This window comes from Miscanthus floridulus, chromosome 3 (assembly GCF_019320115.1).
Source record: "Miscanthus floridulus cultivar M001 chromosome 3, ASM1932011v1, whole genome shotgun sequence".
NCBI classification, from domain to species: domain Eukaryota; kingdom Viridiplantae; phylum Streptophyta; class Magnoliopsida; order Poales; family Poaceae; genus Miscanthus; species Miscanthus floridulus.
This window is the reverse complement of record NC_089582.1, coordinates 13498321-13627730: the sequence shown is the minus strand read 5'-3', so window position 1 is coordinate 13627730 and position 129410 is coordinate 13498321. Positions and strand designations below refer to the sequence as shown.

The following is a 129410-nucleotide window of genomic DNA, read 5'->3' as shown; positions in this document are numbered from 1 at the left end:
CGAGTGGACGAAAACAGTGGGAGGTGGGATACCTGACCGGGTGACAGGAAGGTTGCAGGCTAGATGTAGGTGTGAGGCCCATCTACAATCTCCTAGACGACAGTTAATTCAGGACATACTACTGTCGCTAGAACGACAAATAATACGGGACGGAGGGAGTAGTTTTTGTATTCTACACAGTCCATAAAGTTATGAACAGAAAAATGGAGGTACTTTTACGCATCAAGAAGATGTTGACAAATGTCTTTCCATGAACTAGTCAACAAGGTCAGAAGTAAAATATTTACTTGAAACTTACAAAGGCCCTTAGTTTACAAATAACCTTCATTCCACCCAAAATAAGGAAGATCTTAATTTGAGAAAATTAACAAAAGGAAATTTTAAAACTAATTTAACTCCCCCATGTACATGTAATCATCCTGATAAAGTCAGAATCAGCAAAAACCAAAATCCCTGCAAGGTTTTGACATTTTAGGGCCAGTTTGGCGGAGCTCCGCTCCCAGCTTCTTCGAAATGGATATCGTGGATCCTACCAACGCTTAAAATGCAGCTGGATTTTTATGGGAAGCTGACGACAACCACTTCTCCATTTACACTATGAGCTTGGAGCTAAAAAAATCTTGCTCTTCGTCGCTTCACACTGCTCCCCATTCAATCGCCACTAGAATCACTTCAAAATTGATTCTCACCTGCTTTCCACCCTGTTCTTCCACCAGAATCACTCCATCGGAGAATCAAGAAGTCAAGCTCAAAAATTAGAAATGGGAGATCTACCAAATTGGCCCTTAATTCTCATCCCCAACCTTTAAACGTGAAATTTGACTACATTGCCTTGGCTTGGGTTTGATTCTATTTAAGTAACCCATCATTTTTAAGATTGAGTTATCAAACAAACGCCAAAGGTAACCACTTTTCCTGCCAAAATCAGCTTTGACATTAATCAGACACTCCTCTCTCAAAAAAGAAGACACCAATATCAGACACTACAACTGCTCCTGCATCATTTTCCCACTGATTCTAGGCCCCACGTCCCACAGAACAGAACAAGGCCTATTATAGTGTTATCTCTCGATTGGAAAAGAGCAAAGGAATACTCGCACACCAAAGCGCATCACAAGCATTGCGGTCTTTGTGGCTATGAGAGTACACGACTAATCCATCGAACTAAATATTCAGCTCAATAGTACTAAGCATGTAAGCCAAGGTTCTGTCATGGCGAGGGGAAAAGAACTCACTCACCTCGGGGGTGGGCGGCATCGGGCCATGCGGAGAGGAGGGACGGCCGTAGGCAGATCACATCCATCCCTTGGCGTCGCGGCGCAGCTGTGGGGGTATTAACCCCTATACCCTTACGGCTAGGCTTGGGCCGGCCCAGATCTGAGGGTCCGGTCCATCAAAAGATGACGCGTGGCCCGGCCAACCTATTTGGAGTCCCGCACAAGGAGTCAAGGCAGATTTGGCGATCAAGCAAGATCCTGGTCGGTTAGAATAGGAATCCTTATCTGGCCACCTATGGCAATTGTAACTGGCTAGGATTAGTTTCCAGATCTGTAACCCTGCCCCCGGACTATATAAGGCGGGTAGGGGACCCCTCTAAAAAACATCTCTCATTGACATACAGCAATACAATCAGACGCAGGACGTAGGTATTACGCCTTCTTGGCGGCCAAACCTGGATAAAACCTTGTGTCTGTCTTGCGTCACCATCTTGTTTGAGGCTTGCGCATCTGTCTGCCGACAATCTACTACCTTGGGCATACCCCTAGGTAGACTGCTGACCATATTTCATCGACAGTGGCGTGCTAGGTAGGGGGTGTGCGTACTGCTCTCCAAGCAAACAAGATGGTCATCATCTCCGGCTCCATGGCTACGCCCAACGGCCTCATGTTCACCGTCGGCCAGATCACCTGGACCACCGGCTCCGATGACTTTGTCGCCATGACCACAGAGGAAGCGTGGATTCAGTCTGCGTCGACCACTGCTTCACCTGCATCGGCTACGGCTCCGACCACAGTGGATATGGCTCCGACCATGATGGATCTGGTTCCGACCACAGTACATCTGGTTCTAACCACGCCTGCATCATCCTCAGCCACGCCGACCACTCGTCGCCCGCTTCCCTGCTACAAAGGGAAGCAGATCGACAACACCGACCTGCTCGACTCCATCGATCGGGTCGGCACCAAACTCGCTGAAACCCTAGCTCTGGTAAGTACAATTCAAAGTCAACCTAATGAGCAGGTAACCGCTCCCCACAACAGATCTACCCGACTAGCTCAGGCCAGTCATCCCACACGACTTGGTACAGATCTCATGGTCATATCTACTCCTGAAGGGCGCTCCGCTCGTCGCCGGCCAGCCTCCGCGATGGGTCTCCGGCTCTCCGAGTATGAAGCCTCGACGGAGAACTACTAGGCCCAGCTCTATGGCCTGCGAAACGCTGCCTCCAACTACGCGTATAACATACAACGCTGCTCGGATCTGTGTTTTGTACATCAGCCTCGGCCAAGGCCAAGCAACTTCGTCAACATGATCCAGATTGAGGATTATCAAGAAGGATCCGTCCACACGGTCCAAGAGGGTGACTCCAGCTCCTCGTTTGGCATCGCATCTAATGCCTCCATCCACACCGAGCTCCAGCATCACGACGATGAAGGCGTCGAATACGATTTGGATATCCCAGACCACGCCCTGGGGTTCCCGCAATTCCCATCTTTCCCGCCAAGGCGAGGGGATTGGATCAATGTTGTCAGCAATGACGAACCGCCAGCAGTTGGTGAAAACAGAACAAGAAAGGATTGCACGCGAGGCACGTAATATTGACCGGTTTAATCACCGACAAATTGAAGCTGAAGCAGAAGAGGAGGCACGACGCATAAGGGTCCAGCCACGCGACCTCAATAATGCTTTCGATAGGGTGGGGGACAAATAGGTCTTTAGGACTCCAAGCGCCAACGTAGCCGTCGCCATGGCGACAATACAACGGCTACCCAACACCCCCGAAACTCAGGCAGTTTGCGATGATATACAAGCTTATCTAACGGCTGCTATGGCTCAGACCACAGAGATGGTGAATCAAGCCCGGGCTCCATCCGTTTCAGTCGAATGAAGCCACAACCGCCAATACTCAAGTCGCTCACAGCCACTCAACCAACGTGGCTCGCGCAACAACGACCCATCAGACAACCGACAAGGCGGAAACGGTGGTCATGATGGTGGTCGGGATGACAACCACCGTCGGGAGGACAACCGCCGCGACGTTCGGGACGACAACCGCCGAGATAACCACGATAATCGCCGCGGTCGCAGGGTTAATCAGGATGGCAACCGGGATCACCGTGATGGCAATAACGATCTCCGCCGCTACCTCGGGGAACACGATCTGCACGATCACATCAACCAGAGAGCCAATGATCGAGCATCCCACGAAAGTTATCGCCATATGGAATATGACACTGCCCACGGCCCGCCGGGTTTGAAGTAGTTTACTCCACACCTTCGCCAAGTCATATGGCCCAAGAACTTCAAGCTCAAGAAACTTCAGAAGTACGACGGCAAGGAGAACCCTAAATTATGGGTCATGCTCTACGAAACTGCGTGTAGATCAGCCATGGCTGACGAGCATGTTATGTCTAACTACTTCCCAGTCGCTGTTGGCCATGCAGGTCACCAATGGCTGGTCAGCTTGCTGGCGAACTACTTTGATTCTTGGCAAGAGCTCAAGCAAGCCTTCATCAACAACTTCATTGCTACTTGCGAACAACCCAGCAACAAATACGATCTGCAATGAATTCGAGATCGAAAAGATGAGCCACTGCGCGAGTACGTCCGGCGTTTCTCGGAGATGCGCATCAAGGTCCCATCAATCTCCAACGACGAGGCAATCGAGGCTTTCATCACTGGCCTCCGCTTCCACGATGCCCTGAGGGACAAGCTCCTCCGCAAGAGACCTAAATCGGTCACAGCGCTCCTGGCCACCGCTAATAAGTATGCGGACGCTGATGACGCTAAAAAGATAATTATCGAAGAAGCAGCAAGGGTTCCACGCTCCGACCACCCCCCACACCATGATGACTACCGCGACAACCGTGGTCGAAACGATAATTTTGACCGCCGCAACCAGCACAACGACTCCCACGACCACCGCGACCAACGTAATCAGCGGCGTAACCGCCGCGATGATTACAGGGGCAAGCGTGCTCGGGAAGACGACGGTGAGGTCAACACCGTTAAAAAAGGTGGCGGACGTCGTAACTACGAAGACGACTATGCCAAAGCATTGAAAGGGCCCTGCCAGCTCCATCCTAAGTCAAACCACACCATGGAGAATTGCCGCGTTCTCAAGTCTATTTACACGCGCCAACAGGCTTTGGATACGTCCGACAAGCCTAACAACGCAGGGGAACAGCGCAACGAGGACAACGATGACGAAGACGTAGATCCTCGTCACAAGTACGTCAAGCCAACCGATCGCGTGCACACCATCATCGGAGGCAAAGTATCCATCGAGACCAAACGAGAACGCAAGCTGCTCGCCCGCGCTTGCTTGAACGTGGCCAACACCGACAACCTCCTCACCGATCCGCGGCTCCCTCCGTGGTCTCACCGCGAAATCTCCTTCTGCAGAAAGGACCAATGGGCCGCAATACCTGAGCCAGGACGTTTTCCCCTGGTCCTCGATCCTTGTATCAATAAGGTTCAATTCAACAGAGTACTGATCGATGGCGGCAGCTCCATCGATATACTATTCAAGAACAGTCTGCCCGCCCTGAAGATGGCCCAGGCGGACCTCAAGCCGTACGAGGCACAGTTCTGGGGTGTTCTCCCTGGACATAGCTCTACACCTCTCGGGCAGATCACGCTACCTGTGCAGTTTGGGACCCCGGACCACTTCCGCACCGACTACGTCAACTTCATGGTCGCTGACTTCAACGACACCTACTATGCTATTCTTGGTCGACCATCGCTCACCAAGTTCATGGCCATACCTCATTACAGGTATCTGGTGCTTAAGATGCCTACTGAGAAAGGAGTCCTAACCCTCCGAGACAACGTGTACGCAGCTTATACCTATGAGGACGACAATTTCAAAATAGCAGAGGCTCACGACCTCTCTATTCGCATGGCCGAGACCATGCTCGACGCCAAGAAGACCCCGGCCGACCACCTAGAGATCCCAGAGCTCGAGGCTCCACGCAAGAACATCAAGTTCAAGGAGCACAAGGTGATCCAGCTGGTCGACGGTGATCCTAGCAGAACGGCCCTTATCGAGGCCAACCTGGATCCCAAATAGGAAGACGCGCTCGTCAGGTTCTTAAGGAGCAACGTGGATGTGTTCACATGGAAACCTGCTGACATGCCCGGTGTACCTCGGAACTTGATCGAGCACTCCTTGAATGTCAACGGCAAGGCCAAACCTATCAAGCAGAAGCTACGACGGTTCGCTCATGACAAAAAGGAGGCGATTAGGGTAGAAGTTACATGGCTTTTGGTAGCCGGATTTATCAAAGAAGTGTATCATCCGAAGAGGTTAGCCAACCTGGTTCTTGTACGCAAAAAGAATAATGAATGGAGAATGTGCGTTGATTACACTGATCTCAACAAACACTGCCCTAAGGACCCCTTCGGCTTACCTCGCATAGACGAGGTCATAGATTCAACCACCGGCTGTGAGCTGCTTTCCTTTATCGATTGCTACTCTGGTTATCACCAGATCGCTCTCAAAAAGGACGACCAAATCAAGACATCTTTTATCACGCCTTTCGGCGCCTACTGCTACACGACCATATCGTTCGGGCTCAAGAACGCCGGGGCTACCTACCAACGCGCTATACAGGCCTGCCTCAAAGACGAGATAAAAGACGACCTCGTCGAGGCTTATGTTGATGATGTAGTTGTCAAAACCAAGGAAGCACATACCCTTGTTGACAACCTGGAATGCACCTTTGCAGCCCTTAACACATTCCAGTGGAAATTAAACCCAAAAAAGTGCATCTTTGGTGTTCCTTCTGGCATACTACTTGGCAACATCGTCAGTCACGACAGCATACGCCCTAACCCGGAGAAAGTCAAAGCTGTCTTGGACATGAAGCCGCCCAAAAAGGTGAAGGATGTTCAGAAGCTTACCGGATGCATGGCCGCCCTCAGCCGTTTCATATCAAGATTAGGCAAAAAAGGATTACCGTTCTTTAAACTGCTCAAAGCATCCAAAAAGTTTGAGTGGTCGGAGGAAGCAGACGCTGCCTTCACACAGCTGAAACAATACCTTACGTCACCTCCGGTCCTCACTGCTCCCAGAGAAGGCGAAACACTCCTGCTTTACATTGCGGCTACTAATCGAGTGGTCTCCACGGCCATGGTGGTCGAGCGCGACACGATTGAGCGAGTGGAGTGGAGAGGCAGGGGTGGCGGGCGTAGTGCGGCAGTGGTGGACGCACGCAAGCACGCGACAACAAAGCAGGTGGCACTCGTCGCGTTGCGGTAGTTGCCAAAGCCCTTAGTTTTCATGCTATAGTGCTCACTATCCCCTGTGTGTGTGCTGGCCTCGTGTGATGCCGGCCAGAAAGAAGGCCCGGCCGCTGGGGGCGTCGGGGCCGCTGCGTAGAAGTGGAAGTGAAGCGCAGCATCGTCGCACGGGTCTCCCCTCCCTGGTCGCGGCGAGTGCATCCATAGCCGTAGCCATCCGTGGATTGCGATCGTGCGATGCGACTATGCGTGCGAGTGTTTGAAACAAAGAAAGAATGACTCTTAAACGATCGTGCGACCGTGATATTGATCCTGCTTCCCACCATAATCCAGCTGCATTTTAAGCGTTTGGTAGGATCCACGGTGTCCATTCTGAAGAAACTGGGAGCGGAGCTTTGCCAAACTACCCCAAAAATGTCAAAACCTTGCAGGGATTTTGGTTTTTGCTGAATCTATCAGCATGATTACATGTACAAGGGGGAGTTAAATTAGTTTTAAAATTTCCTTTTGTTAATTTTCTCAAATTAAGGCCTTTCTTGTTTTTGGTGTAATGAAGGTTGTCTAGTTCATAACTTTATTGATTGTGTAGAATACAAAAACTATTTGTGACCTTGTTGACTAGTTCATGGAAAGAGACATTTGTCAACAGCTTCTTGATGCGTAAAAGTACCTCTTGTTTTCGGCTCATAACTTTATTGATTGTGTAGAATACAAAAACTATTTGCTGAAATAATCAAAAGCAGTGTTACCCCAACTATACTTGCATGTGTAGGGGAAGCACTTCAAGTTTCCTTTTCTTCTTTAACTAATTCCAGACTCCCATATAGACTGTAGTAGGGGAAGTACTTCAAGTTTCCTTTTCTTCTTTGACTAATTCAAGATTCCCACATATACTGTAGTAGTAAAAGGCGCACCATGCATAGTTTGTTAGACCGTAACTAGTATGTTGATGTCGAGCTTATTGTTCACGTAATGTTTCATTCTGCGTGATGTTTTCCGTGTTACTTTCACTACTGGAAACTCGCATTCTTCTGTGTGTGTGAAAACACACAGAAAAATACGAATACCGTTAGAAAAATATTTTTCTGACGGTATACCCTTAGAAAAATACATACGGAAATATAATGACAGAAAAATTCAATTGTTCTGTGTGTTCGCCGTAAGAAACAATTTTTCTGTGGGTGTTACACACACGGAAAAATTGCGTTAACCCAGATTAAATTTAAATGTTGTGTGCGTTAATCCTCACAGAAAAAAAGAAAAACCCGACAGAAAAATAATTTTTCTATCGATGTTGTCCCGATAGAGTCGTAGAGGTACACTCACAAGAAAATTTTTATTTTCCTGTCAGTCTCGGTTAACGCACAGAAAAATAATAGACCACCGACAGAAAAAACCCTTAACCATGCAGCAAATTGGATACAATAATTATATAGAAACAGAATAGTAGCAACAACATATTAAATATGGACTGTCCATACTGTAATTTCATCACAACATAATAGATAGCATACATATAAAGATCCAAATGTTCAGCGCATTCATTAATGTTATCCGGGCTACATATAGATGATGTCCAAATGGTCTGGCATCAATACATTCAAAAGCATTACCATCTCATCTCAGCAGTTCTAGTCTCAGTCAAGATGAGTAAAGTACCAGCATGCATCATTGAGTCATATTGTCGACAGAATATCGTCGGCAGTCCACCGAGGGGTATCCCGTGATGGTAGATTGATCGGCAGAGGAGCGTGTAATCAAGAACAAGAAGGCAACAGAGACACATGAGTTATACAGGTTCAGGCCGTCAGTATGATGTAATACCTTACTCCTGTGGTCTGTTGGTTTGTATTAGCTATCGTATGATTTGCCGTGATTTCGTAGGGGGTCCCTGCCCGCCTTATATAGTCTGGGGGGCAAGGTTACAAGTCGGTTAGATCTGAAAGATAACCCGAAAGTAATAACAGATAACAAGAAATATGGGATCGTACGTATCCTATCAGATCTTGTAACATCTTTAGGATATCCTCCCCGTGCCTTGCGGGAGTCGCCGAGCAGAATCGTGCCCCGCAAGGCTCCTTCTTGTGGGTTGGGCCACCCCTGGAGGCATAGCCCATGTAACCTGCCGTGGGTATCCGGGGTCGTACCCCCCACAGCTAGTCCCCGAGCGCCTTGTACCCGTTGTGCAACGCCACCTTGAGACTTTCCGAGCAGGTGCGAACCAAAACCGAGCTGTCCAAATCATGGTCCGACCACCATAAGGAGTCGCCGAGCAGTTGTGAGCAGCTGCCGAGCAGCGTACAGCATCGCCGAGCAGTGTGTTCTGAGCACGGCTTGTCATAAGGGTGTAAGGAGCTCAAGTCCAAAATTGAAAATTCCTGCATGGTAAAATGAAGTGTGCCCACTTAGAATCTGAAAACAAGGGTAAAGATACCTGGTTTTATCTTTTGGAGGCTCGGAGTCTTTTAGAAAAACAAACACATTCACCGCAAGGTGAAGTGTGCCCACTTAGTCCCCGAGCCTGATAGTAGGTGACGTAGTCACGTGGTGCCAGGCTCAGAAATTAGTAAATCGTCCGAGCAGGTAGCCAGTCCCTGAGCATAGCCTCGAGATAAAAAACAAACACATTCACCGCAAGGTGAAGTGTGACCACTTAGTCCCTGAGCCTGATAGTAGGTGACGTAGTCACATGGTGCCAGGCTCAGAAATTAGTAAACCGTCCGAGCAGGTAGCTAGTCCCCGTGTTTCTGGCATAGATATCGGATAAATCAAACCGCGGCGAAAAATTCGGAGTAATGGCTGTACAGTATCAGTTACTAAGCCTCATTAAAATGCGAAGAAATAAGAGAATAAGTGGCGGCGATAAATTAGCGGCGTGGGCTACTGCGACGTGATATCCCAAGTTACGGCCCATTAAACCATTTCGGAGGAGTCAAAGTAGCGCTGATCGCGGGAACGGTTTCCCAAAAACCCTCAGGCGCAATGAAAACTGGAGGAAATGCTTTATAACCACGCCGCCACATACATTGCCTCCTACATCACTCAGTTTGCCTTTCTTCCTTCCTTCGCAAACCCTATGCTCCACATTCCGCACCATCGCGAGCACTCGCCTCCAACCCAGTTCCAATCCGTAGAAAATGGCGCCAAAAAAGGAGCCGCAAAAAAGAAGAAAGTGGCCACCGGAGCCAGCCGCGACGAGGAGTGGGTGCCGTCGAAGACGTCGGCGGCAGATCTCGATAGGATGGTGGCGGCGGGCGTTCTCCCAGACCGTCTCACTGCTGGATGGCGGTCGGCTAGTGGTGAGCCCTTCCCGACAACACATACTGATGAGGCTATAGTATTTAAAGATTATTTTTGGCGAGGATTAGGGTTTCCTGTCCTCCCCTTTCTGAGGGATCTTATGGAGTTTTGAGCGATTAGCCTCTGCAACCTGCACCCCAACACCATACTGCATGTGTCCATCTTTATCCATTTCTGCGAGGTGTTTCTTGGTATTCTTCCACACTTCAACCTCTTTAGGCACCTATTCTGTCTGAAGAAGAAGGGGGCAGCGGTTCAAAGGTGGTCGGCGGCGTGTACCTGCAGCTCAGGGATGGGATGGCCAGCGAATACATCAACGTTCCGCTGAATACCTCCCTGAAAGGTTGGAACGCCAGATAGTTCTATATCAAACAAAGTCACCCAATGATTCGATGCGACGTCCATCACATCCCGGTTAACCATAGTAACTAGTCGGAGACACCCAACAACGCTGACATGGAGCAAGTAATGGAACTTCTAGAATTGATTAAGGGTGTGGAGCTTAGGGGTGAACTGGTTGCAGCTAGCTTCATAGTGCGGCGCATCCAACCCTGCAAAGAGAGGGCCCACCCGGTGTTTGACTTTAAAGGTGATAACGACGGTACCCGTGAAAGCACGGACCGCCTGACGAAGAAAGAAGTAATAGATCGTGCCATGGATCTATTTACTTCCAACGTCTCATTCAGCTAGCCAAAAGGAACGAAGGCTTTCAACTGCAGCAATCCACCTCCTCAGGTAACCCTTTCACTTCGCATCGACCAGGCATCAATTGCCGAGCATAGGACTGACTTACTTATGAAAAGATCCATTCGCAGGATAGGGCATTATACTTTTCAAATGTACCGAGAGCTGATTAGCCCAAAGGAGTAGACGTTCGGCGGCCGCTACAGACCGAAGAGGATGAGCCGAACTCCTCGTTGGATAGTCCATCCCTAGTGTCAAAGAAGGTCTGCGGGAAAAGACCGGCAGTAGACGAGCTGGTCCAAAAAAGGAGAAAAACCACAAGCTCTCATGCACACAAACCTGGTGGCATCTCTCTTGGAGAGGACCGAACTGTTCGGCCACGACGAACGGCTATGCTGGAGTGGTCGGACGATGACGAGGACCAGTTAGTGCTTCCACCGAGCACGATGGAGGCACCGGTGGATGCTGACGCTCCCAAGCAGCAAGCACGGGAAAGTTATGGTCGGGCAACAGCGGAAAACCCAGTGATGCAAACTACCGAAGTCCCCGAGCAACAAGAGGGGACAACCGTAGAACAAAGCACAGAAGGGGGCCCCCAGGCACCAAGAAGAGCGGCAGCCCGCTGCAGAGGTGCAGGAGTCCTCCCATAAAGCAGACCAAGCAGCCGCGCCTGGGGGTCAGGCAGGCATCGCCGATTCAAGAAAATCAATCGGAAGACCAAACCGTAAGTATTTTTGCCTTGGAGTAATAATATTGTTCCTTGATTTCTCCTGGTTACCGAGAAGCCGATATTACGCAGTGCGCCGCCGAGGCCCATGACCTCAGAAGAAAAAATGACGACTGCTCCCGTCCAGGAGTCCCTGAGTGCTCGACGAACAGAGGACGGGCCAACCGCCGCTCCCAGCAGCCCTAGCGATGGTGAATCGTTGGCGCATACGACGGGCGCGTCGGTGACCGCAACCGCGGCTACGACCGAAAAAGTCAATACCTTGGAAATAGAACTGCAGCTGTTGTTGATGCGCCGGAGGTTAAAGATGCAACTCCATCAATGATCGAGGAGCAAACGTCGTCACCCATAGGGATGCCAGGAGTGGTCGGAGCGGCAGTCCGACCACAGAGCCCCTCGGTGGTGCCTCAAGCGTTGGCGAAGGAGGACGAGGTCGTGGAGATCGAGCGTGCCGCACCTAAACCCCAGTCCGTCCGGATTCTTCGAAAACGCGGGGAAGAGTTGGTAGTCATCGAGGAAGAAAACATCACCAAGGAAATAAAGAGGTTGAAATCCGCCGTCGCTGGAGTTATGACTCAAATCGAGGTGAGTACCGCGCGTATAACACCGATATATGTTGTTGGAGATCAAGGTTTATCTCTTGCATTGTTAATCCGCAGGGGATAGCTCGGACAGCCGATCAACGGCACCAACTGATAAAGAGGATAGAGCCCCTCACCGAGGAAAATAAGATACTCCGGGAGGCGTTAAGTCTTTCGGAGAAAGGTAGTATTCAGAGGGCCCAGCGCGAGCGGGATCTTGCGGAGTCGAACTCGCAGGACCTTGAACATCAGAATGGGGTTCTGTCCGAGCGACTAACGGCTGCGTCTGAGCAGCTGAAGAAGACATCCGAGCAGCTGGCGATTGTATCCGAGGAACTTAAATATATGTCCGAGCAGTTGGGCAAGAAAAACGGAGAACTTGATAGTAAAACTGAGCAGCTCGACCGGAAGTGCTAGCAGTTGGAGGATGTATCCAAGCTGAAATCCGGTATTCTTTTTCACATAATGTACTTTGTAGTAATTGGCCGTATATTTTTTCCTTTTCTTATCTTTTGTGCTTGCAGAGCAAGATGCAGAACTCAACCAGCTTCGCCAGACCGTCGAACAAATCCAACAAGAGAAAACGAAGGAGTCGGAGCGAGCAGATAAACTGGCCGAAGAATTGAAAGGTAGGTACCCCCTGATCGGAAGTAATGTCATAATACTTTTTTGTCATGACGAACCATTGTAATTCTTGTAGATTACCGACATAAAACCAAGGCACAGTTCAATGTGCTGGTGCGGGAAGCCAAAGTCCAGAAGGACAACTTCAATACTATAACTGCCGCAATAAAACCAGTGCTCGACTGCGTCGACGTTGAACCGGCGCCCCATCCTGATGGTAGGTAGCAAGGGCCAGACACCATCGTTCAGAGATGCAAGGCAGCGTGGGAGAACTTCAAAAACTTCAACCGCGACGCCGTTTTGACCGCCACTACTCATGCCCTTGCAGTGGTTCGGTCCCATTATCCGTCTGTCGACATCCAGTCGATAGGTGGTGGGTTCGCCGATGGGCTGAGCGACGCGCAAACCCAGCAGCTGGAGGATGACGTTGAGGATGTGGCGAAAGTGCTTGTCGGCGATATAGACCTATTTGGTGAAGCTTAACAAACTGCCTAGATATTACCGCCTGTAACACTTGATTTATCTGGCTATGAAGAATCGCCGTATTATCAACCCGATGCAGTTATGCGTAATATAAGTGGTGTTCGATCAGTTAGTTTTCACTAAACTTGATGCCTTAGTTAGGTCGTGATCTGTAACGCATAACGCGGAGCCCATGCATATGTTGGAGAAATAGGCGTTATCATAAGACCGTGGCCTACCGCCCAACACGCAGAGCACCGAGCTCATAGTACGTTTGGTGGGATGTTAGAGCCTTGGTGTCCTCCAGAGTTACTAGTGCAAAAAAACGTGCTGCCCAGCAGCCAACTTGAGTAACTTGGCGAGAGAAATGGCTAAACCGGCGTCCGAGCAGTTAGTTCATGCCTAAAATCTAAGCCTTGACTAGCCCATAGTCCATAACGCCGAGCGTAGAGGCCCTGACACGTGTAGGACGAACAGGCATGGCCAAGGAACCGCAGCCGACCAACCGTAACGCAGAGGGCGGAGCCCCTAAGCACGTGTAGGATGTAGTCAGAGACTGGGTCTTCCCCATAGAAAACAGAAGGAAAAAGGTGTGCTGCTTGACGATCGGCGAGCTATGTTGTGAAAATTGGAACGCAAGATCGTCGTTGTTTTTGTAGAAAAACCTATGCGACCCGGAGGAAGCATAGTAGAAGATTTTTGGAAAATCGTGTTTGGTGATTGGGAGTTAACATGTTCGGCGAATTGGAGAAGTCGTGTTCGGTGTTCGGGAGTTAACGTGTTCGGCGAATTGGAGAAGTCGTGTTCGGCGATCGGGAGTTAACGTGTTCGGCGAATTGGAGAAGTCGTGTTCGGCGATCGGGAGTTAACGTGTTCGGCGAATTGGAGGAATCGTGTTCGGCGATTTTTGGAGTAATCGTTTTTGGCGATTTTTGGAGTCAACGTGTTCGGCGAATTGGAGGAATCGTGTTCGGTGATCGGGAGTTAACGTGTTCGGCGAATTGGGCGTGCTTGGCGAACGTGTTGGAGATCGCCATGTCGTGGCGTATAGCCCGATGGCGATAAGTGAAACTTATAATAGATGAAAAAAATGGAGGAAAATTATGGAGACCAGAACTTTATTAATATGAAAGTAAAGAATACATATCTGTGTTATTTCAGGGATAGAAACGTATAAGGTGCTCTATGTGCCAGGAGTTGGGAACATCGATTCCATCTAAGTCACATAAGCGATAAGACCCTGGCCGAGTAACACCTTTGACGACGTAAGGGCCCTCCCAGGGCGAAGACAGCTTGTGAAGCCCTTCGGTTTTTTGTTTTCGACATAAGACGAGGTCGCCGATCGTGAACGAACGACCTTTGACGTTTTGGTTGTAATACCTTCGTAGACCTTCGTGGTACTTGGTCGTGCGAACGCAAGTAATCAGACGTTCTTCCTCAGCCCGATCAATGTCTTCTATCTGAACAGCTGCGGCCTGCTCTTCATCATAATTTTCCACTCTAGGTGCTCGGAATGCAATATCCGCTGGGAGTATGGCCTCTGAGCCGTATACCATAAAATATGGAGATACGCCGGTACTGCGACTAGCTTGAGTGTGCAGTCCCCAGACCACAGCTGGTAGTTCTTTGAGCCATCTGCCCGGATGCTTTTCTTCTCTTTAATAGAGCCTTTTCTTGAGGGCGTCGAGGATCATACCGTTAGCCCGCTCAACCTGACCGTTAGCTCTAGGATGAGCAACGGAAACGTATTTAACAGAGATGCACCTATCTTCGCAGAAGTCCCAAAAATGATGGCCGGTAAAAGTTGTCCCGAGGTCGGTGATGATGCTATTCGGGAGACCGAATCTGTGTACGATGTCTTCAAAGAGCTCGACTGCTTTCTTAGCAGTAGCTGCGACGAGTGGTTTGTACTCGATCCACTTGGAGAACTTATCAATGGCGACATACACATACCGAAAACCTCCTGGCGCTGGTTTGAAAGGCCCGATCATATCCAGTCCCCAGCATGCGAATGGCCAGGAAGCTGGAATGGTCTGTAATTCTTGTGCCGGCACATGTATTTGCTTAGCGAAAAATTGACACCCCTCACATCGTCGAACGAGATATTCTGCATCGGTAATAGCCGTGGGCCAGTAAAAACCTGCCCGGAAAGCTTTGCCGACCAGTGTTCTTGAAGCCGCGTGATTGCCACAGGAACCGGAGTGAATTTCGGAAAGTAGCTTCACACCGTCGTCTTGGATGATGCACTTTTGCAGTATTCCTTCCTTGGCACTTTTCCTCATCAGGCTACCGTCTACCAGCACGTAATGCTTACTTCGGCGAATTAGTCGTTCGGATTTGATTTTGTCGGCGGGTGTTTCGTTGCTGGAGAGGTATTTGATGAACTGTTCCCTCCAATCGGCGACCGGCGAAGGTACCATGAGTACCAACTGCTCGGCTGGGGGTACTTCTACAACTTCCTTATCCTCTTTTATAGATGGTGCCAGAAGGTCTTGGATGAAAACTCCTAGCGGAGCCACGGCTCGAGAAGATCCTATCTTTGATAGCTGGTCGGTTGGCTGGTTTTGATCCCGTAGCACATGGTGGTACTCGATACCGTAGAATTTCCCTTCAATTTTTCTAATTTTGGCGTAGTATGCGTCCATTTTTTCACTGGAACAGGACCAATCCTTATTGAGTTGGTTGATAACCAGCGCGGAATCCCCATATACCATGAGGCGTTTGACGCCGAGCTCGATGGCTATACGGAGACCATGGAGACATGCTTCGTACTCCGCAGCATTGTTGGAGGCCGGAAAATGTATGCGGAGAACATATCGGAGTTTGTCCTTTGTCGGCGTGATGAACAGAATGCCCACACCAACACCATTGATGTTAAGGGCGCCGTCGAAGTACATCACCTAGTGCTCGAGGCAAGTGGCGGCAATGGGTTCTTGGATCTCGGTCCACTCGGTGATGAAATCAGCAAGCGCCTGTGACTTAACTGTTGGTCTGCTTCTAAAATCAATGGAGTATGTGCCGAGCTCCATGGCCCACTTGATGATACGGCCATTGGCCTCTTTATTGCAGAGAATATCCCCTAGAGGGAACTCTATGACCACGGCGATCTTGTAGTATTCGAAGTAATGTCGGAGCTTGCGTGAGGTAATCAAAATTGCATATAACAGCTTTTGCACCTGAGGATAACGAGTTTTGGGCTCATTAAGTACCTCACTGATGAAATAGACCAGATGTTGCACCTTGTAGGCATGTCCGGCTTCCTCGCGTTCGACGACAATAGCCGTACTGACAACGCGAGAGGTGGCGGCGATGTAAACCAGCAGAGTTTCGTCTGGTCGTGGTGCTGTCATGATTGGAGGTTTTGTTAGAAACAACTTGAGCTACTCGAAAGCTGTATCTTCCACCTCTGACCAAGAAAAAAGCTCGGAGGCCTTGAGGAGCTTGAAGAAAGGTAGCCCTTTTTCACCGAGACGCGAGATAAAACGGCTTAGTGCAGCCATGCAACCCGTAAGCTTTTGTATATCTTTGACACACGTCGACCGTTTCATGTTGGTGATGGCGGAGACCTTGTTAGGGTTTGGTTCGATGCCCCGAGCGTTGACGATGTAGCCGAGCAGGATACCGGAAGGAACTCCAAAGATGCACTTTGAAGGGTTCAGCTTCCATCGGTATTTGCTTAGGTTGGAGAAAGTTTCTTCAAGGTCGGTGATAAGATTGTCAGCGGTTCTAGTCTTGACGACCATGTCGTCGATGTAGGCTTCGACGTTGCGGCCGATCTGTTGGTCGAGGCACGTCTGGATAGCCCTTTGGTAGGTCGCGCCGGCGTTCTTTTGTCCGAAGGACATAGTGGTGTAGCAGTATGCACCGAAAGGTGTGATGAACGACGTTTTGACCTGGTCTTCCTCCTTGAGGGAGATCTGATGGTAGCCTGAGCAACAGTCAAGAAAGGAGAGCAACTCGCAGCTAGCGGTGGAGTCTACAACCTCGTCTATCCGAGGCAGGCCGAAGGGATCTTTAGGGCAGTGTTTGTTAAGATCAGTATAATCAACACACATTCTCCATTCTTTATTCTTTTTCTTAACAAGAATACGATTAGCTAACCAATCTGGATGATACACTTCTTTTATAAATCCGGCAGCTAAGAGCCGTTTTATTTCTACCCTAATAGCCTCCTTTTTGTCCGGCGTGAATCGGCGAAGTTTCTGCTTGATCGGTTTAGCGGTCGGCGAGACATTCAAGGAGTGCTCGATCTTCTCCCGCGGTACCCCCGGCATGTCTGCAGGTTTCCAAGCAAACATGTCAGCGTTGACACGTAGGAAGGAGACGAGCGCGCTTTCCTATTTGGGGTCAAGGTGAGCCCCAATTTTCACCGTCTTGGAAGGGTCGTCGAGGCCGAGGCCGATCTCCTTGACTTCCTTGGACTTGGCGGAGGCACGGGGAGGCTCTGGGATCTCCATGTCGTCAGCAGATGCCATCTTGGCTTCGGCGACCACGCTAGCCATCTGGATGGAGAGGTCGGTGGCTTTGGCGAGGGCGAGACTTTCTGTTTTGCAGGCGTAGGCGACGGAGAGGTTGGCCCGTAGAGACAGGACTCCTGCAGGCGAAGGCATCTTCAACACCAAATACGCATAGTGCAGAACGACCATGAACTTGGTCAGAGCCAGACGCCCTAGTATGGCATGGTAGGCGGTGTCGAAGTCGGCGACATAAAAGTTGATATGCTCCACTCGGTAGTTGGTTGCTGTGCCGAACTGTACTGGTAGGGTAATTTCCCCAAGTGGTCTGGATGCCCTGCCAGGTACCACACCCTAGAAGGAGGAGTCTGAGGGCGTGAGGTCTGTTGTCCTGAGGCCGAGCTCCCTTAGGGCCTCGACGAAGAGTAGATTCAAAGCGCTTCCACCGTCGACAAGGACTTTTCTGAAGAGCACCTTCTGGACAGTCGCGTCAAGGACGAGGGGAAAACGCCCTGTGTAGGGTATGTCCGCCCACTGGTTGGCCCTGTTGAAGGTGATGGGGATTTCAGACCACGGGCAATAGCTGGGGTTGGCGGTAGTTTCCTCTAAAGCGACGGTGAGCACTCGTCGGGCGGCGAGCTTCCGTTCCCTTCTGCTCTTGTTAGCGGCAAAACCCCCGAAGATGGTGGCGACCACCTTGTCATGGTCCTGGAAGGCATTGTTATTATCCCCAGGTGGTCGGCATCCTCCGTTCCCACCATTGTCGTCGTTGTACTTTTTCTCCTAGAACTCCTTAGCCAAACCAAGGCAATCTTTCATCTTGTGTTTGGCATTCTTGTGCAGGGGGCATGGTCCATCGAGGATCTTCTTGTACTGCTCATCGTAGTTACGCTTTGCGCGCGGCTCATTGACGTTGGCAACAAAGTGATCTGGTTGGTGACGGTGATTCTGACCAGGCTTGAATCCATCTGGCCGATCTCATCCGCTATCGCGATGGAAAGTGCGGTCGTCGTAGCGGCGATCGTTGTATTGTCGATTGTCGTTGCGGTCGTCGTGGCAGCGAACGTTGTTTTGTCGGTCGTCGTTGCGGTCGTCGTGGCGGCGAGGCGGGCGATTAGTACCCGTATCTTCATTAAAACGCACCTCCGCTTCCTCGGCGTCGGCGTACTAGTTGGCAGTGGTGATCATCTCGCCGATGCCGGTAGGAGGCTTTTTGTTGAACTTAGAACGGAGTTCACGGTGATGAAGTCCTCGGATGAAGGCGGTGATGACTTCGGCTTCCGTGATGTTGGGAATAGAATTCCTCATCTCGGAGAAGTGTCTGATGTAGCTGTGGAGTAGTTCGGACGGCTTTTGGTTGATGCGGTTGAGATCGTGCTTGGTGCCCGGCCGCTTGCATGTGGCCATGTAGTTGTCGGTGAAAACTCTCTTCAGATCTTCCCAAGATCCGATGGAGTCCGGGGCAAGGCTTGTGAACCAGCTCATGGCGGCTGGCATAAGCATGACGTGGAGATAATTTGCCATGACGTTGGTGTCTCCTCCGGCGGCACGGACGGCGGTGGCGTAAGCCTACAGCCACTGAGTTGGGGTCATCCTTCCTTCGTAGGGCTCGACCCCGGTGATTTTGAAACCATGGGGCCATTGGAGCGTTCGGAGCGCCCTGGTGAACGCAGGGGGCCCTTCCGGGTTGTCGGCACCAATATCAGCAGTATTGCCGGTGATGATCGGCTCCAGAGCTGAGTCCGGGTTACCGTACTCCTGCTCGTAATCTTGGCGGCGTCGCACTTCATCTTCATGGCGCCCGAAGCGGCGTTGATCGATACGCCGTCGTGCATCCCGAAGGTTACTGAGGTGCACTCGGGCATCTTGTTCGACCACTTGGTCGTGCTGGCGATGATGCTCGGCATGGTGGCCTCCGACTCCCCCCTGGGGAGGTAGTGATTGGTCGGCAAAACGGCTTTGACTAGGGCGGCGATTAGATCTAGGATCGGCTAATCGGCGAACCGCGCTTGTGGAGCACGATGGTCTCTAAACCTCTCGGATCTCATTAACTTGACAGTGTGCCGCTTTTAGCATAGCGGTGACCTTGGCAAGCTCGGGCGTCTGCGGGAGGTGTGCATGTTCGTTAGCGGCCACCGCCAGATTGGCGCTCAGAGTTTTGAAGACGTCGTGGCCGTCAATGCGGAGGAATTCTTCATTGAGGTTGTGATGGAGGGGCCTTCCCTACAAATCGAACTGGTTATCGTGAGCGGCCTCGGCCATCGCAATGGCGCGTTCGTTATCATGGCATTGCGCGTAGTTGGCATTCCTGTTTTCTCAGGCGGCGCGTTCCTCATCTGTTTTGCCGTTCCGAGGAGGGCTATCGATGCTGACGTTGAAGACTGCGCCACCCCGGAAAGGCGGGAGAGGGGGTTGCCCGGTGAAGGTCTTGGCGAGAAGCTCTGTGGACCCTTGAGACTCGGAGTCCGGATTTTCCTCTAGGATGGTTTGGAGGGATGTTCCGAGACCTCAGCTGGCGTGCAGCATGTTGACGGTTGGTGGGAGCTGGTCGGCGAATTTGCCCCTCAGAGTGCCCTGATACGTAGCGGTGTTGTTGACGAGCCTGAAGGGCAGGGCGACGAGCCTTGAAGTTTGCCGAGCATTGAACACCGACAGATCAGGATCGGAGGGTGCTCGGTGCTGAACAAGAGTGTCTAGAGCCAACTCAGCAATGGAGAGGCAATTGGCGAGTTTCAGGCCGACCCGATTGATAGACTCGATCAGATCGTCATTGTTGACATGCCTCCTCTGGTAGCAAGGAAGTGAGCGGCGAGTGGCTGATGAAGTCAACCCCGGAAGTGGTTCTGAGATTGGATCTGCGGTTGCAGGTGCGAGGGTGGTCAGCGCAGAACGGATCTGCACCGGTTCAAAAAGCTCTCCAACTCCGTCGACGTTGATGACCCACGTGATGGATCCGACCGTGAAGATCTGGCCGGGCTACGGGAGGGACGAAGAGCCTGTGGAAAAAACCATCTTGTTCGACAAGGAAACAGCACGCACACCCCTACCTGGCGCACCAACTGTCGACAGAATATCGTCGGCAGTCCACCGAGGGGTATCCCGCGATGGTAGATTGATCGGCATGAGGCCACTTCCTCACGGTTGCACTGTATCTGCTATAACATAAGCATCTAAAGCTAGAGCCGCTATAAAGTGATAAAATTTGTTTGCACATTGTCGATAAAAGCTGGTTACTTGGGATAAACAGGTAGAGATGTCCAAATCACATGAAAACAATCCCAAAAGAACCATATCAAGAAAATTCTGTAGTGCTAGACAACCAGGAGCAATAAAATTCCAACAAGTCAAATGAACAAAGGAAGCAGGCACGGAGCCAGCGGTGGGGCTAGGGGGGCTCCAGCCCCCCTTACTGCTCGCGAGCAAGCGAAGCCCCGTAGAGCCGCCGTCTGAAATTTCAGCTGTAGATGTACAGGTAGGAGGGGCTGAGATTTGCTGAACCTCTTTTCTTGCTAATTGACGTTGTTTAGCCCCTCCTAAATTTTTTCCTAGCTTCGTCCCTGAAAGGAAGCATTGACTACATTTAACTGTCACCTTATCCATCCATAAATACTAAGGGAAGTCAAAGAAACACATCATTTGGCATCAGAATAACCAAAAAGAAGATAAAGAACAAAAATAGTAAACCTACACAAGTAGCAGATACGTGATTGAACTATTTGATTTATATCAGTTGTGCACACGATAACCAAAAAGCATGATATTCTGGGCTGACTTTGTGTCCCCGTACTTGGACAGCTGCTCATTTTGCCTATTGATCATCAATACACAATCACATCTGGATGCACTGGCCCAATGCACTAAACATTTTGCTTCTGAAAGGAAAGTTACTGTACCTAAAATTCTCCAAGGTCAGCAGCTGTGTTATCTCCTTGAACAGCTCCTCATTGAAGGAGGTGAACACCTTCAGATCCTTCGCGAGAATCTCCACAGCCTTGGCCCTATCATGCCTGTGACACCGACAGCAAATTCAGCAAAAAAAAACAACCTTGACAACAAGGGACCAAGAGTAGCGTAGTGATGAGTCGGTCACCTATCAAGGGCCTCGAGGTACTTCTGCTTGCGAATCTCAAAGAATATCTTCATGGAGTAGCCGTTGTCCTCCACCTTGGTGAAGCTGCTGAGGTACCTCTCCACCTCGTCCCACTCACCGCCCTGCACGAGGTCCTCGAAGTGCTTCATGTTGAAGTAGAAGCCCGACTCCTGCTCCAGCCTTCACGGGCAACCGCAAAAAGCATCAGAAATCCCAGCTCACCCAGCAAAGCAAGGCTCCAAAAACCCCATTCATGATCATGGCGAGTACTCACTTGTGCACTGTCTCCTTGAACTTCTCCTCATCGAGGAACTGAAGGATGAGGAAAACCAGCTCCCTGCTAAGAGACGACATGGCTCCCCCGATCCCAGCCGGAGCCTCCAGCTCTCAAAAACCCACCTAAACCTCGGGCCGCCACCCATGCAGACATTGAAGGTTGCTACTGCTACCTCACTTATAGTGCCACAATACTTTTCCAAAAGTACCACAAACTGATAAACTAGTGAATTCTACATTTTCACAACCACAATTGAACATAGTTTTGCAATTCAGTTAGCCAAATCAACTTGGATCATGATTCCTGGCTGACCAAACCATGCTTTAAAATGTTGGCATTAACCTATTCTCAAATGCCACACATGCAACAAAGAGAGCAAGTTAAACATGTTATTGTGAAAGCACGACTTACCAGCAACTCATAGAGAAAAGACGGAGCCTCACACAACATGTAGCAGTGGCGGAGCAGAGCACGGAGACTGAGAATATGAGTAGAAATAAGCCCCAAAAAGTCTTGTGTTACACAGCATAACAAAGGCCCCGTTCAGCTTACCCCATATTCGGCTTGTTCGGCTTCTTTTTTTCAGCCGGAACAGTATTTGTCTCTCACAACAATTCAGCCAGAACAGTGTTTTTCAGCTAGTTTCAGCCAAAATTCTGCCAGCCGAACGGGGCCAAAAAGGAGAAATAATCTCAAATACTAATGTGTCCAGAGAGTCAAACCATCATTGCTGACTTGTTCATTAATTTTAGCTATTTTGTTTCACTTAACACAAGAACTCCAGATTATTCAGAAAGGCGTTAATCTTTTTCTGGTCAAGCTACACATCAATTCTAGATTATCCACAAAGGCATGCGGGACAGCAACTCATATTTAATCATAGATAGTCATATTCCAGGACATCTATTAAGCATAGATAGTCATAATTGAACGGATTGAGTAAAGCAATTTTTATAATATATTACTTTACTAGTAAGCTAAATCAGGATTAACACATCATCTTTTACACAAGAGTAGAGGAGTAAAGTATATCACCTTACACTTGGGGTTAGATCAGATCCGTTCCGAATATGGATAACCAAATAGCTTAAATTGGGGTTCGTGCTCAGTTTTGCACGAAAGAAGGGAACAGAAGCGACAAGCATACCTAGCGGCGCCAGGACGGGCCGCTCCCTAGAGACCGCGTGCAGACCGTCGGCGGATCTGGCGCAGGGAGGTCGCGTGCAGGTGCGTCGCCGGTAGATCTGGCACAGGCCTCGACTGGCAGCGGGCCTGGGGAAGCGCACGGGAGGGGCCGTGCTGGAAGGGGCGATGTCCGTCGGCGGGCTGGGGTGGCGCCCGGCGACGCACAGGAGGGGCCGCACCGAGAGGGCCAGCCGCGGATAGGTGAACCTGGGGCGGCACCACGAGAGGGGCCGCGCCGAGAGGGCCGGCCGTGAAGAGGCAGATCTGGGGCGGCGCATGGGAGGGGCGGTGGGGCTAGGGCTGGGGCGACGGGAGAGGCCGCCCATAGCCTGGTGGCATGCGGGTGAGAATGAAAAGAGAGGCGGCGGGTGCTTCTGTGCCTGGGTTCAGGTTTAGGATTTTTTTTGTTTTCTTTTTGTTTTTTATATAATGCATTTGCTATTTACCGGGCTAAAAGGAGCTGAGGCGGCGCCAACCCTAAATCTGGTGTGTGCAATTGAATTTTTCTGTGCGTAATATATGACCGACAGGATAATTGCTATTTTCTCTGTGCGTTCCAACAAAACCGAGAGAATAATTATAATTTTTCTGTGTGTATTGTCACGTACAGAAAAATAATTGAATTTTCCTTAGTTTTTGTATTTTTCTGTCGGGGTTTTTAAAACCGACACATTAATGACTAATTTTTCTGTGTGTACCGAGAAAAACGCACAGAAAAATTCATCACCCACAGAAGTATTCGAGTTTCCAGTAGTGTTTCTATAGTACTTGGCCTAGTATTGATATGTTTGTCATTCCAGATCATTTTCTACCACCGTGTTGTTCCATCCAACGAAATGGTCAAGATCTAATTTGCTTTTCTAGCCAAAGGACCCAAGGCGCTACCTTGTATCACCATCAGAAATTCTTCGATTGGAAATCATCCTATTGTAGGATATCACGTCAGTCAATAAGTACTTCTGTTAATGCTGCGGGGCAACAGCTGCAGTCTGAACCTGAAGCACATGATTCTACAAGCATCTGGAGGGCAATATCATCTTCTCTAGATGCATTTTACGAGAGCCCAACCGTCGCACCTGCGTCACCACGTTGAGATGGCTCGCGCGCAACAGCGATGGCGTAGGCGAGCGGACGGAGTACAGCGATGAGTACCCACTCTAGGGCTGCGTACGCCAGCATGGATGCCTGCGCATCCTCCGGTGGAGCGTTGCCGCTAGCTTACAGCCGAGACGCCGCCATGGCTCCCACGCTAGCTCTCTCTTCCTCGCTCAACCACTCTACATCGAGATCTACTTTTGCAACACTCAGATAAAACAATTGCAACATACGACTGAAATAGATAAAATATTTGGAACAAAGCCATTGTAACATATGCAACATCTAGATAGAGCACTTGCAACATACATCTGAAACAAGTGAAATATTTTAGACAAACTCTTGCAACTTACATCTAAAACACTTGCAACATGTGCAACATCCTGATCTACTTTTGCAACATCCATATGAAACAATTGTAACATATCTCTGAAACATCAAGAATACTTGAAACATACATTTGCAATATAGAGGAGGGAAAGGTCTGGGCCGGTTGCCATGGTGGGATTCAGCGCCACGCGGGCACTAGCGGCGACACGCGAGCACAACCACCACCACCATTGCGCTTGGCTCGACCGCTCGGGCGGCGAGCGCTATGAGAGGGAGCGGGTGACACGCGGCCGGAGCGAGGAGCGAGCGATGTGGGTGGGGCTCGTGACGGGCAAGAGCGAGGAGCAAGGAGAGAGTGGTGTGGGTGGGGCAGGAGTGAAGAGAAAGCGAGCGAGCGGCGCGGACTGAGGCACACGGTGGAAGAAAGCAGCGAGGTGGACTGAGACGCGCGATGTCCGGATGGGGCGGACGCCCGTGGCCAAGTATTATTGTTCTGTCCTGGACCGAGCTAAATTTTGCGGTTAGCGTTAATTAACCAACAGCATGGGCATAGTCCATACCTTATTAGTTCATCTATATATATTGGTAGAAAATCTATGTTCATCTATGGATTTCCTTTTTATCTTTTGAGTGAAATCTATGGATTTTCTAAAAGTCATAATCGGTTTGCACATGGGCTTTGCAAAACACTGTACCGTGATCTGCAAATAGGAGCCATGTAAAGGCTCTGTTCGGCAGGACTTATTTTGGCTCCGGCTAATTTGTATGGCTGATTTGTTGTGAGAGAAAAACACTGTTTTCTGGCTTATAAGCTCAAGCGAACAGAACCAAAAAAAAAAAAAAAGACGCACACTAATGCATTACTTTTTTATGCCCATACCAATGCATTACTAGTTCCGAACGACTTGTTTGGATTTTCAAATCTGATGCATATGCATCTGAATGGACCCGGCCAACAACTACTTAGCTAAGCTAGGTGTTTTGTAGTACAATGAGCAGTGTGTTAATCGTCAACCGCATGCTCTGCACGCATTCATATATAACATAGTACTAATAAGCAGCTAGCATGTTAATAATCTAGGCATGTCTTGTCTTATTATTATACGCTGAGGCGTACGTTGCGCTAGATTGACATGGTATTTGCGATGGAGGTGTAGCAGCCACATATATTTTCTTCCGATCTACTCTTTCCTAGTCAACTTAACAAGCTGATAAGACGAAAGGAAGCATGACACGCCAGGCGTAGGTGGCAGCTGGGGCCACTTGCTTGGTGTAAATTAACAAACTAGTTCTTCGTCAACTTCGAGTAGTTAGAGCGGTCGAGCTGGACAATTTCAATCCGATATAAACAATCTGCAAATTGGCGGCGGCACGAATATACTCAAGTTGCAAACTACTGTAAACTAGTACTACGTGTGTGTGTGATATATATATATATATATATATATATATATATATATATATATATATATATATATATATATATATATATATATATATAGAGAGAGAGAGAGAGAGAGAGAGAGAGAGAGAGAGAGTAAAGTGGGGGTGTGGTGTCTTGTTGCTGTTTTGACTTGGACCGGCATCGGTACGGTACTGGAAAAATATTTTCTTCGTCGGTAGTACCCATGCCACAAGCCACAAGAACCAATAATATTTGGTGGTAGGATCTACTTTTTGTATTCCAAACAAGATTGTTCCCGTGCAATATACGACTTTTAAAATAAAAGGTCTAACATCGTTCACCCAAAAAAAGCTTTTTTTTGTATATTTCACAAGAACAAAAACATGTCACTAGCTATATATAGCGTGTCGATGAGTTTAACTCAATAAGTTAGGTTGCTTGTGGTAAAAACCATCCAATCTATTATTGTATCGACTAGGTAGTTAAACTACTTATGTACTTGGTCATCAAGCATGGAAAATAAATTGTGCAATGTATACATATATATATATATATATATATATATATATATATATATATATATATATATATATATATATATATATATATATATATATATATATATATATATAGACACACACACACTAGCAGATTGTTATATTGTACCATCATCCATCCATTACCAAAACCCCTGTCACGTTCGACGGCTCGGCTCGGCTCACCTGCTATCTCGATCTAGCAGCTGCGGATGGATAAGTACGGCGTGCATCTTGTGTCCTTCGTTGGATTGCGTCCGCCGCTTTGTTTTGTCTTTGTCCTTTCGTACGTCTGCCCTGCTGCGCCGTTACGAGGCACGACTTGCGCGCGCGCACACCCAGACCCCACGACCCAGCTGCGTTTATCCGTTCCGTTACTAAAACATGGCCTCCTTCGTTCTCTGTCAGACTTGTCAATTACTGCTGCCCTGCGTTTGTGATGTGACCGACAGTTTCGTCGCACGTCGTACATGTCAGTGTCGTCAGTTGTGTGTGTGGGTTCTCCGAATCATACGAGACGACAAATTTGCGAGCCGGATGTCAATTACGGTGCCGAAAACGTGTTTAAAAAAAAAGCAAATGGGATTACAGAACTGAATATGACATTTTACTTCCATTTGTTTCTGAAATTGCATGCATGCATTGGAAAACTAGCCATGCAAACGGGATTTCAAACGAAAACTGTGGATGATGCGCCCGCGGCGGCGCAAGCCCTTGGTAACAAAGAAGTCGTATGCTTCCGAACACCGATGGTACAACTCCTATTTTAGTTTATTTGGAATTCTCGTGCAATTTGGGAAGATCTATCTATTCTAGACAACAAGTAGTATTTAGGAGCAACCATCGCTCGTTTTTTTTATCCTTTAGATCTAAAATAGAGCATCCCAGATCCAATATTCCTCACTCTCCATCTTATCTTCATCCATTCTTCTTTCTTCGCCCGCACTCACTCAACTCCCCTCTCCCCCTCCACCTGACTCCGACAGTGTCCTGCCGCCACCGCCCCTCTCTCGACTCTGCCCTCACATATGATCGCCGCCGCATTAGCATGGCTATCAAACGTCACCTCTTCCTTTCCTCGATCGCCTTTCCCCACTGTGTGGGCAGCCCCGGGCCACCGCCCCTGCAACACCGCTGGACAAACGTTCCCCTAGCGATCCCTTTTGAGCCCGCTAGACTTAGTTGTGCATGCCGTCAAACCCTAACGCTAACCTTGTTGAGTTGGAGAAGAGGTCGACAAGACATCCTTAGAATAAGAAAAAACTCAAGTGAAATTAAACCTTGAATCAAACGAATAAAGTTCCACTTTTGCCCCATTTTTTATGGGTCGGATTAGCATGCTAACAACACCACCAATGTCTAATAGAAACCGGAGGAAACCTAAAACTCTGTAGAAGTCATCACATCTCGATAGATGCATGATGAGAGGAACACCAGACATAACCGCATCGATCACCATCACAACAGGAAACGGCTGATTTGTCGGGAGCAAAAAAATTTGCCGGGTGCTTTTTATCGGGCACCCGGCAAAGGAATTCTTTGCCGGGTGCTAGGCCTGGAGGCACCCGGCAAATAAAGGCCTCCGGCAAAGTATCCTTTGCCGGGTGCCGGCACTCGGCAAATTCTAGCTGTCGGCAAAAATTAGTCTTTGCCGGGTGCCGGCCACTCGGCAAAATATGGCCGCCGGCAAAGGTGGCCGGCTTGACGGCGGCCAGCTGCCGTCATCCTTTGCCGGGTGCCACGCCGTTAGGCATCCGGCAAAGAATTTTTTTTAATTTTTTTTAAATTTCTTTGCCGGGTGCCCCATGACCTGGCACCCGGCAAAGGCTTCTTTGCTTGGGCCGGCCTTTTTAGTCACGGGCCTTTGTCGGGTGCCAGGTGACGACGGCACCCGGCAAAGAATTTTTTTTTTAAATTTCTTTGCCGGGTGCCACGGGCACCCGGCAATTTTTTTTTTTTACCCCATTTTTTTGTGGGGAACTGCTACAGTAAATATATCCCTATTTCAAAATTTGGGACAATTATGAGTTTTTTAACTATATTTCCTTAATTTTTCCGTTTCATTGAATATTTCCGACTATTCCAAATTTGAACTGCAGGTACATGAAATAATGGAATTTGGTCATTCAAAAAATAGTATTCATGATATTTAGGCTATGTCGAGGCCGTATGCAGGAAGTGGCAAGAAATGTCACGCATCATGTTGTCGTAACATGACGATGTACTCGCGGGGGAAGTTTATTTAAATTATATAAAATCCAAACGATGTCCGAAAATCACGAAACTTGTCGATGTGTCTTGTTATCACATGTGGATGCCCTGGTAAAAAATCGAGCAAGTTTCGAGCAAGTTGCGACGTCATGCTATATGTGTTCCACAACCTACCCGAGGTGAAGTCGTTCATTGAGTAAGTTCTCAAAGAACTTGTTTAAATACGCTGTCACTATTCTCAAAGAACTTGTTTAAATACGCTGTCACTATTCTCGTGTGCACAGGGAATTTATTCGTGTATCCTGGCATCAACCAAGGGATCCTACCCCACGGCAAACCGACACCCTTCTTTCACGGGGTCCGGGAGCAGGGAGGCCCGATTTTATTTCCTGGTTCAAAACAAAGGTATTGTCCAATTTACCTCGTACCTAGTTCGAGATTCCGAGTTTCGCGTACTTAGTTCGGCAATCTTTCCTTCTTGCGCTTGCAGGCCCAAACAGATGCAACTATGAGTAAGGAGTTGAGACAGGTTGCAAATGGCTTCGACAGTAAGGTGAAAGCTTATTCAGGTTATGATGTGAATGGATATCGCTTTCACACAAGAAGCTACGAGCGAGCTCGCCCCCATCAAAAAACCACAAACAGCGGAGTTTGTACTCCCGGCACTGATGGCCTCGAGTATCATGGCATAATTGAAGATATCTATGAACTTGAATTTTATGGTTCGAAACCTCTTCGTCTCGTCATGTTCAAATGCCACTAGTTCAATCCTCGACTAACGAAACGGAGCCCTAATATTGGTCAAGTCGAGATTCGACACGATTCCATCTATCAAGGAAAAGATGTCTTTATTGTGGCGGATCAGGCCGTGCAGGTTTATTATTTGTCATACGCATGCCAAGGCAACAAGGCTCTTCAGGGTTGGTCTATTGTGCATCAGGTATCGCCACATGGTAGACTAGCTGTCCCAAACGATGAAGATTACAACTTCAACCCAAACACATATGATGGAGAGTTCTATCAAGAAGATGGGCTACAAGGGAGGTTGGTGATAGACTTAACCGAGGCGATTGGAATGGAAGTAGACAATGAAAGGGTTGATGACGAGGAAGAAGGAGATGAGGTGCAAAATGCCAAGGACATAGAAATGCTTGAGCGATTACATTTAGATGATGACGATGAAGGCAACATTGAACCTCCGGACAGTCTTGTTTATTTAGACAATTTTGATAGTGATGACGAGACATATGATCTAGATAATCCCAATAATGATGATTACTTCTAATACATGTAATACTATGTTATTTTGTAATCGTGTTTTGTTTATTTACTTAGCATCTATTTCTAATACATGTAATGATGTCTTGTTTGTTTCTTTTTAATTGCAGATGATTCAACAAAGATGGCGGGTGGCAGTGGGCCAAGGAACGTGAACTCGAGGTACCAGAGGGCACGCCAGGACGTAGATGCCGGAGAGAACGCATCGGACGGGAGGAGGCAGAGGGCCAGGAGCAGCGGCAGCGGGAGCGGCAGCAGGAGGGGCCGACCTCCTCTAGTCAGGCCGCGTGACGTGCCGGAGGAGCGCCGTACCACGGACTCCTCAGAGGACGAGCAGGTTCTAGCGACGGACGAGGTTCGGGCGACGGACAGTGAGGGAGAGGCACAGGAGGGCGGCGAGGCCGGAAGTAGTTCCACTGCCTCTGCTGCGGCTAGCCCCTACTTGCGAGGTCCCTCAAAACTCCCTGGGCCTCCGCTTCCTCCCCTACGCCCAGTGATCCGCCCCCAGGGGGACAGGTAACTAACTTTAGATTTAATCACAGCTACTTCATATAACCTGTTGAAAATTGTCAGAGAAACTAATAATGTTTGTTAATGACTTGTGCAGGCACTGGGAGGTTGTGTCGCCTGGTGACTCACGCAACCCCAACCACATCTTGGGGCTTGTGTGCAGGCACTATTACCCCGGCATTGTCACGCACAAGGGGACTGTGGGGCCAGCCAAATCGTGGGACCACTACAAATCTGCCCCCGACGCAGAATATGAAGACAAGCAGGAGCGGGTCAGGAGAGAGTTCTGGGTAAGTCTCGTTCGCACAACTTTGATCAATACATCGCATTCATTTGACACTTTTTGACATAATGAATTGATACATTGTGTCTGTCTGTAGACTTTTTTCAGGTGTGAAGAGGGACAGGAGGAGAGGGCGGAGAAGAACTTGGTGAAAAGTGCCAGGAAATGCATCAGCGACATGCACTATGAGGAGCGCCTCACTTGCATCATCAAGTACTACGCCACGTGACTTGGTCAGAAAGTCAGCAAGACACAGGCAAGACAGATGTCTCTGACCCGGGAACAGTACATTGAGGTAAATGAAGAAGAATAATACTGATTCGTTTTGAGATTAAGTAGCTTTCATTTGGTCGTCTTACATCTCAAATTCTTTATGACATGTAGATGATTCCATGGTGGTGCGAGTCCTTTGCCGACTGCTAGGAGATGATCGTGGACAGGTGGTTCACAGAGGGTTATATCCAGGAACACGAAGCCCACCGGGAGCGGGCTTTGCAGGCGACAGGCCCCACACACCACCAAGGCAGCCGCAACCTTGGCGCATACAAGCAAGCTTGGGTACGTGAATTCATTTTTAGTATTCTGACGCTCCATTCTGCATGTTTCTTCTAATCATCTTGTTGTCTTTCTCGTAGTCGGCGTCGCATGGTGGCCAGCCTTTGTCCACGTTCATGGCGTATGGACTGGCCCGTAAGGGAAAGGCGACTTCCGCTGTCACCTTCAGCCCGGATGACCCACCCGAGTCGTACAGCAACCCGAGCGTCCACACCCGCATCAGCTCCTACGCATCGGACTCAAGGTCGGTCCAGGGGCCAGACTAGGATCCGAGCACCGACGACATTGATGGCACGACTGTCATGAGGATCGGACAGGGCAAGAAGCATGGGCGGTACTGGCTTGGCGATGGCACCCTCGAGTCCGGCTCTGTTCCCTCCCTCTCCCTGATCCGAGCAAGTACCCCGAGCGGAGGCCTGGCCATACGCCAACGGCCGTCCCCTTCACAGCAGCGGGTCGACGCACTCCAGGTTAGTCCAGTTTAACTCTTCGTACATTGATCTTTACATAACTTAGTTACCTTTACATTACTAAAACATTCGATTGAAATGTTGCAGGCCGATAACGAGAGGATGGCTCAGGAGCTGCGGGACCTGGCGGCGAGGACCGAGGTGGCCGAGCGGGAAAGACAAGCCGAGCGGGCCGAGCGGGAGAGACAGGCCAAGCAGCTGGCGGAGATTACGATGTTCCTGCAGAACTTTGGGCAAGTGAACGGTGTACCTGTGCCGATGTTCGCTCCAGCGCCGCCGCCAGTTGTAGCTAGTCCAGTGAGTATGAATCCATATTGCTTCGACTAGTGCTTTCATTAGATGACCCACTCTAAGCGCCTGAATCTCTTGTCCTTTATGCAGCCTCCGTCGGCGGGTTCGAATGACCCATCTCAGGCGCAAGCAGGTGGTGCCGAGTTTCCTTCACCAGGCACTCAGTTTCCTCCCCACCTTTAGTTTGTATCTCTTTTTCACCGCTTGATGGACATGTGATGCACTGTGATCCACTATCGACTTGTTACGATGGTAATTGGACCTATTATGTTTGTGATGTCGTGTATGTGAGGTATTGTATTCGCGATGTGATATATATGTGTGGGATTGAGTTTGTGATGAGATGAATGTGATATATATGTGCTATATTGTCTTTGTGATGCTTCAGATGTGATATATATCTTTTATATGATGTGTTTGTGATTATAGAATCAAAAAACAAAATAAAAAAAATTAATTTTTGAGGCTTTGTCGGGTGCCCTGGCCCTGGCACTCGGCAAAGCTGGGAATTCTGAAAGGAATTCCCAGCTTTGCCGAGTGCCAGGTCCAGGGCACCCGGCAAAGTTTTTTCAAAAAAACAAAATCTTTGCCGGGTGCCCCATGACCTGGCACCCGGCAAAGAAATTACGAAAAAAAATAAAAAAACTCTTTGCCGGGTGCCCCCTCGGTGAGACACCCGGCAAAGAAATTATAAAAAAAATAAAAACATCTTTGCCGGGTGCCTCCTCGGCATGGCACCCGGCAAAGAAAATTTGAAAAAAAAATTAAAAAAATCTTTGCCGGGTGCCTCTGATATGGCACCCGGCAAAGCAAGGGATGACGAAGCCGGCGCCGTAACGACCACTTTTCTTTGCCGGGTGCCGGGTTTGCACTCGGCAAAGTCTTTGCCGGGTGCCCGATAAAAAGCACCCGGCAAAGAAATCTTTGCCGACTAATTTTTTGCCGGAGGCTCTTTGCCGAGTGCTGCACCCGGCAAAGGCTTTGCCGAGTGCAAAGTAGCCTTTGCCGGGTGCATTCGGCACCCGGCAAAGCACCTGAATCCAGTAGTGCATCCCAAATGATAGATGCCTCGGTGCGTGCGAACTGGACGTTAGTCAGAAGGAAACACCCCCTATCTCTGTCAAGCGCCGCGAGCAACGTGTCCATCAATAAGAGACGCTAATGTGGTGACTTTGTCAATCTATGATTAGGATGTACCCAAGTACTGGTTGACTCAACCACTACGCCAGATTTGCACATCACTGCCGAATTTGTGAGAACCGACAGTGATGTACCTTCACTGCCAGTTATGAGCTTGAAAATGAAAAAAATGATTGGGGCTAGGCTAAAACCGGCAGTGAAGGACCACATCACTACCGGTTTATGGCTTGAACCAGCAGTATTTTGGCGGCCACTCATCACTGTCGGTTTAAGCCAAGAGCCGACAGTGATTAGGCTCTATCACTGTCGATTCTAGCCAAGAACCGACGGTGATAAACCTACAACACAAAAAGGCTGCAGCCGTCCTCTCCTTCCTCCTCTCTTCCATCCCGAAAACAGATGTGCGCGTTTAGACCCTTCCCTCCATTATTGCGGCTGCTCTTCTCCTTGAAGCTAATGCTTAAATTTTAATGAATGGCTTGATCTTTTTGCTTTAAGGTTTGTAACAAACATCCACTCCTTTGATTTTGTTGCTTAATTAGCTTTGTTTTGATGGCTACATTGCTTGATTCTCATTAGTTCTTTCTCCATTCTAGAGAGCACTTTTCCAATTGGACATTTGTGCAAGGCTCAAATTATGGTGAATCCATCATCCAAACGGTTGGTGTCTATGAACATATTTAAATTCCTAGCTAATTATTCCATGGTGTTCAAGATCATCATTGTTAGTATGTGATGCTATAATTAGTTCTTAGAAGTAGAGTAGAATAGATGTTCTTCATTATTACGCAATAATTGTTTTTTACTACGATTTTCAATTTACAGGGCCGGGGCTACCAATTTCAATTTTCCAATAATTAGTGTACAATAATGTTTTTCAAAAATGGTACTTTCGAGCTACAATTGTTGTTCATGAGGCTCGATTTTTTATTAATTCTTTGTAATTACTGTCTCAGTATTTTTTTATGCGGATATGGATCGAGAGTGGGTGCATTTGTCCTGAACTGACAAGCGGTACATGCATGGCGTCAGCCAGTTTATCACCGATGCCAAAGCCCATGCTGGGAATGGGAACCCTGTCTTCTGCCCATGCAAAGATTGCAAGAATCATATGAACTTTCGTCAAATTGAGTCTATACGATCGCACTTGATTACCAGGGGGTTAATGCCAAACTATACGATATGGACTATGCATGGCGAGGTTGGTGTGAATGTTCTGCAGGAAAACGATGATGTGGACATGCCTGACGTAGCCATCCACGATGCTGATGAGGAACCCGGTGTCAATACGGAACAAATGGCCACAGTTAATAATGTGTTTAGGAACACGCTAGCTGACGACACCGAGGATAACGATGTTATTTCTCAGCTGCTACGTAATGTAGAGACCGGATGTCTTAGTAAAAGACAGCTGAGAAAGATAGAGAAAATGAGACAAGATGGCAAAACACCTTTGTATAGGGATTGTCCAATGAGCAAACTGGAAGCCGACATCATGCTGTTAGAGTTCAAATCGACAAACAGATTGAGCGATAAAGGCTTCGATCAATTATTAGGTCTAATAAGGAAAATGCTCCCAGAAAAAATGAGTTGCTAGAAAAGACATACTTGACCAAGCAAATGATCTGCCCCATCAGCCTCGAGGTTGAAAAAATCCACGCGTGTTCCAATGATTGCATATTATACTGTGGAGAAAAATACAAAGAGTTGGACAAGTGCCCCAAGTGTGAAGCTCCACGGTACAAGGAAGGGCCGTCAGATGAGGGTACCAAGACTAGAGGAGGTCATGTAAAGGTCGTTTGGTATTTCCCTATAGCTCCCCTGGTGCATAGGTGAAAGCTCTAGTTTGGTTTTGGTTAATTGATGAAACCCTAAGTGCTAACCTAGTTTATTGAATTGATTATGAGATAGGTAGCACTACTCCAAGTGATGAAGCAATGGCGAAGATCATGACGATGGTGATGGCATGGTGATGATCAAATGCTTAAACTTAGAAAAGAAGAAAGAGAAAAACAAAAAGCTCAAGGCAGAGGTAAAAATTATAGGAGCCATTTTGTTTTAGTGATCGAGACACTTAGCGAGTGTGATCACATTTAGATTCGATAGCCGTACTATTAAGAGGTGTGAAACTCGTATTGAAACACGGTTATCAAAGTGCCACTAGATGCTCTAACTCATTGCATATGCATTTAGGATCTAGTGGAGTGCTAACACCCTTGAAAATGTTTGTGAAAATATGCTAACACATGTGCACAAGGTGATATACTTGGTGGTTAGCACATTTGAGCAAGGGATAGAAACTTCACCGGCGGAGTGTCCGCCCATAGAGTACGGACAGTCCGACGGTGCCACTGGCGCCCTATACAGAAAAGACAGGGGTTCACAGAGTGATCGGACGCTGGTGCTGCAGTGATCGGACGCTGAGGTCTAGCGTCCGGTCAGTGACAGCAGAAACCACACTGTCTCGGTCTTGTGACCGGACGCTGGAGTGTAAACTGACCAAACGTTCATGGTCTGAGTCCGGTCAGTGCTGACGTATGCTGACGTGAGGCGCACAAAGAAAACGTTGAGTGACCAGACGCAGGGTGTGTCCGGTCGAGCATGGCCGGACGCGTCCGGTCGTGAAATGTCGCGTTTGGAACCTTACTGGAAACGACCGGACGCTTAGATCCAGCGTCCGGTCACTTTCCAACTAACGCATTCGGTCATCACTTGACCGTTGAAATCGAGTGATCGACGTTTGAAGCCGATGACACGTGGCGCACATCGCACGACCGGACGCTGAGGTCCAGCGTCCGGTCAATATGACCGGAGTGTTCGGTCGGCCCGTGTTCAGTGCAATGAGGAGCCCAACGCCTCTATTTCGTGGGGGCTTCTATTTAAGCCCCATGGCTGGCTCAAGCTCACTCCCTTGGCCATTTGCATTGACATAGCAACCTTGTGAGCTTAGCCAAAGCCCTCCCACTCATCTCCATCATTGATCCATCATCATTGTGAGATTGGGAGAGAATCCAAGTGCATTGCTTGAGTGATGCATCTAGAGGCACTTGGTATTCGTGTTTTGCTGCGGGATTCACTTGTTGCTATTGGTGGTTGCCACAACCTAGACGGCTTGGTGCAGCGGAGGAGGGTTGGCATGAGTTGGTGATTGTTCGTGGCCATCTCCGGTGATTGTAAGGGGATTTGTACCTTCCTCGGCGGAGCGCTGAAAGGTAACTCTAGTGGATTGCTCGTGTCATTGAGTTACCTCACTTGTGGGTTGGTTCTTACGGTGTCCAATTGTGTGGACGAGGTTCGTGCAACACCTCTTAGCCGCCAAACCACCAAGTGTTGGTCGACACAATGGGGACGTAGCGTGTTGGCAAGCACGTGAACCTCGGGAGAAAATTGGTTGTCTCTTGGCCTTTGGTATTCTCTCGGTGATTGATTAAGTATTCATCTTGTAATTGGTTCACTCCTCTACGCAGCGATATAATCACCCTACTCACTCATTTATATTCTTGCAAACTAGTTGTAGCAAGCTCTTTAGTGTAATTAGATTTGAGAGCTTGCTTTGTTGTTTTAAGTTCATCTAGTGGAGCTCTTTAGTGTAGCAAGTATGAGAGCTTGTAGTGAGTAGTAACATAGCAAATTGTGTGTCTAGTAATTATAGCAACTAGAATTATTGGATAGGTGGCTTGCAACCCTTGTAGAGCTAGAGCAAGTTTGCTTTTCGCTATTTGTTATACTAATCAAATTGCTCTAGTCGGTTTGTAGATTTTTAAATAGGCTATTCACCCCCCCTCTAGCCATATTAGGACCTTTCAATAGGCTGTTTGCATGTGCAAAGTCAGCCAACCTGTTGCGCTGGCATGGCAAAGGGCGTAAGAAAGATACAATTATGAGGCACCCCGCCGATGGGCATGACTGGAGGACTATCAATACTATGTTCTATAAGGACATCGGTGGAGAGGTAAGGCACCTTCGGTTTGCTTTGAGCACAGATGGGATGAATCCTTTCGACCAGGTTAGAAGCAATCATAGCACCTGGCCAGTGACGCTCTGTATATACAACCTTCCACCTTGGGTCTGTATGAAGCGGTTGTACATCCAAATGCCACTACTGATCCAAGGGCCAAGACAACCTGGGAATGACATCGATGTGTTTCTGGAACCAGTGATCGATGAACTAGTGGAGATGTTTGAAAAGGGTGTGCCGGATGTTTGGGACGAGTACAAAAAGGAACATGTCATGATCAAGGTAGTACTTATCACTACAATTACCGACCTGCCAGGTCGAGGTTCGTTGTCCGAAGAGAAGACAAAAGGCTATACTGTTTGTGTCGAGTGCTTGGACGACACCGATGCGGTAAATCTGCCAAATAACTCAAAGATAGTTTATGTGGGACACCATAGGTTCCTACCTAAGGATCACCCTTACCGCAGGAACAGAAAAGATTTCAACGGTACTATTGAGAAATGCTTAGCTCCAAAATATCGAGACGGGCCTACGATACTTCGAGAACTCAACAAACTGGAGATCAAGGACATCTTCATCAGCGCCGAGAAAATAGAATTCACGTCGTCATCCTCCTCCTCCTCCTCCACCTCAGCCCAAAACAAGATCAAGGACATCCTCGTAGTCGCAGAAAAGGTCCTTGGATTCGGTCGCTAATGCTCCCAAAGTTGACCAATAGAAAAGAAAAAGGCCGTTCAGTGGCAGCGTTACCTCCTGGATAGAAGAAAAATTTATAGCACACATCTCGAAGGAAGATTGTGTTAGTTTCTTCAATCTCTGTGCCTCACTGCCTTCATTTTTGTTGAAGTCCGAATTCGAAAGGCAAACACAGAATAAATACGCTACAACAAGAGACGAAGAAATACACAATAAAGATTTAAGGAACATACAGAAGTACGTCGAAGACAACCCAGGATTAACCATGGAAGAGGCCACGAACATCTATTATGATGTACAAGGGACGGGAACACCGGCAATAAAGTATGAAAGGGGCAATCTTTTGATTCCCGGTCATGAGTATAAAAATCTGACAACATATATGCGCTAGTTACATGAATATTACATGGCTCAAGCAACAGAGACGGACGACTTTGGTTTTGAGGTTATTATCCGTTCGCCACATGTTTTCCATTATCCTGAAGAAGAGAAGTTCGATGTCGAGTGGGAGTGCTTGTTCCAGCTATACCAGAAATGCTCTCTCGATGTTCAAATGTTGACGCTATGGACTATGTAAGTACCCTACACGCACGATATTAGAATTAACTACTCTCTCGAGACACAAATTGTTAACTTTTGAGCACTTCCCATGATTTTATGTAGGTGTATAGTAAAATTGTGCATTCTAAAAAGCAAATGGGATTACATAGGCTTCTTGGACCCCTTTCAAGTTAATGAGAGGACATGTCTAGGCCTCCATGGATATGATGTGAAAGACCTGAAACAGAGATTGATTGCTATTTTCGATGAATTCACAATGAAGAAGAAAACCCACATACTTCTAGCCTACAACTGCGAGTATGTGTTCTTAACTTTTAATTTTATGCTTCTTTTTTCGTTAAGATTATTCGATAATTAGGATTCTGTGATTGCAGCAACCATTTCGTCTTCATTTGTGTCAATCTTGCCAAAAATCTGATCGAGGTGTGTGACTCGAAGAAAAAACTATTTCATCATCTGGATGCACCGGTGGCAGTACTGAATTAGTAAGCGATTCTAATAACATATTATTTTCTAATCACACATACCGCTTTCTAATGTTTCTCCCTTTAATGTTGCTCAGTGTCCGAAAAAGACATATCGGTGGGACGCCGGTGCCATTCAAGGTCAAAATGGAGGGGAACTACCTATCACAGCCGGCGGGAAACAATGAATGCGGGTTTTATGTAATGTGGGCAATGCTTCGCTACATTAGCGGGAAATCAGAAGAAGCCGATAAGTTGATGTGTATAATCCCTATTTTATTTATGTCTGTTAATAATTCAACAAAATGATTTACTGTTCCTCTTTGGATATCATCTTTTTTGAACGATAGCGCAAGAAATATAACCACCAAAGGCTGTTAGACATGGAGATCGTCGCACTGCAATCGGAGCTCGCAAAATTCATCTTAGCCGAGGTATTGGAAAAAGATGGAGTATTTTCCATTGCACAATCCGTGAAGTACAAGGATCAGTATGGCCCAGAGCGGCTCGCCAGATTATTGTAAGAAGTCCGAGAACATTTCTTTTTTATTTTGAGGGATCGAGATCTGGATAAGAACATTTGAACTGTTGTAATGTTTAATATTGATGGACCTGTCGTCTACATAGCATATATAAAGCGAAACCCGATTCCAAGAAAAAATATAAATTAAAATCAATTATAAAACAATAAAATACGAACGGGCCATCACTGCGGGTTAGCAACAAACCGGCAGTGTTGTCGTAACCATCACTGCCGGTTATTAACAAACAGACAGTGCTATCTTGCTCAACACTGCCGGCTTGAGCCATGAACCGACATTGTTGGTTTGCTCAACACTGCCAGCTTGAGCGATGAACCGACAGTGTAGGCTTGCTCAACACTGTTGGCTTGAGCCAAGAACCGACACTGTTGAAGCAACCATCACTGTCCGTTGGGACTACAAACCGGTAGTGTTGTTCAACTAGACACTGTCGGGTGTAGCCAGGAACCGACACTGTTGTCTGTAGATCAGTGTCGGTTTTTAAGAACCGACAGTGATATCAACCCCCATCACTGCTGGTATGTCACTGTCGGTTCAAAATCCAGCAGTGAAATAGATTTTTGAACCGACAGTGATGTCCAGATCTGGGCTAATGAACCATCCTCGCTCTCTCTAAGGTGCCGGTGTACTAGCCTACTAGGCATGTGTTGCGCGCGAGAGCGCGTGAGTGTCCACCGTACGTGCGTGCTCTGAAATGGAAAAAGAAAAGAAAAGCAAGAGAAAAAGGGAAGAAAAAGAAAGAAAAGACTAGCCGATCGGGGGCTGTGGTGATGTAGCACTTGCGGCCGGCCGGCAGTTATTGGGTGTCACGAGCCGACAAGAATAGCCTTTAGTTCGGTCAAGATACGTTACGTGACATGGAGGACCCCTCCGTCCGCCCGTCCCGTCCGTCGGTCGTCCCTCACGAGCGGCCGCCTCCCGTCCGTCCGTCCGTTGCTCGCCCCGGCCGGTTGCAGTGCGTGGTAGTGGCGGGCTGGCGGCCGCCGCGACGTGACCCACCCTGCACCCCTTTCCACATTGATTACACCACTGCTAGTACACCCTGTGCCTCTCCGTGCTGTCCTTTTCCCTTCCTTTTCCTTTTTGTTGTGCCGCCTTGAATTGAAGCGGCCGTACCTGTCTGTCCACTGGGTCTTGTTGCCGGTTGCCGCCATGCTCGCTCGCTCGTTCGTCAACGGCCGGGGGCGTCACCGCAGCGCAGCCCACAGATCGGCGGGGCGCATCGCATATATCCGCTCTCGCTTATCCACCACCGCTCACTTCTTCTCCATCCATCGCCCGTCACTCCGCTTTTCAATTCTATGCCCCCTTCTCCACGCCCGAATAAACCCTTCCTTCTCTTCTCCCCTTCCCTTCCCTTCCCTTCCATTCCTTCCTTCCTTCGCCGCCAATTAACCAATCCATCCATCGTCCACCGAGCGTGCTGGAAGGGCGAGAACGCGCTGCAGCAGGATCGAGAGGCCAGCAGAGACGGTGGACGATGAAGCTGGTGTGGTGCCCCGACACGGCCTCCAAGGCCTACATCGACGGCGTCCGTGCGATCGCCAACGACGCCTCCGCCGACGGCTCGCCCGAGCTCGCCGAACTCGTCGCCGCCATGGCCGGCGGCTGGAACGCCCAGCTCATCGTCGACGCCCCGGACACCACCCCGCCGTCGACGTCTAGCAGCCGCCGCCCGCCCGCCACCAGCCTCTCGCTCGCCGCCGCCGCGCGACGCACGGGCGGCCGCTACGCCCGCGTCGATGTCTCTCCGCAAGAGTCCGACCAGTCCGGCTCCTCGTCCTCCGCCACAGAGGCGGCCATGGCGCGGCTGGAGGCCGTGGACCTTCTCGTGCTGGACGCGCGACGACGGGACGCGGCGGCCGTGCTCAGGGCGGCGAGGCCGGGGCCCAGGGGCATGGTCGTGGTGCGCCACGGCATCGGATGCGTCCGGCGTCGCGCCCCCGCGCCGCCGTGGGGGATGGCGGCCGGGACCCGGGTCGTGCGCGCCGCCTACCTCCCCATCGGCGCCGGCGGCGTCGAGGTGCTGCACGTCGGGGTCGGCAAGGGCCCCAGCCTGCCGACGCACCAGCACAGCAGGAGGCCCAGCGGCGGACGTGGGCGGTGGATCCGCCACGTCAACCACCTCACCGGCGAGGAGCACGTCTTCCGGCGCCAGTAGCCTACTGCAGCAGCTCCACCGCCCTTGGTAGCTGGGGACCACTAATCAGGCTACGTACAGCTAGCTGGCCACATCAAAGTCAACCAAAGTTCGCGTCCTCCAAATTAACACGGCTAAGCTAGCCTGCTAGTAGGTGTTTTCTCGTTATATTCGTTGAACCTACCCGCGATAGTGATCGATCTCTCGTCTTCCTTGCTATCCGGGTGTAAATGTGACGAGTACTACGATCGACGACCCTTATAGGTCTGGGTCTGTATGGAAGTCCGGTATTCAATCTAAAACCCTTGTAAATTACAGCTCCTAATATTTTTTTTTCAATCCAATCTAGAATTCGCTGTTTGGATATGATGTTCGGTATGCCTAATAATATTAAACCTGTTTTGAGGTAAAACCACCAAGGTTTTCATTTTCGGAAATTAAAATTTATCGGGGGTCACAGATAAAGAGGATAAACATGATATATCGGAAATATCGGACCAAATTCAAATAAAATTTAATTTGAATTTAAGTAAATTTAAATAAATTTAAACAAAATTTGTACGAAAAAGATAGATATTTTCTTATCGGCACCTACGGATAAAAAGGATATATCGGAAATATCAGGATATTTCGGCCGATAAATTTTTCCCTGAAAACCACCCGATAAAAATAATCTTCTAATCAGGTCTGAAAAAAAAACATGACAACTATCGTGGCCTCCTCCCTCCGGCTCGCTTCGTCCGCGTCATCGAGAGGCGCTGCCGGCGTCGCGGCCTTGGCCTCGTCGTCCGGCCAGACCCCGCCCCGAGCATGGTGACTCCTCCCACGCCGGCAGGAGATCGGGACCGCCGGCCCTGCCATGCCTGGTTGCGCAACCGATCGGGTCGTCCTTCCTGCTGCAGCCGCCCCCAAGCTCCGGTGAATCTCGTCCTCCCGTCGCCGCCGCTAGGGGAATAGCTTCGAAGGCTGGCCAGTCAGGGCGGTGCGTGGCGGCGTCCGCGTCTTCGTCCTGGCCACAGCCGCGGTAGCGATGGAGGTGCCCGGGCTGATGAAGGCCTGGGTGTACGACGTTTATGGGGACGCCGGCGTGCTCAAGCTGGACGAGGACCAGGTGCTCGTCAAGGTCGCCGCAGCGGTCAACCCCGTGGATGCCAAGCGGCGGGCTGGCAAGTTCCGTCTTTCCGGGTCACAGTCCGTGAGCGGCGACCTCATCTCCGTTACGCAAATAAATACCTAATTTATTTTCTCGAGCAAATGCGTCGTCAGTCGTACACTCATACATACTTCGTACACTATTTCATTATAATTTGCATGTATATGTAAATTTTGATCATCGGATCCTATCGCTGTAAAGCCATGACATGATATATATGTTTCATGGTTTCAGCAACTGCTTGCACCTGTCCTCAACTTTGAGCGGTTCTATTTGGATTAGCTCCGACAATGATATTTCAACTAGGTTATAGAGACCTATCTTGTGGAACATCTTAGCATTTTGCTTGTAGAAGATCATAGAGATCTATCTTGTGGAGGATCTTAGCATTTTTCTTATAGAAGATCTCAGGATTTTGCTTGTGTGGAAGAAAGAGGAGAGAGAGAAATAGAAGAGAAATCTCTCATTCCCTAGGCTCGAACTAACCGTCGAGACTATTATTTAGTTTATATACTACCACAATTCTTAGAGGTGTCCTTATTAGGACTTTTTGGGAAAAATAAGCATTCTAGTAGTATTAAGAAATTTCCGTTTGAGAAAACTACCATGAATTGGATCATGAATATAATCATGATTTCTTAATTGCCATAAGGCCAATCTCAATGGTTAAATGTGCTGACATGGCACTGTATTGATGAAGAGAGATGATGAAAGTTTCATAGGAGTAATAGTTTCATGGGATGAAACTCTTATGCACTGTTTCTAAAATATGAGTGCGTTGGTAACTGGGCCATGAAGCCCCCACCGAGACGGGCGTAAGGAAGTAGAAAGGTCTTCCCATCCTTACTTTTCCATCCATAAGGACATCTTGCCACAGCCTCAGGGCACACCCAATGCAGAAATCACCATAGTTTCTATGGACATTAATTGTACTACCACCTAAGTATTTTGATGATGTGGCAAGGTACGTAGTTATTGAAGAGAGAGGGCAAAAATTATAGAAATCGGGTCTAAGTTAGAAACCATGTCTACACGAGAACCAAGACACAAAGGGATGTGATTGGTAGAGAATGGAGAGAGAATGCATGTGATTGGATAAAACATTGTTCTGTAGAAACTACCAATCGGGACCATGGTTTCTATATGTTGTGTCTATAGAATTAATAGGTATAAAAACTATATGTACTTTTTAGCATTGGGGCTGCCCTTATAATCATAATGTGCTTCCACCACGATAGCGAACAGACCCATGAGTAGTTGAGTACGTATATGTCTTGGAAATCTCAACTTAAACCACTGACAGGGTTACACGGTCTTTCACACAATTGCCATTCTAAAATCAAATCCTTGACCCACGACTTTCGCGAGTAGCCTTCTCGCCATCCTACCAAACATAGCATGCTAGTCTTTAATAAGAGTGTTTACACCAAAATTTGGAAGAAGAGTCGTAGGGACTCGAAAGCTTCCAAGATCGTGGAATCAATTGCGTGCCAGCTGATTCGGATGCAAAAAACTGGAATCGGCTTTCTTCAGATAACGCTAGTGGATAACGACAAAGGCTACGTTCGGCGCCAGGACGAAACATGTTGGACTCTACAAAAAGGTAAATATGAGAGTCCAAGTTATCTTAAAATTAGGAATGTTTTCTTTAGGGTCGAAAATTATGATGAGTCGTGCTTAGACAGGAGTCGTGCGCAGGTCCCGGATATAAATATCAAGCCCCGGCTATTGTAAGAAAGAACAACAATCAATCCAATATACAAGTTATTTACTTTTTCGACTTTGGCCACCCCTTAGGAGTAGGAGTAGAGTAGATCTCGGTGAGTTCTTTAGCAAGTACGGCTGCATTGATCCAGTCGACCTCCACTGCTTGTTGTAAGTACCGTCATGGCTTATACCTCTGTTCGTACGGCTACATCTATCCGGTCGACCTCCACTGCGACTCTGGTATAAGTTAGTTATCGACTCTTGTCTAGTTCAAGTATGACTGCATCGATCCGGTCGACCCCCACTGCATGAACTAGATCAAGGTCAAGTTATCGGCTCTACCTTAGGATGGCAGCCTTTGGTAGATTCATTAAGTTACCGATATTGCTTATTGCTTTCATTGTTTATCTAATTACAGCAATATCACTCTGCCTGATTGGGATTGATCTAGATCGGCCATATATCTTGTTTAGCCCATCATTTGCTAATCTAAATTGATCTAATCTACACCTTAAACGATGTGTAATGTTTTATCGGTTGTTTTATGTCAATCCTGATCGTGCATAGCATGCGGTTAAGGCGTGCTGTGTCTCGAGTAGATTTATTGGCTAGCGAGAACCATTCCATGGCTCGTTATCACGGCCTGTGTGATTCTGCCTCACACCCCACTATTAGCACCGTGAAGTGGGGATCATTATTTGATAAATCTATTCCTGATAAGGCATGACTTTAGCTGTGCGCTATGCTTGAATCGGCTGTTTTAGCTGATATCGAGTGCTTTCACGAACATCTCGCATCATGAGACTGTTCAAGTAAAGATATGTTGAAAGATATATTAGCCCCATGATCTCATTATTGTATTACGGCCTACATAATTCTGCCTCATGCCCCACTGATATTAGTAATGAGTTAGGGTCGTCGAGTCTATTGTTATTTCTACGGCCTGCATGATTCTACCTCATGCCCCACTGGTCATAGCAATAGATGAGATCTAACATGTTCATTAGATTTATCTTTATCAAACGGTTAAATGGTGTTGAATTGTTTCTTTATATAAAAAAGGATTCGGTTACTTGTAATCTTTGGCTCAGCACAAACCGATCATTGTTGACATCTTATTGCCATTAATTAATATATGTTCGAATAATGACATTTACCCTAAATGATAACTGATTCTTCTTATACAACCCAATGAGCTTTAATCGATTTATTCTCATGAATATGCTGGAATCGACTATTTAGTTGATCTCCTTTCATATCGGCTCTCATAGCCGCACATTCGGGACTGTCTGGCAACCCCGGCAAGTCCCGCCCTTAATTATTGATGAACTTTCCCTCCTTGTTAATTACAGGGTCAAATTGACTGGCACGTCTCAGGAGGAGTGCGCAGGATCGACCACCCCTGCGCTGAAGCTAGACAGATCTATAGCTCCATCGAGCAGACCCTTCCGGCTTGCTGCGTGTGTCCTCGGCACGGGACAAAAATTCTGTGTCGACATACGTTTCTAGCACACCCGGTGGGACCCCACAATTGTCATGGCGATTCACAACAACAACGACATCCTTATGCTACATTATGAAGATCTATCTGATGGGGATAAGGGTACCATCAGCAAAGCTATAGAAGAGTTTCAGAATAAATGTTTGTTGTCCTACACCAAAACACGTGACAACACAATTGTTCAGAAATTTCCACTTCCAAGAGTTCTACTACACGAGCAGACAGACACAACTGAAGCTGAAGACAGACGTTTCTTTAAGGAAGTTGTGGACAAATCTATTCGTGATGCCATATCAAGCCATAACGAAGCTTTCGTGGATGTATTTCACAACGCTATGAAAGAGGCGATTCATGGATTTCTAGTTGGTCAAGGCGGACCGGCTTATTACAACATTCCAGATCCGACGACCCAAGGGACAAATCAAGTCAGTACCAGCCATCAAGAAGCAGCACCGGCTAGTAGTGGTGATGTCTAGACAGTTCAGGGTTCATCTGAACAAACTCAAGGAACTACTGCAAATCAAACACAGCACAATCCTAGACCATCAGTACAGCATGTGCAACAGCCGGCGGGGCAAAGTTAGAACCAAGTGATCAATTTTTGGCACATCAGGCCACATACCATCGTCGGCTAAAAAATAGCACCATCAATTCAAAGGATCCGTAGGGATATAGATCCTTATATCTATAATCAGAAACTTCAAGCAGCAAGCCAGCAAAGGACCCAGCAGATTGAGATTCCACAAGGGTATCACTATGGCACAGATTATAATACCCTCCATATGATGCCAAATCCAGGATATCAAGGCACGCGAGATTTCAATCCACATATGGGTCAGCAGGTGCAGAGGAATCCAAATCCGCAAGCTGATGAATTGTTGCTGAGGGTGACTGAGATGATGAAGAATCAGTTCGGTCTGAAGCCAAAAGGGCTGACCTTTTCGTACAAACGCCCATATCCAGAATGGTATGATTTGGTCGCTCTTCCAACAAATTATAAGCTCCTAGAATTCGCTAAGTTCACTGGCCAAGACAGTACAAGCACGATAGAACATATCAGTCGGTATCTTACACAATTGGGCGAAGCGTCAGTTGAGGATGCCCATCGAGTTTGTTTCTTCTCTCTGTCCTTATGAGGGCCATCTTTCACTTGGTTTTCATCATTGCCAGTCAATTCCATTGCAAATTGGGCTGACCTGGAGAAGAAATTTCATACATATTTTTACAATGGGACTGGAGAAAAGAAGATTACCGATCTGACAACTATAAGACAGAAAACTAATGAATCGGGCACTGAATTTCTTCAGAGGTTCCGAGAAATCAGGAACTTGTGCTTCTCCTTAAACTTGGCTGATGACCAATTAGCTGCTTTAGCTGTTCAAGGAATGCTACCGATGTGGAAAGAAAAGCTATTGGGACAAGAATTTGACAAGTTGGGTCAATTGGCTCAACGAGTAGCAGCGCTCAATAGCCAATTCCAGAGTATGCACAGAGATACCCGGTTCCAGAAGAGTACCACAGTAGCCAAAGCTTATGATCCATACTCAGTCGATGACGATTATGAAGATAAAGAAGAAGAGGTTGTTGCGGCTGAATAGAATTGGGGCAAGAAGACAGTGATGGTGCCAAATCCATGGGGAAGAGGAGTCGAGGAGAGCTATGACTTTGATGTCACCAAATCAGATAAACTCTTCGATTTCTTGCAGGAAAAAGGGCAGATCAAGTTGCCCGATGGTCATGTCATGTTGCCCCCTGATCAGTTGAAGAATAAGAAGTTCTACAAGTTTCATAATGCTACTTCTCATTCCACTAATGAATGCAGAATCTTCGAGCAGCATATATAGAGAGCTATTTAGCAGGGGAGGCTCAAATTTGATACGCCTCGGAAAATGAAAGTTGATGATAATCCTTTCCCAGGAGGGCAAAACATGGTTGATGCTGGGCTATTCAAAGGAAAAACTAAGGTCCTAACATCAACCAAATCAAAAGAAGCTGGAACAGTCGATCCCAAGATGCAAATATCGGCTGACGAGTACAGAGAGATTAGAAGACGTCGTACCAAGCAAAAGAGTCGATACGAGCAGGGGAAGACATCAAAAGCAGAGATGACAAAGCCATGGGTCACATCTCGGATTCTATTGAATAAATGGCAGTGACAGAAGGAAAAGGATTATCAGCGTTGGTTAAAAGATCAAGCGTAGTAGCATCAACTGAAACAAGAGAGGTATGAAAGGGAACATGTCGAATTACATTAGAATTGTCCCTTCTTTAGACATTGCTGGAATGAAGGTTTGAAATTGCCTACCAGACATAACTGTCCAGAATGCAGCAATCAATATCGGGAGTATAGACAGTCTCAAACCAACGGGCGGTCTATCCATGCTCAAGATGCATATCATCATAATAACATGGATCGACACTTAAAAAATAAAAGTGTTCATGATCGGCTTGGGAAAAGAGTCATTGATCAGGACTGGGCTAATCATGAAGAGGAAGGCACTGAAAGGAGATATGTGTGGCAGGAAGGCCAGTGGTGCCCAGGAGGTTTAACAAGAAGCCAGAAAAAGAAGGGTGCAACGCCTAAGGAATAAAGAGATGGAACAGGCTCAGGCATCCGGTAAGACTCAAGTGTGGCGTACCAAGCAAATAGCCAATAGAAAGCAACCATCGGCTAATATCCAAATGGCTTTTCTATTGCCATCAGAATTCAGAGTCAATGGTGAAAACCAATAGTCGATCCAAGCAGTCGGCTTTGAAAATTTGTATTAATGGATAATCCAATAGATGGTACAGATGGCAAACTAGGACATGGCTTCACGTCGGCCGATGAATTAGAAGAACTAGATATTGGTCCTAGAGATAGACCTAGGCCGACGTACGTAAGTGCTAAGTTAGATCCGGAGTATAAGCGGGAATTAATTGACTTATTAAAGGAATTTAAAGACTGCTTTGCTTGGGAATACTATGAGATGCCTGGTTTAGACCAGTCAATTGTTGAACATCGGCTGCCAATCAAACTTGGATATCGGCCGTTTAGACAAGCTCCGAGGAGATTCAACCTGAACATGCTTGATGATATCAAAAAGGAGGCTGAAAGGTTACTGGAAGCAAAATTTATCCGACCGTGCCGATATACAAAGTGGATATCGAATGTTGTCCCTGTGTATAAGAAGAATGGAAAATTGAGAGTTTGCATTGATTTCAGGGATCTAAACAAAGCCACACCTATGGACGGTTATCCGATGCCGATAGCTGATATGTTAGTAGATGCAGCAGCCGGGCACAAGGTTATTAGCTTCATGGACGATAATGCAGGATACAACCAAATTTTCATGACTGAAGAAGACATAGCAAAGACCACTTTCAGGTGCCCCAACACAATCGATCTATTCGAGTGGGTTGTGATGACCTTTGGACTGAAGAATGCTAGTGCAACTTATCAAAGGGCGATGCATTACATTTTCCATAAGTTGATTAGAAGGATTGTTGAGATCTACATCGATGATGTGATGATAAAATCCAAAGGGTACAAAGAATGCCTGGCTAACTTGCGTGAGACTCTGGAATGCACGAGGAAGCATGGTTTGAAGATGAATCCTAATAAGTGTGCTTTTGGAGTATCAGCCGGACAATTTTTAGGATTCATGGTCCACAAGAGAGGAATCAAAGTTGGTCAGAAAAGCGTGAAAGGAATTGATGAAGCAGTTCCCCCGACTACCAAAACAGAGTTGCAATCTCTGCTTGGTAAGATTAATTTTATCAGAAGATTCCTTTTGAATTTGTCAGAAAGGATCCTGCCATTTTCTCCCTTGTTGAAGTTGAAAAATGATCAAGAATTCAAGTGGGGTGACATACAACAAAAGGCGTTCGAAGAAATAAAAGAATATATGAAATGTCCACCTGTGTTGGTCCCTCCTCAGCAAGGTAAGCCATTTAAGTTGTACATATCGGCTGATGACAAGACAATTGGATCGGCCCTGATGCAAGAATTTGAAGAAAAAGAGAGAGTTGTTTTCTATCTGAGTAGAAGACTACTGGATCTAGAAACGAGATATTCTCCCACCGAAAAATTATGCTTGTGTTTATATTTCTCTTGCACTAAATTACGACACTACTTATTATCAGCCGAGTGTACAGTTGTTTCCAAGGCTGATGTGGTTAAGCACATGTTATCAATGCCAATACTGAATGGAAGAGTGGGAAAGTGGATTCTTGCATTATCGGAATTCGACTTGAAGTACAAATTGGCTAAAGCAGTCAAAGGACAGGTAATGGCCGATTTTATCATCAAGCATCACAAGCCAAGCATTAGTTATTTAGAGCCGATGCCTTGGACGCTGTTCTTTGATGGGTCATCATGCAAGCAGGGTGGTGGCATCGGTATTGTTATTATTTCGCCTCGGGGGGGGGCAAGTTTTGAGTTTGCTTTTCCAACTGAGCCAATGGTTACTAACAATCAAGCGGAATACGGAGCTATTCTCGAGGGACTTCAACTTCTTCATGAAGTAAAGGCCAAAGCAATTGAAGTATTTGGAGATTCATAGTTAATTATTAATCAATTGATCGGCCTATACGAGTGCAAAGAAGAGACTTTGAAAGGATACTACGATGAGTGCCAAAAGTTACTCAAGGGATTTCTTCATATCTCTTCCAACATATTCCGAGAGCACAAAACCAAGAAAGAAGCTAACCATCTAGCTCAAAGTGCATCAGGATATCGAGTGTTTCAAGAAGTCTTGAGTAGTGAAACCTCAAGTGATGATTGGAGAGTTGAAATAGCCGATTACCTTAGAGATCCGTCTCGGATAGTTACCAGGAGGCTAAGGTATAAATCGGCTAAGTATGTTTTGTTAGATGATCAGCTATATTATAAAACAGTCGATGAATGACATTTACCCTGAATGATAACTGATTCTTCTTATACAACTCAATGAGCTTTAATCGATTTATTCTCATGAATATGCTGGAATCGACTATTTAGTCGATCTCCTTTCATATCGGCTCTCAAAGCTGCACATTCGAGACTATCTGGCAACACCGGCCAGTCCCGCCCTTAATTACTAATGAACTTTCTCTCCTTGTCAATTACAGAGTCAAATTGACTGGCACATCTCAGGAGGAGTGCGCAGGATCGACCACCCCTGCGCTGAAGCTAGACGGATCTACAACTCCATCGAGCATACCCTTCTAGCTTACTATGTGTGTCCTCGGCACGGGACAAAAATTCTATGTCGACAGAGAGTTTCACTAGTACAGGATTTCTTTTGTGTGGCATCGGTATATTTTGAATGGAGGCGGGCACAGTTTTTGCCCCCACCATTATTCCGTGGCAGGCCAGCCCCCCGAGCGACCGCCTCGATTAAAATTTAATGAAGGCGGTCGCCTTAATGTGACCACCTCGGTTAATCAACCATTAACTGAGGCGGTCAGCCTAACAAACCACCTCCATTAATGGATTAACAGAGGCAGTCAATGTTGCCCAACCGCCTCGGTTAATGGCTACTGACCGAGGCGGTCAACTTACAATAACCGCCTCAGTTAACCCATTAACCGAGGCGACTGTTGTAAAACAATCACCTCCATTAATGTGTGATTAAGGGAGGTGGTTTGCCTTACATTGTCTGCCTCTGTTATTGCTTCCAGCTATAAATGCACCTAGCCGTCACCCCCTTTCTTCTTCCTTATGGTTCCTCTTCTAATTTTTAGGGTTTTGAGCTGCAAAACCCTAAAAATTATGCAAAATTTAGGGGGAGAAGTTTTGCTCTTGTTTTGTTGAAGGAGGACACCGCAAAAGGTAGATACACGGGGCCCTTTTGGCTTACCTTATATCCGGCTTGTTCGGCTTCTTGTTTCAGCCGAAACAGTGTTTTTCTCTCACAACATTTCAGCCACTTTTAGCCAAGTTTCAGCAAGCCGAATGGGGCCACGCTCTCCAAACCCTACAAACGATCTCCAACTGCCCCTATAAATACTTATTGTAGTAGTGCTAGCTGCTGGCCGAGCGCCGCCACGTGGGTCGATTGTAGCAGCAGCAGCTCAACACCGCGCTCGTCCTGGGCCAGGAAGGGCCTGGATGCGGGCTCGATCCGCGTCGTCTCCGTCCGATCTACGTCGTCCAATGGTACTAGTTTCTCCTCCATCCTGTGTGGTCTGCAGATCTGACATGCATGTCCACCGTGACCTATTTTCTATCTCAGATGTGTGTTCACATGATCGTTTGGTGGCGTATGGATGAGTTATGTGTATGTATAGTTGTTTAGGCGCTGCAGTCAGAAGATCTAGGGTTAGAGTTGCCCTGCGGTGAATCGCTACTGTCGTCACTGCTAGAATGTCGCAATAACGGGGGTGGTAACAGGGAAAAAATCACCTAGAATAAAATATTACGTACTAGTTATAGTCTGACAAACTATGCATGGTGTGCGCCTTTTACTACTACAGTATACGTGGGACCGTGGGAGTCTGGAATTAGTTAGAGAAGAAAAGGAAACTTGAAGTGCTTCCCCTGCTACAGTCTACATGGGAGTCTGGAGTTAGTTAAAAGAAGAAAAGAAAACTTGAAGTGTTTCCCCTACTACGGTCTACATGGGAGTCTGGAATTAGTTAAAGAAGAAAAAGGAAACTTGAAGTGCTTCCCCTACACATGCAATTATAGTTGGGGTAACACTGCTTTTGATTATTTTTTCTCGATCACGAAAATATTTGTACATCTTTGTATTAAGGTAGAAAAGAGTTTGTTTACAAGGAGCAGGCTTTACATGATTCGCAGCTCAGCTCATGCCCGCCCTGGAGGACTCGCACTAGTGTACACTGGTAGAGAACAGAGCTTTACTCCCGGTGGGGAACCCCCTCTAGTCCCGGTTCCCCACCCGGAAGCAAGCATCCGGGACTAAAGGGGGGTCCTTTAGTCCCGGGTTGGACCTTTAGTCCCGGTGGGTAACACCAACCAGGACTAAAGGTGCCTCCTGACATGCCACGATGGCCGGCACCCTTTAGTCCCGGTTGGTAATACAAACCGGGACTAAAGGTTTTTTTTTTCTTTTTTCTTTTCTTTTCATTTTTTGTTTTCTTTTCAAAATAGGTTTTCGAAGTCATATTGTACGCTGCTAATTATACATTTATACACGCGTATAGTATGTTTCGGTTCAAGCACAATGAACGTATTAAATTACACAATTCAAGCATAGAAATATATATATATATATATATATATATATATATATATATATATATATATATATATATATATATATATATATATGCATGCATGCATCATATATATATTTACATGCATGCATGCATATGTGTATTTTACATTATATTATTTTATGTGCATATATTACAAAAGATTGCATTACAGTTGTTGTGATATAACAAGTTTTCTCTCATCCTCTAGCTTGGCTTCAATGGCAGTGTTGGGTCGAAGTACAACTCGCCCTTGGAATCGATGACCTGCTCTTTAAAAAATCCGGCTATAGACTCTTCAATTGCTTTGATTTGGTCTTGCCGTATGACCTTTTCTTCCAACCATCGAGCCTACAGGTTTGACTTAAAGGAAAATAAATTAATATATGTACAAAAAAGATATATATATATATATAAAGACATAGTAACACAATCAATAATAATAATTAAATGAATATATAGTTTATTTTTAACGTACTTTGAGTCTCTCTGTAGGAGTTCTTTGGGAGACCACCTTGATAAACTTGCAAACATAGTAACCACAGTAGTTGTTCCCCTGTTCCTGCCTCAGACACCACTTTACGAGAAAAAGATTTGTCATCCAATCTGGTGATCTGGTGAAAGCTATATGTTTAATTAATAAAGATGATGCGATTCATGGGACTTACTTTCAAAGGGATTACATTCAGTGGCGCTTTGCATTTTCCCATGTGTTGCTTCTCAATAAAGGTTTTTTCCTGTTCCTGTGCTTCACGCACCGCTTCCTCCAACCTCTGGAGCCGCTGTGCCTCTTCTTCCTTCTTTCTCTGGCGGCTTCTGTAGGAAGGTCTGTCCTGAGGGAATCCATGCTCCCATGAGACACTTCCTTTGCCTCTAGTTCGGCCACCGTGTTCAATAGTCCCGATGGCGTATGTCAGTTCATCCTTCTCTCTATTGAGCCTAAACGCACCACTAGCAGTAGCTCTCTGAGCATAAAACAATCTTTCTACTGCTTCTTGCAGTCTTGCGCCATAAACGCACTTCCCTGTCTCCTGGTCCAGTGTTCCCTCATGAGCGAAAAACCAATTCTTTGCACGCTCTTCCCACTCGAGTGATTCTGGTGTGATACCCTTGACAAGAAGGTCTGCTTCTATTTTGTTCCACTTCTTAATGGTAGTCGGGTAGCCACCTGATCCCAAGTTATGGTGGTATGTCTTCTATTGGGCATTACGTTGGTTCTTTATCACCCGACTCACACGCTCTTCCGACGTCTTGTACTGTACAAACTCATCCCAATAGGGCCCCTGCTTTGAGATCGGGCCTGGGACAGTAAAATCTGGTGCTATGTTCTTCTTGACATACATCGTGTATAAGTGTTTCTTCCAAGTCTGAAACTGGGTGGCCATCTTCTTCATTGCCCAATCCCTAACTCGCTCCTTCAATTCATCACCATCTATTATATCACCATAACCATCTGTTTGGAGCGTGAAATGTTCCAAGACATCATTCCAAATTAACGTCTTGTCACGATTGGAGACAAAACTAATATGAGGAGCATTGGTCTTCTTCTTCCATTCACGGGTACTGATCGGGAGACGGTCCCGTACAAGGTAACTACAGTGGTGCACGAATTTCATTTTATTTGGCCCCCCCCCGGTTCGCCTATATCCACATTGAACTCCGAGATGATGAAGCGGCCCTCCAATGGCTTTTTGGGACCTCGAACATTTTTACTCTTCGTTGTAGTTGTTGATGTCGATCCGGAGGGCTACAAAACATAAACATTATTTTTAATGTCATGAGCACACATAAGACATATGATAATATATGTAGCTAATAATAAAAAATATATACTTGGCCAATATGTTGTTGCTCATTTTGTTCAAGAGCCAAGTACTGACTCCCGTCATCTGCATCCTCTTGCACGTTATTATTAGCACCATCATCGCCGGCAACTTGAGTGCCAGTGTTGATCAAATTCATCATCAACTCCTCATCCATGTTTCTCGGGTCGGCCATCTAGCTTCAAAAAACAAAACCAATATATAGTACGTCAAATCTTTGCTTACTTGCGTAAAATCTACGAACAATATGCATTATTAAATCTTGCCCCTTGGTCACGGACGCAATTCGCCACACTAGGGCGAACTGTGTCGGTACTAGGGCGAATTAGGGCTATACATAAATGGTCGAGGGCGAATTGCGTCGGTGACTAGGACGAACCACATCGGTGACATCAACAGCGTGGTTCGTCCTAGTGTGATTGTTTAGCGTTAACGATAACGATAATACGAATGTTGATCGACTAGGCCGCGAGAGAGGGCGGTGTGACAAGAGTGGCGATGCTCCACTCCACCGTATATATGTTTGTACACATGGGTGAACGAGGGCGGCGGTGCTCCGCCGTATACATAGAAACGCATGGGCGAATGAGGGCGGCGGTGCTCCGCGATGTATATATACATGCATATGAATACAAATGACGTATATATACATGTCGGCGTGGGGGTCGGTGTGCTGACGACGACGACGTGAGGCGGGCCGGCATGCTGATGACGACGACGTGAGGTGGGCCGGGGCGGTGTCGATGCATGATGTTGTGATCCTATGTACCATGTGAACCATGTAGTCATTCATCATATGAGAAAATTCTATGCTGATAATATAAGTATAAGTCATTATGAAATGTAAGTATATGTGTCTTATTGCTAATATAACCATTACTATTTCCGAAATGATAAGAATTTATTTTCTTCTTCTACAGGCACAGTACTTCGTCTCTGATGCTATGTAATTTACTTTAGAACATCTATATTCGGTATCACAGCAAAATATAACATTTTTTGAAGTTTTACACCGTCTAAGAATGTACAGAGAGACGAACTGATCACCTCTGCAGTGGAGGCCGGCCAGGCCTTAGACGCACGTGGAGGAGGGCGCGGTGGAGGGCCACGGGCGCGCGTGGAGGAGGGTCACGGGCGCGCGCAGAGGAGGGCCACGGGCACGCGCGGTGGAGGCCGCACGAGGAAGAAGAGGGCGGCGGTGTCACGGAAGGTGAACGGATGGCGGCGCGAGGAAGAAGAGGGCGACGGTGTTCGATGAGGAAGAAGAGGAGCGGATCGATCTGCGCCAGGCGCTGGCGGTTATATACCAGGGAGATTTACTCCTGGTGCCAGCCACCAGCCGGGAGTAAAGGTCCTTTACTCCTGGTGCGTCTTACCAACCGGGAGTAAAGATCTTTTTACTCCCGGTAACACGCACCGGGAGTAAAGGGTTTTTTTGGCGGGCCACGAAACTGCAGCCCACCTTTACTCCCGGGTGGGCTTCCCACCCGGGAGTAAAGGTGGCCTGCAGTTTTCATTTCCCGCCTGTTTTGAGCAAACTTTTTTAATAGAAATATGGATTTTCTTGTTAAATATGTAGTAAATTAAATAAAAGGCATAAAATTATTTTGTTAAAAATATGGATTTTCTTTTTCTTTATGGCACATAGGAAAAATCTATAACCTAACTTTTTTTATTTTTTGTTATAATTGTAAAACATAATGTAATTAATATTTATTATTTCGTTAATGCAAAAATGTAGTGTTTAATTAAAATTATTAAAACTATTGGTTTTGGACAGGAAATTTGTTTTCACATCATTTTAACGTTAATATTTTAATTTTTCATCACTCAATATCCTAATTTTACTTTTCAAGAGAGAAATCCCACCAAATCAAACATTGATTTAATTTGAAACACGACATAATAATCATCTGAATTCACAATTATTACATAATATCTCAAACACACACTACATTAAATCACTATATCATCAAGTGGGCACAGCAGTGAACTTCTTCTTTATGTATGTCCCTTGGTTATGATCGCGTCGTAACCATGGAGTGTCCTCATCGTTTACCAAGATGCTAGGGTCTTTGTTCACTTTGAAGGGCGGAATTTGGTCATACTTTTCATAATCTTCTAACATGTCTGACTTGTCCTCAATTCCCATGATGACTCTTTTCCCTGAAAGAACTATGTGGCGCTTTGGCTCTTTGGTTGAGTCATTATCGTTTTCCCTCTTTTTGGTTTGGTAGACATATCATTAACATAGAACACCTGATTCACATCCTTGGCAAGGACGAATGGTTCATCTTTATACCCAATATTACTAAGGTCTACTGTTGTCATTCCATACTCGTTGTCTACTGTTACCCCGCCTCCGGTCACCTTGACCCATTGGCACTTGAACAATGGGATCTTCAAAGTAGGTGCATATTCTAGTTCCCATATTTCATCTATGCGGCCATAATATGTCTGCTTATTCCCATTCGGGTCTGTGGCATCTATGCGGACACCACTGTTTTGGTTGGTACTCCTTTTCTCTTGGGCTACTGTGTAGAATATGTTCCCATTTATCTCGTCCTTTGTATGTTATGATATGCCATGATGGTTGCATAGCCAATAAATACAGTTGCTCATGGATGCTCTCATCACCTTGACATTTTTTTCGCAACCAACCGCTGAAAGTTTTCCATGTGCTTACGTGTAATCCAAGCTTCAGTCTTCCCTGGAAACTCGGATCATAAGAGATCCTTGTGTGTTTCAATATACGGATCTACCAAAGAGGAGTTCTGTAGAACTATGTAGTGCGCTTTATTGAAATAATCATCCTCCGTACCAATATATGTTTTCCTCCCTAGTGTCCCCTTTTCGCTTAGTCTCCCCTCATGTCTTGATTCAGGAACACCAATCGAGTCAAGGTCTGGAATAAAGTCAACACAGAACTCAATGACCTCTTCTGTTCCATAGCCCTTGGCGATGCTTCCTTCTCTCTAAGGGGAACATGTTGTGTAGGAACATAGGACCGAGAATGAAAATCTCCTTGACTAGGTGAACTAGGAGGTGTGTCATGATATCAAAGAAGGAAGGAGGGAACACCAACTCAAAGCTGACAAGACATTGAACCACATCATTCTGTAGTCTAGCTAGATCAGTTGGATCAATTGCCTTATGAGAAATTGCATTGAGGAATGCACATAGCTTCACGGTGGCTAGACGTACATTTGGAGGTAGAATTCCTCTTAATGCAACTGGAAGTAATTGCGTCATGAGAACGTGACAGTCATGGGACTTTAAGTTACAGAATTTCTTCTCTGGCACATTTATAATACCCTTTATATTCGAGGAGAATCCAGATGGTACATTGATGTTGTTTAAGCATTCAAACATGATTTCCTTCTCCTCTTTGCTTAGAGTGTAGCTGGCGGATGTAAGTAATGGCGTCCATCATATGTCTTCTCTGGATGCAGGTTGTCTCTTTCTCTCAAACAACGCAGGTCCTGTCATGCTTCAAATGTGTCCTTAGGCTTTCCATACACACCCATGAAGCCTAGCAGGTTCACACAAAGATTCTTCATTAGGTGCATCACGTCGATCGAGATACAGACCTCTAGGACTTGCCAATAGGGTAGGTCCTAAAATATGGACTTCTTCTTCCACATGGGTGCGTGACCGTTAGCGTCGTTCGGAATAGGTTGGCTGCCATGTCCTTTTCCAAAGACGACTTTCACATCATTGACCATATCGAGTACATCCTCACTGGTTTGGTTGCGAGGCTTGGTCAGGTGGTCTGCCTTCCCTTTAAAATGCTTGCCTTTCTTTCTTACCGGGTGATTTGCAGGAAGAAATCGACGATGGCCAAGGTACACGACCTTTCGACATTTTTTTAAGAATACACCTCTAATATCACCGAAGCAGTGTGTGCATGCATTATATCCCTTGTTTGACTATCCTGAAAGATTACTTAGAGCAGGCCAATCATTGATTGTTATGAACAACAATGCTCGCAGATCAAAGTGTTCCTGTTTGTACTCATCCCACACACGTACACCTTCTTTATTCCACAAAATGAGAAGTTTGTCAATAAGTGGTCTCAGGTACACATCGATGTCATTGCCAGGTTGCTTCGGGCCTTGGATGAGCACAGGCATCATAATGAACTTTCGCTTCATGCATAACCAAGGAGGAAGGTTGTAGATACTTAGAGTAACAGGCCAAGTGCTATGACTACTGTTCTGCTCTCCAAAAGGATTGATACCATCTGTACTTAAAGCAAACCTTAAGTTTCTTGCGTCATTTGCAAACTCCGGGAATTCTCTGTCGATTGCTCTCCACTGGGACCCATCAGCAGGGTGTCTCAACATATTGTCTACCTTACGGTCTTCTTTGTGCCATCGCAACAATTTTGCATGTTCTTTGTTTCTGAACAGACGTTTCAAGCGTGGTATTATAGGAGCATACCACATAACCTTGGCAGGGATTTTCTTCTGTGGACGTTCGCCCTCAACATCACCAGGGTCATCTCGTCTGATCTTATACCGCGATGCATGGCATACCGGGCATGCATCTAATTTCTCGTACTCTTTGCCATGGTATAGCATGCAGTCATTAGGACATGCATGTATCTTCTCGATTTCTAGCCCCATAGGACAGACAACTTGTTTTGCTTCGTAGGTAGTGGTGGGCAATTCATTGTCCTTTGGGAGCATCTTCTTTTGGATTTTTAGTAACTCTCCAAATCCCTTATCAGATACACCATTCTTTGCCTTCCATTGCAGCAATTCTAGTGTGGTTCCCAACTTTTTCTGCCCTGCATCACAAGTTGGGTACAACAATTTGTTGTGATCTTCTAGCATCCGCTCGAACTTGATCTTCTCCTTTTCACTTTCACATTCTCTTTGTGCGTCACGAATGACCTGACAAAGATCATCAGTAGGCTCATCTTCTGTGGCTACCTCTTCTTCAGCTTCTCCCATTGCAGTATCATTGAAGCACGCACCATCGGGAATAATATCATTGTCGTCCCATTGTTCTTCTTCACCTTCTTCCATTGCAACGCCAGTTTCTCCGTGCTTCGTCCAACAAATATAGTTTGGCATGAAACCCGACTTGAACAAGTGTGAATGAAGAGTCCTTGAGCAAGGATATTCCACCGTATTCTTACATATGGCACATGGGCAGCACATGAAACCGTCGCGTTTGTTTGCCTCGGCCGCACGTAACAAAGAATGCACGCCGTCAATGAACTCTTGGGAGCGGCGATCAGCATTGTACATCCAATGCCGGCTCATTTGCATTACATGACATAAATACCATATTAAAACCTAGATCATAATTAATTATTTATACAACATGTGTGCCACCACAAAAGGTACAAATTTATGAAAGCATCGCTACAATGTAGACAATCCCAACTACAACTAAAAGAACTAAAGCTAAAATACATTTCAGGAGCACAAGGATTTCATGACCAATCTCAACTAAAACAGATAGATCCCCTGATTGTGCAACATCTTTGGGCTTCTTTGGCTGGATCACTGCCTCATTAGCCGCCGTATCTGCCTGTTGTGCAAGATATTTTTGCACGAGTTCAACATACTCTTCCTCCCGGTAGAAGCCTGAACATCGTCCACAGCCATCCTACTGAAATTAAAACAAAAAATTAGAACTTTAATCACAACCATCATGAAAATAGGTATAAACTAACCATAATCATTAAATACGATAAAATAACTCACATTGCGATCCGGACACTTGTAGAAGATACGATCCTTGTTGGGACCCTCCTTCTTCACTCGGTACTCCATCACAATCTTCGTCTCATCACGACACTTGCCGCATGGAATGAGAGGGAGGCCCGGCCTAAGTCGCTTTGGAAACCCATGAGAGGCCGAGGACCCGGAAGCAGTTGTCATATACTCTCTAAACTCATTTTTTAATACACTATAAATTTCTCATTTTATAAACAAATAAAATTAAGAAACTATAAAATTATCTATATCTCTAAACAATGAAGCAGTTGCCATCTTCTCTCTATACTCATTTTTAATACGCTATAAATTTCTTATTTTATAAACAAATAAAATTAAGAAACTATAAAATTATCTATATCTCTATACTCATTTTTTAATACACTATAGCTCAAAAACATGTTTTAATAAATAACCATCCGTACTAGTTGACCTTGCTTACGTGATCATCTCGGCGAGCATTTCTCCACCGGACGGCACCGTACTTGGTCAAGGAAGAGCTCGATTCTACGAGGAAGGGAACACGGTCTTCCACGACCGTTGTCGCTCTTCCTCGTAGAATCAAAGGTCCTCCTTGAAGTCCGTTACCGCTTGACAGAGAACATGCTCACCGAGCTGAACACGGTCCGCAAGTTCAACTAGTACGGATTTTCTATAATTTTCTAACTATTTTCTAGGTTTTTCATTTCATAAAAAGTTAAAATAAAAAGTACGGTGATTGACAGACTACTGCGATGATATCGGGACATGTGAATAAATAACCATCCGTACTAGTTGAACTTGCTTACGTGATCATCTCGGCAAGCATTTCTCCACCGGACGGCACCATACTTGGTCAATGAAGAGCTCCGATTCTACGAGGAAAGGAACACGGTCTTCCACGACCATTGTCGCTCTCCCTCGTAGAATCAAAGCTCCTCCTTGATGTCCGTTACCGCTCAACAGAGAACATGCTCGCCGAGCTGAACACAGTCCGCAAGTTCAACTAGTACGAATTTTCTATAATTTTCTAACTATTTTCTAAGTTTTTCATTTCATAAAAAGTTAAAATAAAAAGTACGGTGATTGACAGACTACTGCGACGATATCGGGACATGTGAATAAATAACCATCTGTACTAGTTGAACTTGCTTACGTGATCATCTCGGCGAGCATTTCTCCACCGGACGGCACCGTACTTGCCACGGAAGAGTTCCGATTCTACGAGGAAGGGAACACGGTCTTCCACGACCGTTGCCGCTCTCCCTCGTAGAATCAAAGCTCCTCCTTGACATCCGTTACCGCTCGGCAGAGAACATGGTCATCGAGATGAACACGGTCCGCAAGTTCAACTAGCTACTTTAACCTTCTTTCATGTAAATATGCAAGCTTGAAGTGATTTTGAGCTCAAATTGCTTACAAATGAAAAAAACCACAATAAAGAACCATATATATATAGTGAACAAAATGAGATAAGACAATGGTGAAAAATGAGAGTATGAGATTGGTAACCTTTACAACTGAAGAATTGACGGAGAAATGGAAGAAATCGACGGAGGAATCGAAGAATGGATGGAGGAACAATGGAGGGAGGGAGGAAGCAAGAACACTACTGTAGTGAGCTTCAAAATGTGCTGAGCTCGGGCTCGGGGAGGAAGAAGGAGATGGCCGATATATAAAGGGGGGACCTTTAGTCCCGGTTCATGGCTCCAACCGGGACTAAAGGTCCCTCCCAACGGCTCCTGTGCCAGACAGAGGTGGCAGAGACCTTTAGTCCCGGTTGGATACACCAACCGGGAGTAAAAGTATACCTATAGTCCCGGTTGGAGGCTCCAACCGGGACTAAATGTCCCCTACCACTATGCCGAGCGCAGTAGCCGTTGGGCAGGGACCTTTAGTCCCGGTTGGATACACCAATCGGGACTAAAGGTCTCTCTAGTCCCGGGCGCAAAAAATGCCGGGACTAGAGCCCATTTTGGCCTCGGATGAAAGGTCTGTTCTCTACTAGTGGTATTACTCTAGATAATAGACAACCTAGGTTACTAGCGCCAGCGTGTACCCAGAGCTCCGCCTCATATACTTGAGCACTGCTAGCAGCTGCGGTACTTGGGTGCTGGCGCCCCGGAGACACCTTGTGTTTTGCTCTTTCCAAAGCTCCCAAGCGACGAGGGCGAAGATAGAATCGGCTCCCTTCCTGTTAGGCCCATTCCATTGATGCCGCCATGCCATCCACCAGTCCAGGATTGTTGCTGATGACGCGGTCACCATCGGCTACTGGAGCGCCCTGTTGATGTTCCACCAAACCTGCCGCGCAAAGGAATAGGAAACAATCATGTGACCGATTGTTTCAGGTTCCTGGTCGCATAGGAAACATTTGTCATTGGCGTCCAGTGCATGTCGCCGTCGGTGGTCGGTTGTCCAGTGTCGTTGGCACAGGGAAAGCAATGCTTTTGATTATTTTAGCAAATACTCCCTCCATCCCGTATTATCTGTCGCTGGGATCCATGTGCGAAGACCAAGGCAAACCTACAAAAATAGTACAGATGACAGTGACCTCTGTTCTCTGTCTCTCTATTTCAGTAGAAAAACAATAAACGACGCGAGCTCCTAGACAAACGAGTGGATGAAAACAGTGGGAGGTGGGATGCCTGACCGGGTGACAGGAAGGTTGCAGGCTAGACGTAGGTGTGAGGCCCATCTACAATCTCCTAGACGACAGTTAATTTAGGACATACTACTGTCGCTAGAATGACAGATAATACGGGACGGAGGGAGTAGTTTTTGTATTCTACACAGTCCATAAAGTTATGAACAGAAAACTGGAGGTACTTTTACGCATCATGAAGATGTTGACAAATGTCTTTCCATGAACTAGTCAACAAGGTCACAAGTAAAATATTTACTTGAAACTTACAAAGGCCCTTAGTTTACAAATAACCTTCATTCCACCCAAAATAAGGAAGATCTTAATTTGAGAAAATTAACAAAAGGAAATTTTAAAACTAATTTAACTCCCCCATGTACATGTAATCATCCTGATAAAGTCAGAATCAGCAAAAACCAAAATCCCTGCAAGGTTTTGACATTTTAGGGCCAGTTTGGCGGAGCTCCGCTCCCAGCTTCTTCAAAATGGATATCGTGGATCCTACCAAACACTTAAAATGCAGCTGGATTTTTATGGGAAGCTGACGACAACCACTTCTCCATTTACACTATGAGCTCGGAGCTAAAAAAATCTTGCTCTTCGTCGCTTCACACTGCTCCCCGTTCAATCGCCACTAGAATCACTTCAAAATTGATTCTCACCTGCTTTCCACCCTGTTCTTCCACCAGAATCACTCCATCGGAGAATCAAGAAGTCAAGCTCAAAAATTAGAAATGGGAGATCTACCAAATTGGCCCTTAATTCTCATCCCCAACCTTTAAACGTGAAATTTGACTACATTGCCTTGGTTTGGGTTTGATTCTATTTAAGTAACCCATCATTTTTAAGATTGAGTTATCAAACAAACGCCAAAGGTAACCACTTTTCCTGCCAAAATCAGCTTTGACATTAATCAGACACTCCTCTCTCGAAAAAGAAGACACCAATATCAGACACTACAACTGCTCCTACATCATTTTCCCACTGATTCTAGGCCCCACGTCCCACAGAATGGAACGAGGCCTATTATAGTGTTATCTCTCGATTGGAAAAGAGCAAAGGAATACTCGCACACCAAAGTGCATCACAAGCATCGCGGTCTTTGTGGCTACGAGAGTACACGACTAATCCGTCGAACTAAATATTCAGCTCAATAGTACTAAGCATGTAAGCCAAGGTTCTGTCATGGCGAGGGGAAAAGAACTCACTCACCTCGGGGGCGGGCGGCATCGAGCCATGCGGGGAGGAGGGACGGCCGTAGGCAGATCACATCCATCCCTTGGCGTCGTGGCGTAGTTGTGGGGGTATTAACCCCTATACCCTTACGGCTAGGCTTGGGCCGGCCCAGATCTGAGGGTCTGGTCCATCAAAAGATGACGCATGGCTCGGCCAACCTATTTGGAGTCCTGCACAAGGAGTCAAGGCAGATTTGGCGATCAAGCAAGATCCTGGTCGGTTAGAATAGGAATCCTTATCTGGCCATCTATGGCAATTGTAACTGGCTAGGATTAGTTTCCAGATCTATAACCCTACCCCCCGTACTATATAAGGCGGGCAGGGGACCCCTCTAAAAAACATCTCTCATTGACATACAGCAATACAATCAGACACAGGACGTAGGTATTACGCCTTGTTGGTGGCCGAACCTGGATAAAACCTTGTGTCTGTCTTGCGTCACCATCTTGTTTGAGGCTTACGCATCTGTCTGCCGACAATCTACTACCTTGGGAATACCCCTAGGTAGACTGCCAACCATATTTCATCGATAGTGGCGCGCCAGGTAGGGGGTGTGCGTACTGCTCTCCAAGCAAACAAGATGGTCATCATCTCCGGCTCCATGGCTACGCCCAACGGCCTCATGTTCACCGTCGGCCAGATCACCTGGACCACCGGCTCCGATGACTTTGTCGCCATGACCATGGAGGAAGCGTGGATCCAGTCTGCGTCGACCACTGCTTCACCTGCATCGGCTACGGCTCCGACCACGGTGGATACGGCTCTGACCATGATGGATCTGGTTCCGACCATAGTACATCTGGTTCTGACCATGCCTGCATCATCCTCAGCCACACCGACCACTCGTCGCCCGCTTCCCCGCTACAAAGGGAAGCAGATCGACAACACCGACCTGCTCGACTCCATCGATCGGGTCGGCACCAAACTCGCTGAAACCCTAGCTCTGGTAAGTACAATTCAATGTCAACCTAATGAGCAGGTAACCGCTCCCCACAACAGATCTACCCGACTAGCTCAGGCCAGTCGTCCCGCACGACTTGGTACAGATCTCGTGGTCATATCTACTCCTGAAGGGCGCTCCGCTCGTCGCCGGCCAGCCTCCGCGATGGGTCTTTGGCTCTTCGAGTATGAAGCCTCGACGAAGAACTACCAGGCCTAGCTCTACGGCCTGCGAAACGCTGCCTCCAACTACGCGTATAACATACAACGCTGCTCGGATCTGTGTTTTGTACATCAGCCTCGGCCAAGGCCAAGCAACTTCATCAACATGATCCGGATTGAGGATTATCAAGAAGGATCCATCCACACGGTCCAAGAGGGTGACTCCAGCTCCTCGTCTGGCATCGCATCTAATGCCTCCATCCACACTGAGCTCCAGCATCATGACGATGAAGGCATCAAATACGATTTGGATATCCCAGACCACGCCCCGGGGTTTCCGCAATTCCCATGTTTCCCGCCAAGGCGAGGGGATTGGATCAATGTTGTCAGCAATGACGAACCACCAGCAGTTGGTGAAAATAGAACAAGAAAGGATTGCACGCGAGGCACGCAATATTGACCGGTTTAATCACCGGCAAATTGAAGCTGAAGCAGAAGAGGAGGCACGACGCATAAGGGTCCAGCCACGCGACCTCAACAATGCTTTCAACGGGGTGGGGGACAAACAGGTCTTTAGGACTCCAAGCGCCAACGTAGCCGTCGCCATGGCGACAATACAACAACTACCCAACACCCCCGAAACCCAGGCAGTTCGCGATGATATACAAGCTTATCTGACGGCTGCTATGGCTCAAACCGTAGAGATGGTGAATCAAGCCCGGGATCCATCCGTTACAGTCGAATCAAGCCACAGCCGCCAATACTCAAGTCGCTCATAGCCACTCAACCAACATGGCTCGCGCAACAACGACAATCAGACAACCGACAAGGCAGAAATGGTGGTCATGATGGTGGTCGGGATGACAACCGCCATCGGGAGGACAACCACCGCGACGTTTGGGACGACAACCACCGAGATAACCGCGATAATCGCCACGGTCTTAGGGTAAATCAGGATGGCAACTGGGATCGCCGTGATGGCAATAACGATCTCCGCCGCTACCTCGGGGAACGCGATCTACGCAATCGCATCAACCAGAGAGCCAACGATCGAGCATCCCACGAAAGTTATCGCCATATGGAATATGACACTGCCCACGGCCCGCCAGGTTTGAAGCAGTTTACTCCACACCTTCGCCAAGTCATATGGCCCAAGAACTTCAAGCTCGAGAAACTTCAGAAGTACGACGGCAAGGAGAACCCCGAATTATGGGTCATGCTCTACGAAACTGCGTGCAGATCAGCCATGGCTGACGAGCACGTTATGTCTAACTACTTCCCAGTCGCTGTTGGTCATGCAGGTCACCAATGGCTGGTCAGCTTGCCGGCGAACTACTTTGATTCTTGGCAAGAGCTCAAGCAAGCCTTCATCGACAACTTCATTGCTACTTGCGAACAACCCGGCAACAAATACGATCTGCAATGAATTCGAGATCGAAAAGATGAGCCACTGCGTGAGTACGTCCGGCGTTTCTCGGAGATGCGCATCAAGGTCCCATCAATCTCCAACAACGAGGCAATCGAGGCTTTCATCACTGGCCTCCGCTTCCACGATGCCCTGAGGGACAAGCTCCTCCGCAAGAGACCTGAATCGGTCACAGCGCTCCTGGCCACCGCTAATAAGTATGCGGACGCCGACGACGCTAAAAAGATAATTATCGAAGAAGCAGCAAGGGTTCCACGCTCCGACCACCCCCCACACCATGATGACTACCGTGGCAACCATGGTCGAAATGACAATTTTGATCGCCGCAACCAGCACAACGACTCCCGTGACCACCGTGACCAACGTAATCAGCGGCGTAACCGCCGCGACGATTATAGGGGCAAGCGTGCTCGGGAAGACGACGGCGAGGTCAACACCGTTAAAAAAGGTGGCGGACGTCGTAACTACAAAGACGACTACGGCAAAGCATTGAAAGGGCCCTGCCAGCTCCATCCTAATTCAAACCACACCATGGAGAATTGCCGCGTTCTCAAGTCTATTTACACGCGCCAACAGGCTCCGGATACGTCCGATAAGCCTAACGACGCAGGGGAACAGCGCAACGAGGACAACGATGACGAAGACGCAGATCCTCATCACAAGTACGTCAAGCCAACCAATCGCGTGCACACCATCATCGGAGGCAAAGTATCCATCGAGACCAAATGAGAATGCAAGCTGCTCGCCCGCGCTTGCTTGAACATGGCCAACACCGACAACCTCCTCACCGATCCACGGCTCCCTCCGTGGTCTCACCACGAAATCTCCTTCAGCAGAAAGGACCAATGGGCCGCAATACCTGAGCCAGGACGTTTTCCCCTGGTCCTCGATCCTTGTATCAACAAGGTTCAATTCAACAGAGTACTAATCGACGGCGGCAACTCCATCGATATACTATTGAAGAACAGTCTGCTCGCCCTGAAGACGGCCCAGGCGGACCTCAAGTTGTACGAGGCACAGTTCTGGGGTGTTCTCCCTGGACATAGCTCTACACCTCTCGGGTAGATCACGCTACCTGTGCAGTTTGGGACCCCGGACCACTTCCGCACCAACTACGTCAACTTCATGGTCGCTGACTTCGACGGCACCTACCATGCTATTCTTGGTCGACCATCGCTCACCAAGTTCTTGGTCATACCTCATTACAGGTATCTGGTGCTTAAGATGCCTACTGAGAAAGGAGTCCTAACCCTTCGAGGCAACGTGTACGTAGCTTATACCTGCGAGGACGACAGTTTCAAAATAGCAGAGGCTCACGACCTCTCTATTCGCATGGCCGAGACCATGCTCGACGCCAAGAAGACCATGGCCGACCACCTAGAGATCCCAGAGCTCGAGGCTCCACGCAAGAACATCAAGTTCAAGGAGCACAAGGTGATCCAGCTGGTCGACGGTGATCCCAGCAGAACGACCCTTATCGAGGCCAACCTGGATCCCAAATAGGAAGACGCGCTCGTTAGGTTCTTGAGGAGCAATGTGGATGTGTTCACATGGAAACCTGCTGACATGCCCGGTGTACCTCAGAACTTGATCGAGCACTCCTTGAATGTCAACGGCAAGCCCAAACCTATCAAGCAGAAGCAACGATGGTTCACTCGCGACAAAAAGGAGGCGATTAGGGTAGAAGTTACACGGTTTTGGTAGCCAGATTTATCAAAGAAGTGTATCATCCGGAGTGGTTAGCCAACCCGGTTCTTATACGCAAAAAGAATAATGAATGGAGAATGTGCGTTGATTACACTGATCTCAACAAACACTACCCTAAGGACCCCTTCGGCTTACCTCGCATAGACGAGGTCGTAGATTCAACCGTCGGTTGCGAGCTGCTTTCCTTTCTCGATTGCTACTCTGGTTATCACCAGATCGCTCTCAAAAAGGACGACCAGATCAAGACATCTTTTATCACGCCTTTCGGCGCCTACTGCTACACGACCATGTCGTTCAGGCTCAAGAACGCCGGGGCTACCTACCAACGCGCTATACAAGCCTGCCTCAAAGATGAGATAAAAGACGACCTCGTCGAGGCTTATGTTGATGATATAGTTGTCAAAACCAAGGAAGCACATACCCTTGTTGACAACCTAGAACGCACCTTTGCAGCCCTTAACACATTCCAGTGGAAATTAAACCCAAAAAAGTGCATCTTTGGTGTTCCTTCTGGCATACTACTTGGCAACGTCGTCAGTCACGACGGCATAGCCCTAACCTGGAGAAAGTCAAAGCTGTCTTGGACATGAAGCCGCCCAAAAAGGTGAAGGATGTTCAGAAGCTTACCGGATGCATGGCCGCCCTCAGCCGTTTCATATAAAGATTAGGTGAAAAAGGATTACCGTTCTTTAAACTGCTCAAAGCATCCGAAAAGTTTGAGTGGTCGGAGGAAGCAGACGCTGCCTTCACACAGCTGAAACAATACCTTACGTCACCTCCGGTCCTCACTGCTCCCAGAGAAGACGAAACACTCCTGCTTTACATTGCGGCTACTAATCGAGTGGTCTCCACGGCCATGGTGGTCGAGCGCGACACGATTGAGCGATTGGAGTGGAGAGGCAGGGGTGGCGGGCGCAGTGCGGCAGTGGTGGACGCGCGCAAGCACGTGACAACAAAGCAGGTGGCACTCGTCGCGTTGCGGTAGTTGCCAAAGCCCTTAGTTTTCATGCTATAGTGCTCACTATCCCCTGTGTGTGTGCTGGCCTCGTGTGATGCCGGCCAGAAAGAAGGCCCGGCCGCCGGGGGCGTCGGGGCCGCTGCGTAGAAGTGGAAGTGAAGCGCAGCATCGTCGCACGGGTCTCCCCTCCCTGGTCGCGGCGAGTGCATCCACAGCCGTTGCCATCCGTGGATTGCGATCGTGTGATGCGACTATGCGTGCGAGTGTTTGAAACAAAGAAAGAATGACTCTTAAACGATCGTGCGACCGTGATATCGATCCTGCTTCCCACCAGAATCCAGCTGCATTTTAAGCGTTTGGTAGGATCCACGGTGTCCATTCTGAAGAAACTGGGAGCGGAGCTTTGCCAAACTGCCCCAAAAATGTCAAAACCTTGCAGGGATTTTGGTTTTTGCTGAATCTATCAGCATGATTACTGTACAAGGGGGAGTTAAATTAGTTTTAAAATTTCCTTTTGTTAATTTTCTCAAATTAAGGCGTTTCTTGTTTTTGGTGTAATGAAGGTTATTTGTAAACTAAGGGCCTTTGTAAGCTTCAAGTAAATGTTTTATTTGTGACCTTGTTGACTAGTTCATGGAAAGAGACATTTGTCAACAGCTTCTTGATGCGTAGAAGTACCTCTTGTTTTCGGCTCATAACTTTATTGATTGCGTAGAATACAAAAACTATTTGCTGAAATAATCAAAAGCAGTGTTACCCCAACTATACTTGCATGTGTAGGCGAAGCACTTTAAGTTTCCTTTTCTTCTTTGACTAATTCCAGATTCCCACATATACTGTAGTAGTAAAAGGCGCACCATGCATAGTTTGTCAGACTGTAACTAGTATGCTGACGTCGAGCTTATTGTTCACGTAATATTTCATTCTGGGTGATTTTTTCCTTGTTACTTTCACTACTGGAAACTCGCATTCTTCTGTGTGTGCGAAAACACACAGAAAAATGCGAATACCGTTAGAAAAATATTTTTGTGACGGTGTACCCTCAGAAAAATACACACGGAAATATAATGACAGAAAAATTCAATTGTTCTGTGTGTTCGCCGTAAGAAACAATTTTTCTTAGGGTGTTACACGCACAGAAAAATTGCGTTAACCCAGATTAAATTTAAATGTTGTGTGCGTTAATCCTCACAGAAAAAAGAAAAACCTGACAGAAAAATAATTTTTCTGTCGATATTGTCCCGATAGAGTCGTAGAGGTACACTCACAGGAAAATTTTTATTTTTCTGTCGGTCTCGGTTAACGCATAGAAAAATAACATACCACCGACAGAAAAAACCCTTAACCATGTAGCAAATTGGATACAATAATTATATAGAAACAGAACAGTAGCAACAACATATTAAATATGCACTGTCCATACTGTAATTTCATCACAACATAATAGATAGCATACATATAAAGATCCAAATGTTCAGCACATTCATTAATGGCATCCGGGCTACATATAGATGATGTCCAAATGGTCTAGCATCAATACATTCAAAAGCATTACCATCTCATCTCAGCAGTTCTAGTCTCAGTCAAGATGAGTAAAGTACCAGCATGCATCATTGAGTCATATTATAGCTAAAACTAAAGCTAACAGATTAGAGCCACCTACTAGTTAATGTGCAAAAGCACAACTCTACAAAAGAAGAAACCACCATCACATCCATGTTTTGCAACTAAACACAACCATCACATTATCGATGCATGATCGCCATTGTTGTCGGAACCTTGATTGTTGTCAACGTTTGCAGCATGAAGATCCCCATTGGTGTGGCCAACATCATTACCATTGTTGGCAGATTCTGAGGCAGCATGAGAAGACCCAGTTGCCTGAATGTGAACAAAGTTACAGTAAGTGGAATTGTCTCCCAACAATATAACACTTTTAGCAAAGCCTCTAAATTGGACAAGGTTACAACAGTAAGTTGAATTGGACAAGGTTTAAAGTATTCAAACTGCTGGTTTTCAAGGTGTGAAATATTACAAACCAACATAAGGCCACTTCCTCACTGCAATAGCCATGCAAATTCACTGCAGTAGCTATACAACAATCAACATGAGGCCACTTCCTCACGGTTGCACTGTATCTGCTATAACATAAGCATCTAAAGCTAGAGCCGCTATAAAGTGATAAAATTTGTTTGCACATTGTCGATAAAAGCTGGTTACTTGGGATAAACAGGTAGAGATGTCCAAATCACATGAAAACAATCCCAAAAGAACCATATCAAGAAGATTCTGTAGTGCTGGACAACCAGGAGCAATAAAATTCCAACAAGTCAAATGAACAAAGAAAGCATTGACTACATTCAACTGTCACCTTATCCATCCATAAATACTAAGGGAAGTCAAAGAAACACATCATTTGGCATCAGAATGACCAAAAAGAAGATAAAGAACAAAAATAGTAAACCTACACAAGTAGCAGATACGTGATTGAACTATTTGATTTTATATCAGTTGTGCACACAATCACCAAAAAGCATGATATTCTGGGCTGACTTTGTGTCCCCGTACTTGGACAGCTGCTCATTTTGCTTGTTGGTCATCAATACACAATCACATCTGGATGCACTGGCCCAATGCACTAAACACTTTGCTTCTGAAAGGAAAGTTACCGTACCTAAAATTCTCCAAGGTCAGCAGCTGTGTTATCTCCTTGAACAGCTCCTCATTGAAGGAGGTGAACACCTTCAGATCCTTCACGAGAATCTCCACAGCCTTGGCCCTATCATGCCTGTGACACCGACAACAAATTCAGCAAAAAAAAACAACCTTGACAACAACAAGGGACCAAGAGTAGCGTAGTGATGAGTCGGTCACCTATCAAGGGCCTCGAGGTACTTCTGCTTGCGGATCTCAAAGAAGATCTTCATGGAGTAGCCGTTGTCCTCCACCTTGGTGAAGCTGATGTGGTACCTCTCCACCTCATCCCACTCACCGCCCTGCATGAGGTCCTCAAAGTGCTTCATGTTGAAGTAGAAGCCCGACTCCTACTCCAGCCTTCACGGGCAACCGCAAAAAGCATCAGAAATCCCAGCTCACCCAATAAAGCAAGGCTCCAAAACCCCATTCATGATCATGGCGAGTACTCACTTGTGCACCGTCTCCTTGAACTTCTCCTCATCGAGGAACTGCAGGATGAGGAAAACCAGCTCCCTGCTAAGAGACGACATGGCTCCCCCGATCACAGCCAGAGCCTCCAGCTCTCAAAAACCCACCTAAACCTCGGGCCGCCACCCATACAGACATTGAAGGTTGCTACTGCTACCTCACTTATAGTGCCACAATACTTTTCCAAAAGTACCACAAACTGATAAACTAGTGAATTCTACATTTTCACAACCACAATTGAACATAGTTTTGCAATTCAGTTAGCCAAATCAACTTGGATCATGATTCCTGGCTGACCAAACCATGCTTTAAAATGTTGGCATTAACCTATTCTCAAATGCCACACATGCAACAAATAGAGCAAGTTAAACATGTTATTGTGAAAGCACAACTTACCAGCAACTCATAGAGAAAAGACGGAGCCTCAAACAACATGTAGCAGTGGCGGAGCAGAGCACGGAGCATGAGAATATGAGTAGAAATAAGCCCCAAAAAGTCTTGTGTTACATAGCATAACAAAGGCCCCATTCGGCTTACCCCATATTCGGCTTGTTCGGCTTCTTTTTTCAGCCGGAACTGTGTTTGTCTCTCACAACAATTTAGCCAGAACAGTGTTTTCAGCCAGTTTCAGCCAAAATTCTGCCAGCCGAACGGGGCCAGGAGAAATAATCTCAAATACTAATGTGTCCAGAGAGTCAAACCATTGATGCTGACTTGCTCATTAATTTTAGCTATTTTGTTTCACTTAACACAAGAACTCCAGATTATTCAGAAAGGCATTAATCTTTTTCTGGTCAAGCTACACACCAATTCTAGATTATCCAGAAAGGCATGCGGGACAGCAACTCATATTTAATCATAGATAGTCATATTCCAGGACATCTATTAAGCATATATAGTCATAATTGAACGGATTGAGTAAAGCAATTTTTATAATATATTACTTTACTAGTAAGCTAAATCAGGAATAACACATCATCTTTTACACTAGACTAGAGGAGTAAAGTATATCACCTTACACTTGGGGTTAGATCAGATCCGTTCCGAATACAGATAACCAAATAGCTTAAATTGGGGTTCGTGCTCAGTTTTGCATGAAGGAAGGGAACAGAAGCGACAAGCATACCTGGCGGCGCCAGGACGGCCCGCTCCCTAGAGACCACGTGCAGACCGCCGACGGATCTGGCGTAGGGAGGTCGCGTGCAGGTGCGTCGCCGGCAGATCTGGCACATGCCTCGACTGGCAGTGGGCCTGGGGAAGCGCACGGGAGGGCCCGTGCTGGAAGGGGCGATGTCCGTCGGCAGGCTGGGGTGGCGGCCGGCGACGCAAAGGAGGGGCCGCACCGAGAGGGCCAGCCGCGGAGAGGTGAACCTAGGGCGGCGCCACGGGAGGGGCCGCGCCGAGAGGGCCGGCCGCGAAGAGGCAGATCTGGGGTGGCGCACGGGAGGGGCGGTGGGGCTAGGGCTGGGGCGACGGGAGAGGCCGCCCATAGCCTGGTGGCATGAGGGTGAGAATGAAAAGAGAGGCGGCGGGTGCTTCTGTGCCTGGGTTCAGGTTTAGGAATTTTTTGTTTTTTTTTGTTTTTTATATAATGCATTTGCTATTCATCGGGCTAAAAGGAGCTGAGGCGGCGCCAACCCTAAATCTAGTGTGTGCGATTGAATTTTTCTATGCGTAATATATGACCGACAGGATAATTGCTATTTTCTCTGTGCGTTCCAACAAAACCGACAGAATAATTATAATTTTTCTGTATGTATTGTCACGCACAGAAAAATAATTGAATTTTCCTTTGAGTTTTTGTATTTTTCTGTCAGGATTTTTGAAACCGACACATTAATGACTAATTTTTCTGTGTGTACTGAGAAAAACGCACAGAAAAATTCATCACCCACAGGAGTATTCGAGTTTCCAGTAGTGTTTCTATAGTACTTGGCCTAGTATTGATATGTCTGTCTTTCCAGATCATTTTCTACCACCGTGTTGTTCCATCCAACGAAATGGTCAAGAGCGAATTTGCTTTTCTAGCCAAAGGACCCAAGGCGCTACCTTGTATCACCATCAGAAATTCTTCGATTGGAAATCCTCCTATTGTAGGATATCACGTCAGTCAATAAGTACTTTTGTTAATGCTGCGGGGCAACAGCCACGGGTAGAGAACAGAGCTTTACTCCCGGTGGGGAACCCCCTCTAGTCCCGGTTCCCCACCCGGGAGCAAGCATCCGGGACTAAAGGGGGTCCTTTAGTCTCGGGTCGGGAACCGGAACTAAAGGGGGACCTTTAGTGCCGGTGGGTAACACCAACCGGGACTAAAGGTGTCTCCTGACATGCCACGATGGCCGGCACCCTTTAGTCCCGGTTGGTAATATGAACCGGGACTAAAGGTTTTTTTCTTTTTTCTTTTCTTTTCATTTTTTGTTTTCTTTTCAAAATAGGTTTTCGAAGTCGTATTGTACGCTGCTAATTATACATCTATACGCGCGTATAGTATGTTTCGGTTCAAGCACAATGAACGTATTAAATTACACAATTCAAGCATAGAAATATATATATATATATATATGCATGCATGCATCATCTATATATTTACATGCATGCATGCATATGTGTATTTTATATTATATTATTTCATGTGCATATATTACAAAAGATTGCATTACAGTTGTTGTGATATAACAAGTTTTCTCTCATCCTCTAGCTTGGCTTCAATGGCAGTGTTGGGTCGAAGTAGAACTCGCCCTTGGAATTGATGACCTGCTCATTAAAAAATCCGGCTATAGACTCTTGAATTGCTTTGATTTGGTCTTGCCGTATGACCTTTTCCTCCAACCATCGAGCCTACAGGTTTGAATTAAAGGAAAATAAATTAATATATGTACAAAAAAAAGATATATATATATATATATATATATATATATATAAACACATAGTAACACAATCAATAATAATAATTAAATGAATATATAGTTTATTTTTAACGTACTTTGAGTCTCTCTGTAGGAGTTCTTTGGGAGACCACCTTGATAAACTTGCAAACATAGTAACCACAGTAGTTGTTCCCCTGTTCCTGCCTCAGACACCACTTTACGAGAAAAAGATTTGTCATCCAATCTGGTGATCTGGTGAAAGCTATATGTTTAATTAATAAAGATGATGCGATTTAGGGGACTTACTTTCAAAGGGATTACATTCAGTGGCACTTTGCATTTTTCCATGTGTTGCTTCTCAATAAAGGTTTTCTAAACACTGCCCAATAAAAAATTTGCCATGTCATCAGATATAGTTAATCATCATGTTTGTGTGTATATATAGTTGCTAGAGATACCGAAATTACCTCTGGATAATATTTATCATATCTTGGTAGTCTTGTTGTGGTTTTCTCATCGAGTCATAGATTATCAAGTGACTTTTCACCAGATCGATGTCTATCAATATCCAGTGATTGCTGCATGTGTTTATAGGATATAACGCATAACACTCATTAATTAACTAGAATCACCATATGAGCCATTAAGGATGATCGACATTATTAACACTTACTTGAAGTTGTAGGGAAAGAGTATATCCTTCTTGTGGATTTGGTTCACTAAGAAGTTCATGAGGTTACTCTTTGACTCAGACTTCCAATTAGTCTTTGGAGTAACTGGGTCTTTGAATACTATATGGAGATCAACAAAACCAATTTCATTGCAGCCTTCCTTTCTGAGCTCTGTCATTGTAAATCTGCATATATATAGTACTTGTTAGGATAATTTATATGCATATACACACATATGATGAGTTTCATAATAGATCGAAAGAATTATTACTTACAGGCAATAGCAGCTAATGATAACTTTGTCCAGAGAGGTCAGGTGGCATAGTTGATGAAATTATGCAAAGTCAACATACATAACATCATCGCCACGGAACCAATGTTCGTCTCTAATTCTGACACCAACGCAGAAGTCTCCACCGGTAGACGTCTGCATGTACCATTTGTTTAGCAGGTACATTTGCGTCCCCAGATCAGATAAGGCTTGAGAGTTATATAGACTCTGGCCTAGTACAAATTTTTTCTTCCAAATATCAACCTCCGCCGCACTCTCAATGTTTCCATCACCAAACATCTGGTAAAGGTCGAGACCAGTCTCATCAATAAATTCACCAAGGTGATCCAAATCGACATCCGGAGGTATGTTTGCCTGATGCATTAATCCTAAATTCGAACCATATTCATTACCAACAACTAGCGGGGGGACTGATTGGTGCGATTGTTGTCCGAGTTGTGCAACTCCTTTCCCTGCCCGCTTCTTTTTCTGTGCCACCTCAATTGACTTGGTGAGAGTGCGGTCATAGTCCGTTAACGTTGATTTGGACGGCTTACGAGATTCTCGCTGTTGTTGCTGGTAAGAAGCCACCTTTTTTCTTAGAATATCTAGAGCTACGAACAAGTACGGTTTCTCCGGGTTTCTCCTTGCTTCTTGATTCTTTTTAAGTTTGTCATAGAATCTGGACATATCTTTTTTATATGCATCAGTTACTTCTTCCTTCTGTTCAGATATTATTTTGGGAATAGCCCTTGGTTTCACGGTGGCTTTCTTTGCCGGCGGGGACTGGTTCTTCGTTTGCGGGGGCTGGCCTCTTGGTACTTGGCTTCTTGGTAGGCGGGGGCGGGGGAGGCGTTGGAGACCTCCTTGGAGGTGGTGGCAGCGGCGTTGGAGACCTCCTTGGAGGTGGCGGCTGCAGCATTGGAGACCTCCTTGGAGATGGTGTGGATGCAGCCTCGCCTTCCAACACATTGTCATCGTACAGAGCACTATGATGATCTGGCGATTGAACAATTGGATTTAGGTTGGGGGAGGATCTACTACAAAAAAAAGGAATGACATATTATTATGAGCAGATTGTTAATTATTTAAGCCAATATAAATTAATGATGTAGTGTTTTCATCCGCACCTATGGTGAGGTAGTTCAGGAGGAGGTGGAGGCGACATCCCGAGAATGATGATGTAGCGCTTGCGCCATAGAATGAATGTCTTCTCTGCTTCTCCTAGAGTCTTCTCGCCATCACCTCCAGGAATGTCAAGAGGCAAATCACTAAAACCTTTTTCAGCTTTATCTACCGAGATGGTAGCATATCCTTCTTGGATTATATTCCCATAAATCCTTGGTGTCTTGGTTCGGTCGATAGGATTAACAAGACCGATAGCCACCTTGATTGTGGAATTCCCCTTCGGAATGTGTAGCTCACACGATGTAAAAGGTTCAGTGACGTCATCCACAGGGAAGTGCAGTCCTGTGTCCCCTTGATTTGGTATCTCTGTGGAAGTGCAGCTGCTTTTCAACTGAACATATTGGCTAATGTTGATTCCTGGCTCTGATGTCTGCTTGCTTGCACTCACTGCTATTTGCACTTGCCTTCTGATTTCCTCCTGCATTCTCGCTTCAAGGTTTTTTTCCCGCTCCTGTGCTTCACGCACCGCTTCCTCCAACCTCTAGAGCCGCTGTGCCTCTTCTTCCTTCTTTCTCTGGCGGCTTCTGTAGGAAGGTCTGTCCTGAGGGAATCCATGCTCCCACGAGACACTTCCTTTGCCTCTAGTTCGGCCACCGTGTTCAATAGTCCCGATGGCGTATGTCAGTTCATCCTTCTCTCTGTTGGGCCTGAACGCACCACTAGCAGTAGCTCTCTGAGCATAAAACAATCTTTCTGCTGCTTCTTGCAGTCTTGCACCATAAACGCACTTCCCTATCTCTTGGTCCAGTGTTCCCCCATGAACGAAAAACCAATTCTTTGCACGCTCTCCCCACTCGAGTGATTCTAGTGTGATACCCTTGGCAAGAAGGTCTGCTTCCATTTTGTTCCAATTCTTCATGGTAGTCGGGTAGCCACCTGATCCCAAGTTATGGTGGTATGTCTTCTGTTGGGCATTACGTTGGTTCTTTATCACCCGACTCACACCCTCTTCCGACATCTTGTACTGTACAAACTCATCCCAATAGGGCCTCTGCTTTGAGATCGAGTCTGGGACAGTAAAATCTGGTGCTATGTTCTTCTTGACATACGTCGTGTATAAGTGTTTCTTCCAAGTCTGAAACTAGGTGGCCATCTTCTTCATTGCCCAATCCCTAACTCGCTCCTTCAATTCATCACCATCTATTATATCACCATAACCATCTGTTTGGAGCGTGAAATGTTGCAAGACATCATTCCAAATTAAGGTCTTGTCATGATTGGAGACAAAACTGATATGAGGAGCATTGGTCTTCTTCTTCCATTCGCGGGTACTAATCGGGAGCTGGTCCTGTACAAGGTAACCACAGTGGTGCACGAATTTCGTTTTATTTGGCCCCCCCGGTTCGCCTGTATCCACATTGAACTCCGAGATGATGAAGTGGCCCTCCAATGGCTTTTTGGGACCTCGAATATTTTTACTCTTCGTTGTAGTTGTTGATGTCGATCTAGAGGGCTACAAAACATAAACATTATTTTTAATGTCATGAGCACACATAAGACATATGATAATATATATAGCTAATAATAAAAAATATATACTTGGCCAATATGTTGTTGCTCATTTTGTTCAAGAGCTAAGTACTGATGCCCGTCATCTGCATCCTCTTGCACGTTATTGTTAGCACCATCATCACCGACAACTTGAGTGCCAGTGTTGATCAAATTCATCATCAACTCCTCCTCATCCATGTTTCTCGGGTCGGCCATCTAGCTTCAAAAAACAAAACCAATATATAGTACGTCAAATCTTTGCTTACATGCGTAAAATCTACAAACAATATGCATCGACACTAGGGTGAACTGTGTTGGTACTAGGGCGAATTAGGGCTATACATAAATGGTCGAGGGCGAATTGCGTCGGTGACTAGGGCGAACCACGTCGGTGACATCAACAGCGCGGCTCATAGAGTTACCAGCCGTGGTCTGGGGTCTCAGAATCCAGCCCAGTCACAATACCAGCGTATCACCATACTTTATGGTTTATGGCGCTGAGGCAGTGCTCCCAGTAGATATAGCCTTCAGATCAGCACGGGTAGAGAACTTTGATGAAGACAAGGCCAATGAAGCATGGGAGCTAGAAGTGAATAGTGCAGAAGAGAAGCGGCTCGACTCTTGTGTACGTACAGCCAAATACCTTGCTGTTTTGCACAAGTACTACAACAAGAACGTTAAGGAGCGGTTCTTCGTGGTTGGGGACCTGGTCCTAAAGTGGAAGACGAATTAGGCTGGTGTCCACAAACTCGCAACCCCATGGGAAGGGCCCTTCATGATCAAGGAGGTTACACGCCCTACATCTTACAGGTTAACTCGCCTAGATCGAACAGACATATCCAATTCCTGGCACATCGACAAGCTTAGGCGTTTCTATGCTTAGCTACTAAGATATGTACCCCTCTTGTACTTTTGTTTTATTTCAAATAAAGCTATTATGATTTCTCCGACCACTCTAATGTGAGCTAAAAAAATCTTGCTCTTCGTCGCTTCACACTGCTCCCCGTTCAATCACCACTAGAATCACTTCAAAATTGATTCTCACCTGCTTTCCACCCTATTCTTCCACCAGAATCACTCCATCGGAAAATCAAGAAGTCAAGCTCAAAAATTAGAAATAGGAGATCTACCAAATTGGCCCTTAATTCTCATCCCCAACCTTTAAACGTGAAATTTGACTACATTGCCTTGGCTTGGGTTTGATTCTATTTAAGTAACCCATCATTTTTAAGATTGAGCTATCAAACAAACGCCAAAGGTAACCACTTTTCCTACCAAAATCAGCTTTGACATTAATTAGACACTCCTCTCTCGAAAAAGAAGACACCAATATCAGACACTACAACTGCTCCTACATCATTTTCCCACTGATTCTAGGCCCCACGTCCCACAGAACAGAACGAGGCCTGTTATAGTGTTATCTCTCGATTGGAAAAGAGCAAAGGAATACTCGCACACCAAAGAGCATCACAAGCATCACGGTCTTTGTGGCTACGAGAGTACACAACTAATCCGTCGAACTAAATATTCAGCTCAATAGTACTAAGCCTGTAAGCCAAGGTTCTGTCATGGCGAGGGGAAAAGAACTCACTCACCTCGGGGGCGGGCGGCGTCGGGCCACGCGGAGAGGAGGGACGGCCGTAGGCAGATCACATCCATCCCTTGGCGTCACGGCGTGGCCGGGCTAGGGAAGCGGGACACGATTGAGCGAGTGGAGTGGAGAGGCAGGGGTGGCGGGCGTAGTGCGGCAGTGGTGGACGCACGCAAGCACGCGACAACAAAGCAGGTGGCACTCGTCGCGTTGTGGTAGTTGCCAAGTCAGAGGACTCCGGTCTGGCCCCATGCCTTTTCATGCTATAGTGCTCACTATCCCCTGTGTGTGTGCTGGCCTCGTGTGATGCTGGCCAGAAAGAAGGCCCGGCCACCGGGGGCGTCGGGGCCGCTGCATAGAAGTGGAAGTGAAGCGCAGCATCGTTGCACGGGTCTCCCCTCCCTGGTCACGGCGAGTGCATCCACAGCCGTCGCCATCCGTGGATTGCGATCGTGTGATGCGACTATGCGTGCGAGTGTTTGAAACAAAGAAAGAATGACTCTTAAACGATCGTGCGGCCGTGATATCGATACTGCTTCCCACCAGAATCCAGCTGCATTTTAAGCGTTTGGTAGGATCCACGGTGTCCATTCTGAAGAAACTGGGAGCGGAGCTTTGCCAAACTGCCCCAAAAATGTCAAAACCTTGCAGGGATTTTGGTTTTTGCTGAATCTATCAGCATGATTACATGTACAAGGGGGAGTTAAATTAGTTTTGAAATTTCATGTTGTTAATTTTCTTAAATTAAGGCCTTTCTTGTTTTTGGTGTAATGAAGGTTATTTGTAAACTAAGGGCCTTTGTAAGCTTCAAGTAAATGTTTTATTTGTGACCTTGTTGACTAGTTCATCGAAAGAGACATTTGTCAACAGCTTCTTGATGCGTAGAAGTACCTCTTGTTTTTGGCTCATAACTTTATTGATTGTGTAGAATACAAAAACTATTTGCTGAAATAATCAAAAGCAGTGTTACCCCAACTATACTTGCATGTGTAGGGGAAGCACTTCAAGTTTCCTTTTCTTCTTTAACTAATTCCAGACTCCCATATAGACTGTAGTAGGGGAGGTACTTCAAGTTTCCTTTTCTTCTTTGACTAATTAAAGATTCCCACATATACTGTAGTAGTAAAAGGTGCACCATGCATAGTTTGTCAGACTGTAACTAGTATGCTGATGTCGAGCTTATTGTTCACGTAATATTTCATTCTGCGTGATGTTTTCCTTGTTACTTTCACTACTGGAAACTCGCATTCTTCTGTGTGTGCAAAAACACACAGAAAAATACGAATACCGTTAGAAAAATATTTTTCTGACGGCGTACCCTCAGAAAAATACATACCGAAATATAATGACAGAAAAATTCAATTGTTCTGTGTGTTCGCCGTAAGAAACAATTTTTCTGTGGGTGTTACACGCATAGAAAAATTGCGTTAACCCAGATTAAATTTAAATGTTGTGTGCGTTAATCCTCACAGAAAAAAAGAAAAACCCGACAGAAAAATAATTTTTTTGTCGATGTTGTCCCGATAGAGTCGTAGAGGTACACTCACAAGAAAATTTTTATTTTTCTGTCGGTCTCGATTAACGCACAGAAAAATAACAGACCACCGACAGAAAAAACCCTTAACAATGCAGCAAATTGGATACAATAATTATATAGAAATAGAACAGTAGCAACAACATATTAAATATGGACTGTCCATACTGTAATTTCATCACAACATAATAGATAGCATACATATAAAGATCCAAATGTTCAGCGCACTCATTAATGTTATCCAGGCTACATATAGATGATGTCCAAATGGTCTGGCATCAATACATTCAAAAGCATTACCATCTCATCTCAGCAGTTCTAGTCTCAGTCAAGATGAGTAAAGTACCAGCATGCATCATTGAGTCATATTGTCGACAGAATATCGTCAGCAGTCCACCGAGTGGTATCCCACGATGGTAGATTGATCGGCAGAGGAGCGTGTAATCAAAAACAAGAAGGCAATAGAGACACACGAGTTATACAGGTTTAGGCCGTCAGTATGACGTAATACCTTACTCCAGTGGTCTGTTGGTTTGTATTAGCTATCGTATGATTTGCCGTGATTTCGTAGGGGGTCCCTGCCCGCCTTATATAATCTAGGGGGCAAGGTTACAAGTTGGTTAGATCTGAAAGATAACCGGAAAGTAATAACAGATAACAAGAAACATGGGATCGTACGTATCCTATCAGATCTCGTAACATCTTCAGGATATCCTCCCCGTGCCTTGCGGGAGTCACCGAGCAGAATCGTGCCCTGCAAGGCTCCTTCTTGTGGGCTGGGCCGCCCCTGGAGGCATAGCGCATGTGACCTGCCATGGGTATCCGGGGTCGTACCCCCCACAGCTAGTCCCCGAGCACCTTGTACCCATTGTGCAACGCCGCCTTGAGACTTTCTGAGCAGGTGCGAACCAAAACCAAGCTGTCCAAATCATGGTCCGACCACCATAAGGAGTCACCGAGCAGTCGTGAGCAGCTACCGAGCAGCGTACAGCATCGCCGAGCAGTGTGTTCTGAGCACGGCTTGTCATAAGGGTGTAAGGAGCTCAAGTCCAAAATTGAAAATTCCTGCATGGTAAAATGAAGTGTGCCCACTTAGAATCCGAAAACGAGGGTAAAGATACCTGGTTTTATCTTTTGGAGGCTCGGAGTCTTTCAGAAAAACAAACACATTCACCACAATGTGAAGTGTGCCCACTTAGTCCCCGAGCCTGACAGTAGGTGACGTAGTCACGTGGTGCCAGGCTCAGAAATTAGTAAATCGTCCGAGCAGGTAGCCAGTCCCCGAGCGTAGCCTCGAGATAAAAAACAAACACATTCACCGCAAGGTGAAGTGTGCCCACTTAGTCCCCGAGCCTGACAGTAGGTGATGTAGTCACGTGGTGCCAGGCTCAGAAATTAGTAAACCATCCGAGCAGGTAGCCAGTCCCCATGTTTCTGGCATAGATATCGGATAAATCAAACCGCGGCGAAAAATTCGGAGTAATGGCTGTACAGTATCAGTTACTAAGCCTCATTAAAATGCAGAGAAATCGGAGAATAAGTGGCGGCAATAAATTAGCGACGTGGGCTACTGCGACGTGATAGCCCAAGTTGCGGCCCATTAAACCATTTCGGAGGAGTCGAAGTAGCGCTGATCGCGGGAACGGTTTCCCAAAAACCCTCAGGCGCAATGAAAACTAGAGGAAATGCTTTATAACCGCGCCGCCACATACATCGCCTCCTACATCACTCAGTTTGCCTTTCTTCCTTCCTTCGCAAACCCTACACTCCACATTCCGCACCATCGCGAGCACTCGCCTCCAACCCAGTTCCAATCCGTAGAAAATGGCGCCAAAAAAAGGAGCCGCAAAGCCGAAGAAAGTGGCCACCGGAGCCAGCCGCGACGAGGAGTGGGTGCCGTCAAAGACGTCGGCGGCAGATCTCGATAGGATGGTGGCGGCGGGCGTTCTCCCAGACCACCTCACTGCTGGATGGCGGCCGGCTAGTGGTGAGCCCTTCCCGACACCACATACTGATGAGGCTATAGTATTTGAAGATTATTTCTGGCGAGGATTAGCGTTTCCTGTCCACCCCTTTCTGAGGGATCTTATGGAGTTTTGAGCGATTAGCCTCTGCAACCTGCACCCCAACACCATACTACATGTGTCCATCTTTATCCATTTCTGCGAGGCGTTTCTTGGTATTCTTCCACACTTCAACCTCTTCAGGCACCTGTTCTGTCTGAAGAAGAAGGGGGGCAGCGGTTCAAAGGTGGTCGGCGGTGTGTACCTGCAGCTCAGGGATGGGATGGCTAGCGAATACATCAACGTTCTGCTAAATACCTCCCTGAAAGGTTGGAACGCCAGATAGTTCTATATTAAACAAAGTCACCCAATGATTCGATGCGACGTCCATCACATCCTAGTTAACCATAGTAACTGGTCGGAGAGACCCAACAACGCTGCCATGGAGCAAGTAATGGAACTTCTGGAATTGATTAAGGGCGTGGAGCTTAGGGGTGAACTGGTTGTAGCTAGCTTCATAGTGCGGCGTGTCCAACCCTGCAAAGAGAGGGCCCACCCGGTGTTTGACTTAAAGGTGATAATGACGGTACCCGTGAAAGCATGGACCGCCTGACGAAGAAAGAAGTAATAGATTGTGCCATGGATCTATTTACTTCCAGCGTCTCATTCAGCTGGCCAAAAGGAACGAAGGCTTTCAACTGCGGCAATCCACCTCCTCAGGTAACCCTTTCACTTCGCATCGACCAGGCATCACTTGCCGAGCATAGGACTGACTTACTTATGAAAAGATCCATTCGCAGGATAGGGCAATATACTTTTGAAATGTACCGAGAGCTGATTGGCCTAAAGGAGTAGACGTTCGGCGGCCGCTACAGACCGAAGAGGATGAGCCGAGCTCCTCATCGCATAGTCCATCCCCAGTGTCAGAGAAGGTCCGCGGGAAAAGACCGGCAGTAGACGAGCCGGTCCAAAAAAGGAGAAAAACCGCAAGCTCTCATGCACACAAACCCGGCGGCATCTCTCTTAGAGAGGACTGAACTGTTCGGCCACGATGAACGGCTGTGCTGGAGTGGTCGGACGATGATGAGGACCAGTCAGCGCTTCCGCCGAGCACGATGGAGGCACCGGTGGATGCTGACGCTCCCAAGCAGCAAGCACGGGAAAGTTATGGTCGGGCAATGGTGGAAAACCCGGTGATGCAAACTACCGAAGTCCCCGAGCAACAAGAGGGGACAACCGCAGAACAAAGCACAGAAGGGGGGCCCAGGCACCAAGAAGAGCGGCAGCTCGCTGCAGAGGTGCAGGAGTCCTCCCATAAAGCAGACCAAGCAGCCGTGCCTGGGGGGTCAGGCAGGCATCGCCGATTCAAGAAAATCAATCAGAAGACCAAACCATAAGTATTTTTGCCTTGGAGTAATAATATTGTTCCTTGATTTCTCCTGGTTACCGAGAAGCCGATATTACGCAGTGCGCCGCTGAGGCCCATGACCTCAGAAGAAAAAATGACAACTGCTCCCGTCCAGGAGTCCCCGAGTGCTCAACGAACAGAGGACGGGCCAACCGCTGCTCCCAGCAGCCCTGGCGATGGTGAATCGTTGGCGCATACGACGGGCGTGTCGGTGACCACAACCACGGCTACGACCGAAAAAGTTGATACCTTGGAAACGGAACTGTAGCTGTTGTTGATGCGCCGAAGGTTAAAGATGCAACTCCGTCAATGACTGAGGAGCAAACATCGTCACCCGCAGGGATGCCAGGAGTGGTCAGAGCGGCAGTCCGACCACAGAGCCCCCCGGTGGTGCCTCAAGCGTCGGCGGAGGAGGACGAGGTCATGGAGATCGAGCGTGCCGCACCTAAACCCTAGTCTGTCCGGATTCTCCAAAAACACAAGGAAGAGGTGGTAGTCGTCGAGGAAGAAACACCACCAGGGAAATAAAGAGGTTGAAATCCGCCGTCGCTGGAGTTATGACTCAAATTGAGGTGAGTACCGCGCGTATAACACCGATATATGTTGTTAGAGATCAAGGTTTATCTCTTGCATTGTTAATCCGCAAGGGATAGCTCGGACAGCCGATCAACGGCACCAACTGATAAAGAGGATGGAGCCCCTCGCCTAGGAAAACAAGATACTCCGGGAGGCATTAAGTCTTTCGGAGAAAAGTATTCAGAGGGCCTAGCGCGAGCGGGATCTTACGGAGTCAAACTCGCAGGACCTTGAACATCAGAATGGGGTTCTGTCCGAGCGACTAACGGCTGCGTCCGAGCAGCTGAAGAAGACATCCGAGCAGCTGGCGATTGTATCCGAGGAACTTAAATATATGTCCGAGCAGTTGGGCAAGAAAAATGGAGAACTCGATAGTAAAACTGAGCAGCTCGACCGGAAGTGCCAGCAGTTGGAGGATGTATCCAAGCTGAAATCCGGTATTCTTTTTCACATAATGTACTTTGTAGTAATTGGCCGTATATTTTTTTCCTTTTCTTATCTTTTGTGCTTGTAGAGCAAGATGCAGAACCCAACCAGCTTCGCCAGACCGTCGAACAAATCCGACAAGAGAAAACGAAGGAGTCGTAGCGAGCAGATAAACTGGCCAAAGAATTGAAAGGTAGGTACCCCTGATCGGAAGTAATGTCGTAATACTTTTTTGTCATGACGAACCATTGTAATTCTTGTAGATTACCGACATAAAACAAAGGCATAGTTCGATGTGCTGGTGCGGGAAGCCAAAGTCCAGAAGGACAACTTCAATACTATAACTGCCGCAATAAAACCAGTGCTCGACTGCGTCGACGTTGAACCGGTGCCCCGTCCTGATGGTAGGTAGCAAGGGCCAGACACCATCGTTCAGAGATGCAAGGCAGTATGGGAGAACTTCAAAAACTTCAACCGCGACGCCGTTTTGACCGCCGCTACTCATGCCCTTGCAGTGGTTCGGTCCCATTATCCGTCTGTCGACATCCAGTCGATAGGTGGTGGGTTCACCGATGGGCTGAGCGACGCGCAAACCCAGCAGCTGGAGGATGACGTTGAGGATGTGGCGAAAGTGCTTGTCGGCGATATAGACCTGTTTGGCGAAATAGAAACTATTGGCGAAGCTTAACAAACTGCCCGGATATTACCGCCTGTAACACTTGATTTATCTGGCTATGAAGAATCGCCGTATTATCAACCCGATGCAGTTATGCGTAATATAAGCGGTGTTCGATCAGTTAGTTTTCACTAAACTTGATGCCTTAGTTAGGTCATGATCCGTAACGCATAACGCGGAGCCCATGCGTATGTTGGAGAAACAGGCATTATCATAAGACCGTGGCCTACCGCCCAACACGCAGAGCACCGAGCTCATAGTACGTTTGGTGGGATGTTAGAGCCTTGGTGTCCTCCGGAGTTACTAGTGCGAAAAAGCGTGCTGCCCAGCAGCCAACTTGAGTAACTTGGCGAGAGAAATGGCTAAATCGGCGTCCGAGCAGTTAGTTCATGCCTGAAATCTAAGCCTTGACTAGCCCATAGTCCATAACGCCGAGCGCAGAGGCCCTGACACGTGTAGGACGAACAGGCATGGCCAAAGAACCACAGCCGACCAACCGTAACGCAGAGGGCGGAGCCCCTAAGCACGTGTAGGATGTAGTCAGAGACTGGGTCTTCTCCATAGAAAACAGAAGGAAAAAGGTGTGCTGCTTGACGATCGGCGGGCTATGTTGTGAAAATTGGAACGCAAGATCGTCGTTGTTTTTGTAGAAAAACCTATGCGACCCGGAGGAAGCATAGTAGGCGATTTTTGGAAAAATCGTGTTTGGTGATTGGGAGTTAACGTGTTCGGCGAATTGGAGAAGTCGTGTTCGGTGATCGGGAGTTAACGTGTTCGGTGAATTGGAGAAGTCGTGTTCGGTGATCGGGAGTTAACGTGTTCGGCGAATTGGAGAAGTCGTGTTTGGCGATCAGGAGTTAACGTGTTCGGCGAATTGGAGGAATCGTGTTCGGCGATTTTTGGAGTAATCATTTTTGGCGATTTTTGGAGTCGACGTGTTCGGCGAATTGGAGGAATCGTGTTCGGTGATCGGGAGTTAACATGTTCGGCGAATTGGGCGTGCTTGGCGAACGTGTTGGAGATCGCCATGTCATGGCGTATAGCCCGATGGCGATAAGTGAAACTTATAATAGATGAAAAAATGGAGGAAAATTATGGAGACTAGAACTTTATTAATATGAAAGTAAAGAATACATATCTATGTTATTTCAGGGATAGAAATGTATAAGGTGCTCTATGTGCTAAGAGTTGGGAACATCGATTCCATCTAAGTCACATAAGCGATAAGACCCTGGCTGAGTAACACCTTTGACGACGTAAGGGCCCTCCCAGGGCGAAGACAGCTTGTGAAGCCCTTCGATTTTTTGTTTTCGACGTAAGACGAGGTCGCCGATCGTGAACGAACGACCTTTGACGTTTTGGTTGTAATACCTCCGCAGACCTTCGTGGTACTTGGCCGTGCGAACGCAAGTAATCAGACGTTCTTCCTCAGCCCGATCAATGTCTTCTATCCGAACAGCTGCGGCCTGCTCTTCATCATAATTTTCCACTCTAGGTGCTCGGAATGCAATATCCACTGGGAGTATGGCCTCTGAGCCATATACCATAAAATATGGAGATACGCCGGTACTGCGACTAGCTTGAGTGCGCAGTCCCCAGACCATAGCTGGTAGTTCTTTGAGCCATCTGCCCGGATGCTTTTCTTCTCTTTGATAGAGCCTTTTCTTGAGGGCATCGAGGATCATACCGTTAGCCCGCTCGACCTAACCATTAGCTCTAAGATGGGCAACGGAAACGTATTTAACAGAGATGCACCTATCTTCGCAGAAGTCCCAAAAATGATGGCCGGTAAAAGATGTCCCGAGGTCGGTGATGATGCTATTCGGGAGACTGAATCTATGTACGATGTCTTCAAAGAGCTCGACTGCTTTCTTAGCAGTAGCTGCGACGAGTGGTTTGTACTCGATCCACTTGGAGAACTTATCAATGGCGATGTACACATACCGGAAACCTCCTAGCATTGGTTTGAAAGGCCTGATCATATCCAGTCCCCAGCATGCGAATGGCCAGGAAGCTGGAATGGTCTGTAATTCTTGTGCTGGCACATGTATTTGCTTAGCGAAAAATTGACACCCCTCACATCATCGAACGAGATCTTCTGCATCGGTAATAGCCGTGGGCCAGTAAAAACCTGCCCGGAAAGCTTTGCCGACCAGTGTTCTTGAAGCCGCGTGATTGCCACAGGAACCGGAGTGAATTTCGGAAAGTAGCTTCACACCGTCGTCTTGGATGATGCACTTTTGCAGTATTCCTTCCTTGGCACTTTTCCTCATCAGGCTACCGTCTACCAGCACGTAATGCTTACTTCGGCGAATTAGTCGTTCAGATTCGATTTTGTCGGCGGGTGTTTCATCGCTGGAGAGGTATTTGATGAACTGTTCCCTCCAATCGGCGACTGGCGAAGGTACCGTGAGTACCAACTGCTCGGCTAGGGTACTTCTACAACTTCCTTATCCTCTTTTATAGATGGTGCCAGGAGGTCTTGGATGAAAACTCCTGGCGGAGCCGTGGCTCGAGAAGATCCTATCTTTGATAGCTGGTCGGCTAGCTGGTTTTGATCCCGTAGCACGTGGTGGTACTCGATACCGTAGAATTTCCCTTCAATTTTTCTAATTTCGGCGCAGTATGCGTCCATTTTTTCACTAGAACAGGACCAATCCTTATTGAGTTGGTTGATAACCAGCGCGGAATCCCCATATACCATGAGGCGTTTGACGCCGAGCTCGATGGCTATACGGAGACCATGGAGACATGCTTCGTACTCCGCAGCATTGTTGGAGGCCGGAAAATGTATGTGGAGAACATATCAGAGTTTGTCCTTTGTCGGCGTGATGAATAGAATGCCCGCACCAGCACCATTGATGTTAAGGGCACCGTCAAAGTACATCACCCAGTGCTCGGGGCAAGTGGCGGCAATGGGTTCTTGGATCTCGGTCCACTCGGTGATGAAATCAGCAAGCGCCTGTGACTTAACTGTTGGTCTGCTTCTGAAATCAATGGAGTAAGTGACGAGCTCCACGGCCCACTTGATGATACGGCCATTGGCCTCTTTATTGCGGAGAATATCCCCCAGAGGGAACTCTATGACCACGGCGATCTTGTAGTATTCGAAGTAATGTCGGAGCTTGCGTGAGGTAATCAAAATTGCATATAACAGCTTTTGCACCTGAGGATAACGAGTTTTGGGCTCATTAAGTACCTCGCTGATGAAATAGACCGGATGTTGCACCTTGTAGGCGTGTCCGGCTTCCTCGCGTTCGACGACAATAGCCGTACTAACAACGCGAGAGGTGGCGGTGATGTAAACCAGCAGAGTTTCGTCTGGTCGTGGTGCTGTCATGATTGGAGGTTTTGTTAGAAACAACTTGAGCTGCTCGAAAGCTGTATCTTCCTCCTCTAACCAAGAAAAAAGCTCGGAGGCCTTGAGGAGCTTGAAGAAAGGTAGCCCTTTTTCACCGAGACGCGAGATAAAACGGCTTAGCGTAGCCATGCAACCCATAAGCTTCTGTATATCTTTGACACACGTCGACCGTTTCATGTTGGTGATGGCGGAGACCTTGTCAGGGTTTGGTTCGATGCCCCGAGCGCTGACGATGTAGCCAAGCAGGATACCGGATGGAACTCCAAAGATGCACTTTGAAGGGTTCAGCTTCCATCGGTATTTGCTTAGGTTGGAGAAAGTTTCTTCAAGGTCGGTGATAAGATTGTCAGCGGTTCTAGTCTTGACGACCATGTCGTCGATGTAGGCTTTGATGTTGCGGCCAATCTGTTAGTCGAGGCACGTCTGGATAGCCCTTTGGTAGGTCGCGCCGGCGTTCTTTAGTCCGAAGGACATAGTGGTGTAGCAGTATGCACCGAAAGGCGTGATGAACGACGTTTTGACCTGGTCTTCCTCCTTGAGGGAGATCTGATGGTAGCCTGAGTAACAGTCAAGAAAGGAGAGTAACTCACAGCTAGCGGTGGAGTCTACAACCTCATCTATCCGAGGCAGGCCGAAGGGATCTTTAGGGCAGTGTTTGTTAAGATCAGTATAATCAACACACATTCTCCATTCTTTATTCTTTTTCTTAACAAGAATAGGATTAGCTAACCAATCTGGATGATACACTTCTTTTATAAATCCGGCAGCTAAGAGCTGTTTTATTTCTACCCTAATAGCCTCCTTTTTGTCCGGCGTGAATCAGCAAAGTTTCTGCTTGATCGGTTTAGCGGTCGGCGAGACATTCAAGGAGTGCTCGATCTTCTCCCGTGGTACCCCCGGCATGTCTACAGGTTTCCAAGCAAACACGTCAGCGTTGGCATGTAGGAAGGAGACGAGCGCGCTTTCCTATTTGGGGTCAAGGTGAGCCCCAATTTTCACCGTCTTGGAAGGGTCGTCGAGGCTGAGGCCGATCTCCTTGACTTCCTTGGACTTGGCGGAGGCACGGGGAGGCTCTGGGATCTCCATGTCGTCAGCAGATGCCGTCTTGGCTTCGGCGACCACGCTAGTCATCTGGATGGAGAAGTCGGTGGCTTTGGCGAGGGCGAGACTTTCTGTTTCGTAGGCGTAGGCGACGGAGAGGTTGGCCCGCAGAGACAGGACTCCTGCAGGCAAAGGCATCTTCAACACCAAATACGCGTAGTGCGGAACAGCCATGAACTTGGTCAGAGCCGGACGCCCTAGTATGCCATGGTAGGCGGTGTCGAAGTCGGTGACATAAAAGTTGATATGCTCCACTCGGTAGTTGGTTGCTGTGCCGAACTGTACTAGTAGGGTAATTTCCCCAAGTGGTCTGGATGCCCTATCAGGTACCACACCCCAGAAGGAGGAGTCTGAGGGCGTGAGGTCTATTGTCCTGAGGCCGAGCTCCCTTAGGGCCCTGGCAAAGAGTAGATTCAAAGCGCTTCCACCGTCGACAAGGACTTTTCTGAAGAGCACCTTCTGGACAGTCACGTCAAGGACGAGGGGAAAACGCCCTGTGTAGGGTATGTCCGCCCACTGGTCGGCCCTGTTGAAGGTGATGGGGATTTCAGACCATCGGCGATAGCTAGGGTTGGCGGTAGTTTCCTCTGAAGCGACGGCGAGCACTCGTCGGGCGGCGAGCTTCCGTTCCCTTCTGCTCTCGTTAGCGGCAAAACCCCCGAAGATGGTGGCGACCACCTTGTCATGGTCCTAGAAGGCATTGTTATTATCCCCAGGTGGTCGGCATCCTCCGTTCCCACCATTGTCGTCGTTGTACTTTTTCTCCTGGAACTCCTTAGCCAAACCAAGGCAATCTTTCATCTTGTGTTTGGCGTTCTTGTGCAGGGGGCACGGTCCATCGAGGATCTTCTTGTACTGCTCATCGTAGTTACGCTTTGCGCGCGGCTCATTGACGTTGGCAACAAAGTGATCTGGTCGGCGGCGGCGATTCTGACCAGGCTTGAATCCATCTGGCCGATCTCGTCTGTTGTCGCGATGGAAACTGCGGTCGTCGTAGCGGCGATCGTTGTATTGTCGATTGTTGTTGTGGTCGTCGTGGCAGCGAATGTTGTTTTGTCGGTCATCGTTGCGGTCGTCGTGGCGGCAAGGCGGGTGATTAGTACCCGTATCTTCATTAAAACGTACCTCCGCTTCCTTGGCGTCGGCGTACTGGTTGGCGGTGGTGATCATCTCGCTGATGCCGGTAGGAGGCTTTCTGTTGAACTTAGAATGGAGTTCACGGTGATGAAGTCCTTGGACGAAGGCGGTGATGACTTCGGCTTCCGTGATGTTGGGAATAGAATTCCTCATCTCGGAGAAGTGTCTGATGTAGCTACGGAGTAGTCCGGATGACTTTTGGTTGATGCGGTTGAGATCGTGCTTGGTGCCCGGCCGCCTGCATGTGGCCATGTAGTTGTCGGTGAAAACTCTCTTCAGATCTTCCCAAGATCCGATGGAGTCCGGGGCAAGGCTTGTGAACCAGCTCATGGCGGCTGGCGTAAGCATGACGTGGAGATAATTTGCCATGATGTTGGTGTCTCCTCCGACGGCGCAGACGGCGGTGGCGTAAGCCTACAGCCACTGAGTTGGGTTCATCCTTCCTTCGTAGGGCTCGACCCCGGTGATTTTGAAACCACGGGGCCACTGGAGCGTTCGGAGCGCCCTGGTGAACGCAGGGGGCCCTTCCGGGTTGTCGGCACCGATATCAGCAGTATTGCCGGTGATGATCGGCTCCAGAGCTGAGTCCGGGTTACCGTACTCCTGCTCGTAATCTTGGTGGCGTCGCACTTCATCTTCATGGTGCCCGAAGCGGCGTTGATCGATACGCCGTCGTGCATCCCGAAGGTTACTGAGGTGCACTCGGGCATCTTGTTCGACCTCTTGGTCGTGCTAGCGATGATGCTCGGCGTGGTGGCCTCCGACTCCCACCTGGGGAGGTAGTGATTGGTCGGTGAAACGGCTTTGACTGGGGCGGCGATTAGATCTAGGATCGGCTAATCGGCGAACCACGCTTGTGGAGCACGATGGTCTCTGAACCTCTCGGATCTCATTAACTTGACAGTGTACCGCTTTTAGCATAGCGGCGACCTTGGCAAGCTCGGGCGTCTGCGGGAGGTGTGCATGTTTGTTGGCGGCCACCGCCAGATTGGCGCTCGGAGTTTTGAAGACGTCGTGGCCGTCGACGCGGAGGAATTCTTCATTGAGGTTGCGATGGAGGGGCCTTCCCTGCAAATCGAACTGGTTATCGCGAGCGGCCTCGGCCATCGCAATGGCGCATTCGTTATCACGGCGTTGCGCGCAGTTGGCATTCCTGTTTTCTCGGGTGGCGCGTTCCTCATCTGTTTTGCCGTTCCGAGGAGGGCTATCGATGCTGACGTTGAAGATTGCGCCACCCCGGAAAGGCGGGAGAGGGGGTTGCCCGGTGAAGGTCTCGGTGAGAAGCTCCGTGGACCCTTGAGACTTGGAGTCTGGATTTTCCTCTAGGATGGTTTGGAGGGATGTTTCGAGACCTCGGCTGGCGTGCAGCATGTTGATGGTTGGTGGGAGCTGGTTGGCGAGCTGGTCGGCGAATTTGCCACTCAGGGCGCCCTGATACGTAGCGGTGTTGTTGACGAGCATGAAGGGCAGGGTCACGAGCCCTGAAGTTTGCCGAGCATTGAACACCGATAGATCAGGATCGGAGGGTGCTCGATGCTGAACAAGAGTGTCTAGAGCCGACTCAGCAATGGAGAGGCAATTGGTGAGTTTCAGGCCGACCCGATCGATAGACTCGATCAGATCGTCATTGTTGACATGCCTCCTCTGGTAGCAAGGAAGCGAGCGGCGAGTGGCTGATGAAGTCGGCCCTAGAAGTGGTTCTGAGATTGGATCTGCGGTTACAGGTGCGAGGGTGGTCAGCGCAGAACGGATCTGCACCGGCTCAAGAAGCTCTCCAACTCCGTCGGCGTTGATGACCCACGTGATGGATCCGACCGTGAAGATCTAGCCGGGCTGCGGGAGGGACGAAGAGCCTGCAGAAAAAATCATCTTGTTCAACAAGGAAACAGCACGCACACTCCTACCTGGCGCGCCAACTGTCGATAGAATATCGTCGGCAGTCCACCGAGGGGTATCCCGCGATGGTAGATTGATCGACAGAGGAGCGTGTAATCAAGAACAAGAAGGCAACAGAGACACATGAGTTATACAGGTTCAGGCCATCAGTATGACGTAATACCTTACTCCTGTGGTTTGTTGGTTTGTATTAGCTATCGTATGATTTGCCGTGATTTCGTAGGGGGTCCCTACCCGCCTTATATAGTCTGGGGGGCAAGGTTACAAGTCGGTTAGATCTGAGAGATAACCGAAAAGTAATAACAGATTACAAGAAACATGGGATCGTACGTATCCTATCAGATCTTGTAACATCTTCAGGATATCCTCCCCGTGCCTTGCGGGAGTCGCCGAGCAGAATCGTGCCCCGCAAGGCTCCTTCTTGTGGGCTGGGCCGCCCCTGGAGGCATAGCCCATGTGACCTGCCATGGGTATCCGGGTCGTACCCCCCACACATATTATAGCTAAAACTAAAGCTAACAGATTAGAGCCACCTACTAGTTAATGTGCAAAAGCACAACTCTACAAAAGAAGAAACCACCATCACATTATCGATGCATGATCGCCATTGTTGTTGGAACCTTGATTGTTGTCAACATTTGCAGCATGAAGATCCCCATTGGTGTGGCCAACATCATTACCATTGTTGGCAGATTATGAGGCAGCATGAGAAGACCTAGTTGCCTGAATGTGAACAAAGTTATAGTAAGTGGAATTGTCTCCCAACAATATAACACTTTTAGCAAAGCCTCTAAATTGGACAAGGTTACAATAGTAAGTGGAATTGGACAAGGTTTAAAGTATTCAAACTGCTGGTTTTCAAGGTGTGAAATATTACAAACCAACATAAGGCCACTTCCTCACTGCAATAGCCATGCAAATTCACTGCAGCAGCTATACAACAATCAACATGAGGCCACTTCCTCACGGTTGCACTGTATCTGCTATAACATAAGCATCTAAAGCTAGAGCCGCTATAAAGTGATAAAATTTGTTTGCACATTGTCGATAAAAGCTGGTTACTTGGGATAAACAGGTAGAGATGTCCAAATCACATGAAAACAATCCCAAAAGAACCATATCAAGAAGATTCTGTAGTGCTAGACAACCAGGAGCAATAAAATTCCAACAAGTCAAATGAACAAAGAAAGCAGGCACGGAGCCAGCGGTGGGGCTAGGGGGGCTCCAACCCCCCTACCGCTCGCGAGCAAGCGAAGCCCCGTAGAGCCGCCGTCTGAAATTTCAGTTGTAGATGTACAGGTAGGAGGGGCTGAGATTTGCTGAACCTCTTTTCTTGCTAATTGACGTTGTTTAGCCCCTCCTAAATTTTTTCCTAGCTTCGTCCCTGAAAGGAAGCATTGACTACATTTAACTGTCACCTTATCCATCCATAAATACTAAGGGAAGTCAAAGAAACACATCATTTGGCATCAGAATAACCAAAAAGAAGATAAAGAACAAAAATAGTAAACCTACACAAGTAGCAGATACGTGATTGAACTATTTGATTTATATCAGTTGTGCACACGATAACCAAAAAGCATGATATTCTGGGCTGACTTTGTGTCCCCGTACTTGGACAGCTGCTCATTTTGCCTATTGATCATCAATACACAATCACATCTGGATGCACTGGCCCAATGCACTAAACATTTTGCTTCTGAAAGGAAAGTTACCGTACCTAAAATTCTCCAAGGTCGGCAGCTGTGTTATCTCCTTGAACAGCTCCTCATTGAAGGAGGTGAACACCTTCAGATCCTTCACGAGAATCTCCACAGCCTTGGCCCTATCATGCCTGTGACACCGACAGCAAATTCAGCAAAAAAAAACAACCTTGACAACAACAAGGGACCAAGAGTAGCGTAGTGATGAGTCGGTCACCTATCAAGGGCCTCGAGGTACTTCTGCTTGCGGATCTCAAAGAAGATCTTCGTGGAGTAGCCGTTGTCCTCCACCTTGGTGAAGCTGCTGAGGTACCTCTCCACCTCGTCCCACTCACCGCCCTGCACGAGGTCCTCGAAGTGCTTCATGTTGAAGTAGAAGCCCGACTCCTGCTCCAGCCTTCACGGGCAACCGCAAAAAGCATCAAAAATCCCAGCTCACCCAGCAAAGCAAGGCTCCAAAAACCCCATTCATGATCATGGCGAGTACTCACTTGTGCACTGTTTTCTTGAACTTCTCCTCATCGAGGAACTGAAGGATGAGGAAAACCAGCTCCCTGCTAAGAGACGACATGGCTCCCCCGATCCCAGCCGGAGCCTCCAGCTCTCAAAAACCCGCCTAAACCTCGGGCCGCCACCCATGCAGACATTGAAGGTTGCTACTGCTACCTCACTTATAGTGCCACAATACTTTTCCAAAAGTACCACAAACTGATAAACTAGTGAATTCTACATTTTCACAACCACAATTGAACATAGTTTTGCAATTCAGTTAACCAAATCAACTTGGATCATGATTCCTGGCTGACCAAACCATGCTTTAAAATGTTGGCATTAACCTATTCTCAAATGCCACACATGCAACAAAGAGAGCAAGTTAAACATGTTATTGTGAAAGCACGACTTACCAGCAACTCATAGAGAAAAGACGGAGCCTCAAACAACATGTAGCAGTGGCGGAGCGGAGCACGGAGACTGAGAATATGAGTAGAAATAAGCGCCAAAAAGTCTTGTGTTACACAGCATAACAAAGGCCCCGTTCAGCTTACCCCATATTCAGCTTGTTCGGCTTCTTTTTTCAGCCGGAACAGTATTTGTCTCTCACAACAATTCAGCCAGAATAGTGTTTTTTAGCCAGTTTCAGCCAAAATTCTGCCAGCCGAACGGGGCCAAAAAGGAGAAATAATCTCAAATACTAATGTGTCCAGAGAGTCAAACCATCATTGCTGACTTGTTCATTAATTTTAGCTATTTTGTTTCACTTAACACAAGAACTCCAGATTATTCAGAAAGGCGTTAATCTTTTTCTGGTCAAGCTACACATCAATTCTAGATTATCCAGAAAGGCATGCGGGACAGCAACTCATATTTAATCATAGATAGTCATATTCCAGGACATCTATTAAGCATAGATAGTCATAATTGAACGGATTGAGTAAAGCAATTTTTATAATATATTACTTTACTAGTAAGCTAAATCAGGATTAACACATCATCTTTTACACTAGAGTAGAGGAGTAAAGTATATCACCTTACACTTGGGGTTAGATCAGATCGGTTCCGAATATAGATAACCAAATAGCTTAAATTGGGGTTCGTGCTCAGTTTTGCACGAAAGAAGGGAATAGAAGCGACAAGCATACCTAGCGGCGCCAGGACGGGCCGCTCCCTAGAGACCGCGTGCAGACCGCCGGCGGATCTGGCGCAGGGAGGTCGCGTGCAGGTGCGTCGCCGGCAGATCTGGCACAGGCCTCGACTGGCAGCGGGCCTGGGGAAGCGCACGGGAGGGGCCGTGCTAGAAGGGGCGATGTCCGTCGGCGGGCTAGGGTGGCGCCCGGCGACGCACAGGAGGGGCCGCACCGAGAGGGCCAGCCGCGGATAGGTGAACCTGGGGCGGCGCCACGGGAGGGGCCGCGCCGAGAGGGCCGGCCGTGAAGAGGCAGATCTGGGGCGGCGCATGGGAGGGGCGGTGGGGCTAGGGCTGGGGCGACGGGAGAGGCCGCCCATAGCCTGGTGGCATGCGGGTGAGAATGAAAAGAGAGGCGGCGTGTGCTTCTGTGCCTGGGTTCAGGTTTAGGATTTTTTTTTGTTTTCTTTTTGTTTTTTATATAATGCATTTGCTATTTACCGGGCTAAAAGGAGCTGAGGCGGCGCCAACCCTAAATCTGGTGTGTGCGATTGAATTTTTCTGTGCGTAATATATGACCGACAGGATAATTGCTATTTTCTCTGTGCGTTCCAACAAAACCGAGAGAATAATTATAATTTTTCTGTGTGTATTGTCACGTACAGAAAAATAATTGAATTTTCCTTTGAGTTTTTGTATTTTTCTGTCGGGGTTTTTAAAACCGACACATTAATGACTAATTTTTCTGTGTGTACCGAGAAAAACGCACAGAAAAATTCATCACCCGCAGAAGTATTCGAGTTTCCAGTAGTGTTTCTATAGTACTTGGCCTAGTATTGATATGTTTGTCTTTCCAGATCATTTTCTACCACCGTGTTGTTCCATCCAACGAAATGGTCAAGAGCTAATTTGCTTTTCTAGCCAAAGGACCCAAGGCGCTACCTTGTACCACCATCAGAAATTCTTTGATTGGAAATCCTCCTATTGTAGGATATCACGTCAGTCAATAAGTACTTCTGTTAATGCTGCGGGGCAACAGCTGCAGTCTGAACCTGAAGCACATGATTCTACAAGCATCTGGAGGGCAATATCATCTTCTCTAGATGCATTTTACGAGAGCCCAACCGTCGCACCTGCGTCACCACGTTGAGATGGCTCGCGCGCAACAGCGATGGCGTAGGCGAGCAGACGGAGTACAGCGATGAGTACCCACTCTAGGGCTGCGTACGCCAGCATGGATGCCTGCGCATCCTCCGGTGGAGCGTTGCTGCTAGCTTACAGCCGAGACGCCGCCATGGCTCCCACGCTAGCTCTCTCTTCCTCGCTCAACCACCCTACATCGAGATCTACTTTTGCAACACTCAGATGAAACGATTGCAACATACGACTGAAATAGATAAAATATTTGGAACAAAGCCATTGTAACATATGCTATATCTAGATAGAGCACTTGCAACATACATCTGAGACAAGTGAAATATTTTAGACAAACTCTTGCAACTTACATCTAAAACACTTGCAACATGTGCAACATCCTGATCTACTTTTGCAACATCCATATGAAACAATTGTAACATCTCTCTGAAACATCAAGAATACTTGAAACATACATTTGCAATATAGGGGAGGGAAAGGTCTGGGCCGGTTGCCATGGTGGGATTCAGCGCCACGCGGGCACTAGCGGCGACACGCGAGCACAACCACCACCACCATTGCGCTTGGCTCGACCGCTCGGGCGGCGAGCGCTATGAGAGGGAGCGGGCGACACGCGGCCGGAGCAAGGAGCGAGCGATGTGGGTGGGGCTCGTGACGGGCAGGAGCGAGGAGCAAGGAGAGAGTGGTGTGGGTGGGGCAGGAGTGAAGAGAAAGCGAGCGAGCGGCGCGGACTGAGGCACACGGTGGAAGAAAGCAGCGAGGCGGACTGAGACGCGCGATGTCCGGATGGGGCGGACGCCGGTGGCCAAGCATTATTGTTCTGTCCTGGACCGAGCTAAATTTTGCGGTTAGCGTTAATTAACCAACAGCATGGGCACAGTCCATACCTTATTAGTTCATCTATATATATTGGTAGAAAATCTATGTTCATCTATGGATTTCCTTTTTATCTTTTGAGTGAAATCTATGGATTTTCTAAAAGTCATAATCGGTTTGCACATGGGCTTTGCAAAACACTGTACCGTGATCTGCAAATAGGAGCCATGTAAAGGCTCTGTTCGGCAGGACTTATTTTGGCTCCGGCTGATTTGTATGGCTGATTTGTTGTGAGAGAAAAACACTGTTTTCTGGCTTATAAGCTCAAGCGAACAGAGAAAAAAAAAGACGCACACTAATGCATTACTTTTTTATGCCCATACCAATGCATTACTAGTTCCGAACGACTTGTTTGGATTTTCAAATCTGATGCATATGCATCTGAATGGACCCGGCCAACAACTACTTAGCTAAGCTAGGTGTTTTGTAGTACAATGAGCAGTGTGTTAATCGTCAAAAAGTCACCTGAAATTTAGAGTCACTGGAAAAGTTTCATGAAGTTTGGAATCAAAAAGTCACCTGAAATGATAAGTTATATCCTTATTGGAATGGTCTTATTAAGTGAATGAGAACATGTGTCATCAACCAAACCTTGCAACCTTGCCCAAATGACTCTAGATGAACTCTACAACAAAAGTCATGAAGGATTCATGTTGAGCAAAGGTCAAGAAAATGCCTTAATCGGTCAAAAACTCTAAATTGAGCTTTACCGTGATGCTATTTTGACCGGTGTTGACCAATTGCTTACCGTGCTTTTATGGAGTTGCACCTTAAATAAAAGTTGAAGTTTGAGTGGAGTAGAACAAACTTTGTTTTTGGACCAAGAGCTAAATAAGCTTGTAAGAAAGTCAAAACGAGCCCTAAAGTTGGAATCCATGACTGTTTTGGGGAGCTCAAAATTTGGCTAAGTCTGGATGACTGAATTCAGGATTTCAGTTTTCATGTACCCCACTTTGGAGCCTTGTATCTCTCCAACCATACCAAATAAGACTTTGAACCTTTAAGAAAAGTTGTAGTACTCATATAGATCTACAACTCTTGTTACTACATTTTGTGCCAAAACTAAACAGATTAGGAGGTACGAAAGGACAAAGATTTATGTTCAGTCGCATTTTTGGGGTAGAATTGCGTTTTGAATCTCATTCTACAGCTAGCTCGGCGTGGTGTGACTACACGCCGAGGTTGGCCCTATGGCGTTGAATGACCCGACGCCGATGTACTGGGCCCCATGCATCACCGTGTCGCTGTCGACCGGGGTCGTCCGTGACGTGGCAAGACCTCGACGTCGTGTCAGTCGACGCCGACCCTTATACCTTGGCGTCATGTCCTAAGACGCCTAAAAATGATCTATTTTCAGCAAACGTTTTGGCTGGAGTCTTTTTGTAAAAAATGTTTTTAAAAGGGACCAAAATACAAAAATATCACTTGTACGTCTGCCCTGCTGCGCCGTTACGAGGCACGACTTGCGCGCGCGCACACCCAGACCCCACGACCCAGATGCGTTTATCCGTTCCGTTACTAAAACATGGCCTCCTTCGTTCTCTGTCAGACTTGTCAATTACTGCTGCCCTGCGTTTGTGATGTGACCGACAGTTTCGTCGCACGTCGTACATGTCAGTGTCGTCATTTGTGTGTGTGTGTTCTCCGAATCATACAGAGACGACAAATTTGCGAGCCGGATGTCAATTACGGTGCCGAAAACGTGTTTTTTTTAAAAAAAAAAAAGCAAATGGGATTACAGAACTGAATATGATATTTTACTTCCATTTGTTTCTGAAATTGCATGCATGCATTGGAAAACTAGCCATGCAAACGGGATTTCAAACGAAAACTGTGGATGATGCGCCCGCGGCGGCGCAAGCCCTTGGTAACAAAGAAGTCGTATCACTACGTCAGATTCTTACATTAAGAACGGGGCCATTTTTACTGTAGGGGCGGCTGGGGTTGGAAGCGCCCCTACAGTGGGTGTCCTCGGACCCCAGCAACCCAGCCGCCCCTAGAGATGGCACTGTAGGGGCGGCTGGTAACCTGAGCCGCCCCTACAGTTGGGGCTGCTCTGTAGGGGCGGCTCAATCACCAGCCGCCCCTACTGATGGCGCACAAATAAATTTCAAATTTTAAATTTTAAAATGTGTAAAACATTGTCACATCCAAGTTTGATCAAACTTAAATGCTGAAGCATGATTTTAGAAATTTTTAGGAAAAAAAACCATCACATTTGGAGTTAGTATGAGGGAGAACAACTAGTTACAAAGTTTATCCCCAAATTAAAAAGAGAAATCACACTGTTCTAGATGATCCTTACATGATCATAGTTAACAATGTGATTTCTCTTTTTAATCTATGGGTCAACTTTGTAACTAGTTTTTCTTCCTCATACTAACTCTAAATCTGATTATTTTTTTTCCTAAAATTTTCTAAAATCATTCTCTATCAATTTATTTTGTTGGTTTTGTCAATATATACATATAAAAAGTTTGAGCAATTTAAATTTTGAATTTCAAAAAAATACAACTTCAGATAAGATTTTGGTACCCCAAATGATTTCAGCTGAAAAAATGATAAATACCAAAGTTGAATAACTCATCAAGATCTACAACTTTTGTATTGGTCATTTCTTCATATGACAAAGTGGTAATGACATTGTTCACAAGTGTGACATATCTCATAACGTTTTATAAACTATATGAGACATGTGTAAGATTTGTTAACAATGTGAGCTAAGAATTTATCAAATTAAAAAATGACCAAAATAAAAGTTGTAGATATTCATGAGTTGAACAACTTTGGTATTCATCACTTTTTATGTTGAAATCAATTTGGGTCTCAAATTTTGGTTCGAACTTGTCGTTTTTCAAAATTTCAAATTTGAAAGGTTCAAATTTTGTCAAATGACAAGATGACTAAAATAAAAGTTGTAGATATTGATGAGTTGAACAACTTTGGTATTCATTACTTTTTATGTTGAAATCATTTTGGGTCTCCAATTTTGGTTCGAACTTGTCATTGTTTAAAATTTCAAATTTGAAAGGTTCAAATTTAGTCAAATGACAAGATAACCAAAATAAAAGTTCTAGATCTTGATGAGTTGAACAACTTTTGTATTCATCACTTTTACATCTAAAATCATTTAGGGTTTAAAATTTTGGTTTGAACTTGTCAAATTTCAAATTTCAAATTTTAAAATGCGTAAAACATTGTCACATCTAAGTTTGATCAAACTTAAATGCTGAAGAATGATTTTAGAAATTTTTATGAAAAAAAACCATCACATTTGGAGTTAGTATGAGGAAGAACAACTAGTTACAAAGTTTACCCACAGATTAAAAAGAGAAATCACACTGTTCTAGATGATCCTTACATGATCATAGTGAACAGTGTGATTTCTCTTTTTAATCTGTGGGTCAACTTTGTAACTAGTTTTTCTTCCTCATACTAACTCCAAATCTGATGATTTTTTTTTCCTAAAATTTTCTAAAATCATTCTCTATCAATTTATTTTGTTGGTTTTATCAATATATACATATGAAAAGTTTGAGCAATTTAAATTTTGAATTTCAAAAAAATGCAACTTCAGACAAGATTTTGGTACCCCAAATGATTTCAACTGAAAAAGTGATAAATACCAAAGTTGAATCACTCATCAAGATCTACAACTTTTATATTGGTCAACTCTTCATATGACAAAGTGGTAATGATATTGTTCACAAATGTGATAAATCTCTCATAAGGTTTTATAAACTATATGAGACATGTGTAAGATTAGTGAACAATGTGTGCTAAGCATTTGTCAAATGAAGAAATGACCAAAATAAAAGTTGTAGATATTCATGAGTTTAACAACTTTAGTATTCATCACTTTTTATGTTGAAATCAATTTGGGTCTCAAATTTTGGTTCGAACTTGTCGTTTTTCAAAATTTTAAATTTGAAAGGTTCAAATTTTGTCAAATGACAAGATGACTAAAAGAAAAGTTATAGATATTAATGAGTTGAACAACTTTGGTATTCATCACTTTTTATGTTGAAATCATTTTGGGTCTCAAATTTTGGTTCGAACTTGTCATTGTTTAAAATTTCAAATTTGAAAGGTTCAAATTTAGTCAAATGACAAGATAACCAAAATAAAAGTTCTAGATCTTGATGAGTTGAACAACTTTTGTATTCATCACTTTTACATCTAAAATCATTTAGGGTTTAAAATTTTGGTTTAAACTTGTCAAATTTCAAATTTTAAAATGCATAAAACATTGTCACATCTAAGTTTGATCAAACTTAAATGCTGAAGAATGATTTTAGAAATTTTTAGGAAAAAAACCATCACATTTGGAGTTAGTATGAGGAAGAACAACTAGTTACAAAATTTACCCACAGATTAAAAAGAGAAATCATACTATTCTAGATGATCCTTACATGATCATAGTGAACAGTGTGATTTCTCTTTTTAATCTGTGGGTCAACTTTGTAACTAGTTTTTCTTCCTCATACTAACTCCAAATCTGATGATTTTTTTCCTAAAATTTTCTAAAATCATTCTCTATCAATTTATTTTGTTGGTTTTATCAATATATACATATGAAAAGTTTGAGCAATTTAAATTTTGAATTTCAAAAAAATACAACTTCAGACAAGATTTTGGTACCCCAAATGATTTCAGCTGAAAAAGTGATAAATACCAAAGTTGAATAACTCATCAAGATCTACAACTTTTATATTGGTCAATTCTTCATATGACAAAGTGGTAATGACATTGTTCACAAATATGACAAATCTCTCATAAGGTTTTATAAACTATGAGACATGTGTAAGATTAGTGAACAATGTGTGCTAAGAATTTGTCAAATGAAGAAATAACCAAAATAAAAGTTGTAGATATTCATGAGTTGAACAACTTTGGTATTCATCACTTTTTATGTTGAAATCAATTTGGGTCTCAAAATTTGGTTCCAACTTGTCGTTTTTTCAAAATTTTAAATTTGAAAGGTTCAAATTTTGTCAAATGACAAGATGACTAAAATAAAAGTTGTAGATATTCATGAGTTAAACAACTTTGGTATTCATCACTTTTTATGTTGAAATCAATTTGGGTCTCAAATTTTGGTTCGAACTTGTCATTTTTTAAAATTTCAAATTTCAAAGGTTCAAATTTTGTCAAATGATAAAATGACCAAAATAAAAGTTGTAGATCTTGATGATTTCAACAACTTTGGTATTTATCACTTTTACATCTGAAATCATTTAGGGTTTAAAAATTTGATTTGAACTTGTCAAATTTCAAATTTCAAATTTTAAAATGTGTAAAACATTGTCACATCCAAATTTTATCAAACTTAAATGCTGAAGCATGATTTTAAAAATTTTTAGAAAAAAACATCATCACATTTGGAGTTAGTATGAGGGAGAACAACTAGTTACAAAGTTTACCCACAGATTAAAAAGAGAAATCACACTGTTCTAGATGATCCTTACATGATCATAGTGAATAGTGTGATTTTTTTTAATCTGTGGGTCAACTTTGTAACTAGTTTTTCTTCCTCATACTAACTCCAAATCTGATGATTTTTTTCCTAAAATTTTCTAAAATCATTCTCTATCAATTTATTTTGTTGGTTTTGTCAATAGATACATATGAAAAGTTTGAGCAATTTAAATTTTAAATTTAAAAAAAAATGCAAATTCAGACAAGATTTTGGTACCCCTAATGATTTCAGCTGAAAAAGTGATAAATACCAAAGTTGAATAACTCATCAAGATCTACAACTTTTGTAATGGTCATTTCTTCATATGACAAAGTGGTAATGACACTGTTCACAAATGTGACACATCTCTCATAAGGTTTTATAAACTATATGAGGCATGTGTAAGATTAGGGAATAATGTGTGCTAAGAATTTGTCAAATAAAGAAATGACCAAAATAAAAGTTGTAGATATTCATGAGTTGAACAACTTTGGTATTTATCACTTTTTATGTTGAAATCAATTTGGGTCTCAAATTTTGGTTCGAACTTGTCGTTTTTTAAAATTTCAAATTTGAAAGGTTCAAATTTTGTCAAATAACAAGATGACTAAAATAAAAGTTGTAGATATTAATGATTTGAACAACTTTGATATTCATCACTTTTTATGTTGAAATTATTTTGGGTCTCAAATCTTGGTTCGAACTTGTCATTTTTTAAAATTTCAAATTTGAAAGGTTCAAATTTTGTCAAATGATAAGATGACCAAAATAAAAGTTGTAGATCTTTATGATTTGAACAACTTTCGTATTCATCACTTTTACATCTAAAATCATTTAGGGTTTCAAATTTTTGTTCGAACTTATTATTTTTTAAAATTTCAAATATTTTAAAATTTTGGTTCGCCCTCTCCATGGTACAAATATTTTTATCTCTTCCTACAGCCCACGCATACACCTTTCAGCCAACCCGCACCTTCTAGGCACGAACACACGCATCTTATCCGCACGGACGTACCTTCCCCGCGCTGCTCGTCCTCCGTCGAGCCGATTCCCTCGCGCCGCCCGACTGCCCGGTCTCACGCCGCCCGGCCTTGCGCCCCCCGGCTGCCTGGACTTGCGGAGGCGCCCTCCATGCGGGTCGTGCAGCACTCTCGGATGCATATTTTCCCCTGAATCGGCGAAGGGCGAACCCTAGCGCGGCGACAGCGCGGGCGGCGGCGGGTGGGGCGCAGCAGCCACCATGACCCCCATCTCCGCCGCGGAATCCGTCCCCGCCAATCAACTCCTACGTCTCGTGGCCAAGGTTCCCCCACTCTCCCCTTCCTCCTGCCTAGGATTTGTTCTGCACGGGCCTAAACCCTCACTGTTGGTTCGCAGGGCCTCACGGAGGAGGAGCCGCCGCTTCCGCATTCGACTCCGCCGGGTTCGGTGGGTTGGTGCAGCCGCTCGGCTCCAGTGCCGTGGATTTCAGGTAAACCCCAACCTTGCGCGCCCGTGGCGTTGCCTAGTGGCAATGTTTTATTCTGGTGCTGAACCGTGATTGGTGAGGAGTGTTGACGCCGGTGCTGTGCTGTGCAGTATGCAGGATGTCAAGGGCTCATCCAAGAGCTTCCCCAAGCACGAGGTGAAAGCATGTCTCCGACCATAAGGTTCGTATGGTTCCAATTTTCCCTTGCTAATTTACTACTTAAAACAACTTTTGTGTCAGTCTCCTGCTTATCTGGATATTTACTACTATTCTTGCACATTTTGCACTTGTCACAGTACCATGATTATGTATATAACTTGAGATTGACCCATCCATATATTTTACTGATGTTCATTGGCTTATTATCAAGTTACCATTGTACTTTTTGTCGAGTGCTAAGTGGGCTTGTGCTGTTTTGTACTTAGTTGCAACTTGCAACTCACTATTGCTCTCTCTCAGGTTGCTAAAATTAAGCAGACTATGGTAGGGGACTCCAAAGATGGTCCTGCCAGGCCTGTGATTCGCACATTTTATGATCACACACAGGTGGGCATGTATTGTTCATATATGCCAGTTTATTTACTGTTTAAGGTCATGAGACTCTTTTCAACACTTCCACAAGATTGCTCCTGAGTTAGGTCTCCTGCAGTATTTTTTTCCTTGAATATGCGGAGAGCTGCATATCATTGCATTATCTAAAGACTGAAATGCATGGGTAGATCAAATCCACCTGCCACCACACTTATATACACATGCTCAACTCACATTTAGCACACTGGATGCACACCTAGCACATGCAGTTTATAGTTAGATATTTGCTTACTGAGCTGTTTGGAGCATTGACATGGTATTCAATTTTTTAGTAAACAACTCCATTTTTCACTAGTTGCTTATTTTATTTTCCATCGCTCAAATTTCCACTGTGCTCATAAATATGATTGATTTCTTGCAGGCCATCAATGGTCTGGATTTTCATCCTGAGAGTCCAATATTGATATCAGCTGCAAAAGACAATACAATAAAGTATGCTTATCCTTAATGTCTACACTCCTTTCTGTTAAATTGTCTATTTGAAATGCTCATACTGGGATTAAGCATGATTCTTATTTTTTAGGATTTTTTTGTGGTATTAATTGCTATCTGTGTTATTGTTTTGTACATGAAAAAAATTGCTCAACAGATTCTTTGATTTCTCAAAAACCAATGCGAGGAAAGCGTTCAGAGTTATTCAGGTTGTAAATTCTAGCAACCTAATCTATCTATATATCATGTAAAATGGTGTGTTCATTGCATTTAACCAGGCTCAATTGTTAATGCTTGGCAGGATACTCATAATGTTAGATCTGTATGTTTTCATCCTTGTGGGGATTACCTTTTAGCAGGTACTATGATCTTTTCACTTAATTTAAATTTAATTTCTACTTCTGTTGTTATTAACTGATTCGTGATTTCTGACATCATTTTGTTTTGCTCTGATTTTTATGCATTATAAGTTTTTAACATGCTTTCAGTTGTTATCTGTAAAGTAATTTAATTATTTCACCAAAACAATTTGATATCCAGGCCCATGAATTTGGATTTCGTTCCTGGATCAACAGTTCCTATCTCTTGGGCATTTGAAAAATACTGCAAGCATATCTTATGGAATTTTCTTCTTTCTTATAGTCAAATATTTTCATCCACATACGTATTTTAAAAAAAATAACTCATTTTTCATATATTGATGAATATCGTGGAAGCAAGTGACACTGATAAAGTTATTTGCAGGGACTGATCACCCGGTTGCTCATTTATATGATATAAATACTTTTACATGCTACTTATCAGCAAATGCACAGGATTCTAGTTCTCCCATTAACCAGGTAGCTTTTCTCTTTCCTTCTGATTCACAAGCAGTATATTGCATTGGTTATATTCTCATCAAAGGTTAATTTTACTCCGCTAGCCGTGCTTACTGATGTCGCTGCCAGGTACGCTACTCTTGTACTGGGAGCTTGTATGTTACTGCTTCTAAAGATGGTTCTTTGCACATTTGGGATGGAGTATCTGCTGAATGTGTTCGACCTATTACTGGAGCACATGGATCCGCAGAAGCTACTAGCACAATTTTCACCAAAGATGAGAGGTAAGCGAGCTACCAATCTGTCTAAGGTGCTCTTCCCTCAAGATAAGATCCAGTTATTGTTTGGTTTGAAGAACAGAGAGGCAGGCATATGCTGTATGTTTGATTCAAAACAGTAACTATCTCAAACCCTGTTTGGAATGTGAGAATCTTGTAGTAATTCTGAATGATTTGTAGCATGTCCTGGTGAATTTCCTGTGTTTCAGACAGGTCTTAACTTTATCACATGAATAGCATCTAACAGCTCTTTCTCCTTTGCCCTAATGTTTCACCACTAAACAACTAACCTGCCTATAAGCACTTTTGAGACTTCTTCTGAAAGGCCTAGTGTTTATTCTAGTTGTATTTACTTGCTGTGATTTTGTGAAACCAGTGTCAAAATATTTAGTGTGAATTGGTGTACTTCCTGGAAATGCTTAAATATATGTCAGAGTTGAGAAAAGATTGTTGTTACTTGATTTGAATTATATATATATATATATATATATATATATATATATATATGGTCATATTTGAATTTGAATTATTTAATTTTTTTGCTGGAAAATCCACTGTAGGGGCGGCTGGTGATACAGCCGCCCTTACAGAAGTCCACTATAGGGGCGGCTGATATTACCAGCCACCCCTACAGAGGGCACTGTTGGGGCGGCTGAAAACACCAGCCGCCCCTACAGAGGTCACTGTAGGGGCGGCTGAAAACACCAGCCGCCCCTACAGAGGGCACTCCAGGGGCGGTCAGGAAACCGCCCCTACAGAGACACCCTCTGTAGGAACACCCTGGGAAGGGCGGCTGGCGTAGCCGCCCCTACAGAGGCTCTAGAGCCGCCCCTACAGTTAAATTCTGTAGTAGTGTATGCTTCCGAACACCGATGGTACAACTCCTATTTTAGTTTATTTGGAATTCTCGTGCAATTTGGGAAGATCTATCTATTCTAGACAACAAGTAGTATTTAGGAGCAACCATCGCTCGTTTTTTTATCCTTTAGATCTAAAATAGAGCATCCCAGATCAAATATTCCTCACTCTCCATCTTATCTTCATCCATTCTTCTTTCTTCGCCCGCACTCACTCAACTCCCCTCTCCCCCTCCACCTGACTCCGACAGTGTCCTACCGCCACCGCCCCTCTCCCGACTCTGCCCTCACATATGATCGCCGCCGCATTAGCATGGCTATCAAACGTCACCTCTTCCTTTCCTCGATCGCCTTTCCCCACTGTGTGGGCAGCCCCGGGCCACCGCCCCTGCAACACCGCTGGACAAACGTTCCCCTAGCGATCCCTTTTGAGCCCGCTAGACTTAGTTGTGCATGCCGTCAAACCCTAACGCTAACCTTGTTGAGTTGGAGAAGAGGTCGTCAAGACATCCTTAGAATAAGAAAAAACTCAAGGGAAATTAAACCTTGAATCAAACGAATAAAGTTCCACTTTTGCCCCATTTTTTATGGGTCGGATTAGCATGCTAACAACACCACCAACGTCTAATAGAAACCGGAGGAAACCTAAAACTCTGTAGAAGTCATCACATCTCGATAGATGCATGATGAGAGGAACACCAGACATAACCGCATCGATCACCATCCCAAATGATAGATGCCTCGGTGCGTGCGAACTGGACGTTAGTCGGAAGGAAACACCCCCTATCTCTGTCAAGCGCCGCGAGCAACGTGTCCATCAATAAGAGACGCTAATGTGGTGACTTTGTCAATCCGTGATTAGGATGTACCCAAGTACCGGTTCACTCAACCACTACGCCAGATTTGCACATCACTACCGAATTTGTGAGAACCGACAGTGATGTACCTTCACTGCCAGTTATGAGCTTGAAAATGAAAAAAAAAATTGGGGCTAGGCTAAAACCGGCAGTGAAGGACCACATCACTGCCGGTTTGTGGCTTGAACTGGCAGTATTTTGGCGGCCACTCATCACTGCCAGTTTAAGCCAAGAGCCGACAGTGATTAGGCTCTATCACTGTCGATTCTAGCCAAGAACCGACGGTGATAAGCCTACAACACAAAAAGGCTGCAGCCGTCCTCTCCTTCCTCCTCTCTTCCATCCCGAGAATAGATGTGCGCGTTTGGACCCTTTCCTCCATTATTGCGGCTGCTCTTCACCTAGAAGCTAATGCTTGGATTTTAATGAATGGCTTGATCTTTTTGCTTTAAGGTTTGTAACAAACATCTACTCCTTTGATTTTGTTGCTTAATTAGCATTGTTTTGATGGCTACATTGCTTGATTCTCATTCTAGTTCTTTCTCCATTCTAGAGAGCACTTTTCCAATTGGACATTTGTGCAAGGCTCAAATTATGGTGAATCCATCATCCAAACGGTTGGTGTCTATGAACATATTTAAATTCCTAGCTAATTATTCCATGGTGTTCAAGATCATCATTGTTAGTATGTGATGCTATAATTAGTTCTTAGAAGTAGAGTAGAATAGATGTTCTTCATTATTACGCAATAATTGTTTTTTACTAAGATTTTCAATTTACAGGGCCGGGGCTACCAATTTCAATTTTCCAATAATTAGTGTACAATAATATTTTTCAAAAATGGTACTTTCGAGATACAATTGTTGTTCATGAGGCTCGATTTTTTATTAATTCTTTGTAATTACTGTCTCAGTATTTTTTTATGCGGAGATGGATCGAGAGTGGGTGCATTTGTCTCGAACTGACAAGCGGTACATGCATGGCATCAGCCAGTTTATCACCGATGCTAAAGTCCATGCTGGGAATGGGAACCCTGTCTTCTGCCCATGCAAAGATTGCAAGAATCATATGAACTTTCGTCAAATTGAGTCTATACGATCGCACTTGATTACCATGGGGTTAATGCCAAACTATACGATATGGACTATGCATGGCGAGGTTGGTGTGAATGTTCTGCAGGAAAATGATGATGATGTGGACATGCCTGACGTAGCCATCCACGATGCTGATGAGGAACCTGGTGTCAATACGGAACAAATGGTCACAGTTAATAATGTGTTTAGGAACACGCTAGCTGATGACACCGAGGATAACGATGTCATTTCTCAGCTGCTACGTAATATAGAGACCGGATGTCTTAGTAAAAGACAGCTGAGAAAGCTAGAGAAAATGAGACAAGATGGCAAAACACTATTGTATAGGGATTGTCCAATGAGCAAACTGGAAGCCGACATCATGCTGTTAGAGTTCAAATCGACAAACGGATTGAGCGATAAAGGCTTCGATCAATTATTAGGTCTAATAAGGAAAATGCTCCCAGAAAAAATGAGTTGCTAGAAAAGACATACTTGACCAAGCAAATGATCTGCCCCATCGGCCTCGAGATTGAAAAAATCCACGCGTGTTCCAATGATTGCATATTATACTGTGGAGAAAAATACAAAGAGTTGGACAAGTGCCCCAAGTGTGAAGCTCCACAGTACAAGGAAGGGCTGTTAGATGAGGGTACCAAGACCAGAGGAGGTCATGTAAAGGTCGTTTGGTATTTCCCTATAGCTCCCCTGGTGCATAGGTGAAAGCTCTAGTTTGGTTTTGGTTAATTGATGAAACCCTAAGTGCTAACCTAGTTTATCGAATTGATTATGAGATAGGTAGCACTACTTCAAGTGATGAAGCAATGGCGAAGATCATGACGATGGTGATGGCATGGTGATGATCAAATGCTTAAACTTGGAAAAGAAGAAAGAGAAAAACAAAAGGATCAAGGCAAAGGTAAAAATTATAGGAGCCATTTTATTATAGTGATCGAGACACTTAGCGAGTGTGATCACATTTAGGTTCGATAGCCGTACTATTAAGAGGTGTGAAACTCATATTGAAACATGGTTATCAAAGTGCCACTAGATGCTCTAACTCATTGCATATGCATTTAGGATCTAGTGGAGTGCTAACACCCTTGAAAATGTTTGTGAAAATATGCTAACACATGTGCACAAGGTGATATACTTGGTGGTTAGCACATTTGAGCAAGGGTTAGAAACTTCACCGGCGGAGTGTCCGTCCATAGAGTACGGACAGTCCGACGGTGCCACTGGCGCCCTATACAGAAAAGACAGGGGTTCACAGAGTGACCGGACGCTGGTGGTGCAGTGACCGGACGCTGAGGTCTAGCGTCCGGTCAGTGACAGCAGAAAGCACACTATCTCGGTCTTATGACCGGACGCTGGAGTGTAAACTGACCAAACGTTCATGGTCTGAGTCCGGTCAGTGCTGACGTATGCTGACGTGAGGCACACAGAGGAAACATTGAGTGACCGAACGCAGGGTGTGTCTGGTCGAGCATGGCCGGACGCGTCTGGTCGTGAAATGTCGCGTTTGGAACCTTACTGGAAACAATCGGACGCTTAGATCCAGCGTCCGGTCACTTTCCAACTGACGCGTTTGGTCATCACTTGACCGTTGAAATTGAGCGATCGACGTTTGAAGTCGATGACACGTGGCGCACATCGCACGACCGGACGCTGAGGTCCAGCGTCCGGTCAATATGACCAGAGTGTTCAGTCGGCCCGTGTTCAGTGCAATGAGGAGCCCAACGCCTCTATTTCGTGGGGGCTTCTATTTAAGCCCCATGGCTGGCTCAAGCTCACTCCCTTGGCCATTTGCATTGACATAGCAACCTTGTGAGCTTAGCCAAAGCCCTCCCACTCATCTCCATCATTGATCCATCATCATTGTGAGATTGGGAGAGAATCCAAGTGCATTGCTTGAGTGATTGCATCTAGAGGCACTTGGTATTCGTGTTTCGCTGCGGGATTCACTTGTAGCTCTTGGTGGTTGCCACCACCTAGATGGCTTGGTGCAGCGGAGGAGGGTTGGCACGAGTTGGTGATTGTTCGTGGCCATCTCTGGTGATTGTAAGGGGATTTGTACCTTTCCCGGCGGAGCGCTGAAAGGTAACTCTAGTGGATTGCTCGTGTCATTGAGTTACCTCACTTGTGGGTTGGTTCTTGCGGTGTCCAATTGTGTGGACGAGGTCCGTGCAACACCTCTTAGACGCCGAACCATTAAGTGTTGGTCGACACAACGGGGACGTAGCGTGTTGGCAAGGATGTGAACCTCGGGAGAAAATCGGTTGTCTCTTGCCCGTTGGTATTCTCTCGGTGATTGATTAAGTATTCATCTTGTAATTGGTTCACTCCTCTACGCGGCGGTATAATCACCCTACTCACTCATTTATATTCTTACAAACTAGTTGTAGCAAGCTCTTTAGTGTAATTAGATTTGAGAGCTTGCTTTGTTGTTTTAAGTTCATCTAGTGGAGCTCTTTAGTGTAGCAAGTATGAGAGCTCTTAGTGAGTAGTAACATAGCAAATTGTGTGTCTAGTAATTATAGCAACTAGAATTATTGGATAGGTGGCTTGCAACCCTTGTAGAGCTAGAGCAAGTTTGCTTTTCGCTATTTGTTATACTAATTAAATTGCTCTAGTCGGTTTGTAGATTTTGAAATAGGCTATTTACCCCCCCCCTCTAGCCATATTAGGACCTTTCAATAGGCTGTTTGCATGTGCAAAGTCAGCCAACCTATTGCGCTGGCATGGCAAAGGGCGTAAGAAAGATATAATTATAAGGCACCCCGCCGATGGGCATGACTGGAGGACTATCAATACTATGTTCTATAAGGACATCGGTGGAGAGGTAAGGCACCTTTGGTTTGCTTTGAGCATAGATTGGATGAATCCTTTCGATCAGGTTAGAAGCAATCATAGCACCTGGCCAGTGATGCTCTGTATATACAATCTTCCACCTTGGGTCTGTATGAAGCGGTTGTACATCCAGATGCCACTACTGATCCAAGGGCCAAGACAATCTAGGAATGACATCGATGTGTTTCTGGAACTAGTGATCGATGAACTAGTGGAGATGTTTAAAAAGGGTGTGCCGGATGTTTGGGACGAGTACAAAAAGGAACATGTCATGATCAAGGTAGTACTTATCACTACAATTACCGACCTGCCAGGTCGAGGTTCGTTGTCCGGAGAGAAGACAAAAGGCTATACTGTTTGTGTCGAGTGCTTGGACGACACAGATGCGGTAAATCTGCCAAATGACTCAAAGATAGTTTATATGGGACACCATAGGTTCCTACCTAAGGATCACCCTTACCGCAGGAACAGAAAAGATTTCAACAGTACTATTGAGAAACGCTTAGCTCCAAAATATCGAGACGGGCCTACGATACTTCGAGAACTCAACAAACTGGAGATCAAGGACATCTTCATCAGTGCCGGGAAAACAGAATTCGCGTCGTCATCCCAAAACAAGATCAAGGACATCCTTGCAGTCATAGAAAAGGTCCTTGGATTTGGTCGCTAATGCTCCCAAAGTTGACCAACAGAAAAGAAAAAGGTCATTCAGTGGCAGCGTTACCACCTTGATGAAAGAAAAATTTACAGCACACATCTCGAAGGAAGATTGTGTTAGTTTCTTCAATCTCTGTGCCTCACTGCCTTCGTTTTTGTTGAAGTCCGAATTCGAAAGGCAAACACAGAATAAATACGCTACAACAAGAGACGAAGAAATACACAATAAAGATTTAAGGAACATACAGAAGTACATCGAAGACAACCCAGGATTAACCATGGAAGAGGCCGCGAACATCTATTATGATGTACAAGGGACGGGAACACCGACAATAAAGTATGAAAGGGGCAATCTTTTGATTCCCGATCATGAGTATAAAAATCTGACAACATATATGCGCTAGTTACATGAATACTACATGGCTCAAGCAACAGAGACGGACGACTTTGATTTTAAGGTTATTATCCGTTCGCCACATGTTTTCCATTATCCTAAAGAAGAGAAGTTCGATGTCGAGTGGGAGTGCTTATTCCAGCTATACCAGAAACGCTCTCTCGATGTTCAAATGTTGACGCTATGGACTATGTAAGTACCCTACACATACGATATTACAATTAACTACTCTCCCGAGACACAAATTGTTAACTTTTGAGCACTTCCCATGATTTTATGTAGGTGTATAGCAAAATTTTGCATTCTAAAAAGCAAATGGGATTACATAGGCTTTTTGGACCCCTTGCAAGTCAATGAGAGGACATGTCTAGGCCTCCATGGATGTGACGTGAAAGACCTGAAACAGAGATTGATTGCTGTTTTTGACGAATTCACAATGAAGAAGAAAACCCACATACTTCTAGCCTACAACTGCGAGTATGTGTTCTCGGCTTTTAATTTTATGCTTCTTTTTTTGTTAAGATTATTCGATAATTAGGATTCTATGATTGCAGCAACCTTTCGTCTTCATTTGTGTCAATCTTGCCAAAAATCTGATCAAGGTGTGGGACTCGAAGAAAAAACTATTTCATCATCTGGATGCACTGGTGGCAGTACTGAATTAGTAAGCGATCCTAATAACATATTATTTTCTAATCACACATACCGCTTTCTAATGTTTCTCCCTTTAATGTTGCTCAGTGTCTGAAAAAGACATATCGGTGGGACGCCGGTCCCATTCAAGGTCGAAATGGAGGGGAAGTACCTATCACAGCAGGCGGAAAACAATGAATGCGGGTTTTATGTAATGTGGGCAATGCTTCGCTACATTAGCGGGAAATCGGAAGAAGCCGATAAGTTGGTGTGTATAATCCCTATTTTATTTATGTCTGTTAATAATTCAACAAAATGATTTACTGTTCCTCTTTGGATATCATCTTTTTTGAACGATAGCGCAAGAAATATAACCACCAAAGGCTGTTAGACATGGAGATCGTCGCACTGCAATCGGAGCTCGCAAAATTCATCTTAGTCGAGGTATTGAAAAAAGATGGAGTATTTTCCATTGCACAATCCGTAAAGTACAAGGACCAGTATGGCCCAGAGCGGCTCGCCAGATTATTGTAAGAAGTCCGAGAAGCATTGCACAATTTGTGAAGTCCGAGAACATTTCTTTTTTATTTTGAGGGATCGAGATCTAGATAAGAACATTTGAACTGTTGTAATATTTAATATCGATGGACCTGTCGTCTACATAGCATATATAAAGCGAAACTCGATTCCAAGAAAAAATATAAATTAAAATCAATTATAAAACAATAAAATACGAATGGGCCATCACTGCGGGTTAGCAACAAACCGGCAGTGTTGTCGTAACCATCACTGCCGGTTATCAACAAACAGACAGTGCTGTCTTGCTCAACACTGCCGGCTTGAGCCATGAACCGACAGTGTTGGCTTGCTCAACACTGCCGGCTTGAGCGATGAACCGACAGTGTAGGCTTACTCAACACTGTTGGCTTGAGCCAAGAACCGACACTGTTGAAGCAACCATCACTGTCGGTTGGGACTACAAACCGGTAGTGTTGTTCAACTAGACACTGTCGAGTGGAGCCAGGAACCGATACTGTTGCCTGTAGATCAGTGTCGGTTTTTAAGAACCGATAGTGATATCAACCCCCTTCACTGCTGGTATGCCACTGTCGGTTCAAAATTCAGCAGTGAAAGGAATTTTTGAACCGATAGTGATGTCCAGATTTGGGGTAATGAACCATCCTCGCTCTCTCTAAGGTGCCGGTGTACTAGCCTACTAGGCATGTGTTGCGAGCGAGAGCGCGTGAGTGTCCACCGTACGTGCGTGCTCTGAAATGGAAAAAGAAAAGAAAAGCAAGAGAAAAAGGGTAGAAAAAGAAAGAAAAGACTAGCCGATCGGGGGCTGTGGTGATGTAGCACTTGCGGCCGGCCGGCAGTTATTGGGTGTCACGAGCCGACAAGGATAGCCTTTAGTTCGGTCAAGATACGTTACGTGACATGGAGGACCCCTCCGTCCGCCCGTCCCGTCCGTCGGTCGTCCCTCACGAGCGGCCGCCTCCCGTCCGTCCGTCCGTTGCTCGCCCCGGCCGGTTGCAGTGCGTGGTAGTGGCGGGCTGGCGGCCGCCGCGACGTGACCCACCCTGCACCCCTTTCCACATTGATTACACCACTGCTAGTACACCCTGTGCCTCTCCGTGCTGTCCTTTTTCCCTTCCTTTTCCTTTTTGTTGTGCCGCCTTGAATTGAAGCGGCCGTACCTGTCTGTCCACTGGGTCTTGTTGCCGGTTGCCGCCATGCTCGCTCGCTCGTTCGTCAACGGCCGGGGGCGTCACCGCAGCGCAGCCCACAGATCGGCGGGGCGCATCGCATATATCCGCTCTCGCTTATCCACCACCGCTCACTTCTTCTCCATCCATCGCCCGTCACTCCGCTTTTCAATTCTATGCCCCCTTCTCCACGCCCGAATAAACCCTTCCTTCTCTTCTCCCCTTCCCTTCCCTTCCCTTCCATTCCTTCCTTCCTTCGCCGCCAATTAACCAATCCATCCATCGTCCACCGAGCGTGCTGGAAGGGCGAGAACGCGCTGCAGCAGGATCGAGAGGCCAGCAGAGACGGTGGACGATGAAGCTGGTGTGGTGCCCCGACACGGCCTCCAAGGCCTACATCGACGGCGTCCGTGCGATCGCCAACGACGCCTCCGCCGACGGCTCGCCCGAGCTCGCCGAACTCGTCGCCGCCATGGCCGGCGGCTGGAACGCCCAGCTCATCGTCGACGCCCCGGACACCACCCCGCCGTCGACGTCTAGCAGCCGCCGCCCGCCCGCCACCAGCCTCTCGCTCGCCGCCGCCGCGCGACGCACGGGCGGCAGCTACGCCCGCGTCGACGTCTCTCCGGAAGAGTCCGACCACTCTGGCTCCTCGTCCTCCGCCACAGTGGCGGCCATGGCGCGCCTGGAGGCCGTGGACCTTCTCGTGCTCGACGCGCGGCGCCGGGACGCGGCGGCCGTGCTCAGGGCGGCGAGGCCGGGGCCCAGGGGCATGGTCGTGGTGCGCCACGGCATCGGCTGCGTCCGGCGTCGCGCCCCCGCGCCGCCGTGGGGGATGGCGGCCGGCACCCGGGTCGTGCGCGCCGCCTACCTCCCCATCGGCGCCGGCGGCGTCGAGGTGCTGCACGTCGGGGTCGGCAAGGGCCCCAGCCTGCCGACGCACCAGCACAGCAGGAGGCCCAGCGGCGGACGTGGGCGGTGGATCCGCCACGTCAACCACCGCACCGGCGAGGAGCACGTCTTCCGGCGCCAGTAGCCTACTGCAGCAGCTCCACCGCCCTTTGTAACTGGGGACCAATCAGGCTACGTACAGCTAGCTGGCCACATCAAAGTCAACCAAAGTTCGCGTCCTCCAAATTAACACGGCTAAGGCTCCGTTTAGATGCGAAAATTTTTTGTTTTTGGCTACTGTAGCATTTTGTTTGTATTTGGTAAAAATTGTCCAATTATGGACTATTTAGGCTTAAAAGATTCGTCTCGTCAATTAGGGGCAAACTGTACAATTAGTTATTCTTTTTATCTATATTTAATGCTCCATGCATGTACCGTAAGATTTGATGTGACAAGAAATCTTGAAAATTTTTGGCTTTTGGGTGTAATCTAAACAGGACATAAGCTAGCCTGCTAGTAGGTGTTTTCTCGTTAGATTCGTTGAACCTACCCGCGATAGTGATCGATCTCTCGTCCTCCTTGCTATCCGGGTGGAAATGTGACGAGTCACTGTGTATGGTGTACTCCCTCTGTCCCTCTTTCACTGTCGTTGTGGCAGTGGATTTTAATGTCCACATTCATAGCCCCTGTCATGCATCTGGACAGACAAAGTGTCCATGTTCACGTAGATTCAGCCGTACCTCCTAAGATGCCAAAACGACGGTCAAATGGGGACGGAGGGAGTATATATTATTACTAGTAATAGTACTACGATCGACGACCCTCATAGGTGAGGGTCTGTTTGGAAGTGCGGTATTCAATCTAAAACCCTTGTAAATTACAGCTCATAATATTTTTTTCATGAATTACAGCTCATAAGCATTCTAGTAGTATTAAGAAATTTCCGTTTGAGAAAACTACCATGAATTGGATCATGAATATAATCATGATTTCTTAATCGCCATAAGGCCAATCTCAATGGTTAAATGTGCTGATATGGCACTGTATTGATAAAGAGAGAGATGATGAAAGTTTTATGGGAGTAGAGACAGTTTCATGGGGATGAATGCCCTGTTCGATTGGGCTGGTTTGGCTTATAAGACATGGCTGAAAATATTGTTGGCTGGTTTGGTGTGAGAGAAAAATATTATTCGATAGCTAATAAGTCATGACTTATAAGTCAAATACGACCAAGCAAACAAGCTGTCGTATGCACTGTTTCTAAAATATGAGTGTGTTGATAACTGGGCCATGAAGCCTCCACTGAGACTGCCGTAAGGAAGTAGAAAGGCCTTCCCATCCTTACTTTTCCATCCATAAGGACATCTTGCCACAGTCTTAGGGCACACCTAATGCAGAAATTATCATAGTTTCTATGGATATTAATTGTACTACCACCTAAGTATTTTGCTGATGTGGCAAGGTAGTTATTGAAGAGAGAGGACAAAAATCATAGAAATCGGGTCTAAGTTAGAAACCATGTCTACACGAGAACCAAGGCACAAAGGGATGCGATTGGTAGAGAATAGAGAGAATGCATGTGATTGAATAAAAAATTGTTCTTTGAAACTACCAATTGGGACCATGATTTCTATATGTTGTGTCTATAGAAATTAATAAATATAAAAATTACATGTAGTTTTTAGCATTGGGACTGCCCTTATAATCATAACGTGCTTCCACCTCTATTGGATAGCGAACAGACCCATGAGTAGTTGAGTAGTACGTATATGTCTTGGAAATCTCAACTTAAACCACTGACACGGTTACACGGTCTTTCACACAATTGCCATTCTAAAATCGAATCCTTGACCCACGACTTTCACGAGTAGCCTTCTGGCCATCCTACCAAACATAGCATGCTAGTCTTTAATGAGAGTTTCACTAGTACAAGATTTCTTTTGTGTGGTGTCGGCATATTTTGAATGGAGGCGGGCACACTTTTTGCCAGCCACCATTATTCCGTGGCAGGCCAGCCCCTGAGTGACCGCCTCGATTAAAATTTAATGAAGGCGGTCGCCTTAATGTGACCGTCTCGGTTAATCAACCATTAACCAAGGCAGTCAGCCTAACAAACCGCCTCCGTTAATGGATTAACAGAGGCGGTCAATGTTGCCCAATCGCCTCGGTTAATGGCTATTGATCGAGGCGGTCAACTTACAATAACCGCCTCCGTTAACCCATTAACCGCGGAGGCCGTTATAAACAACCGCCTCCATTAATGTGTGATTAACGGAAGCGGTTTGCCTTACATTGCCCGCCTCTGTTATTGCTTCCAGCTATAAATGCACCTAGACGCCGCCCCCTTTCTTCTTCCTCACAGTTCCTCTTCTAATTTTTAGGGTTTTGAGCTGCAAAACCCTAAAAATTATGCAAAATTTAGGGGGAGAAGTTTTGCTCTTGTTTTGTTGAAGGACACCGCAAAAGGTAGATACACGCTCTCCAAACCTCATTTGTTGCTCTTCTTAATCATTTGGGTCTCTAGATCTTGATCTAGATCTAGATCTGGATCCACCTTTTTCATGAGGAGAGAGAAAATTGCTATTTCTTTAGCTCTAGATCTATTATCTCTTCTCTATGGCTATTTATTTGTAATAATATATGCTTTGTGGAATAAGGGTTTGCAGGTATGGACAACAGGTCCGAATGGATATACCAGATGAAGAGAATGGAACCGCAGTACCTAGTTCATGTGAGGAAGTTTGTGGCGGCTACGATAGCTCACCATGAGAGTCTGAATCGGACGACAACCATATGCTCGTGTTCTCACTGTATGAACATGAGAGCCCACGTAGACAGCGAGATGCAATCTCACTTTATTAGGTTTGGTTTCGTCAAGGATTACACGGTCTAGACTTTTCACGGCGAAAAAGTAGACGCGACTGGCGGCGCATCTGGAGGGAACTAGTCATCATTGACAACAGTCAATGCAGACCATGTAGGATGACAACCCGCCTCCTCCTCATCATCATCAGCAGCCAGTGATGACAATGCTTGTGATTACATCATGATGGAGGATTTATTCCAAGACATGGCTGCTGATGACGACCATGGTGGGGATGTTGATGAGGAGGCTATTGTGAGGGACCTAGAGGGTGCAGAGCTTTTGGAGGAAATAGCTAATCGCCTCGACAAAGATGACATTCTGTTTGGGAGCCCAAGGTGGCTGGAGAATTTTAGAGACATGAAGCAGGCGACAATTGACCTGCTCTATAAGGACTATCCGAAGCATTGGACGGCGCTGTGTTTTAACCTCCAGATGCTGATGTTGAAGACTCAGCATGGCTGGTCCGACACTAGCTTCAATGAGCTCTAAAGTGTCCTTATTGACACATACCCAAAGGATAACAAGGTGCCCGCCAACACCTATCGGGCGAAGAACCTGATCTGGCCAGTGGCGATGAAACTTAGAAAGTTCAACGCCTGCCCTAACAACTATATCCTTTATCGAGGTGAGCAATATGAGAAGTTGGAGAGCTGTCCGCACTGCGACGCGAGTCGATATAAGAGGAACGCCGGTTGTTACGTGGATGTGAACGACGATGGAGCCGTGGGTGGGCCAAAGAAGAAGGGGGCAAAGAAGAAGCAAATCTCATCTCAAGTACAAGACGAGGAAGAAGAGGGTTACATGTAGAGAAAAAGTCCTGCAATGTCGATGTGGTACCTGCCTATCATTGATCATCTACAGGATATATTCAGGAACCCCGAGGATGCCAAGTTGATGTCCTGGCATGCATCTGGTGATCGCACGAAGGACGATGGCAAGCTGTGGCACCCTTCTGATGGCAAGCAGTGGAAGGACTTCAATGCCACGTTCTTAGAGTTTGGCAAAGAGGCACAAAACATTAGGTTTGCGCTAAGTACCGATGGGATGAACCCATTCGGTGACCTTAGCAGCTTGCACAGCACCTGCTCGGTCATCCTCACTATCTACAACCTACCTCCTTGGTTGTGTCAGAAGTGCAGGTACCTTCTACCAACTATGGTTATTTTCGAACTGAGGCAGCCCAACAATGATATAGATGTGTTCCTGGAGCCGCTCATGGAGGACATGAAGATACTATGGGAAAAAGGGGTCAAGATGATGGATGCGTCCCTAATGAAGAAGTTCACTCTAAAAGTCATAATCTTTGTGACCATCACCGATTACCCTAGTCTTTTTTCACTATCGGGGCAGATCAAAGGGAAGATCGACTGCATAGTTTGCATCGATGGTACCTGCTACACTTACCTTAAGGGATCTAACAAGATGGTGTACACGAGCTACAAATGATTCCTTGTCAAGTAGCACTGGTACCGAAAGGATACGATGAATAAATACTTCGACAACCAGGCCGAGCCACAACTTGATGAACTAGAATGGACTAGGTACAGGGAAAAGGTGTTTGGCATGGTCAAGGACATGGAGGTCGAGTTCGGAAAGAAGAAGAAAGAGACAGAGGGGACAATGACAAGGAAGAGAAAGCAGGATAAGATGGAGGAACCATCTGTCGCTATTCCTTTCAAGAAGTTGATTTTCTTTAAGTACCTGTCGTACTGGAAAACACTAGATACACCCCATGCCATCGACTGCATGCACCTAGAGAAGAATGTATTCGAAAGCATGATCGGCGTCCTATTAGACATCAAGGGAAAGATGAAGGGTGGTCTAAAGTCATGGACAGATCTTGTCAACCTAGGCATTAGGCATGACATTCACCCACAACCATCAACGTAGAATGGGAAAGTCAACCTCCCAAGTGTGGGCTACAACCTGATGAAAGACGAGTGGAGGGATGTGTGCCAGTGGCTTAGGGGTGTCAAGGTGTCGACTAGTTTCTCTTCCAACATCAAGAGCCTGGTCTCGAAAAAAAACCTCACAATGACCAACTACAACTCACATGACTGCCACGTCATGCTGACGGTGTTCCTTCCAATTGTGATAAGGGCCATCGGTCTATAGTATGTGAAGATGGTGATCACATGGATGTGCTACTTCTTTAACCATATCACCTAGAAGGTCATCGATGAAGTTGAGCTACCCGCCCTAAAATAGTTCATCACGGAGACTCTTTGTTAGCTCAAGATGTGCTTCCCACCGTCTTACTTCGATATTATGCCACACCTGATGATGCACATGGTTGATCAGATACAACAATTGGGCCCTGTGTACCTACACCAAATGTGGACATACGAGTGGTTTATGTCGACCCTCAATAGATATGTCCTTAACCGTGCCCACCCAGAGGGCTCTATGATCGAGGCATACACAACCGAGGAGGCCATGAACTGTTGCATGAAATACATCCAAGATGGGAGGGCGATTGGGCTACCTGTCCATCAGCATGAAGGCCGAACCTCGGGGATGGGGTGCATGGGGCAGAAAGTACACATTGATGTAGAAAACAAAACGGTGCGATAAGCTCACTACAACATCCTTCATCATTTAGTGGCCATGGAAGCCTACGTTGAGAAGCACCTGGACAAGATCTGTGCCACTCATGATGGGCAGCGCACGGAGGCATGGGTGCAAAAACAACACAAGAGCAGTTTCACGGAGTGGCTCCAAGAGCAGGACATACCCCATGGAGAAGTCGATGAAGCGGAGACCGTTAAGAGGCTTGTGTCTGGCCCGTCCACCCAAATCACCACATGGCAAGGGTATGACATCAATGGATATAGGTTCCACACAAAAGAGAAGGACAAGAAGAGCGTGACACAGAACAGTGGTGTTTGATATGAGGGCATCGATGAGTCTACAGGGTAGAGGAGGCAATACTATGGGTAGGTTGAAGAGAGATGGGAACTTGACTACGGCGGTGAACTATAGATACCCATCTTTCGATGCCAGTGGGTCAAACCAAAGGGGGTTGTCATGGACGACTATGGGCTAACCACTGTGGAGCTCCAAAGTGTTGGCTACAAAGATGATCAGTGGGTACTAGCAACCGAGGTCGCACAAGTAGCCTACTATGTGATGCTAGAGGACAACAGGAGGCACGTGGTTGTGTCAGGAAAGCAGAGGATCATGGGAGCTGATGGGGTCTAGAGTCCCGAAGAATACAACAACTACATAGAGCTTGGGCTTTTTACCGATCATCCAAGGAAGATCAAGGCCATCAAGGACCGCTTCAACAAGTCCAAGATCATGCCATGGGCCCTCCCGATGGTGAGAAGAAGACCATGGGAACACCTATAACAAAATGGTATATGTATGCCACACATTTATGTAATAATGTAGGGATCAGACTCATTTGAAGACAAGGGCGGGTCTTGCCATGGGCCCTCCCAATGGTGAGGAGAAGAGGATCTTGGAGGTCATTGGGGCTGAGAAGGGCGGGTCATTCGAACCTCACTGAGAGAGGGACGTACTAAATGAGGCGCTGGGAAACCCCGAGCACCGCGGTCGTGTCCGTGGCGTATCCTCAAAGAAGAGCTAGAAGATTGTGGATTCCTGGCAATCCAACGCAAGCACATACCACACGAGGCAAAGATACAAGGAATGGCTTGTCCAGAAAGGCAAAGATGAGGCAATGAAGGACATGATCATGGGGTTGATACAAGATGCTTTCACGAGCACTGACCCCAAGATGGTGGAGCTGAGGTCGCAGCTATTTCGCTAGGCTGGTGTGGTGCTACCACAGGTTCAAGATGCCATACAAGGGCAGATGGTGCCGTCGACCAGAGGACTCCCTAGGTACCCGATCGATGACATCATGGAAGCTACGAGCTGCACGCTTCAGGCGCCCTTCAACAGGGCACAGAGGAAGAAGGATGTGCCCATGGGAGTGGCACTGCCGCTCGAAAGCGGCGCCTTGTACGGCGGCAAGCCGATCCCACCCGACTACGCCAGGGTGGACATGACGTGGACCAACATAGAATTTGATGAGGTTGAAATCGACATTCCCACTGAAGAGGTGAGTAGATTCATCGGCGCTACTCTTGGTATGCATGTGCTATGGAATAAGGGTGACATTGTCTTAGAAGTGCCGACACCGGCGTCAGCTCGCTCACAGCCGTCTCCCCGTGGTGACTCGGGTGACGACAACAACAACACCGATGATGACAACGGCGGCGACAACAACAATGCTGGCAGCCCAGGCAGCAGTCCTCCGGGTAGTCCGGCTCCCGGCAACAGCAGTCCATAGGAGGGACAGGGCCAGAACTACTACTACTACTCTCTATATATGCTCTAATGATTATGTATTATATATCGTGCAGTGCACCAAACAACCCTATCGATCAGTTCTGTGTGGATTCTAAGTTTGTGAGTACCTGAGGACGTGCACCAGATTCAGCAGCAGCTGGCAACAGCTGAAGAAAGCACAAGGATGGTCGTGAAGGGAGAAGGTCAACCAAAACTTCAGACAAACAGTAGAAGACATATGTAAGTTTGTCACAGAGTGTGCGCATGAAGGGCGACCGTTCTTCAACAAGGAAAGCGAGTTAGCGCTTGATCCAAAGTTCAAGAAGATCAGAAACTGGAGCACCAAGTTAGAAATCAAGGATTAGTTGTTGCCGGACCTCTTTTCTGACAAAAGTTGATAGCGGGGTGATCTTAGTTTCACATGTAAACATTTGACATCATGCATGTGTAATAACTTTGAATGATGTTGATTGATGATGGAGGACACCAATGAATGTGTTATATGTTTGTGTTCTATATGCGTAATATGTGTTTATATATGTCTTGATTCTGCTTTTATATGTGTTTGATTTGTGAAAATAGAATTCAAATTCAAATTCAAATCAAATTGCTAAGGCTTTTTTTTAATGGGAAAATGTCGACAGAATATCGTCGGCAGTCCTCCGAGGTGTATCCCACGAAGGTAGATTGATCGGTAGAGGAGCGCGAGATCAAGAACAAGAAGGCAACAGAGACACATGAGTTAGACAGGTTTAGGCCGTCAGTATGACGTAATACCCTACTCCTGTAGTCTGTTGGTTTGTATTAGCTATCGTATGATATACCGTGATTTTAGAGGGGTCCCTACCCACCTTATATAGTCCGGGAGGCAGGGTTACAAGTCGGTTAGATCTAAGAGATAACCAAAAAGTAATAACTAATTATAGGAATCTTGGGATCATACATATCCTAACAGATCTCATATTATCTTCAGGATATCTTCTCGATGTCTTGCGGAAGGCGCCGAGCAGAGTCGTGCCTCGCAAGGCTTCTTCTTGTGAGCTGGGCCACCCCTAGGGGCGTAGCCCATATGGTCAGCCATGGGTATCCAGGGCCGTACACCCCACAACCTAGTCCCCGAGCGCCTTGTACCCATTGTGCAACGCCGTCTTGAGATTGTCCGAGCAGGTGCGAATGACGCCGAGCAGTCAAGCTCATGGTCCAACAATCATGCTGAACTACCGAGCAGCGTGAACCATCGACGAGCAGTGTGAACCGTTGCCGAGCAGCATGACCTGTCGTTGAGCAGTGTGAACTACCGCCGAGCAGAGTGACCTGAGTTAATGGAGACGGGGATCCTGTTCTTCCGTCAGGTGATGGTAACTATCGTTGTGGCGGAGAATGACACACCGATCCGGCTTCAGATCAAAAGATCAAACCCTGCAATCTTAGCACCACAGCTCCTCTAGTTATCAACCAAGTCACGGACCAGGTTGACCTCACCAAGAAGGCTAATCCATGCCTGCGCAATGAAGAACACAAGCAAGAACAAGAAAGAACGCAACCAAATTGCAGATGAATGATTATCTCACGAAGTTGGGGTCTCACAAACTGATGAACGGTGAAACTGTTCTTGACAGAATAATCTAAGCAAAACCCAAAACCTAATGACGGCGGCGGCATATGATTATAAAGGTCTTAGGGTTGTTGCCTACCATGGACATGCCCCCTAATGGGCCCAAACACGATACACGGTCCAACAGACCAAAAGAAGGTGTCGCAGCACCCTGGTAGATTCTGGACGCTGACTTGTTTCGATAATTCCCATTGATTCCGAAGAGCTTTTGACATGAAACCACTTGGATTGGCTTCCTTATCAAATTATATTTCCATCCATATGTGGATCATCGAAAACGGAGTCCGGATGCATCCTGGGTGGTCAGTTTAAGGCAGACTGGTCCTGGATTCTGATGCAGACTCAAACTTGAGTTGCTTTGGGCCTCCACCTCGGGGACTCGAACCGAATTAGCCTCAGGCCTCCTTCTTGACTAGGACACCCTTTCTGGCCTCCTTCCCCTCCATCCCATGTGCCAAACATGATCATATGCATGGGTGTCATGTCCTCATCATCCTCCCCTTCTTGATGAAAAGCCGTCCTCGGCGTCGATTGTGCTTGAAACTGATCCTGCACAACATAAAGAAGAACGGGGTTGCGAGGACAAAGAAAACTGAAATAATTATGAGAAGGAACATGACCATGTTTCTAAGTTTCTAGCATGTCATCTCGCATAAAAATTTCAGCAAGCATGTAGACTCCATGATCCGAATGCCCACGATGTATGTCAACACTATCCTGTAAAAGATTAGAACTAACCAAAGACAATATAGGAATAGATGGTTGAGCAGACATAGGTAGCAACCAACAATGCTCCCCTTCTTGGAAGTGAACTTGTTTCTTTAAGGAACATGAGAAAATGTTTGTATTATTATGGATGCCCTCTAAACGATCATAATCTTGTACAACAAAAGGAGAATTCATATTATTACGAATGTATACTCGATGTATCATATATTGTCCCTTGTTGTTATATCTGCCAATAACATGATATGTGTGTTTAGAAAACCAAGGCAAATCAGCATATTTAAAAAGGCTCTCTTCCAAACAATCTAGGTTACACAAAACATCAAATTCAATGTAACCCAAAGTATGTAAAGAAGACAACAGTTTGAACTCATCAATTTTAGTAGCAATATGAATAACATGTTTATTTTCAGCACAAGTCAATGGTTCTAAAACATGTAAAACTAAAGTATCTTCAACCAATTCATCTTTGTCACAAGAAACATCAAGCAAATTATCATGGGACAAAGATAAATCAAGAGAGGGTTCCACTAACAATTGCTCTATGACAGCATGGTTTGTGGAAAAATTTAGTACATTAAGACAATTTTCACCTTCCGTGAGTGTAGGACCATGGGCATTACCTGTGTTCTCAGCAGGAGTAATAGGTGCATGGTGAAGTGATGGTTCTGAATTTGCATATGAGGTTGTGAGCTCCTCATTTTCTTCCACATCATCCTCTAGCGTATGTACATTATTCTACAGAAGGTTAGTCATAA

General features: G+C 46.3%; 4 protein-coding genes, 1 long non-coding RNA gene and 1 pseudogene across 5 annotated transcripts; 4 read left to right on the top strand and 2 right to left on the bottom strand.

Moving 5' to 3' along the window:
* Window positions 1-21023: 21023 nt before the first annotated feature.
* LOC136543187 (protein TOPLESS-RELATED PROTEIN 2-like) lies at window positions 21024-72253 on the bottom strand. The gene is made up of 5 exons (XM_066535712.1): window positions 72138-72253; window positions 21662-21786; window positions 21388-21567; window positions 21191-21304; window positions 21024-21105 (listed from the first exon to the last, which is right to left on the bottom strand). Exons 2-5 carry the CDS (start codon window positions 21739-21741, stop codon window positions 21024-21026), a joined length of 456 nt encoding a protein of 151 aa, XP_066391809.1. The 5' UTR covers window positions 21742-21786; window positions 72138-72253.
* On the top strand, window positions 29967-30663 carry LOC136545031 (uncharacterized). The gene is made up of 3 exons (XR_010780892.1): window positions 29967-30220; window positions 30312-30504; window positions 30595-30663. It is a non-coding gene; the product is annotated as an uncharacterized lncRNA (long non-coding RNA).
* On the top strand, window positions 40309-41597 carry LOC136545029 (uncharacterized). The gene has a single exon (XM_066537084.1). It carries the CDS (start codon window positions 40655-40657, stop codon window positions 41333-41335), a length of 681 nt encoding a protein of 226 aa, XP_066393181.1. The 5' UTR covers window positions 40309-40654; the 3' UTR covers window positions 41336-41597.
* Window positions 72254-96378: 24125 nt separating the features above from the next.
* LOC136543186 (protein TOPLESS-RELATED PROTEIN 2-like) lies at window positions 96379-97152 on the bottom strand. Its single transcript, XM_066535711.1, has 4 exons — window positions 97020-97152; window positions 96746-96925; window positions 96546-96659; window positions 96379-96460 (listed from the first exon to the last, which is right to left on the bottom strand). Exons 1-4 carry the CDS (start codon window positions 97097-97099, stop codon window positions 96379-96381), a joined length of 456 nt encoding a protein of 151 aa, XP_066391808.1. The 5' UTR covers window positions 97100-97152.
* Window positions 97153-106772: 9620 nt separating this feature from the next.
* On the top strand, window positions 106773-109242 carry LOC136543185 (cleavage stimulation factor subunit 50-like; annotated as a pseudogene).
* A 9022-nt stretch (window positions 109243-118264) lies between these two features.
* LOC136545028 (uncharacterized) lies at window positions 118265-119449 on the top strand. Its single transcript, XM_066537083.1, has one exon. The coding sequence runs from the start codon at window positions 118611-118613 to the stop codon at window positions 119289-119291; it is 681 nt and encodes a 226-aa protein (XP_066393180.1). The 5' UTR covers window positions 118265-118610; the 3' UTR covers window positions 119292-119449.
* Window positions 119450-129410: the final 9961 nt, after the last annotated feature.

What these genes read in the sequence shown, in the direction of transcription:
- LOC136543187 (XM_066535712.1), bottom strand. Translation starts at nt 21,741, where the DNA reads ATGTCGTCTCTTAGCAGGGAGCTGGTTTTCCTCATCCTTCAGTTCCTC. An exon ending in TTCAAGGAGACAGTGCACAA is followed by an intron (nt 21,568 to 21,661) that starts GTGAGTACTCGC and finishes TTGCCCGTGAAG; the next exon opens with GCTGGAGCAGGAGTCGGGCT. An exon ending in TACCTCGAGGCCCTTGATAG is followed by an intron (nt 21,305 to 21,387) that starts GTGACCGACTCA and finishes TCGGTGTCACAG; the next exon opens with GCATGATAGGGCCAAGGCTG.
- LOC136545029 (XM_066537084.1), top strand. Translation starts at nt 40,655, where the DNA reads ATGAAGCTGGTGTGGTGCCCCGACACGGCCTCCAAGGCCTACATCGAC.
- LOC136543186 (XM_066535711.1), bottom strand. Translation starts at nt 97,099, where the DNA reads ATGTCGTCTCTTAGCAGGGAGCTGGTTTTCCTCATCCTTCAGTTCCTC. An exon ending in TACCTCGAGGCCCTTGATAG is followed by an intron (nt 96,660 to 96,745) that starts GTGACCGACTCA and finishes TCGGTGTCACAG; the next exon opens with GCATGATAGGGCCAAGGCTG. An exon ending in CCGACCTTGGAGAATTTTAG is followed by an intron (nt 96,461 to 96,545) that starts GTACGGTAACTT and finishes GATGATCAATAG; the next exon opens with GCAAAATGAGCAGCTGTCCA.
- LOC136545028 (XM_066537083.1), top strand. Translation starts at nt 118,611, where the DNA reads ATGAAGCTGGTGTGGTGCCCCGACACGGCCTCCAAGGCCTACATCGAC.